The 111,836-nt window shown below is 40.9% G+C and overlaps 5 protein-coding genes across 8 annotated transcripts; 4 read left to right on the top strand and 1 right to left on the bottom strand.

The window, feature by feature from the left end:
* Nucleotides 1–1,097: 1,097 nt before the first annotated feature.
* LOC133124962 (trypsin inhibitor ClTI-1-like) lies at nucleotides 1,098–93,292 on the bottom strand. Of its 3 annotated transcripts, none has more exons than XM_061236575.1 (5): nucleotides 93,287–93,292; nucleotides 2,019–2,077; nucleotides 1,786–1,826; nucleotides 1,595–1,704; nucleotides 1,098–1,345 (listed from the first exon to the last, which is right to left on the bottom strand). In XM_061236575.1, the coding sequence occupies exons 2-5, from the start codon at nucleotides 2,059–2,061 to the stop codon at nucleotides 1,297–1,299; spliced, it is 243 nt and encodes an 80-aa protein (XP_061092559.1). In that variant the 5' UTR covers nucleotides 2,062–2,077; nucleotides 93,287–93,292; the 3' UTR covers nucleotides 1,098–1,296. The 3 variants fall into 3 exon arrangements, with proteins under 3 accessions (XP_061092559.1, XP_061092560.1, XP_061092558.1); XM_061236576.1 differs by lacking the exon at nucleotides 93,287–93,292 and adding an exon at nucleotides 16,753–16,756; XM_061236574.1 differs by lacking the exon at nucleotides 93,287–93,292 and having other exon boundaries at nucleotides 2,019–2,174.
* LOC133123512 (neuropeptide Y receptor type 6-like) lies at nucleotides 9,510–10,742 on the top strand. The gene has a single exon (XM_061233982.1). The coding sequence runs from the start codon at nucleotides 9,606–9,608 to the stop codon at nucleotides 10,740–10,742; it is 1,137 nt and encodes a 378-aa protein (XP_061089966.1). The 5' UTR covers nucleotides 9,510–9,605.
* LOC133124431 (non-POU domain-containing octamer-binding protein-like) lies at nucleotides 24,788–31,766 on the top strand. The gene is made up of 10 exons (XM_061235640.1): nucleotides 24,788–24,947; nucleotides 25,723–25,883; nucleotides 27,067–27,260; nucleotides 27,726–28,027; nucleotides 28,523–28,618; nucleotides 29,299–29,495; nucleotides 30,022–30,185; nucleotides 30,841–30,871; nucleotides 30,949–31,061; nucleotides 31,306–31,766. Exons 2-10 carry the CDS (start codon nucleotides 25,745–25,747, stop codon nucleotides 31,429–31,431), a joined length of 1,362 nt encoding a protein of 453 aa, XP_061091624.1. The 5' UTR covers nucleotides 24,788–24,947; nucleotides 25,723–25,744; the 3' UTR covers nucleotides 31,432–31,766.
* Nucleotides 35,959–62,497, top strand: LOC133124256 (melatonin receptor type 1C-like). Its single transcript, XM_061235284.1, has 2 exons — nucleotides 35,959–36,157; nucleotides 61,632–62,497. The coding sequence occupies exons 1-2, from the start codon at nucleotides 35,959–35,961 to the stop codon at nucleotides 62,495–62,497; spliced, it is 1,065 nt and encodes a 354-aa protein (XP_061091268.1).
* Nucleotides 93,293–105,376: 12,084 nt separating the features above from the next.
* vma21 (vacuolar ATPase assembly factor VMA21) lies at nucleotides 105,377–108,274 on the top strand. 2 transcript variants are annotated; one of them, XM_061235497.1, is made up of 4 exons: nucleotides 105,377–105,564; nucleotides 106,150–106,259; nucleotides 107,108–107,286; nucleotides 107,926–108,274. In XM_061235497.1, exons 1-3 carry the CDS (start codon nucleotides 105,515–105,517, stop codon nucleotides 107,248–107,250), a joined length of 303 nt encoding a protein of 100 aa, XP_061091481.1. In that variant the 5' UTR covers nucleotides 105,377–105,514; the 3' UTR covers nucleotides 107,251–107,286; nucleotides 107,926–108,274. The 2 variants fall into 2 exon arrangements, with proteins under 2 accessions (XP_061091481.1, XP_061091480.1); XM_061235496.1 differs by having other exon boundaries at nucleotides 105,378–105,564; nucleotides 107,108–108,274.
* Nucleotides 108,275–111,836: the final 3,562 nt, after the last annotated feature.

Here is a 111,836-nt window from a genome sequence, read left to right as displayed (position 1 = left end):
GTCACAGACAAGTCCACAGCTGCCTCCTGAGGAGTGATTTTGATCTATGGGACAGGTGTCTCCAGCTGCTTTTTCTTATTTCTCAGATAATGGCTTCCTTGACTGCCATTTGCACAACTCTGGTCCAATAACTAACTTAAAAAGGCAATAAAAAGCCTAAAAATCAAGACTAGATACTGAAAGCTTTCTTATACCTGCAATAAGGAGACGCTTGAATACATCTGACTAATCAGAAGCAGTGGAGAAGCCAGCTGTCCAATTGGTTTTGGTCCCCTAAATTCAGTGTGTAGTCAGCCTCCAGAGTAACTTATTAATTAATCCTGCTGCTACCATCATAAGTGTACAAAAACATTCTGCCAGCCAACACAGAGAAATGAGTCCAAACTAATTGGGAGGAACTTCATTCAGCAAGACGATGACCAAAAACACATAAAGGACTTCATTAGGGAGGAAAAAGTGGAAGGTTTTAGACCAAATCAATCACCAGACCTTACCCCCATGGTTCCAATACTTTTTGAAGGAACTGTATGATTTAACAAAGTCCCAGCCTCCCCCCCTCATGGGTTCCTTCCTTTAGTCATACAGTTTTGTAATGTGAGAATTAGATGTTGAGACTTATTTTGTTAAAAATATAGCTGGCATGGAGATTTGGCTGCCCAGAACACAGCATCTTGGTTCTCTGTGTGGCTTCCTAGAGATTGGTCAACTATTTGGCAAGCAATAACAAAAGCCTCTTCCCTTAAAATAACTTGAAATACAAGTTCATTATACTTTTGAAACTAGTTTGAACAGTGTCACGGTCTTGTTCCTGCTGTTTTTTTAACCATATCCTGGTGCGATAAGCCTGCCATGATGAAAGCTGCTTTACAGAAGGTGATTTCAGATTCACACAGCAGCAGAACAGAAGACGAGATCATCCAGTGACTTCTGTTGAGTGGTTTACTTGGAAGCAAATGAGTTGCAATAACAGATTTTACCCAGTCCAGGGGCCGTATTACAGAAACGTCCTACCTGAAAAGCCATCTTGTACTTGTAATACAGCCCCTGGTGTATATTTACTGTACACACCCTTTACAATTATATAAAACGGCTCTCAATTAAATTCATGCATAGTAATTTATTCAAAGAACAGTGACTATGAACGTGCCATGGTTTTTACACAAATGCTGAATTCGCTCACATTAAAATCCAGTTCAAAATTAAAGCTGAGAAAATAAAATCTGAAAATAAAATATTCAAAATAAAAACATGCGCAGGAGCGCTCACACAGACGTGTCGTTGTCTTCGTCATACATGCTATTCGCACTCTCCTTTCCAGGCGATAGCAATATTGGCCTGGTTTTCCCTGGTGAAATAAAATCCATAAATAAAAATAAACATTCGTTTGCACGGCAGATTTTTGTTCAAAGTGACTGGAGTGTTATGGAAATATAACAGAGAACTTTTAAAACGGAGAGCGTAACACAACCCTCGCGTTTCGTAACACAAATAGGCATCAGTGTTTGTTTCAGGTTTCGTATTGCCACAAGAACGTTAACAGAAGAGATCAAGTCAACATTAAACGGTCAGTCATGTACGCAACACGCCTACTCACTTATTCCAAAGGCAGAGCATGCAGTCGTTGCTGTAGGTGACGCCGTCATTTCCACAGACCGGTGAAAAATCTCGAGTGCACATCGGGAGGAAGTACGCAGAGCAGTTCGGCTGTGGAACAGTGGAAGTAAATGTTGATATCCGAGAATAAAGCTTTCCAAATATAACTAATCATCATAAGTGTCCCCTTACCGCTATTGGTGTGCTGGGAGCAGCGGACACTGTCACCAATGCTATGAAAACACAAAAATGTATACATAAAATCATAAACCGGGATCAAACAGGTTACACGAATCACAGTCCGTTACGATTCCAAGTTCACAAGAAAAGTTATTATTAACTCATATTTTTGTAGCGCGGGCATTCTTGCGAATTTCATGTCTTCATTCATGAGCCCATCACTGGAATCTGCTTCAAAAACTCACCGGTAAAACAGAACAGAACCACCAGCCGCGTTCCTATTCGCATCTTCGACACTTTGACAGGCTACTGTTTCAAATGACTGTTAGAATAAATCCTGTATGCAGCGCATTTTATAGGCTTGGCGAAGTTTCTCCACCTATGTCCACCTCTGCAGGCTACCACAAGTGCGTCATCGTCACACCTTCTTTGTAGGAGGTCCAAGCCTGTGTTCTGAGACCTCGTTGATTACCAATTCGTTGAATCAGGTGTACCAAATCACTGCTGAAATGAAAACATACAGGACTGTAGATCTCAAAGAACACGTTTGGGCGGACCTAATTTAGAATATATTCTGCGTATGAAAGCCTGCCGACCCTAGTGGAATTATGTCAGTAGTGGAGTTCCTCCCTATGTGAAGACTGAGTTTGTTTTGAAGGTGGAGGGAGTTTCTGAGGTGAGGTGGATGAAAAGTTATTAGGAAGGAAAGGAATAGGAAAGTCAGTCAGTGTTGCAAGAATTTGGTAGCTATAGTGTGACGGCATTCAAAAGGGTTGCACTGAGGTGTTGTTGGTGCCAAGATCATGGTCTTGTGGCAGCAGCTCTATGTTGGAGAGCAGTGCACAGGTGTAGAAGGTTTAAAGATGGGTGCACAGTGGAAGAATGTACTTTGTTTGTATGCACCGTTGGGGAAATCATGAAGTAGGTGCAAAGTGAAAGAAGGAAAATGGAAAGTGATGTGTAACGGACAAGAGTACAGAACAAAATGTCATATGCAGAAGCGACAAAGAGAGTAGGAGCAGGAAAGGCAATTGGGAGGAAAGAACAGGATAGAATTGGGACAGTGGAAAAATGGGAAAAGGATATGGCCGAGAAAGCTTAAGGATGGACTGAAGAAGGTTTTTTAACATTTGTGGCAGTGGTGATAAATTGAGACCGAGAGGATCAGGATGGTGGTGGATGTGGCAAATGCCTGGAAAAACGTGTTGGTGTAAAGATTGTGGATTTAGGAGTGGGAGGTTTTTTAATAATTATTATTATAAAATAAAAAATAAAATATTTGGCGGTTATAAACTGGAAGGTATTCAGTCCGCCGACTTAATTGAAAAGAAGAAGATTAATGTAGACAAAAAGTGTCTTGTGATTAGCATCTCTTAGATTTGTCATTTGTGGAAAACATGTGCATGTATTTAGCTGATATATAGCTCAGGGGTTAGATAAAGACCTTATCACAGGTTAGCATGCACTTATAATTGCTGTATACATTTTACTGGAGTGAGGGGGCGTGAAAAACATTACTTTGCACACCTGCCACATATGTAGTTTCCCATTATGCTAAGCTAAGATTGTTGTGATTTGTTTTCATTGAACACACAAAGTAGCTTTTATTAGTGTGGAGGGTTCAGCAGGATCAGCAAGATTGTGAATTAGGGGACTATAGGACACCAAAAGAAAGTCAAATTATTATTTTTGTTTCAGCTGGATTATTTTACAAATTTTCGCGATTCACTCTGTAGTACTGGGGTAATTGGCTTTGTAAATAAGGGAGCCTCTCCCAGTCATTCAGGCTATAGATAGCAAAACTACTTAACAATGAGAAAAACAGGCCACTCTAGTTTTGTCATTTTGTGAAGCTAAAAACTAGAGACAATCTAGCACTGCTTTAAAACTACACCCCCTTTACCTGCCGTTTTTACATGACCTGGCAAGCTGTTCCACACATTGACATTTCTGTGTATAAAGACATGCTTCCCCATATTTGTGCAAAATTTTACCTTTGGTTACTGTTCACCAATGCAGCCTTGTTTACTGTTATTTGCTCAGATAAGATTGCTTTTACTGTCACTATTTCCGTTCTGTGCCAGTCCCAAATTCACTCCTGAAATAACTCCTGCAATTCTTCTTTCTGATAATGAGTCTCTGATGGGGTACCTTCTCACATTTTGAGTGAGAGGAGAATGTCAGTGTGATCTGACATGGAATGGACAAAGGCACCAGCCACCCCATCACAGAGAGATGGGAGAAACACCTACAGATGAAAAAGTTGTGTAATTGTGTGCAGCAGAAAAAAAGAAAACTGGTCAAACCAGGTTTTAGGTTATAATGCATACTCCTATAATGTAACAGTGTGACTCATTGAAACATGAACATGAATTTTAGTTTTTGTCATACAGAGTGGAGGGTGACCAGAAGTGAACAGATCCTAGGCTGACATCTCAATTACATCACTTCAAATCTGTTGTGTAAGTTGTATCAGAAGAATATACTGTGATGGTCTTATTTACTGATGTCTGTACAATTACTATTCAAATGTAGTGCACAACTAAACTGCACTCTGTAGAACACTGTGTCAATGATGTTTTCAGTTTCTTTGAAAGCCTTTGAATCATGATGAAGTTCTCTGTGAAATCTAAAAAGCTTCACAGAAGTACGGTTATCTGTACGCCTGACTGACTACAGTCAAATCAGTCGGTTTTGCTGCATTTCCTCATGGTCACTGTGGTGTTTGTGGGACCAGTGACTTCTTGTGCAATGTCATGTGAGTTATCGGGGTCAGGGACTGCTCTTACACAGCTATGTAAACTTACTGCATTTATTTCATAACCCCGAGTGTCACGTTTCATGCTTGAAAACGCGATTGAAAAGTAGTGCAGACGGACGGTAGGCAGGCCCCGCTGACAGCTTTCCAGGTTCCTTGACTTTTTGCATGGTGTACTGATTACGAGACTGCCTTCTCGCATGTATGAACTTTCACGTGTATGAACTTTGCTTGTTTTTTGACTATGCTCACTGGACATTGAGTCGTGCATTTTGGGTCCAACCTCCCACGCACTGAGAGGGGGAACACACAAAATAACAAAGCTTTTCAGCAAGGATAGCCATTAATTTCTGCTACTGTATGACTCTGCACATGTGCTAGGACATTCTAGTGGTTTTGGAATATAGGGAAGATAAAGAAAATATATCAGAGCATAGCAGTCATTCTTTTTTTCCCTTTTTTAACATATAAAAGTAGTAGTATAAATTAAAAGCCGTGTAATATTATTCTATGCAATCTAAGAGGAGAATTTAATAAATTGCAACAATGCAGGTGGTTTGTCTTGGACTTTAAATGACAAAAGGAAAGCAGTAATTAAGTGGTTATATCATAGATATCATTGAATCATAATCATCGAAATGGCAGCTTCCTTTGTTTATGAATGAAGAATCTGAAGACTGCAAAAAGTATGTGTAAAGTGTGCATAGAAATCTCCCTCTCTAACTCCGCTGATATGTGCTAAATGTCCTGGCACAAAATCATGGCCATGTATCACCCCAATTGGTGCTACAATTGGTGGTTGAGGTGAGAGCCCTGCTTTAATGTGAAACATGAGATGAAAGGTCCATAATAATAATAAACCTACTATATTTGGTTTTGGTGCCACTGATACATAGGAGGGGGAAATTTAGTTTGCAGTTCTGTTAATTCAGAATAGATTACCGGTTGTCTAGTTGTACGCTCTGTTGCCCCTGGAAAGCTACACAAAGATAGAAGACAAACAATAGCTTCATTTTAGCATATAGCCTCCTCTTCACTAGGGGGCAATGCTCACTAGTATAAATGAACATGCTTCAGGTTCTGTTCTTGCTGAATGCGCAATGAAGAAAGCCTTAGTATGGATTTCATTCTAGAAATGATTCTCCATATTTTAAATAAACATCTTGCAGCCTACGGTAAACTGAGCCATTTCTTGGTAGAGATACTGGCCGTTTGTGAGTGTGTTAACATGATTGCAGGAGACCTTAATGGTTTAAATACTGTAAAGTTCTGTTTCACAAAGCATTGCATCCAGATTGCATCCCACTTCATTGTGATCGGGTATACTGTATCTACATTATTTAGTCATGAATTACACCTTATGGCTGCATACCTTTTTATTTCTAATACCTAATTGATACCTAATCTATACCATAGATCTATAACTTAGATATTACGTTTAAAATCCTGTGACACACATTCAGTGGAACACATTACTGATGCAAACACAAGTATTGGGGTTTAGATATTTAATCAATTATTTTTACTAACCTGGTACAGAATTTATATTTTTGTCCAACTGCAAGGTCTCTCATGGAATTTGAATATCAATTAATGTTTGAAAGCAATGATCTGAGAACTATCTGGAAATCATAATTCATATTGAATACAGGCAATTATTTTTCCATTAATATTGTCAAACAAGCTTAACTCCAATTACAAATTCAGATGTTTTTTCCTTTGCTGCAATAAACATGTGAAATGAATAACTACACATTATGGTTTGAATTAGTATATAATCGGAAACCTGGATTGTAGAATTTTTACACTGATTTATTTTTTATTGTTGTTCTTATTCCTTTACTTTTTGATCAAAGGCATTACCCCTATATAATTAAACACTCTTTGTAATATTATACCAAAACCCAAAACATGGTATTTAAAATGTAGATTTAAAGTGCTGAAATAAGGCAGCATTAAATCTGTCCAATACAAGGAGCGAGTCTGTGACTGAAATACTGAGTACAAACAAGACATGCTTTGAGTGGCTGTCTCTTACAGGAAAAGGACAGAACACTCCCAAGAGAGAGTGATTTTTTTAACACTGTGTTCACAGTTCAGAGAGATGAGTACAGGGTGAGCATCTCACACTGAACTGCCATTTCAACATTTCTTTTTGTTTTCTGATATGGAAACATGTTGCGCATATCGACAATAATGTCTGGCAGAACAATATTACTGCCTATGCTATATGGTCACAAAGTAAGAGTAGATTGTCAGAAAAGCTGCTAACAGCTTCCATTTTGAGCGATTCTACTTTGAAAAGAGTACTTCTGCAATCGTAACATACTGGGCAGCATGCCAATTCCCATCTTGTTTCACCAGTAGGTGGCGCTATGAGAGGAATATAAATTAAATACCTCTCTACACTCTTCAATTCCTTTACAAATTCAATTGAAGCTTTGCATGCTATGTCTTTCTATTAGCTCTCAATTGAATGTGAAATGATAAGTATCTGAAAAAATCAGGCCACCATCAGCCAATCAAAATTCAGCAGTCATTAGATACACTTCCCATGGTCCAGTCATCTTGAAATTTGTACAAAACTTACAAAGTTGCGCTACAGCCATATATAAAACTTTGAATCCAGCCAGGACTCTTTCTGTGCAGAGTTTGTATGTTTTGCAGGTGCCCGTGTGGGTTCCTTTCATTGCATTAGACGGACTTATGAAGTTTCAATTCTCTTGAAATTTGGTCAGTGTGTACTTGCTTGCAAAACGTGAATTGGCCAATAGGGGCCAATCTATCGAACTTGCATTAAGTTTTGCATGCCTCCTTAGACCAAGCTTATTCAAACAATTATTTGAAATATGTTACAATATGGCTGAATAAACAGCCAATGAACATTGACATGGACGTGTCTTCTCACATAAATGCAAATAATGTGATAAGACAAGTTGGATTCTCACAAAACTGGATGCACGTCTTTGGCACAATAAACTAAGGTTGCCTATATAATCTGGTTCTACAGAGTCAATAGGTGGCGCTATTGGAGGAGAAAATGCAAAAATCAACTCGTGCTCTTAATTATTTAATTATTTAATGTCTAAATCTGATATGTGTATAAATGCCAGCTACATCACAGACTGCAGGTGTATCTTAAACATTTTACTGATTCAGTACAGGAGTGAACCTGTGTAGTTTATAGAGCAGTCAGAAAGCTGAAATGAACTGGGTAACTGGTTGGAAAAAAGCCTACATGTAGATTGGCCCTCCAGGACCTGAGTTGTGCACCCCTGTCTTTTAAGCAAATGAGCAACTAACTTTTTTATGCTGTGTCATAATCACAATAGTCCTTATATGAGCTTGCAAAAAACAGTTTAAAGAAATTGTCATCAAGAAAGCTGTTTCCGACACGGTCCTGGTCCCAATGGATCACCCAATTCATAAATCGGCTGCCATTTTGAATGGTTAATTTTTCACTTCTTTTGCCAGTGAGAAAAACTGCAGATTGTTTGCACGATGGTCCAGTGGATAGCACAGTTGCCTAAGTAAGAAGGTCCTAGGTTAAAATATGGCCCGGGCCCTTTCTGGGTAGTTTGCATGCTCTCCAAAGTCTCTGTGCTTGCCGATGCTGCTTGGACCCCTCAATTGCTGCTTGCAGCTATTTTTAATTATTATCGCATTCCAAGTATTTGTGGTCTTCGTTATTTGTGAATTTTGTGGTTTTATTTTGTATCGTTTAAAAAATATAGTGTTCCATGTTTTGAATATATAGAAATGAGGGTGACATTAAATATCTAATATTCAAATGTAAACTTTTTTAAACAGTGACAAAATGACAATTAGTTTAGCTATCACACATCTGTTTTCTTTAGGATTTTACAGCAAAGTGCCTGTGTTTTTTCCTCAATTGTGATTTCTTCAAAGGAAAGCCATGGCACTTTTGGTTCTTTGACTGAACATTCTGCTTGCAATGAATATGTCCCTCAGACTCCTTCTCCCTCTCCACCTGATTTGTCAAAGATCTCAGTAGCTCCACCTCCCACCCTCTCTTTCCAGCTTCTAGCTGCCCTCTCTTTGTGTGGATGTAGAGCTGCTAGTGGATCACACTCAGACACCTGCTGGATTTTGTACTCAGGGCCGGTTTCCACAGCATCCCACCGTAACCTCGCTGTTGGGAATCCGCTTCAGAAACTAATTTGCCAGCTCGTTAATAAATGAATGATTCATCTGATGGTTCATGATTTGTCACTATTTCTCTCTCTTTTTTAAATGTTGCATTTACCCAGTCCTTGTAAGGACCTGTGAGATTCATATTAATGGTGAGTACTTGAGTTTTTTAAGTTCCTGTTCTTCATATTGGAGATTTTGGAGATATGACAAATAGCCTGAGCCAAGCCTGAATCTGGAAGACATTTTCTGCATTTTCCATATTTGCGTTGTAATTATTTGCATGCAATTGCAACATTTAATTTTTGCATGTGTCATTATCTACTTATGTTGTGCCTGCTGACTCAATAATTACAGCTCAAGGATCTTTAACGGAAATCTGTTCATTATTTACAGTTAATTACCCTTTCTTGTGATTCTAATCATTAATCAAGGTAGATTTTAAGTGAATTATGCCCTCTTTTGAAAACTCATATCTAACACGTGACTTTGTAATGTAAATTAATCATGTAATCCAGATGAAAGCAGTAGAATTATGTGCTTCAATTTAAACTTAGAAATCTGCAGAAATATTATTCTACTGTCATGTGGGAAACTATCGTATTCATAATAACTGTGATATGCAATTAAAGTTAAGTGTGGTTTTATTGCTTCAAATTAGAATTTTATCACATCTCCCTGCCATCTCTGCGCAAATCTGTCTGCTGTTCCCAGTAGCCCCCTGGTCGTGGATAATGATTGTGTTGAATTTTTTTGTTCCCTGTGGTTTCCACACTGTTGCCTTGTCCTTGTCAGTGAATGTAGCGGATGGGCAGAATGCAGAGGAGATCACACAATGAAGAGTGACTGGTAACCAATTGTATATCGTCCCCTAAATGCCAGCATTGGCTCTCCTGCTCAGAGGAAGTATCTGGGCGGGGGTATGACTAACTCCACCTCTCACCCTGGAGGGGGTACCCCCAACATGACCTTGGTTGGGCCCACAACCCTCAGCAATGGCAGCACGTCCAGGCCGGACTTTGGTGATTATGACTGCCAGTCTTCAGCCCCCATCCTGTTGGCATTGGTGGGCGGCTACAGTGCGGTTGGCCTGGTGGGGTTGCTTGGCAACCTATGCCTGATCGGTGTGATTCGGCGGCAGAAGGAGACACAGAACGTTACCAACCTGCTGATCGGTAACCTGGCGGCGTCGGACATGCTGGTGTGCGTGATTTGCATCCCGTTCACCATGGTCTACACGCTCATGGACCACTGGCTGTTTGGGGAGGCCATGTGCAAGGTGACCAGCTTTGTGCAATGCCTGTCCGTCTCCGTCTCCAGCTTCTCGCTGGTGCTCATCGCCGTGGAGCGCTACCAGCTTATTGTCAACCCCCGAGGCTGGAAGCCCAACGTGACGCACGCGCACTGGAGCATCGTGGGCATCTGGCTGGGCTCAGCCGTGCTGTCCCTGCCCTACCTGGTGTTCTACCACCTCAGCGACGAGCCCTTCCGCAACATCTCCCAAGGCTTCTACCGCGACAAGTACGCCTGCATGGACGGCTGGCCATCGGAGCGGGGCAGGCTGGGCTTCAACACCTGCCTGCTGCTGGTGCAGTATGTGGCTCCCCTGTGCTTCATCCTGGTGTGCTACGGGCGGGTGCTGGCCTGCCTGCGGAGACGCGGGGGGCGCGGGGAACGACAGCGCGAAAACGAGGCGCGGGCCAGCGAGACCAAACGCATCAACACCCTGCTGGTCTCCATCGTGGCTGCCTTCGCCGCGTGCTGGCTTCCGCTCAACGTCTTCAACCTGCTGTTCGACTGGCACCACGAGACGCTGCTCAGCTGCCACCACAACCTGCTGTTCACCCTCTGCCACATGGTGGCCATGGTCTCCACCTGCGTCAACCCCGTCTTCTACGGCTTCCTCAACAGGAACTTCCAGAAGGATCTGCAGGGTGTGATGCGCCTCTGCGGCTTCTGCTCCAGCCAGGAGGTGTACAACAACGTAGGCATGTCTGCCATGCAGACTGACATCTCAAAGGGCTCGTTCAGGCTGAACAACTCTGCTAGTGCCTGCTAGAAGGGCGGAGGGGGCATGCATTAAAGGGCAGGGGTAGGTGGCAGGGGGGCTGGGAAGTGAGGAGGCCAGGAACCTTCTGTGGCTTATCACCCCTTTAAGGGGACAAGTGATGTCATAAAGGTGGTCTGTCCCAGCCTGAATCTGACCAAGCTGCAGCTGACAGTACTAGCCTAGCCATTCTGAACATACAGTGCTAGCCTTTTGTATCCTAGCCATTCTGAACATACAGTGCTAGCCTTTTGTATCCTAGTGCAGTCATGCAGTACTACTGTCACATTTTGATCCCTTTCAGTCAGGAGCAAGACCTCAACACAAGTTAAATCACATGAAGGGGATATTTTTTACAATATTGCATGAGTGTCTCTTATGTAGCAAACAGCTACTTTTCAACAGTGTGGGCATGATTAAATAAAAATGTTTGCTTTTATACAGTATATGTGTACTGTGATTTTAATTGCTTGACAACATGGCAGAACTAAAAATTACAGACTTACTGAAATGTGTAAAGTTCATTTTATAGATACTTTATAGGCACCTTTATGTACAATGTGTAGGACAAAGTGTATTGTGAAAAAATATTATCTAAACATTTTCTATTGCTCTGTGCCAAATATTTCTTACAAAAGTGTCCTGTTCCTGATCTGTTAAAGTAACTATACAGCCTTGGATTCAATCTTAATATCAATCCTGACTTAACCAGGTGGTATACAGTGAGACTATATGAATAGGAAACATAAAAATGTGTAAAAATGTGTTAAATCTTCACTCCTTTATTGGTGTAGTGTATATGTGTAAATGTGTATTAAATGATTGTGATGGGCAGAACTTTCAGTACATCTCCTAAATAGTGTGGAAATAATTTAGGAATCACTTGGATAAGTTTCCATCTCCTAACTAAAACAATATGACAATGTGACAGTATTGTTTTTAACTTGTATTTATTACATTACATTACATTACATTATTGGCATTTGGCAGACGCTCTTATCCAGAGCGACGTACAGTTGATTAGACTAAGCAGGAGACAATCCTCCCCTATTGTAAGTTCGTCTTTGTATTGTAAGTTATTCATAAATTCATAAATTTGATATTTCAATAAATGTAAGCATACACACAGGTTCAAATTTGATAACTTTATAATATGGTGTTTTGTTGTAAGCAGAGATTGACATGATTTAATGTATATCATATTCCTATTATCTGCAATGTGAATTTTGTCCCTGGTTTACCACGCCTTGTTGGATGTTATATGTGTATTATTGGTCATTGTATTGTCTTCTTGAACAGTTGAATTTTTTGGGGGGGAAGGAAACCAGTCATATTACGTTGTGCTTGTGTTGTAGCAGGTGTGGCAATGCTTTTCTTCTTCTTGTGCTTAACCCTTATGTGGGTCAAAAATGACCCAGATGTGTGATTATTTCAAAGTATCTCTCAAACTAAGTCATGTCAACAACTGTTACCCCATGAATTCTCATACAATCTTGTCTTTAATTGATAGAAAGAGTTGCGTTTGTTGAAACTTTATTACAATTTTAGTAAAGGCATTAACAGAGGTTTTCATTACTAAATTTACATAGGCCGGGTCATTTTTGGCCCGTATTGGATTCCAATGGAATTTTATGCACTATATTGAAAGTGTTGTGTCTTATTGTCTTTCTCGAGAAATTAGCCTGCTGTATATTTTGTTCAAATACGCTGTGTATCATGTCTAGACATTATTATTATCACATTGTACCTACGTTTTGTAATTATTTTATCTTATTTTGAATGACTTACGCATTGCAATAAAGTATCAAAAAGATGCCACTTGCATAAGAAACTGTATTTTCGGTGGGGGTGGGTTATTATTTAGGATCAGGAATATAATTATTATTAATTTCCTTTCTATTGTATTAGTTTATACATGTGTTTCAGCAATGTATATACTCATCTGCCTCTTTATGCACACCAGCTTGTTAATGCTGAAAGCCCGCTCCGCTAAACAGGCTCATGTGGCTGCAACTCAATATACAAATCCTGCCGAAATGGAGGAGTAGAGTTTTTTGTTTACCAAACATTAAAATGGGCAAGATGAGGGATAAGCAACTGTGACAGTGGTATGATGGATGCTGCCATGCATGGCGGTTCTAGCATTTCAGAAACAACTGCCCTCCTGGGAGTTTTACGCTCTACACTCTAGAGTTTACAGAGAATGGTGCAAAAAACAAAAAAACATCCATTGAGCAGAAGTTCTGTGGCTGAAAACATGGAGGAGATCAGACGAGAATGGGCACACTTGTTCAAACCAACAGAAAGGTAGGCTGGTGATGGTAGTACTGTACAATGGTGTGGGGAATGCTTTCTTGGCACACGTTTGGACCCTTAATACCAATTGAGCATTTGAATGCCAAATCATTCCTCAGCATTGTTGGTGATCATGTGCATCCTTTTATGGCCACAGTCTATCTTTTTTAAACTGGATTTCCAGCAGGGTATTGTTCCATGTCACAAAGCAGACGTCATCTCAAGCTGTTACAAGCACGAAAATGACATGCATTTTAAACATTAATGTTGATTAATGTGATATTATTTCATATTAATGAAAAGTAAAAAAATAAAATGTAACTCTTTCATTTAAGGCTCAAACTCAGGCTTGAAATGTGAAAATGTGTTTAAAGTTTTGATTGAATTCGTAATAAAAATGACTAAATAAGTAATGGAAGCCTAAAGGGATTTGGGTTGTACATTGTAGTCCTTAACTGATGCCAAATTATTCATAATAGTAAAAAATATATACTGTATATTATATTAATATATCCATATCCAATCAGGAAATGCAATTGTATTATTACTGGTGAGGACCCTAAACATCTAAGGGTTCATTCTGATACACTGAAGCTGGATTTATGCTCTAAAACATTGAAAATTTGATTCAGTTGCAGACTACTCAAGTGGCTTAAATTGGCCACTCAAGGTTAAGGACACTACGCACTGCAGTTAGACTGAATCTTCCTGTCAGCATGCTGAAACCTTGCCTCAGTGTTTTGTGCCTCTGTCCGTCTGGGCCAGTAGTTCGAATGTATTTTCTAATTCATGTCTTGTGCTCAAAGCCTGGTCGTAAATCATACACAACGCTGTCGCCGAGAAGCTAACACCCACGCCGAGTAATTTGGTTTGTGTTTTAAGAAAGCCTCTGCTCATTTGTTGCTACTGTGCCTATCTGAAATGCAGAAAACAAATGCATGGCCCAGGTCCAGCTCTGAGGTAACTAGCTGTCTCTTCATAGTTCATAATGTGACACAATTCACAGCCAACACAGTGGAAATAATGCATTGTTCCTGGTCTTTCACCACTGAGGTAATTAGGAGATTGCAGTGTGCTGAAGGTTGGTCCTGCCCTGGCTCAATGGCCTTCTTATCACACAGCATTGCTCTCAATAGCCCAGCAATGCAAGAGTCTCTGAAATTCAGTTAGTGATTTATTTTATTTGTATGTATATTAGGATTGAGCATTAGCCCCAAAGCAAAGCATATTATTATAAATACACACATGCATGCACGCACACACACACACACACACACACACACACACACACACTCCTCTGCCTAGCACAATTCCTGTCACAGTATCCTACAGCAGAACACGGAGGTAGTGACAATGATGCTTCAGTAACATAATTATCCTCCTAACGACATACATAGCTCCTTGAAGTATTCGTCTGTGAGAATGGTGATCGACTGCGTGTGCAGGATAGAACTGCCTCTATGGAAAAATGCAAGGTACATTTGGTACATAGTAAATAGTGATGTTAAATAATACTGCCAATGGCATATTGGAGGAAAGTGGCTTAACACTGGGATGATGTAAATACAGAAGAAAGTACGGAAATTGTGGTGAATCACAAAAGATGAAGCTTCCCTGTGCTAATGTCACAGATTTGATTGTTTTTATTATTGCATTACATATGAATCTCTGGAGCTGTGAGGAGTCTACAAACTGTGATCTAAGTTTTTGCTATTACAGCAAAATGGGCTGAATCTTTACTGTTGCTCTTGTGGGATTGAAATGGTTAAGGTGTGAAAGACACTTGACACATTGCAGGTGTCTTTATTCTCTTTGGATATATTGAAGATCCTCTAAGGGAAGTTTGGGTAAAATCACAAGATTAGGACCAAGTAGATTCTGTGACACTGGACAAGGTGTGAGCTACTGAACGAGTGAGCGTAGGTAACAACCAGCAGTAAAATCGTAGCAACCAAATCTATTAATTTCCCACTCTCATTGTTACACTACCATGATTTTAATCTTTGAGGCCATTTAACTGGCTATAGGTTCTTATTATTATTGTAAATATTTAACAAGCCTGGATAAATAGAATATGTGGGTTAAAGAGAAACACTGCTGTTTTTTTGAAGAACAAATGAGAACAAGGGTCTTTTTCATGATTTTGACTGGCATAGTCCATAATATTTCCATTTATTCATTAATTTCATAATTAGTTTCCATTGTTTGCTAAATGCCGTGTAATTCTGAGTTTGTCCTTTTTTCACCATCTTTCTTTTGTAATCAGGCAGCCTCAAATTTTTAGCAATTATACAGGATATGTATTTTATTTTCCAATACTATTTTGTGATTGTTCCACACACAATCTGACCGCTAAATGGTACAAGCTTAAACATGACACATTTCTTCACATTTTAAAGCAAGATCACTTTTTATTTAAATTTCTGACAGTTTAAAAAAAAAAAAAAAATTTAAAGGAAAAAGGCCCTGTACAAAAGATTGGGAATCCTGTCAGTTAGTACTTTCTGGAATACCCAACGTCTCTTCAACTTCAATGTCTGGACTGACCTTTGAACATTAGCCTCTAGAATTTGTTGATATTTGGTGGAATCCATTCTTCCTTCCACTCGCACAAAATGTCCTGTACCCCCAGCTGCCACACAACCCCAAAGAATAATGGATCTACCTCTATGCTTTAGTTTTTAATGTAAATGTTCTATGGGGATGGATAGATAGTACTCTGGAAGTAGAAACATTCTTTATTTTAATATTTGAGTGAACTGCCCTTTTTAGGAGTAAATTATGTTTGGCTGCAAAGAACTTTGAGGGGAAAAAGCTAAATAAAAGTGTTATTATGACCCTTTCACGTCTATTATATTAATCTTCCAGGATTGAAGGTTGATTGCACATGCTGCACAAGTAATAACAAGTAAATTGTCCTAGTGCACCAGGAAATACAGTTAATTTGATAATAAGACTCTATTCCACAGAAAGAAATGGTTATATTTCTGAAAATATGTGAAATATAACCAAACCATTAGTATCGTTCAGGCTTAATAAGGCCACAGACCAAAGGCATCAGTGAGTACAGGTAAAGCCTTGTCACAATGGCTATTTTCAGAATAATTTTTTTCTGAGAATAATTCACTTGCTCATCTCCACACAGCAGCTATTCTGCTTCTGCATCAAGCAGGAAGAAAAGGCTGAATTGTAAGGAGACAAAAAAGCATGCATGGCCTCTTAGATCAGCATCCTCTCTCATTCTTTCATGAGAGTAGATGGACATTGTTGCATTTTATTTATAAAGCACTTGTCCCATGCTCAAAGCATTGTAGAGGAGCACTGTAATAAGCCATGGAGTAGAGCTCAAAGCTGAAATAACTAACCACGAAGCTCAAAACTGTACTACGGAAGGAAAAGAAGAAACTAAATGGGGCTGAAAGCTCTGTCGCCCCAGGTCTCTACTTCTGTAGGCGTATGTTTGCACCTTCCTGACATTGTCAACAGGTCGGAGGACACAGCTCTAATGCAACACCTTTAGATATGCACAACAGTCACCGTGCCATTCTATACAGGTACAGTCATTATTTCATCTTTGACGAGAAAGGCCGGCAAGAACACAATCTCCCTCCTTCCCCCACCACTTCTAACACCCGACCTGATCACAGTCTTTTTCTCCCGTTCCTCATTTTTCTAAAAAGCCTGGCTGCGGGTCCCTGAATAAGAAGTAGCTGAAGACCTAGTACAGCTTTGACAGGAGGCTTGAGGTGCTTTTCCTTGCATTCCTCCTTTGCCTCCAAACATGTTGATGGTATGTATGGCGAAAACGTTCAATTTTGGTTTTATCTGACCATATCACCCTCTTCTAATCATAATTCCAATGAAGAGTGGCGAACTCCAGATGCTTGGTTTTGTTTATTATGCTCTATAAGGGCTATCTTCATGTCCTTCAGTGTTGGTGACCCCAAGATGTAACCAATCTCTGCAATTTTTAAACTGTGATGCTTGCGTTTTTCATGGCCTCCCTCACCATCTTCCTCACCTGTGGTGACAGCATGCACTTGCATCCTCTTCCGGCAGGTTTGCAACCATTCCATGTTTTACATATTTTATTATTGACCTTACCGTGCTATGTGGTTTCTTTAGCCGGTTATGTATTTAGTTGCACCATTACCAGACTTGCAATGGCTAATTACAGCCTGTCTCTTTTCAGTTGACAGTTTTTGGCTTTTCCCATGGTGATGTATGACGAAGGGATTTTGCATGCTTGTTACCTCATTTTAAGTGATTTAGGAAGTGATGAAATGACACAATATAGTTTCTTTAGACTGAGATTAACTAAATTAAGTAAAATATTATTTCCTATTTAGCTTTGTTTAATTTTATTCACAATAATTGTTAGGGGTATCAATAAATTGGCGCCTATGTTTTTCAGTAATAATGAGATAACTGAAACATGAAAGAAAGAAAATGTATTTAAATAAAAGTACTGTATATAGTTTTTCTACATGTTTGAACAACAGAGAACATCTCACATTTAATGACTGTCTCATAAAAGTATCTGGCATTTCCATCCTAGAAACACTCACACTGTCACAATCAGACTACACAAGCCATGGCAAAAAAACCTGAGACAAAATCAATTCAGTCAGATATTCTCGCAAGGTTATATTATAAAACTGGATCAGGATTCCATCTCATATTAAACAACTCAGGATTCTCTTAGAATTTCCTTAATATCTTGAAAACTGCAACAAATTTACAAAAAAACATGTACACAAGACACAAGTCATATCTCCAAGTCACATCTGATTCTGAAGTTCAAGTAAAACAATACCTTTGTTATTATCTTCAGTTGTGTGTTGATAAATTGTTTACCAGTAAACATTCCCAATTGCTTACAGCACTAGTTTTTACTGTTCATTTTTCTCCAGTGTATTAAACTAATTAGCTGAGCCAGCAGGATTCTGGTAATAGCAGAGACTGTGGGGGTAATGAAAGTGCTCAATCACAAACACTATGTGAGACAATCTCCCTGTTCCTGCCCCCGATCCTCCCCCCGATTCCAGCAGCAGCGGCACCATTGTAAATAACATTTTCCATTAGTATATCACTCCTTTTAATGCATCCCCCCACCATCATGTGAGCACTCCCAAAAAACTCACTTTTTTCAGTTTTTCCTTAGTGAGATGAGAGCATGCTTTTCTGCTATGACCATGGCAATCTCACAGCCTCACAATTTCTTTAATCCAGCCATTTCATTTTTCTCCTTTTCTCTTCCTTTTTCTATGAGAGAAAAATAAAATAACGCTATCTTTCATTCTATTCTTTCGGGGAATTATTTCCCCTCCATCTTGGCCATTTTTAGCTTTGTCAGAGCTCCCCGATAGGCGTGCTGATGGTGATGGCTTCCTCAATCCCAGCAGGGAGGGGAGCAGCGCTAACGCTAACACAAGGACCCAAATCCCATTACAGCCATTATCCAGGACCGGCTCCTTCTGTGGTGGAAAACCACCAATTTTTCTGCTCTGAAACACCAACCTATTCCAGTACACTGGTCATTCACTATGTGCTCCATTACAAAAGCCACATGCAACCTAGACTTTCTGTCTGTTACTATTTTTTACAATAGATATATGACCCGATTAGAGATCAGAAGAAGCCTTGGGGGAAAAATGTAATTGTAAAAGCTTCCCAGATTAGTCAGTGAAAGTCATTACCTCGTGTGTATTTCATCATAATAAATTTCACCTAAGCTGGAAGACGATGTTCATCTTGTGAATGTAAATAAATGTACCTGCACCATGAAGACAACTCCATTGAGCAACTGATCCTTTGGTACACCCACAGAATCAGGCAGCAGACAGAGAATTTGGCTAGGAGGAGATACAAATATTTGTATTGTTTAATTAAATAAAAACAATATTAAACTAAATTGAAATCTTCATCATGCCATTGGCGATTGGCTCTGTTGCAATTGTCTACGAATGATTTGCATTCATGTCTAAGACTCTCCTCATTACACATCATAATAAACACAGCGGTGAGCATCAGCATTATCTCTCCTAGCTTAATAGGTCCCATTATTTAATTAGGTGAATACATATCTGCGTTTTAGTTACTGCTGAGAGTTATTTACGGCAAAGTGTGATCGGAAGCTGAAGAAAATAATTTCCACACATGCATTCCTGACACCCCTGAGAAACCTCCTGTCAGGACAAGTTGGAAGGAGGTGGCAGATTTTGTTGCCGCCTCCTTGTCTGGTTCTCTGAGAACTGCACTCCAAAGCTATTTCAATGATGTGAGGCAAGCTAAAACTTGTTTTTTCACTGTAATACCATTGGAGTTTGCCAGGCTATGTTCGCAACAGTAGTTCACTTCAAAGACATGTCAGACATGTGGTGGAAAAGTACATAATCATGAGGGAAACAGTTCTGCAACCAACAGCTTAATTTTTTCCTGTGGGCTCCTGTGTAGTATTCACAACAATCATCACATCCTGCTCTGTCTCTTTCACATCACATCCAGTTCTGCTTCTCACATCACATCCAGCTCTGTCTCTCATCACATGAAATGTTACATTCACACTGTAGCATTACACTCTGTGAACACACAACATGCCACAGAGAAGGCAATGTCTCTAGGGGCTGCATTATCAATTACCAGCTGACTAGTTCAAACATCGAGGATGCATTTTTTGACACTGCTGGAAAAAAATAGGATTTGAAAGCATGGCCTGTTTATTGTGGGCTCAAGGTGTGGTGTAATCACCACCATTTTTTTAGCATTAGCCAGCAGTAATGCTAAAACCCAGCCAGTGCTGTTAGAAGAGCTGCATTTAATCAGTTACTAACAGCAGAGGCATACAGAGAGAAGCACTGTATTTAATCTGCTTTAACAGTGTGAGAAGAGAGAGGAATCGCTTCAACTTCCTTATCCTGCAGTGCTCCACGTTCCCATGGCTTCCAAATCGCTATGGGAACAAGCTGTGGGGTATTGAGTAAATGACTCTCCTGATTGGAAATTAGATTGTGCACACCTCTGCACCCGTCACATGCAGCCATCTACACAATGAAAAAAGCACTGCACGAGATACTAAAAAGCCCAATGAAGCTGTGATATAAGATTCTGCACTGGCTACCTTTTTGGAATTGGCTAAATCTAAAATCAGTAGCTCAATCTCAAATCTTTAACGTTGAACTGAAAGTAATATGGTAACTTTTTATCATTTTTAAAATGTTTGATTATGTTTGGTGTCAGTCCTGTTGATACGAGTCCCTTGTTTCTTTGTGTCAGTAACAGTGAATGAATAATGTGTGACCCTCCAGGACTGATGTTTGACCCCTGTGGTTTAGAGGGACGCAGAGTGTCCCCAATGTTCCCCAATATGGCTCCGGGGCTGTGGGCAGAGTTTTCGCACTTGCAAACAGAACAGGGTCTATTTTCTATGGTAAACTCACAAAAAAATCCTCAAGGAGAGAACCTGCATCTGTCCTGGTAATCCTTTCCTCTTATTGTAATGACTGAAAAGGATGGAACAGTAAGGCAATTTCTAAGAAAATTAGCTGTAAGGGCGAGCTGCACTTTGGGTGGGTCCCTTTCCGTTCTGGAGAAGAGGAGCTAAAGAGATTTTAAAAAAGACAGTCCAAAGCTGGGATCTCTAATGAGGTGTTTATATCTGTGGCTGAACCCACAGAGGGAGGAGGAGATCCAATTAAACCGGAAATGAGACTCAGAGAACAATTGTTTTTGTTTTTGTTTTTTTTAATACACTCAGTGACCACTTCATTAGGTAGACCTGTACACCAACCATCTGTATCTAATCAGCCAATCATTATATATTGTGGGCCCCATAATGTCTGGGACAGTGACATATTCTATTTGTCTTGATTTTGCTCTGTACTCCACAAATGTAGATTTGTGGATGCTTCATGCTGCAGCAGGGCAGTAAAAATGAATACCCATAAATGAAAGCTGAGAATATATACAGTATTACTTATTTGATTACAAATTGAAAACTGTGGAGTACAGAGCCAAATCAAGAAAAATTACTTTGTTCCAAACTCACAATGTACTGTATACACAACGATCAGTGGCACCAGTGAATATGGTTGCCATGAAGGGGTGTACTTCGTCTGAGACAATGCTTAGGTAGGTGGTACGTGTCAAAGTAAAAATCACATTCCAGGACCCAAGGTTCCCCAGCAGAACATTCATTACACCTGTCAGTAGTTTTAATTTGAGATGATCGGTGTATATCATCGTTCCAAGAAGACAGAAAGTACCAATTACTTTCTGATTAGCATCAGAGTGCTTCCCTCCAGACAGGAAACATCATGCCTTTTCTTTCATTATGAAAAATGGAGTAACCATGGAGATCAGTTTACCTTTTCCTTGAGGCTTTGCATCTTTTACATGGGACTTTTTATGAGCTCAATTACACTGCATATCTAATTTAATCATCAATTTGGACTAACCTACTAATTGTGTGAAAACAAATTATTTTAGCAGACATTACATCAATAGATGAATAAAGATGACTATTAATAGGAACTGGAATATTTTACTGAAGTGCTCTACTCCAGGACATAACAACAAGGCCTTGTGCATGACTCAACCCTGTTGCTGCAGTCCCACTGCCTCTAGGCTGCCTGTGTTGTCAGTAGCTACTCTTTAGCTCACTTACAAAGGACTGCAGGCTGGGCCTACAGGGTGGTTTATCACTAAAAGCTCTTACCAGGACTACAGGTAGAGCCCTGCAAGGTGGTTCTAACAGTAAAGACTTTTACTCGGTGTGCATTGATGAGTGACATGCCCCTCCTCTGTCAGTGTTATTTCTTTATTTTACTTCTGTGTCACCTGTAATGTGTAAAATGTTAATGGGATCTCATGTTGTATTGTTTGGTCTGTTTGGGTTGAAAACATCGTTTGGCCATAAAATACCCAAGATACAAGGATAGTGCACTGGAGGATAATGGGGTAACTCAGGAGGGATGATTGGGCATTTGAGGGAGAAGGACCAGTTAGAATTGCCTGCCAATATTTCATATCAATATATGTTACATATATTTTATATTGTTTCAACCAAATGGTCAAGCTGATGTGAGATAAAAAGGAAAGGATTATGAATTCCCAGGATTGTGGTTCCAATCAGCAGGAGGCTAATGTGGAGGTTGGTGCCAGACAGGCTGGTTTGAGTTTTTCTGAAACTTCAGATCTCCTGGGATTTTCATGCAAAACAGTCTCGACCAAGGCACGACCAAGTTTTCTGCAAAAAAACACCTAGAGGAATCTTAGTCTCTGCAAGGTACTGGTACCTGTTGGTAGACCTGGACCGGCAACTAATATTTTCTCAGCACATTGCGACCACCACCTGAAGACCAGACAATGTTCACTTGCCAGAAACAACAAAGCAATTTGTCCTGCTAGAGCTGACAGTCCCATTTCAATATTGCCTGGAGGAGGCGTTTGAGAAGAGACTCAAATCAAGTATGAAGGCTGCTGGTGAGCAAGGTGTTTGCCAATAGAGGTTGGAGGCTTCGCAGCCCAATCCCTGTCCAGAGCTATTTGCTTGTTGAGCATTGAGGAAGTGAGGAAGAGAAGAGCCATCAGCAGTACCACCAAAGTGTTGTAGAGAGCCTTGAGATGGATGTGGCTCAAAAGAAGAGAGCCATGGGAGACAAAGGCATTGCTGGTTTGCCTGGAGGAGTGTATGATGGTGAAAGACCTGAAACACCAGCTGATCCCAAATACATCACTGAAGATGGGTCCAGCAGCATCAGCAGATATATGTACACAGTAAGTGGGACCACTATATCTAAAGCAGGAGCTACCATTACTGCTGCCATTATATGAAACAATCATTTTCAAGGTTTTGTGGACAGCAATGTGTTTATTGGAGATGAACCGCAGATGCATGAATCCTCATTGTAGCATCACTGGTAAACAAGACTGGTCAGATTTGGAGAACTGATCAATGCAATTTCATTGCATCATTGAACATAGCCAGGTGCTCAGTGGGAAATTTATCATCAACCAATGTTCTGCAGATCCTGGAAAAATCTGTCTGAGTCTGAGTTTAAGCATTGAGTGTATACCGCCATCTGCTGTGAGATTGACAATGATTCTTTCAAACAGTTGGAATTAAATCACAGCTCACTAACTCAGCTCTTCTAATTGGATTTTAATGAGATGTGGAGCTTAAGAGTCAACCAAGTTATCTCAATGGAATATTTTATTCATACATTTTTGTCATAATTTAGAAATGATGCATTCGTTCCTAAATATAGACATCTTATTTCCGTTTCAGTGAACGTTTTTGATGGGCCCAGACAGTTTGTATATGCAAATATGGATACTTGCATTAGTTTAGACAAAATTGGCTTTACAAAAGCTGGTATGAAGGCATTTTGAGGTTTGTGGCGTAAAGCAAGAAAATTCACTTCAGGTAACTCAAAAAAATTTACATTACATTAGAATATACATATATTCTATAGCTACCTAAAATATCATCCATTGCATAAACATGTGACATACACCAAAACTGAAATAATAGCAAAAAAAGATAAAAGAAATAAAGAACATGATCTGTAGCATTCAAGCTCAAATAGTCGATAGTATTACATCTGCTCCATCTAGTGGTGAAGGACTATCCAAATCTGTTTTGTCTTAGTCAGGTTTTGAGAAGGGGGGCAGGGGTGTGTCTGTGATTAAAATAAGACATAATATCACGTTGCATTTTTACTGTTGTTAAATGTATTTTGGAAACAAGTGTATTACTACTTGTAATGCTGTGGAATAGGAGCTTTTGAATTACAGTGACAGCCCTGTCTGGCCAAATCTTTGGAAAAAGACTCTTAATTAGACTTAATCAGTCCAAGACAAGGCACTCAACCTGTGGGAGTCTATCCAGAAGACATCTAAGATGCACTGGGTCTTTCATTTCCTGTTTCTATCTCTTGGATAGCAAAATCATTATTGGCACAGATCAATGATTCTTTTGATGTAGACAGGCATAGATGTATACTTGAAATTCATCCTGGAATGTATTATTATCAGCATCTGGCAGTCTTTAAGGGTTGTTATGGGATGTTTTACTACGTCATAAGGATGTTATGACTACAATTTACTTACATGTTTTACACATTTGTTTGGAATAATTTAAATGTTTTTTGTATTATTAGTTGTATTATTTTCGTTTTTTTAGGTCTAGACTGGCATAAGTTACATTTAACACTTTGCATTAATAGTACTTTAATACATACATTAACTGACCTGTGAATTAAATGATGGATGTTCTCTTGAAGACTTTGTAAGACTTTGGATAAGAGAATCTGCACGTCAATTAATAAGGGAAGTACCACCATAAATTTATGAATTATCTAACTTAGCTTCTTAAAAAAAATAATCCATATAAAAACAAAACTGCCAGTAGTAACAAAACATTATTTTCTATTTAATGTTGATATTAAATAGCATAATAAAACTGATACTAAAATTAAGAAATAGTTATTGAAGTCAAGTGATGATGATGATCATATTCGAATAACAACTATTTTAATTTGCCAAAAACGTTTTGACCAATCGAATTAAAATGGTTAACATGTAATGGGTTTAAAAAACGAAGTAACCAATAAAAATCCTTGAATCCTCGCAGTCGTTCGACTGCGAATCTTCTTCCAATTAAAATGCAAGTTGCATTTGATTGATGTGTTTCTATGCACCGCTTCCCGGCTCTTACTGCACTACGTCTTCCAGCTACTAGCCACTCTGATTGGTGTAGCTCGTTTTCTATCAAGGTAGGTTGAGGTTAGAAATTTCAGCGAAGTCCTCTTTCTTTCGGTCAAAGCAGGCTAAGGCGTATTTTCCGAATAGCCCATTGATCGTTTCATTATTTTTTAAAGGAAGAATATCGCATTTTGTTACTTATTCTACCGCTTAAAGGTGAGTTTCTTAACGCTTTTATTTTGGCTGTCTTATCATCTGGCTAATGTTAGTTATGTTTTACACTTCAGGATGTCGCTACATTTGGCTAGCTAATTCTAGCTAACAGTTAACTAATAGAGGAGGGAAATCGTTGCTGGGCAGCCAGTGAATTTAGCTTACCGATTATGTTGATTAAATTGAATATGCATTTCTTAGCTAATATTATATTCCAGAAAATAGTAGTTGCTAATTAAACGTAGAAAACCAGCGATGTACCTACCCATCTAGCTAGCTAGCCTGCAAATGCAAGTGAGTAACGTTATACCAAATGTCTGTTTAGCCAGCTGCTTAACGTTAGCTTTGTAGACGCTTTTAAGTATGCAACACTGATTTGTTTTTGTGTGATTGTAACTTCGCTAGGTAATTAGCTACATGGTTGCCGTGTCAGTAGAACGTTCGGTGTTACCTTTTGCATAGCTAACTAGCCTATAGCTAAATAGAAAATCACGGACATTAGCCAAATCTGTGTGAGAAATCTGTGTGAGATAAGGCCGAAGTAAGATGGCTTGAGCTAACTACTGCAATAAGAATACAGCTAATCGCTAGCTGGCTAGCTACAGTGTTCGCTACCTTACCCGAACTCCTTTGTTTAAGAATAAGGAAAGCCCATCACGATGGCCCGATATGTTAGGATGTGCTTTAACATTACTATACGCCTAGCCGCATTGGAGATGATTATAGATAGCAGTGGCCCGACTTAGCTAACGTTACGGTTATGTTTCATTTGTTTCAGCGAGTTAAAAGCAACCCGCAGGATGCAAGGCAACAGAGGTCCCCGTCCTGAACAACACAATCATGGCCCCCCGAGGTACCAGGGCCCACCACCCCATCATAGACGAGGCCCCGACAGCAACGGGCAACACGCAGAAAGGAGCAAACCGCCACCAGATGCAAGTAAGGCACTGAACTGCGATGCTCTAATGTTGAAAATGTTAGCGACATAACTTATTGTGCACGCACATTAGTTAACATGCATTATATATAGCTACGCCGATATTGATATTGGTTAAAATACCTACTATCCGTCTTGCACTTTAAAATACGAAATCATAACCGGCTTATATATTATAAACGCATGCGTTTAAATGTACAACATATTCTTCACGTAGGCCCGAGATGGAAGGATGCTCTTGCCAGGCCAGAGTTCAACGTTAATGAGTCGTGGTTTTTGTGTTAAAAACACTAAAAGGGCTCGAATGCAAAGGGAAAGTGACGTTTATTCGTATCAGCAGCGCTAGTATTCCAGAGACCCTCACCGTACTGGGTGCCATTCATTTTCACTGAGATGTAAAATTATTTCCGCACCTGGATAATTTGCAAACCCTTTAAGCAATCTGTCGATCTGAATAAATTACTACATTTAACTGGAACTAAGTACAAGAGATGGCTTTGGTTTTCTCAATTTTCCATTTTGTTACAGAGCACATGTGGGTGCTCCTTTTCCAATAATATGTATTCTGTTCAATCTGAATGCCCAACAAGCTTTGAATATTTTTGTATTGTAGTGTTTTGGTGACAGCTTGAAATTGAAGCAGTGTGTTTTTCCTAGGCTGCCTTTGCATTGTGAAAATACGACACGTCTTTCATTTTCGAAGAACGAAAATGTTAGTGCCAAGTCAGAGAAATGTGGTCTACTTGTGTCCATTTCAGAGAATCAAAGCTTTTGACCAAGATGGCGGTTCGGTAGAAGGCTGTGAGTGTAAATTGAGTGAGGGGCGGATGTTGCTGACGGTGTCATGTCACCAGTAGGGGAACCTAAAAGGGAGCAGCATTGATTTATCATTCATATTACTTTTCAATTTATTATCTGACCCTTTTTCTTAAAGCGATGCACACACAATAGTGATATCTGCCTGTACTTTGGCAATAAAGAATTTTCTAAATGTTAGAGGATGTCTGTAAACCTCACCTTGCCTCAGAATGACACCATGAGTCAAAATTTTCAATAATTTATTTAATTTAACAGGACATCCCTTTTTTATGCCTAAATAATGTTGTATCAGAGTTTTTTTAGGACATCTGTAGTCTGGTGTAGTGCATTTCACTGTCCCCTAATGGTGCCTCCTCATCCCCACAGACACTGGCATCACGATAGATCTCCAGGCCTTCAGGAAACCGGGCGAGAAGACTTACACGCAACGCAGCCGATTGTTCGTGGGAAACCTACCGTCCGGTACGACAGAGGAGGAGGTGGAAAAGCTCTTCTCCAAGTACAGCAAACCATCTGAGATTTTCATCAATAAGGACAGAGGTTTTGGATTTGTGAGACTGGTGAGTTTTACCAAGTGAGCAATGCCTCATTTCCCCCCAAAACCCACCTATGTGCAGGGGCACTTCCTTTGTTTGTAAACTTGATGCTTAGCTTAGACATTTGTGGCGAGAAGCGGTTTGTCAATGAGAGGGGGAGAGACTGTTTTTCGAAGAATTGACTCAATTCTGAAGGATTTCAACAATTCAGAGACAGTCATAACAGGGTATAGGGTATCTCTCTAACAAACATTTCTTTACAGACTAATCTACATTGTGTGTAAGTGAATGAAACACAATTGTATATTTCCCAAACTTGATATAAAATATCTGATGCCATGCCAGGTGTAATTCCGTAAAGCTTCCAAGCCTATTCACTAGAGTTTATTGCCGAAATGGTAGCGGTGGATGCAGGTCTCCGTGTGTGAGAACGATGCCGTGCGTGTTTCTAGGGCGAGAGTCCTGACGGTGTTTTCTCCCGGTCCTCAGGAGACGCGGACCCTGGCGGAGATAGCCCGGGTGGAGCTCGACGACGCGCCCTTTAACGGGCGCCAGCTGCGCGTGCGCTTCGCCACCCAGGGCTCGGCCCTGTCCGTGCGCAACCTGCCGCAGAACATCTCCAACGAGCTGCTGGAGGAGGCCTTCTCCATGTTCGGCCAGGTGGAGCGTGCCATCGTCATTGTGGACGACCGCGGCCGCCCCACGGGCAAGGGCATCGTGGAGTTCACCGCCAAGCCGCCTGCCAGGAAGGCGCTGGACCGCTGCGCTGATGGAGCCTTCCTGCTCACCGTGTGAGTGCTCAGCTTTTACACCCTGACTGTGTGACTGGTCAGGTCTTTACACCTGACTGTAACTAGTTAGGTTTTTACACCCTGACTGTGTGACTGGTCAGGCTTTTACACACTGACTGTGTGACTGGTCATGCTTTTACACAGTGACTGGTCAGGCTTTTACGCCCTGAAATTTAGCTGAAATGTGACATTTTCTAGATTTTTCTTTCTAGATGCTTATTTTGACACAGCATGGCAAAATGCATCTAAGAAAGTCACCAAATCTAGTAAATGTATGTTTCAGTAAAACTACCTGAATAGGTAGTACTCTGGGTAAGTATAAACTTAATTTAATTTACATTTTTTGGTGAACTGCCACATTTATATTGGGTTGTGTATTTGCAAGACAACAATGCTAAGTCATTTGTTCATATTTATTTATTTTATTAAGCGCTTCCCTTTGTTTTTGTTCTGGTCTGAGTGTTTAATCCCTGTCCTATGTTTAATCCCTCTCAGTTTTCCACGTCCTGTGACCGTGGAGCCTCTGGAGCAGTACGATGAGGACGAGGGTCTGCCGGAGAGGCTCATCAGTAAGAACCAGCAGTATCACAAGTGAGTGCAGCCCTGCAGACACCGACAGGACCTGGCTGTGGGAGGACATTTTATGTCATGTCATGTGGGAGTGGCCCTTGGAGAAAAGTGGCTGTTGACATTTGTGGGAGTGGCTATTGGGCAGTGTGGGGGTGGCTATTGAAAGGCTATTGACCCTTTCAGTTCCAAGAGTGCCATATGGCACTCAAGCATATAGGTACCATAGAATCTCAAGTGCCATATGGCGCACTCAAGCATATGCCTTTTTGAGTCCCCTTTCTCACTTTTCTCAGCCAGAGCCATTTTGGAGGAGCCACGTCATACTGGGCTTGGGACTGAAAGGGTTAACGCACTTTGTGCTCTATGCTGAAAGACCTATACAAATAAAGTTGTTATTATTAAGCAGTGTGGTGGTGGCTATTGGGCAGAGTGGTTGTGGCTGTTTTGAATGTTGGGAGTATCTCTGGGCAATGTGGCATTGGCTTTTAGGACATGAGTGGCTGAGTGTTAACGGCCGTTGGGGTGCAGTGAGGGTGGCTAGTGGGGACTGCAGAAATGTCTGTTAGCTTGGTGACTTGTTTAAACGGCACTGTGGTTGACGGAGCGGGAGTGTTAGCTTGCTGACTTGTTTAAACGGCACTGTGGTTGACGGAGCGGGAGTGTTAGCTTGGTGACGTGTTTATACGGCGCGTGGTTGACAGGGAGCGGGAGCAGCCTCCTCGTTTCGCCCAGCCCGGGTCCTTTGAGTACGAGTACGCCATGCGCTGGAAGGCCCTGATGGACATGGAGAAGCAGCAGTACGAGCAGGTGGACCGTAACATCAAAGAGGCCCGCGAGAAGCTGGAGCAGGAGCTGGAGGCTGCCCAGCATGAGCACCAGGTCATGCTCATGAGACAAGGTGAGGCCTAAAACACTCCCCTAAACTCACCTGCCCCTCTCATTACTCTCCACTCCCCTCAGCTCACCTGCCCCTCTCATTACTCTCCACTCCCCTCAGCTCACCTGCCCCTCTCATTACTCTCCACTCCCCTCAACTCACCTGCCCACGTCATTGCTCCCAACTGGCCTGTCCCTGCCGCCTTCGTTGTATTTGGGCCATGGCTGGATTTGAGTATTTTCTAAAAGAAATGGCGCGGGTATTGCATTTGGATTAAATATTTTCGTAACTGTTGGATGAAACTGATTATTCTTCAAAGAAACACACTGAATGGGCTTGGTGTGAGGTTTCTGTGTGTCTCTCTGTCTGTATGTATGTCTGTGTCTGTGTCTGTGAGAGATATGCAGTCACTCAGAGCTAAGGACTGGAAGAGGAGCTGTGTGTTTGTGTGTGTTGCGGTCTGAGACCCGGGGACAGTGTGTTCTATACGGATGTGTGTAATGTGTCTGTGCACTGACGTATGAGCCCGTCTCTCCCTCGCTCTCAGACCTGCTGAGGCGGCAGGAGGAGCTCCGCAGGATGGAGGAGATGCACAGCCAGGAGGTGCAGAAGAGGAAGCAGATCGAGCTGCGGCAGGAGGAGGAGCGCAGGAGGCGCGAGGAGGAGATGGCCCGTCGGCAGGAGGGCTTCAAAGCCGGCTTCCCCGAGAACGTGAGTCTCCCTTAAAGCTCCCCTCCCCTGCTTCAAAACCCGCTCTACAGTTTGAGATCCGTAATGAAAGAAAATCATTAGCGGTTAAAGTGCACATGAGCCTCATCATCAAATGAGCCTCATGCAGTAGATGTGGAAAATTTTTTCTCCTGACAAATTTTCCGTTTGAACTCAATGGGGAAAACATATTTAGGAGAAGCAATTATTTTCGCATATGCTGCATATCTGGCAGCAGCACAGTGGTTTGAGGCTCATTTCATACCTTGGACCCTTACTGACTTAAAATCATTCTGCCAACAAATGTGTTCCATACTGTATCGGCATAATTTACAGCTGAATTTAGTCCCACCCCCAAATTTCCATCTAAAGCCATTCAAATGCAAAAGAGTTTTAGTATTGCTCGTAAAACAATCTGAAAATAAGATATCCAGACTCTGATGTTGAAGTTATTGTGGAGTGCAGAGGAAAATAAATAAATGTTGGGTCTTTGTCCCAAACATCATGCAGGGCACTGTATTTAGCCATTCGATTAAAATCTGTTCAAGTGAAGAGCATGTAGCTCATACAGCATATGAATGCTGCAGAGGGTTTTTTTGTGCTGGATATTCAGAATTTATACTGATACTAAAATGGTTTCTAATTGTGTCCTTCGCAGAGAGACCAAGATGCGAGAATGCACATGGCAGGTAAGTGTGTGGTAGTTTGTCAGTGTCAGGTGTGTGTAGTGTGTAGTGTGTGTAAACTCACTGTCTGTGCGTTCCAGGGCAGGGCATGGGAATGAACAGAGCCCAAATGGGTGGAGGAGCCCAGATGGGTGGCGGACCATCTCTGCCCAGTGGAGCGAGCGCCATGCCAACTGAAGCCAACCCTTTAATGGTGAGGCTAGTGCAATGAGCACTGCAAAGGGATCGGCCTCCTTGTCCTTGCTGGCTTCTCAAATGGTTCTAATTTGCTTCAGAGACTGGCCTTTACAATGTCATCTGCATATTGTATGATGAAATGCATTAGCATGATGGGCATCTCTCTCTCTCTCTCTCTCTCTCTCTCTCTCTCTCTCTCTCTCTCTCTCTCTCCCTCTCTCCCTCTCTCCCTCTCTCCCTCTCCTTCCCCCCCCCCCCAGGCACAGCAGGAACGCTTCCCTTTGGAAGGCATGGGCAACAACGTCATGCCCGGAGCCCAGCCGGGGTTCCCCAGGGGCCCCCCAGGGCCCGCTGACTTTGGCCCCAACAAACGCCGTCGATACTGAGGAAGAGGAGGGTCGGAGCTGCCCGACATTCACCTTATTCACATAGTGTTTCTTTGTTTCTTTTTTTTAACGAACTCTTGCCTGTACGATTTTTAAATTTGGTGTCCTGGAAGATGCCTTCACTGCAGCCATTTTGTATGGGCTGCATTGTAAGTCGGGCCCCGTGTAAGCTACGTTCCACAGCGGCCTGCCCTCTGTAGTGACCTGTCCCTCGCCGCCCACATTGTACAGTGATAGTTTGATACTTTTGTGCATTTTTAAAGAAAACGTCAAATGTTCATGTAAGCCTCTTTCTTTGTGATTGTGTCCTCCTCTAATAAATTAGCAAAATGCCAGCTCCAGTGTATTCATTTGTTTTTGGCTTTGGAGTGTCTGGAAGTTAAAATGATGGTACATTTTTGTTGCAGCCAAGTCTTTTGAATTGGAATGTGTCGTTATTGCGAAAACGACAGAGAGACTACGATTTACGGATGCAGGATGTGTGTCCGGGAATGCGTGATTCTGTTCTTAAACACTAGTTATCGGCAGAGACTAAGTAAGTGGCGAAGCTTTGTTTTTGTTTTTTTGACAAGAAAATGTCTGTTAGCACATGGAGCAAACAATATAATTCTATCTGTGATTATAAATTCCAGTGTTTAGTACCAAGATCGTATGTTTTCCAGCAGCAGTTAAAACGGGCAGAAGTGCTAATTTTCAACGCCCTGGGCAGTGACATATTTAGATACCATAAGGTTGCAGGGGGTGTATTTCTAAATGAAAAAGTTAATTACAATGCCATTTATTGGACTAATATACTGTGGCTAAATTCAACTCTATACTATGCCCTGTGGCTACCTCATGAATCCTGGGCACAGGAACCGTCTGAACAGGAAGCTGATGGGAACGGCTCCTATTTATGTTTTACAGGTCTCCTGATGTCTAACGCTATGCTATTCTTTGCCCTTAGACATGCTTCTTATAAGTATGGTTGTTCTTCACTTCCAGTTCTCAGCGGAAGTAATGTTTTTTTTTTTTTGTCTTAAAGAGCAACATAGTCCTAGGTCATGGTCTGGCAGATACCACACATAAATATTTTTGGGGACTTTGGTGGACCATGGGGGCAAAATGGTAAAGACATGAGATGGGGTATATTAGCTGCTAAAACCTCTGTATAATGTTTTGTATTTAAAGCTATTTGAATAATTAACATTTCTGAAAATGAACTGCTCTTGCATGAAACTGCAGCTTATGAGTCCTGGTTTCTTCACAATGCTGTGTTAAAACTGAGTCACTGATAAAAGCCCATGATTTGTGCTGTATTGGAAGTATTCTTAGGCTGGAGTTCAGACAGGTCGGTTCTGACGAGCTAATGAGAGGTTATAGTTCTGCCTGTGACTCAGACTAGTAAGGGTCAAGCACTAAAACTGAATGATTCAACATTGGATTTGAATGAATATGGCATGCGTTTCAGCATTTATCAGTTCTTGGAGACTAGCGATTTAATACGTGAAATTTTTTTACACAATCCATTCATACAGTTGGATATTTAGTAATGCAACTTGATTTAAATGGATCTCGGCCTGACAGCAGGAGTAGATTGCTTAAACAAACTGGCACAATATGGGCATCCTTCAGCTAATCAATGTGCACTGGCTATATGGTGCTGTAGGCTATGGCAAGTTTTCTACCTCGTTTAGTTAAAGCGATTAACTAAAGAGACCTAACTACTAAAATGCTCTAAAAAAAACTTGCATATAAAATTGTTACCAGACAACCACATTTAAGGTAAAAGTGGTACCATAAACAGTACGCTACTTTGTCCGACAAAAGTGAAAATGGGGAACATGCAATAGTGTAACTCGGCAATCTGGCAGTGTGGCACCCGTGTGTTAAATAGATATCTACCACTATTACCCTGGTGTAAACATAGGTGCCAGGCAATGCAAGCCAGATAGCAGATGATAGGCAAATATGCTGAGTCAGTTATGGCACTGGCAAATGGGTGGCCCAAATGCAACCAATCATTTAAATGTTGTGCCCTAAGTAGCCCAACTGTAAACAGTCTCATTATGTAAAAGGTATTTAATTCTCATAAAAAACAAAAGTATATATCGATATTATTTAAATTACAGCCATTTAGTAATCATTAATGTCACCCATATTGGCTTTATATCGGGTAATAGTAAGCCATAACATGTGTAACCCGTGTGAGGTCAATATATAATGTTATTGAGATAGCATTGTGATAAATTGTATATATCCTTGTTTTGAATGTGATATAGCACATTCAGTTTTCTGATATTTGTGAACTCCATCAGGAGAGTCAGTGAGACTATTCAAGTTCTTGCTGCTGCTAAACTGTTCTACAGCCACTGAGCCACAGAAATCCCTGACTTCATGCTACAGCCCAGAATTGTACAATTGAAACTTTTTCTCTATTCTGCCATGTGCTGTAATACCAAGTATCTACCTTTACAGTTTAGAAATTAAACATTTAAAATATACCCTCTGACGTAATAATTCACATGTTTATAATAATTTTAATTTGGGACATAATTTTACCTGCCAACGAAATATGTGGATATGTATCACTTGATATCTTGTCCCCACAAAAATCTGGATTCTTATAAAGATAATTTTATCATTGCTGGAATGTGTTTCTTTTGAATGGGGTCATGTATGACCCCAAAGGATATGTCATCACCTAATCGTCACATCACTGTAAATTAATGCAGAAACTATCCATCCATCCATCCATTATCTTAACCCGCTTATCCTGAACAGGGTCGCAGGGGGGCTGGAGCCTATCCCAGCATACATTGGGCGAAAGGCAGGAATACACCCTGGACAGGTCGCCAGTCCATCGCAGGGCACACACACCATTCACTCACACACTCATACCTATGGGCAATTTAGACTCTCCAATCAGCCTGACCTGCATGTCTTTGGACTGTGGGAGGAAACCAGAGTACCCAGAGGAAACCCACGCAGAGAGCTCCCGGCCGACGGGGATTCGTACCCAGGACCTCCTTGCTGTGAGTGCTACCCACTGCACCATCCGTGCCGCCCATGCAGAAACCAGAAAAATGTTATATGTATTTATTTAGGACATGTGGCTTCACAAAGTCAAGGAATAGCATATGTCAATACAAGCATATGTCTGGGGTCAGATATGACCCTAGTTAAAGTTGTATGTACCTTCCCACAAACAACCGCCTGGGGCACCAGCAGTTCTCCTTCTTCCCAGTGGAAGGCTCGAACTTGCCACAAGGGGGGGCCATTTGGAAGGCAAAGAGATTTCAGACACCGGAACATTGGCACAAATTGGAGAGCGGGTTTAATTGAGACGGAGCTCAGAGCTGAACCTTCTAGCACTCGACACATTTTCAGGGTGACTGATCTGACATTTTAACTACATAACTTTTATTATGGTATGGTGATATTTTACGACCTTATTCACACACAGGAAAGTAGTTCTAATCGTTGTTAATCAGGTCTAGGCAACGCCATGTATTCAGGGAACATTCCAAGGCTGTGATATAGCCTATTGATTAATTTCAACCTTCATACGCATACATATGTCTGTGTTACAATTGCAATCAATTGTATGACAATATTCCCCGTTGTTTTAAAAGTGTTAGATGGCATCACAAATGTGCTTTCTCCTGTTTGAGTTTGTTCAAAATGTATACGATAATTAATAGCACCGAAAATGGAAAGTGCTGAATTTTCCCAGTTCAAGTGACAGCAGCGATTGGCTGAGTGGCGCGATATTTCCCCTTTCCAATGAAAGCGTGAACTGCACAGGTCTCTGTCTGCGCGGAGCAGGGGAGGGGGTTGTGGATAGCCTACTGTGATTAGTTTCACAAAACAACGACCCGAAAAAGCAGTCTGGAAGCCTTTATGGCAGGTGTCTTAAACAGTGACAATAACAGGCGGTTCGAATTACCAGAGCACCACAAAACACCCATGTGGCTCATATATCGCCGCTTTTAAGCCGGTCATAGGTGGGCGTGATAGGCTACTCACCGTCTTGGGACCTCCGGTTTGCGTTCCCGGCGGTTGGACTCTGCCTTTCGTCAGTTTATCGATCAACTTATCAAGACAGAAAACCCGCACATTTTCACGATAGAGGAGACGATACTGTTCAAATACATTAATTATACAAGACAAACAATTACAACCACATCATCGGCTAATGGTTTTAATTCTGCGGGATTTCCTTTCAGTGACGGACATCGTTCCTATCATATTGTCTAATTCTCTGTGACAGCGGGCAGTGGGCAGCGTTCAAGAAAAACGGACGAAGAAGACCCAGCCGTTGGAGGTGCACCCGGACTTAAATAAAATCAGTAGGATATAATGATTTACCTCTGCTATTAACCATACGCTAGCCTACTGTCTGGTATCCTACACAGTAGTAGACTGTTTCCACTCGCAGAGTCTTCATGGCAAAAGTTTTCGGTTCTCGGACTAATTCTGACAGCTCAATGAATATATTTAGCTTATCTAAAAAGTTGCTTTTCGCGGGGCTTCACATTTGTGAATATGGAGTTTGAGGATAACGTGAGCTGCACTGATTGCCTGCCATACGGTCCGAATGAGAGCAGCTTCACCACACATACCTCGTCGGCTGGTGTGACGACAGCGCTGGCCAGCGTGCTGATATTTACCATCATCGTTGACATCTTGGGGAATCTGCTGGTTATTTTGTCAGTGTTCAGAAACAAGAAGCTCAGAAATGCAGGTAATCAAGACACTTTTATTATATATCTCATATTATAGACATTCTGTCTAAAATTTTACATAATTGCGCAAGATATAGTTAGGGTAATGTAGGACTTTAAAGACGCAAGAGGTAAATTCATCTTAACTCTCCGCCAATAACTGTCCGACATGTGAGAAAATGTATGGCCCTACATTGTTGGCTAACACATATTTGAAGTAGGCTAATCCTACTCAGTATTAATAAATTATTAATATTAATTATTAAATTATTAAACTAAATATATTCCCTGAAAAAGCCCACCTATATTTATGTAGCCCATGGTAAATTAAAACGTTGAAGCTTAACTTAAAGCTTAACTTAGCGTTTGCTAAGTATATTTCTCATGGCTATGTCGAACAGAAAGAATGAAATTAAATTATGTTCAAATACAAGTTGACTTGGGCTACTCAGCTCTTCGCGTGAGCATAGGGTCTATTATTTGACAATGCCATTCAGATGATGTTGAAAGCGATAACTCTGAAGTGGTGCGTAACAACTCATGTAGGCTACCTTATGACTACAGTCTGGAGTATGATTAAAGATACACAGTGACTGCACATAGCTGGCATTAACAATCACATGATCTGTGGTAATAGATCAGAGTATTGTCATATGAAATGAGAGTTCTCATGTCATAGTTAGAGGAACTGGGGGGGGTTCATATATATGAATGAGAACACTCATAGGGCCTTCGTAAATAATGTATTCCATTTACCTGCTGACTTTGTAATCACATGCTGAGTGGAGGCAGGAAGCCTGCCGATTCTAGAGATGTCATCCTAGGGGAATTTTTGTCTCCTTAACAATTCCTTCACAACCACAACCAAGTGTGCCTATTGCATGATCCGTCCTGCTTTAATTTGCATGAATGTTATCTGACAACCCAAAATGTCTTGAGCCTTCCTGACAAATCGAGCAGTTTCGCTCATGCAGGCAACCACACAACATTTGTGTGTGCAGGGACATCGTAATGATCACATGTGGTAGGGACTTACTTTTATGCTCATACCTACCTACGTATGTGCAGAACTAACATAGATTGGCATGTCAAGAGATTGCCTGGTGATTGAAATCTACTTTTATACATGACTTAACTGCAGTGACCCACATTGGCAGCACACAATTTGCACAAAAGTCGGTAAAATCATGTGCTTGGTCAGCCAAAAGTCAAATGTGTTATTTGGTCCCACCCCATTTGAAAGGTAAACAATTTGTGGTCTGTGAGAATGGTGGCTTACTCCAGTGATCTTCAGAAATTTCAAGGCTCTGTATGCAAATGCATTCAGACTGCTGGCCTTGGTAGGGGTGGGGGTGATTGTCAGTGATGCTCTTTCCTAAGTACCCCCATGACTATTAAACCATACAGACCATAGAGCACTACAAGAGAACTAGCGACCATTTTTCACTAAACCACTCACACAGTACTACAGGAGAGCTGGCATTGATTGGAGAATAGACAGACTGAACACTTTTAGTCAAGATCAGCTAATGGCATACAGACTACAGACTGCAGACTCCTTGTCACAGTCAGCTGAGACACACAGTAGTATTTTTCTTTTTCACATATTTGCAATTCGTGAGAAAGTTTAGGGTGATAAATACCCATTGATGGTTCAGCAAATACCTAAATATGGGTTACCATCCTATGAATCTGTCGGTGGGCCAGTTAGTCAAGCCAATTCTCCTGCTACCTGCTGCCTGTCAGGTCACTGAGAGACATCAGTGCATTCTTTGCAACTGTCCTAGAATTTTGTCACCCAAAGAGACAGTAGTTGGAGAAAATGAGAACAAGATAATTTTTCAGCTGAACACATTCTATTTGCAAATGGGAGAGGTTAACACACATCGACTCAGATGTGCTATAAGTCTCAAAATCATATTTCATATAAAGTGCTATCTTATAGCTCAATATGCCCTTCTGGAAAATTCCTCATTCTTGAGCCAAACAGGAGTGAGGGAAGTTTTTTGCTAAGTGAAGATGCACAAGGTGCTCTCTTATCAATTGGAATACTAGACAGCCTTGGGACTGATAAGTTCAATTCTTTGGTGTTATATTTAACTTTGGCGTTCTAATGAGTCAGCCTGCAGGTGTTTGGACATGTACACACACACACAGCTAAAATTGTTTTTAATCAGGAGCAGCCTTGACCACTTGACACTGGCAGTACTCTCCCTTGGGTATCAGGGACCCAGTGAAAAATTCCATGGGACTTCCGGACCTTTCGGCAGAGGTGGGATGCGTGAATTTCCAATCCTGCTCCTATACTTAAAACATTTGCATCTGGTCTGGGTCAGCCTATTGATCGTTGAGAGGGTGGGGCTAACTGTGCAGCCTGTGACTGACAGCTTTGTGGGGGTGTGGTCAGCTTTGTGAGCTGATATAAGCATCCCAGTTTCGCATTGTTACGCTGTGGTGTAACCATTGCAATTATTTTAGTCTGAAAAGGCTGTATGTGGACACTGATTCTGCAACTCGGTGACATCTGGGAGCTTTCTGCTAAAGGGGTTAGGACTTTGGAGAATATCACGTTGGAAGAGTGCAGTCAGTGTATTCTTGTGGCTGAGAAATGTTGGTAGCCATCTTATTAAAAAGTATCTTGAGGGTTGTGGTTTTAAATCGCAAATTGACCACTGCTTCTGTATGCTTGAGTAGGTTCAGGTAACGTAAATGGATGGTGGTACTTTAAACAATGTAAATTGCCCTCAATAAAGGCTAGATGAACAGATAACTTAATAGAATATGCCTGGTACCCAAAGCTACGGTGTTGCCAATGGCAACGGCCATGGCTCAAGATCCAAGCAACAGTATTCTGTCATTACTTTGATTGCACAGTCACAGGCCCATTAGCTGATCTTAGCTAAATGGTTCTCTATGTCCTGAATGGAGTTTGTTTTTAAAGGGTTCTACTATGTGCTGAACAGAGCTTGTTGTCTCAGGGAAATATTACATCACTGGTACAAACATCTGTTTGATGACCGGTTGAAAGTTGTCCTGATTTTATTCATGCAATAATATCTTGGACAAAATGTACTGGGGAGGGAGGAAGTCAACCGTGAAGTTCCAGAAGAGTTTATTCAATGTCATGGACACAGCTTGTTTATATGTTCATAACAAGCTTTTCCATGTTTCAGTTGGTGAAATGCATATGGTCCACTCAGCATATTTATTTTGAAGGTAAACTAATATAAATCATAATTATTTCTGAAGTAAACTAATGTAAATCAGAATTAATGTCACTTGTATTAACAATCTGTTTGTGGCCACTGGCAGTCTGCACATCATTAATTCAATGGTGGTGTGGATCAATCGTACACTTAGATGGTACTCAAACAATCTCCTGTAGGTGGACTCCATACCACATTAAAGTAGCATCAGCCTAGATCACATAATGAAATGTGATGGTCTGACAGAAATGATTAAACAATTATCTGGTATTTTGGAACTTTGGAAGTCACCATTTTCATTCTTGTGCAATTGGCCGATATAATGACCACATGAGTACACTGAAACTATGGAATAATTGATCGCCAAGGGCTGAGGACCTAATTTGCTATTACATCAGGCATTTGATTAGTTATCATCCTGTGCTGTCCATGTACTCACAAAAATAATAGCCCTCAAGCAATTAATTAGCTGCCTTAGCTGCATCAGTCCACAGTAATTATCATTCTCCTACCTTTACATTTCAGCTTTCTTTTTCTTTATGTAGCATACTGAATGGCATGCCTGTCTGTCTATAGCTACTGATTGTGTGTATATAGTTGTTCCTCATGCTGTGTGTTCATATAATAATAATAATAATAATAATAATAATAATAATAGTCAAGGTATCATTTCTTAATAGTAATAGGTAATATTTTGTCTTAAAACAATTGTTACAAGACCATTGTAAATGCCTTCCTATCATTGAAAAAGGCTCACTGACATGTTGACTCACCCTCTGCTTGTGTTTATAGTCGTTAAATTTCAAAATATACAGTTTACGGACTGACACTCTGTACCAAAACTTTGTACAGCTCTACAATAATTCAAACTCATTGGTTGAAAATTAGTTCAAATTGCCACAGCCAATGGCGTGGGGGGAGCTTTGAACGTCAGCGCGTTCACAGAGAAGGGGGCTGGATAAACATTGTTGTGATTTGAGGGTGTTTGTTGCTGCAATTCCTCTCGTGACTGTCCAAAATGACCTATTGTACCTTTAAGTACGATTAAAATCATTGCATATTAAAACAGTAAGGAAATGTACAAAAATGAAAACAGGTGTGATAGCAGTGGCAAGTCATCGCCATAGAAATCAACAGGATACTTAAGTCTAAATGTAAGTTAAAGTCACCCACAGCAATACTCCTGCTGTAATCTGAATAATTATCAGTGACTCAGAAAATTCATCAAAAAATATAGCAAAACATCATAGAGTGATCAAATGATGAAAATGTATCCGGGTAACTGTTTATGGCCAAAAGTGGAAGAGAGGATGATGGCTGTGCATCCCTTTCTCATGCCATTTTCTAATTGAAAAGGAGGAGCTGGTGTGGCCTCATTAAGCACATCCTGCACCTCCAGTCCTAATGACGTTTCTGTTAAAAACATACAATCCAACTCTCTATCACAATTAAGGCCATCTATTATCATTCCACAATGTCATATTGAGCTTAGTTTGTGAGTTTGGTTGTCTGTGGAGCAAAACTACTTGCAGGGGCACAGTTAAGATTATTTAACTGCATCCTATTAATTGGTCTCTGCTTTAAATGTCCATTGATAATTAAAACAGAGACACTCAACTGCTCCTTTTCATACTGAGAAAGGGGACATTGTAGTGCACAGTTTTCTTAAGGGTTAACAAGAATTGATTGATTGACAGCATAGATCAAATATTTCCAGTGTTAATTCAACTCTTACAGAGTATATATGGTCTCTATTGGACTCATATGGCGTTGAATTAACACTGGACATTTTACTGTGTAACGTTAACTAAAATACTAGAAATTACTTCCAGATCAGCTTAGGTTTTTTTTTGTGCATGAAGTATAAATGTTTCCATTTTCATAAAAACACATACGCAATCTATTTCAGCATACAGCTCCACTGTGACATTGTGGTGGGGAAGCTGTCGCTAACGAGAGACTATGGACCGGACAGGCTTATATGGCGGTGTTCCGAATACAGGGACATTGTGCAGTTATTTGTTACTTTCTCAATAAGTATTGATCCAATTCACACCGGTCAAAGTGTTTTAGCGTCTGAGATAGTCAATAAGCAACCATAATCATAAACAACATCAAGAGAAAAACTACCATTGAATGGATGTTAACTTATAGTGAAAATGCGTGATCTGTTCGGTCGAGTTACGTTACTCGCACCTGCCCTACTTTATCCAAAGAGCTAATATGTAATCACGGGGAGTCCCACCCAAAGTCTCTGTAATTAACAAACTCAATCTCAGTTTGATTTCAAAATCAGCACTTTATTTGGTATTTATTAGACTTATTTTTTTGACTTATTAATTTCTTCTGCTGTAGCCTACTCACTTAGAGGATTTGACGCCTTGTGTGTTCAGAGATGCTCATCTGTATACCACTGTTGTAATGCGTGGTTATTTGCATTACTGTCAGCTTCGACCAGTCTGGCCCTTCTCCTCTGACCTCTCTCATTAACAACGCGTTTCTGCCTGCAGAACTGCTGCTCACTGAATTTCTTTCACTGAATAAATTCTCTGCAAACTCTAGCGACTGTTATGCATGAAAATCCCAGGAAATCAGGAGTTTCTGAGATACTCAAACCACCCTGTCTGGCACCAACAATTATTCCACAGTCAAAGTCACTTAAATCACATTTCTTCCCCATTCTGATATTTGCTCTGAAAAACAGCTGAAGCGTCTTGACCATATCTTCATGCTTTTATGCATTTAGTTGCTGCTACATTATTGGCTAATTAAATATTTGCATTAACAAGCTGGTGTACAGGTCTACCGCATAAAGTGCTCAGTGAGTGTATATTGCATGAGGAGAAGAACAAATGGAACTACATTAGATGTTTTTTTATGAGAATGATGGTTACCTGCCAATGTAAAGTGCTGTTAATTGAGCAAAGTAAATAAAATCAGTCTGAGATAAATGACGGCTTTAAAAGGCACTGACTCTACCACCTCACAAGTTAAACTCTCAGGCTGCCACTGATTGGAATGGTGGAGCAGACAGATATTTATAATAGATGGATAAATAAATGGACACTTTATTGTCCTCTTGCCAGGATATTCCTGGTACAGCAGGTAGAGATTACCTGGCTGACCTAGATTCATGTGACTCCAGTCAACAAACATGAACTACAATGTGATCTGCACTAATTCTTTGAACAAATGGCCAGGTGTGCTTTAACTTATAAGTAAGGATTATTATAGAGCGGGTTTATTATATAAAATATATTCATTTTTTTACAAATTGCAGACACTATTGTACATAAGCGTCAGAATGCTATCGAGAGCTCACAGTATATTGTCTGGGTTCCTATGGCCAGTGTAGTTGGATGGAGTTCCAGAAAGTTCCATACATTTTTGTCTCCACTGTGCTGATGTGCTATAGCATTCCTATCTCATGATGCAGAGGAAGATTGAGAGCTCAGAGAGAGGAGCAACAACATGCATATGTCTCTTCAGCCATCTGTATGCTGTCTTTAGCTCCTTGGATGTCCAACAGGAGTTGATGTGATCCCATTAATAAATATGCAAAATTGAGAACTTGGAATACTTTCTAAGAGTAGGCTAGCCAGTGCTGCATGTTATGTAATACCAATTGCTCTGTTCTGAAAAGCTGTGACTATTGCTAACAATCGGATAGTTGAAAAGTTGGGTCACCTTTTCCTCAGGAGCTCAGGGTGTGGAGGGAGTGGTTAAAGAGTGACGGATTTGTGGCCTCCTTCCAGTTTTGCTTCCTCACAAAGAGGCATTTTCACAACCTGGCTCTTTCTTGTTATGAATACTTTTCTCTTGTTGTTGGTTTTGGCAGAGTAAAGTCACAGCTTGCCCTTATGGAATCAGACATTTTGAAGGTGCTGACAGCACAATTCTAGGCTTGGGTGAAAAAGGGAGTCTGGCTGGTGAAGCTGGCTCAGAGTTTATGGGCGATGGGCTTTGCGGTTCAGCTAATCCCTCATCCCAGCACATGTCTTCACTCCTTCACCCTTGTTCAGCCCAATTTCTGTCTGAAAGAAAGTCTTCCACCAAATATGGAAATGTAATTCATGTAAAAGGATGGCAGACAGGACTTGGCAGGTAGACGCTGATGATGTGGAATGTGTTTGCTTCAGAAGCTGATAACGTTTTCAGTGAGTCCTCAAGCTATTTCCTGATGGACAGCAGCCTGTTTGCTTTCTGCAATCTACAGCATACGCAACGTACACACATCAGCACGGTTCCCTGGTTAAACACACCCACCCACATATACACACAGGTTCCTGTCTCATACCTTCATATATTATAAATAAATACAATTCCAATGATGAAATGTCAATTTTGACCAGAGGCCTGGGAACATGAATTTCAACTCTATTTGTTTGGGTGATGGGCAGATGTGATATTGCTGCCAATTTTGTGCCTCCACCAAATTGGGTGTACTAACAAGTGGTCATACTGTGATGAAGAGAGCAGCACCTTCCTTCTAAAGGCCTTGGTGGCTGGCTACATTAGGTAATGCCACATCAACCATGTGGCCTGCATTCTCTCCACAGTCATTTCACTGTACATTTCTCATGATCAGAAACACAGGCAGATTCTCATGAATTCATTTAGCTGCATGATACATAGGCTAATTAGCACATCTAGACAGACAGCTAATCAAGTTCTTTATTTGGATTGTACTGTATGTTCTGTATTGTTCTGTGGACTGTAAGGTGTTCTTGTACATACCCGTGCCATCAGGCAAAATCCGCATATTTCAATTTCTGTCATTTTATTGTCATTTTCACAATAACTAATACACTTGGGTCAAAACTTCAAGTGATAAAACCATAATAGTTATTGACCTGACATTCACAGTTGCAGAGGGCTGTAGGTGGTAGTTGCAACGTAGCATGGAGGTACGTTGATTTAGCTGCCATGTTGCTTACCACAGAATCAATCCATTATATTTTGATAAAAATGTGTGTAAAAATGAGCAAGCAAATCAATTTTTGATTGAGAGCAAATAAATTAAAGTTGGAAAGAAAAAGATTTCAGAAAGATCTTTCAGTTTGAAAAATCAAAAAATCTTTTTGTTTGATACTTGATACAATGTATTGTATGATACTTTTGACACATCTGATTCTATAGCTGAGCAGCAGTAAGCAATGCTGTCACTAAATCTTAGTAATAGGCAAACTGCCACCAAGCTACGCTATCTTGCAACTACCGCCCACAGCCGGAAAGCAACAGAGCGAATGTATGATGCTTTTCTCAGCATGCTGTCTGGGTGGTATGTGAAAAGCTGTTTTTGGCTGTTCCTGTGAATTCTATATTTTGCAGATATGAGTTTTTAGGCACAACACAGATGATATTTATATATGAATTCATTTAATTCTGAAATTTTAACTGAATGCTGGGCTTGCAACTCTAACAGTGCTGTGGATCTAATGATTTAAGCACTTTAGGCTGCATTGTGTTTATGTATGCAAGGTGCTATACAAATGAAGCTATCATTGTTATTATTATTATTATGATTGGCATTTATATGGCACCTTTATCCAAAGCGCTGTAAATTGATGCTTCTCATTCACCCATTTACACACACTTTCACCAATGGCCATGCAAGGCACTAACCAGCTCATCAGGAGCAATTGGGTGTTAGTTGTCTTGCTCAGTAACACTTCAACACACCGAGGGCGGGATCAAACCTGCAACCCTCTGACTGCCAGACGACTGCTCTTACCACCTGAGCCAATGTCGCCAGTAGTAGTAGTAGTAGTAGTAGTAGTAGTAGTAGTAGTAGTAGTAGTAGTAGTAGTAGTAGTAGTAGTAGTAGTAGTAGTAGTCCTTTCCACTCCAACTTAAATTATGACACCCGCCCCCCCTTGGGGATTGTTCTCTCATGGATATGCCCATTTCCTTTCACTTAGCAATGAGCCATGAGAAAGGAGGTAAATCCAGGATCTCAGTTCTCAGAGAGACAGAACTGAGTCTAAATGCTGTGCAGTGCTTTATGTCAGCACACTCCATGGGTGTGCCAGGGTTTTGAGCATATTTACCAGTGCTTTTACAATGAAATGCTTAATTCTGGACCAAATAAAGAGAAGTATGTTTCTTTTGTCGGCAGCCATTGTGGAAAAGTAAATATTTAACCGTGTTTTAATGACCTCGTCTCATGGAGAGGACGTTGTTTGGGGATCGGGGACAGGAGTTTGCTTCAGTGGACCCATTAAACTTGCATGTCTTGCGTAACTGTAGAATGCACTGCCTCTGCTGTTCCATGGGTGAATGCTTAAAGAAAATAAATGTCCACTTTGAAAAAAAATGAAAGATGGAAAGTTTTGCATGCAGTCAACTCTAATATATAATAATAATCCTTACAATTACAATAGGGTCCTTTGCAACCTATGGCGCTTGGGCCATAATACGCAGTGCCAGGTAGGTTTTGGGGATCTTCCCTCTTCAACAACATGTTCTCCTTTTAGAGAGCGTGACATAAGAAGTGAAGAAAAGCTTTGTCTGCATATGTAAAGGGTGCCCTCAGAAACAGATACATGTTACATGTATTTAAATATATTACTATATGTCATGGAAAATCATCATGAAGTCAGTCTTCATACCAAATACAATGATATTGTATTCTGAACTAGATTAGGTCCTACAATAACTAAAATGGCTATCAAAGAGTTTAGTTCATCAGGTCTGTTTAAAATCTTTGATGACGTTTGTCAGATGCTACTCCAGTCATTTGATTGTCTTGAACTCCAAAGCATATGAGCCAATGATGCAGATTCCAACTTGTAACACCACATGAAATGGAAAGCTCTTGCAGAGCTTTTGTTTAGGTCAGTATGAATGTAAAATCTTGAATTGTACGGCCCTGTATCTAGCAAACACTGACAAATGAACCTGTTCTAGTGATTCCTCCCACTGTTCCTCCATCATCTCTTCTCCCAAATCCTCCTGCCAAGTGGATTATAAATGTTTCATAATGGCAGTGAAAATGTCTAATCTATACCAGATATACCCCCATTAATGAGATGATTATATAACAAATTTGATCCCGTTGATCATTGATTGGAGTGTTAGGGTACAATGGATTATTTTGTTTCCAAAGCTCCACACTTGCAGTTCTATTTCTTTATTAGCTTCACTTTAAGCTCTATGGGAATTGGATTTTATCCAATCTCGAGACTGAAAAACGATCTACGCAACGCCATCTTGATGGCCAATCAGGGCAAGATGCGCTTTAGCGACCACATTTACATACGGTGGCTATATAAGCGACATCGCAGGCCGTCATTCTTTCTTCTCAAATTTTCAGCGCAAGGTTAGCAACCTAGCAGGAGACTTGCGTTTCTACCACGCCAAAGTTCTTCGTCTGCGAGCAGGAACGCGCCGCTGTGAGGAAGGAGCTTTTTTTCACGACTCAAAGGCCCTCGCTAGACGACGTCGAGCTCGAAGATTCGCCATGAAGCAGTGCCAAGGGTGCGACGCAGCTGTGGAGGGTACGGACCCTCACACTTGTTGCGTTATGTGTCTCGGCGAGACCCATGCTCTCGCAGCCTTAACTAAGGTGACCTGCACCGCCTGCGCTGCACTCGGGGCGCAAGAGTTACTGCGCTGGGCAAGCATGCACCACGAAGACGCCAGTTGGGCTGACTTCCCGGAGCCTTTTGCCATGCTCAGGAGGACAGACCGAACCTGCGCGATGGCAGGGTTCCGTCTGACACGGCCCATCTAAAAGAGGCGCTCCTAACCCTCGCTAACAGCTCTGGGAACGAGGACAACGACCTCCTTCTCCACTCTAGCGATCAGGAGATGCTTCCAGACGACAATTTGGAGCCTTCCGGCTCTGTCGCTATCCCAACGGCGACGGGTGAGTTAGAGCACCACCCCTCCCTGTTGAAAGACTTTCCGGTGAAAGCGGCGGCGACCAGAGCGGAGCTCCCCTGGCTCCCCCCTCCTGCAGCGCCTGTAAACCAGCTGGTGGCTCCAGTGTACAGGCGTGACACATCGAGGCACTGTGTGCACCGACCCCCGTCTGCCCGTCTGTACAGCACTACGTGCAGCTTACCTGGGACAAGCCTTTCTCTACGAAAGCCCCGGTAGTGTCTTTTTCGCCTTTCACGGTGGTGTCGGGCCGACAAAAGCTTCAGACGGAAGGGGTTCCGCGACTCGAAGATTCCACAGCAAGGTGGGGGCGATATCAGCTGCCTTGTCTGAACGTTCATTTATCTGCAGTTCCCAAGGCGCCGATGCAACAAACAATCTTGCTATCCTAGCGATAGCACAGACGAACTTGATCGAGTCCCTTACTTCCTCCCTCGCAGATGATGTTTCTGCCGAGCTGAGGAAGAACGCGGGCGCAATCCTGCACCTCACCCAGGTGTTGGCACAGGATTTTGGACGGATTATGGGCTGGAGTGTAGCCTCTCTCCGGCACTTATGGCTAGCGAACTCGGCACTCCCCGAAGCGGACAAGGTCCCCCTCCTTGATGCCCCAGTCTCTCTCGATGGTCTCGATAGCGAGGTTTAAACGACTGGATGAGGAGAGACCCACTCTGCAGAAGCACCTGCCTCTTGCTTCAGATGCAAGACGCCAGGATCGCCGTTCATGGTCTAAGACTCGCCGCACTCCTGTGTCATCATCCCGGCGCTCAACTGAGGAGCCGTAGAGACGCTATTGCTAGCGGCAAGGCTTGGACGAAGCCGTTCAACCCTGCTGCACCCAGGGCTCACCCGCCTCAATCGAAAGCCCAGAAGCGTTCCTGAATCTCCGCGGGAGAGTGTCATAGAGGCGATCCGGTCAATGGACTGGACACCCCTCCTGTATCACAGACTTTACTAGCGCCTACTCGGGAGCGAGTTTCGCCCTTACAGTCACAAAGCACACTCCCCCTATTGTTACACAAACATTTCCCTTGCCCTCTGCCTCAAAGCTGGCATCAGCGCTTGGTGATTACTGTAATCAGAGCGGGCTACGCGTTACAGTTCGCTGTCCCCCCTCCTCCTTTTGTAGGAGTAAGGGAAACAAATATGCCCCTGCATCTAAACAGCGCACTTTCCCAAGAGATAGAGACTCTCTTGGCAAAAAGCGTGATCCGCCTAGTCCCCAAACACGACGAAATGCGAGGGTTTTATTCCCTTTATTTCCTCGTTCCAAAGAAAGATGGCGGTGTGAGAACAATATTGGACCTGCGAGCACTGAACCGTCATTTGGTGAAACAACGTTTTCAGATGCTAACGCACAAGCGCGTAATGAGCTCAATCACCCAAGGGGACTGGTTCACGCTCGTAGATTTAAAAGATGCTTACTTTCATGTGAATATTGTACAGCGCCATTGGCAGTACCTTCGTTTCGCTTTTCTGGGAAGAGCGTACGAATTTACCAAACTCCCATTCGGTCTGTCCCTGGCACCCCGCACCTTTGAAATGGTGGCGCGGGCTGCTATCGCCCCGTTGCGACAACAGGGCATACGTGTTTTAACGTATCTGGACGACTGGCTTGTGTTAGCCCCTTCCAGGGAGTTGGGTACGAAACACACACAGATGCTGATAACCCACATCGAAGGATTGGGTTTCACCATCAATCGCGGCAAGAGTGTTTTCACCCCGAGCCAGTGTGTTCAGTACCTAGGGCTCCGGCTGGACTCATTGTCAATGACGGCGCGTCTCTCTCAGGAGAGAATTGCTTCCCTGAGAGACCACGCTTGCCGATTTCTCCCAGGTCACTGCATCAGTGGAATCACGATTATGCGCCTGTTGGGTTCCGTTGGGATTGCTACGCATGAGACCGGTACAATTCTGGCTCAAGCGAATGCATTTAGATCCAATGAGAAAGCTGTTTCGCATTCCGCAGTCGGTTGTGAGAGCACTCTCGCACTGGCGAAATGGGCGAATGCTGAGTGTCGGTGTGCCAATGGGCGCTATCTCCACTCAAGGGGTGGGGGGCGGTCTGCAATGGAATGATGGCGAGCGGGTTGTGGAACCCTCCTCTGCCTCATATCAATGTGCTGGAGATCACAGCAGTATGGCTTGCATTACAACGTTTCGAACCCCTTCTTCGGGGCAGACACGTTCTAATCAGAAGCGACAATAGAGCGACAGTCGCTTACCTAAACCGACAGGGCGGCACCAAATGTCCACATCTACACCGGCTGGCGGTGAGGATCTGGACTTGGGCATACCCGCGAGTTCGCTCCTTACGGGCGTTCTACGTCCCGGGGCAGCTGAACTGCGGCGCAGACCTCTTGTCTCAGGGCGGTCCCTCCCCCTAGAGTGGTGTCTTCACCCACTCGTGGTAGCGTGTGGTCACGCTTTGGGAAAGCGAGAGTGGATTTATTCGCCTCCCGACAGAATGTGCATTGCCCATTATGGTTTGCGATGACAGCAACCGGCTCGCCCCCACTGGGAGTGGACGCGCTATCCCATTGTTGGCCCAAGGGCCTCCTTTATGCCTTCCCTACCTTTGGTCTGGTACCGCAGGTACTAGCCAAAGTGAGAGAGGAGAAGAAACCCCTGATTTTGATCGCGCCAGATTGACCGCACAAACAGTGGATGGCCGATGTAGCCCTGCTGCTGACCGGCGTCCCGTGGCGACTTCCCCAGCGCCGGGACCTCCTGTCACAGGGGGCGGGGACCATTTTTTATTCCCACCCAAGCAGGCTGCGCCTCACGGCTTGGCCCCTGTTAGGAGCAGGCTCGTGAACATGGGATTGAGCGAGGCAGCTGTAAATACTATACAGCATGCTCGCGCTATCTCAACTACAATGGCTTATAAAGGCAGATGGGAGGCCTTCGAGACTTGGTGTCTCGAACGCTCTCAGGACCCCCTGGTGTGCCCTGTATCCGTAGTGCTCAACTTTGTGCAGAGCCTACTTGATAAGGGGTTATCTTTGTCCACGTTAAGGGGGTATGTCTTCGCAATTTCTGCGTGCCATACTGGCTATGGTGGCTCTACGGTGGCTGCCCACCCCCTGGTAAAGCGTTTTATCCAGGGCGTCCGGCGTCTGAAACCCGTGGCCCCACCCCGTGTTCCGCAGTGGGACTTAACGGTGGTACTAAAAGCCTTGTGTAGCCCTCCTTTCGAACCACTGGAGAGCGTTGAGTGGAGAGCTTTGTCCCTTAAGGTGGCGCTGCTTTCTGCGCTAGTTTCTGCTAAGCGAGTAAGCGATTTATGCGCCTTGTCTGTGCACCCGGACTGTCTCTCCTTTTCAGGATCTGACAGCGTTGTGCTGAGACCGAACCCTGCGTTTACCCCGAAGGTTATCACCACGTCCTTCCGCTCACGGGTATTGGACCTGGTGGCTTTCAAGCCCCCTCCTCATGATGATGAGGAGGATGCTATGCTGCATAAACTTTGCCCAGTGTGTGCTCTGTCGATATACGTACGACGTTCGCAGCCTATTCGACAAGCAGATCAGCTGTTTGTCTGTTATGGTGCTGCTGCTAAGGGAAAACCTGTTACGGCACAGAGATTTTCCCATTGGCTTACTGACGCAATCAACTGGGCGTATGAGTGTATGGGCTTGCCCCCTCTGTTGGAGGTTCGCGCCCACTCTACTCGAGGCATGGCAGCTTCTCGAGCACTTTTTAAAGGGGTCAGTGTGCAGGACATTTGTACAGCGGCGTCATGGAGTTTGCCATGCGCCTTTGTACGTTTCTATCTGCTGGATGCATCGACACCGTCGGTTGCGCATGCAGTCCTGAGCTCAGCGTCCAATCGGACGTAGCTGCTGCTCAAACACATTATGTGCTACGCCTCTATGCGGTGGCTAGAAGCGTGCATGTTTATATTGACCATCTCCCGGCTTGGGTATTCGGTAGCTGGTTTACATGAACCGAGCGCTGGGGATGGTTGTGGCTCCTCGGTTTATGCAGTCCCCCTTTTTTTTCATGCATGAAAAAGGGCATGAAGTGAAGCTAATAAAGAAATAGAACTTCCGGGTACAGCGGTACCCATTGTTCTATGAGTTATTAGCGAGCTTTAAGCTTCACAGGCCGTGTCTCTTTCCTTCGCTGAAAATTTGTCTCGAAGAAAGAATGACGGCCTGCGATGTCGCTTATATAGCCACCGTATGTAAATTCGGTCGCTAAAGCACATCTTGCCCTGATTGGCCATCAAGATGGCGTTGCGAAGATCGTTTCGAGATAAAATCCAATTCCCATAGAGCTTAAAGCTTGCTAATAACTCATAGAACAATGGGTACCGCTGTACCCGGAAGATATTTATACATAAATGAGATCAATTATACTGTATATAAAGCTACAACTATGTTCCATTTGCCTTGCCTATGCCCTATTGGGGAGTTGGGTAGGATTTCAGTTATTATTAGGTTACACACATGAAGTCTGTATCTTTGGGCTACATCTGTACTCTTTTAATAGACAATTTAAGTGTAGCAGGCAGAAGGAAGAGACGTTAAGTTATTCCTGTCAGTTACAATGCCTTTTCATCTAAATTTAGCAGCCATCTAAACACATACTGTTCTGTGCTTTCACATTGTGACAGTTTTTTTGTGTAATGCTGGATATGGGTGAAAAGAAAACCTTTTATCAAGCCTGAAGACTCTTTCATCACTAACATTTTTATTGGTGAACTATATGCTGTATGATTTACCTTAATGACTCAAGTCATTCACTTGTTGCCATTAAAGATCATTGATCAAAGGAATTATTAAAAATGTGCCTCCCTAAATGGAATACATTGAAATGGGAATAACATTTCTTGGAGGATGTTCAATATGAACACATTAATTCTGCCAGTTCATGATATAGGAGGATTGGACCACCTCTGCAGATCATGTTCTGTTCACTCAGACAATCTTAAGAAGTATATATTAAATTCCCCAAATCTTTTAATATACACTCACTACACACTTTATTAGAAACACCTGCACACCAATTTATTAATGCAATTATCAGATCTGCCAATCTTGTCGCAGCAGTGCAATCCATTAAATCACGCAGATATGGGTCAGGAGCTTCAGTTGATGTCTGAATTTTATAGTGTCACAAAAAAACTATGCAGTAACGTTTCCTGTGTTAATTTAACTCTTTTTACTCAACATTTTACTGTGTACCTGTACTATGACCCAACTACTACTTCCACACTACTCTTACTAAGACACAATTACACATTCCAACACTACTATGCTACTTAGTGTTTTCAGCTTCAGTTACATGGACCTAGTGTACATGTGTATATCAGACAGTATAGCTTTCAGTCATGTATGACAGTTGACAGTTTTAAACAATAAAGGATACACTGTATGAGTTAAGATTACATGATCCATGAGATGGGAGATTAAAGATGATATTTTAAAATACAAAAAGTGAACATGGTCAAATTAAAAATTCCATAGTGCCCTTCTCTGTGATAACCTCTTGTTTGGAGTGGTTCCATTGCTAAATCCAATGAAATTTTTTGAATAACAAAAAGACACACACATTATTAATAGGGCTTTCCACATTGGAGTGTTTACTTTGCTTTGTTTGCTTTCTGTGGTTATATAATGGCTTTTAATGCAAACACCTTACATTAGACTCTGGTGGAAAATGAGAGAGCATGGATTGTCTTCTCTTCTGTATTGCTCTCTGCTTGAGCTCCTTGTGAATGTAATACTTTGATTAGGCTTTTAAGATGGGTGTCCAGATTACTTACTTTTCTAGATTTTGGGGGGATTAAGGGGATTAAGGTGACATTAGCTCAGTCTGACTGCCAGACAACGGTCCCCTGCCCTGTCCTGGGTGTGTCAAAGTGTCTCTGAGCAACCCCTAATTGCTCCCGACAAGCTGATTTTTACCTTGCATGGCAGCCTTTTGCCATTTGTGTGTGAGTGTGTGTGTGTGTGTGTGTGTGTGTGTGTGTGTGAATGGGTAGACGAGAGGCATCAATTGTGAAGCACTTTGGATGAAAGCAACCATTTACCAAGGCAGTTGTTTAGCAGTGAATATTCCAACGCTACCAATGGCTGCAAATATTTTAAATATTATGTATTATGTATGTAAATATTATGATCCATAAACAACACAAATGTCATACACTGGAAGACATTTGGCTGAAATAAATAGGTGTAATTGTTCTGTTGTGGTTCATGTCTGGGTCATTGCCCGTTTCAGAACTTTTTACGGAAATATAAGAAAATATAGAACTTCATTCATAATTAGGTGAGTTGTTCTTTTTTAACATCTACTGTATAAGGAATGAGAGTGTACTTCTTTATGTGGTGTGAGATGCTGGAGCTGGCATTGTTTATGTAAATAGATGAGGTGTAGGTGAAAGTCTTTGATGTTACACTTTGGTTGGTTTAAATCAGTCTAGCAGCAGAAGTTTTGTTTTCATCTATTTCATCTCTTTTCTGAATCTAAAGCTTACTAATAAAGTTTTTCTTGCTTTTGTTAAAGCTACAAACTAAGTATGGTTTCTGCATTTGTAACATATATGGGGTTATTCTAGGACAGACCTGGTTCAAATAGATAATTGTTTTGGATCTTACCTGGTGTTATTGAGCCAGCAAAGAGCATCAGAAGGGGGCGGGGGTTGCACATTTTCAGAGTATGTCATAGGTTCCCATACACCAGACAAGCTCAGTGAAGCGTAGAAAAATTATTTGCATCCAAACAATTTTGTATTTGGTCCATGTCTATTCTAGGATATGATAAAGTTGTACAATAAATAGTGTACAATAAGTTAAACCCTATAAAATACACCAAATTGCTGCTTGAAATGTACTCTTTGCACGTCTTTGCCAGACGGTAGTAGTTCTTGCAATTAAAAGAAAGTGATATTCATGTTCTTCATTTAGTCAAACTCATATGCTTATCTTTGTTGTAGCCACAGTCTAACAAAACCTTTTAATTTTCATAAATTATCAAATGTACTTACTTTATTTTCTTTATCCTTAATTAACATTTCCCATCATGTATTTCACCCACATCTCATAGACATTGTAGACAGAACATCAACATTATCATCAGCTAAGGGAGTAATTGGAAACTGTCACATGGACCAGGATTCTCCAGGGAGTGGTGAAATTCCTCCCAAATGACTCGTGACTTTCCAGGGAGTGCGGAAACTCCAGGCCCCCCTCACTTGGTTAGGCTGTGCTCTGCTGGGGGACTCTGCTTACCCCTCCCATGGGTCAGGCCCATCAGCTGACAGCACATGTGTGACAGAGCTTTGATAGGCCACTTACGTAAGACCGTGTGAAGAAGAAACATCATGCTGGTAAATACAAGAGAAATTCATATAAATATTACATTATTACATTATTACATTATTACATAAATAAAACCTTCATAATTCACAGCACTCATGGGTCCCAGCAGACCCCTACTTTCACACTGTCCTGTTAGTCTGCCTATCTCACAGACTCATCCTCTGCAGTGAATTCCTACTGTACTCAAAATTAAAAGATAAAATTATAAAAATTGAGACATTTTCATGAGTCTGTAAATGAAGTATAGGCGCATATATGTTTAACCCCATCGACTCTGCCCCCTTGTGGTTGAGACATCAACATCTGAAATTATTCCATCCATCCATCCATTATCTTAACCCGCTTATCCTGAACAGGGTCGCAGGGGGGCTGGAGCCTATCCCAGCATACATTGGGCGAAAGGCAGGAATACACCCTGGACAGGTCGCCAGTCCATCGCAGTCTGAAATTATTATTGCATTCAAATTACCACATTCAAAAAAGCATTAAAATCTCTCCGCTTCAAACTCACTATTAATGTATGACCTCTCTTTGTTTGATTTGTTTTGTTTTGTTTTAAAACCTTGCTTTTTATCTTTTGTTTAATTAACTATGTAAAGTGGCTCTGCGTTACAGGGCAGGCAATTGGAACCAAGCACAGACTCGGAGATGGCAGAACAAGTCAGTTTATTCACATCCAAGTTATAAAGTCCAAGTTCAAGAATGATACAGGTAAGGCAGTTTGTGGTGGCAGGGCAGATGAAGGTCAAAAACCGGGCAGACAGAGCAATGCAGAGCAGGCAGAACAAGGTCCAGGGTGAGCGAGGGTTGAAACCCCAGAAGTAAGTCCAATGGGGTAGAAACAGGGAAAGAGCTGGGTGCTGGAGAGAAAACGGAGGGCTGGAGACTGGAACACAGGACAGGTAAACCAGGCACAGGAAACAGGTAAACAGGAATTGGGAGCAGGTAACAGGAGAACCCACTGGAGAGTATGGCAAGCACAAAGGAGGGCACATAACAATCTGGCAAACAGATGTAAACAGACAGACTATATATACAGATAACGAGACACAATGGGATTCAGGTGAGTGTAAATTACACATTAGGAAACACGTGACAGGTGTGGGTGACTGGGAAACGGGAAAGTGCACATGTTAAAACACGGTGTGGAACAATGATGTAAGAAAAACACAGAAACAGAGAAAACAAGGAAACAAACTAAGAAACGGGCACAGGACATGACTCTTTGTGTACCCTGAAAAGCGGTATATAAAATATATGTATTATTATGATTATTATTAAGTGTTTGACACCATAGCTGTGGCTGATAGGAGCTGATATCATGGCAAAGCTAATTTGTCAATCAATATTTTAGAATGGTTTACAGTACCAACATTTGTCCAAGTCGTAAAGTCACATAGAGAAGACTCGGGCCTGGAGCCATGGTAGTAAACTCCAAGAGCTGTAAACCAATTATTCAACCCACTATTGCTTGCTTGGTGCTAATTTACCATTTTATATTGTTGGAAAACATTTTATTGTGAATAATGGTGTAATGCATTGAGTTGTGTGTGTGTGCGTGTGTGTGTGTAGGGGGGTAGTGCCTGAAAGAAATCCCAGAGCCGTGGCCTCAAACTTGTTGCCACAAAGGCTGTGTGTATGCAGGCTTTCATTCCACCCAATTAATGCTGCCTACATTGATTCCAATTACTCATTCAGCCATATGCATTTAAATGCATTGAATTACAGAATATAACCTACAGTTTTTATTTCAGCAAATATTTGAACTCATTTTATAATCAAGATCTGAGGCCAGAATAAAAACCTGCATATACATGGCCCTCCATTGCAATGAGTATGAGATCACTACTCTACAGGCTGGACGAGTCTCAAAGCCTTGCCTCCATGCTGTGTCTGCAGTAACTATGACAAAGGAACTCTGATTGTTAAGATTGGAGAGTACAGTATGACCAGAGCCATTTATTTTCATTATTTGTAGACCTTGCAGAGAAAGACTCACATTTGTGATCCCTTAAACCACTACTTCCCCAGAGTACTTACTAGTAGCCTACTAGCACTGCTAAAGAAAAAGGTGGTCATATTACTCATGCTTGGCCTGATTTGACTTGTTGAAGGCCATGTTTCAATGAGGCCAAACATCCAGTTGTTTTTCCAGCTGTCCTTAGGCTGTGGTCACATATGCGTGAGGAACTGATGAGAAGAATGAATGATTCTGTGGAGAGCATTCTCAGAATTGGAGCTGGAGCCACATTCTGAAGATGTAACCGCCCTGAGAGATCCACATTTGCGTCAGTGTCCTGCAAAACACTGGGGGTGTGCGCACTGGCCGCCTTTGGTTGCATGAGATGAAAGGCTCAGTCACCTTGTGAAAATCAACTGCCCTGCCTGAAGGAACATCTTTCATGTGTCTATGTACATAAAGAAAAAGCCAAACTACCCAACAGAAGAATGCACTGCCTTACAAAGAAGCAGGTTGAACTAGAGCGAGGCAATTCATCGAAAATGAATTGTCATCAACAATAAGTGTCCCAACCGACCTTACCGCTCATGTCGGTATGTTTAATAAAAGCATTTTAAAGTTATTTTTTATTAAGCTGTTGTGCAACTTGCACCATTGTGAACTATCAATTTAAACTACAACACCCAGGAGGCTACTTCGTAATGCCCAGTCACATGTTTCCATCTCATCCAGCCACAACTGAAATTGTGAGCTTGTGTACCTATGACCTTAACTTAAATATACCCCAACAAACTACTTAGAATGGAATAACATAAAATTTGTTCATTTGAGATGCACTTATATTATAACACATCCTGCTAGCAGCAGCAAGTGACAGTCAGCTAGTTAGCGATATAGCAGGAAAACGTCTTTGTTATACGAAGTTATGAACTGAACATATGTTGGTATAGTTTTATTTATGAAGTAAAAAGGGAAAGCTGCTTAGCAGTATGTATATTAAAGTTAAGATGGGTGAAAACGTGATAATCACGGCTAACGTTAGTCATATTCAGTTACTGATGTTTGCAAGCATAAGTTTTATCCACTCATTAACTGCTGCATTGTATTTTAGCTAGATAGCTTACATTCTGCTTATTTGATTTAATAATTATGTTTATGTACTGTATAAAAATGTCTCACATCTTATAAAGTACATAAACATAAATATAAAATCAAATAAACCAAATGTAAATTATAATCAAAGGATCAAATTTCCCAAATATACCCTGGAAGTACAGTAATGTTCACTTTCGTTTCAAATTAGTACATTTTCCAAGCAAAAAAGGTACAAATGAATTACATATTGCTGGCTAGGGATACAGTTTCGTTTTAGGTGCCACAGTCTGACGTTAACATGTGAACATAAGCTAATAGATAAAGAAACACACAATGTCATTGATGTGAAGCACCATGAGCTCTCCTTGTGGAAAATCTTCAGTCTGCTGAACACGTGTGAGTGAGTGAATATGTGAGTGAGTGAGAGAGTTACAAGCCAGGTCCTTCAGGTGAGGAAGAATGCATTTTTATTTGTAACATTGAGTGGAGAATATTAATTAAAATCAGAGAAAACAAAATTAATTTTGTGTGCATGCCAGCATATGGAGATTATGGAGTCCACGCTTCGGCTGAGGAAAAGGAAAGGTTTTTAAGACGAGGAAAGGAAGGGATGATATGTGGGACATGGTCATGGGGTGGTGTGTTTCAGCCCAACCAATCAGGAGGAATTATTGATCCAGAGTGGAAGCACTATATGAGGATGTGCAGTGTGAGATCTGTAACTCACTTACGTATACTGACTACAGGGGTATGTGCGGTGGGGGGAGCATGAAGCTCGAACACAGACCTGCACAAATCATTTTAAAACCGGACATTCCGGTCAAACCCAACCACTGGCCATCTTGTCCACGGTATGCAAACCTCACTCTGTGTTTGCTTCGCAGCTACTGTAAATGCTTTCTGCTCTCAGCCATTAAAAACCAGAGTGATAAATTATTGCCATAAAAATTATGGAAGGCATCCAAGAGCACAAACCAGCTTCTCAGTTACCTACGTACTTCTGTTGTGCGGTTTGTGGCGTAGGACTTCTCTTGCGCAGAGGGGATTTTCCTCATGTGGTATTGAGTAGCGTTGGGAGCCCAAGTGGAGTTTCCCAGGGGTGCTGGTTTTTGGTCAGCAGGTTGTTCATCTCACTGTGGCAGGATCTTTGTCCTGGTCTGTGGGGTAACTGCTGTTTGTCTGTTATCCGATTGCTTAAGCAGTAAAGTTTTGTGCAGGGCAGTGAGAGGCGCTTTCCAGTCTGGGGTCTCTTTAATGCGTCAACTCCATGTCTTGCGGGCCGTAGCGTCTGCAGGAATTTACTTCAACTGTGTGCTACACCACCCGATTTGACTAATTAGCTTTTTATCAGAACCAAGCAGGTAAAATAATTAGTGAAATCAGGTGGTGTAGCACATAGTAGGAGCAAATACCTCCAGACACTGCGTGGAGTTGAGTAGCACTGCACTGGAGGAACAGGCCGAACATGAACGTTTGGGCTGGCTGACAATTTGGAAATGTAGATCAGAACCACACTGATGCTTTTGTGACCTCAGCAGGTGATGCTAATAATAAACCGGAGAAGGATTCATGTTGACTGTGTAGTTGTTAATACTATATGTACAGTATGTACCATTTAGTTTTCCATTAAGCAAAGAGACTCATAGAGCCATTGAAGTATGATGCAGACAGAACACTTCATAAGAGCACTTTACACTCAGTGACCACTTAATTAGATATTTATTAGACTTGTTTCTTAGACTTTTTGGTCTTCTGCTGCTGTAGCCTATCCACTTTCAGGTTTGACGTGTTGCATGTTCAGAGATGCTCTTCGGCATACCGCTGTTGTAATGTGTGGTTATTTGGGTTACTGTCACCTTCCTGCCAGCTTCAACCAGTCTGGCCCTTCTCCTCTGACCTCTCTCATTAACAACGCGTTTTTACATTTTTCGCGCCATTCTCTGCAAATTCTAGAGACTGTTGTGCTTAAAAATCGAGAGAGAGTTTCTCAGATACTCAAACCACCCTGTCTGGCACCAACAACCAATCCACAGTCAAAGTCACTTAGATCACATTTCTTTTTGGTCTGAAAAACAGCTGAACCTCTTTATCTCTTGATGTCTGCATGCTTTTATATTTTTAGTTGCTGCCACATGATTGGCTGATTAGATGCATTAACAAGCTGGCGTACAGGTCTACCTAATAAAGTGCTCACAGAGTGTACAAAATCTTTGCCTCTCCATCATATCCCGGTGACCCCAGTCCTTTGAATCCTAATGAACCTGCCGATGTGTGTGAGAACTGATGAAAAATAGAACGGGAACATGAGGTTTTCCAAACTAAAATAAATAACACCATTAATGAATTTCGTCTCAGACATGGTTGTTCTTTGATTTACATGCTATATTTAGAGTGTTGGTCAGTTTGAACTGAAATACCCCACCTACACCCCAAGCTTGCAGCACTCGAATTACAAGACTGCATTCTGCACGATCGCAAAACCTCACCGTAACGGTTCAGAACATCTGGCCGAGGAAATTTGTTTTTGCTTTCTAAATACAAAGCATGCATTCAACGTCCAATGTGTATGACAAGCCTTGAGGGTCTGAATGACCTGATCTCTTCATCTTATGCTGGTATGTATGTGCTGTTAGAGGCATTTTAGAATGGGTTCTGACAAGAATGACTCTTTGCAGTGATGTTACCACAGGGGGTGTTCCTCCACATGCTAGCGTGAGCGGTCACAAGTTTTCTCTGTTTGATGACGTCCTGTTTCCTAAATCCCCACCATGACTCCACAACATGTTTACAGGCTTGGTGTTGACTCTGAGTCGAACCGCCGTTTCAAAAGGAGAATACAACAATTATTTTCCCTCCTGTTAATATATTGCGTTCCAGGGATGGAGGGAAGGCTTTTGTTGGCAAGATGTCCGTGTCTGATCATGCTATTATGACCCCTTTCTAGTATATTGAACATTCGCAGCCAGTGAGCCCCCATTGTTAAAACAAAAATGAACTCAAACTAAATTCAAAATCCAGTATATAGATCACTCCTAACCATGACTGCCAGATTAGATCTGTTTTGGCTCTGAAATGAAAATATATTTTTTAATACAAGGCATCCTCTCCATCAGTCATTAGGCTGCAGTACTGGGGCCAAAGTAATACAATTCATTAAAATCTGTTAGTTTCTTAGAGCAGCTTTGGTGTGATCTTAGTAGATGTTCTCCTATGATTGGCCTTTCAATTGTAGGAGGAAGTCTTGCTAAAAAAAAAGAAAAGAAGAAGAACATTTCCACAACAATAAGTTTTATACTACATTCCTACCAGATAAAAATATATATATTATTGTAAGAAACATAAATTCCACAGTGCTTTCTTTTAAAGATACAGCCCAGTGGCCTAGATACAGTATATGAAGGATAACTGTGTTAGTCTAAGACTAATTATCCCTGCCTTCAATATCTTTGCAAATGAAACTGAACTCATTGACAGGTTGAACTGTACTGATAAATGGATTCAATCATTCATATCAAAATGTATTACAGAATCACATTCAACCTTTTACAGACTGCAAATCAAATCTATTTTGACATGCATAATCTCTGAGTACAGTATATTGAGAGCTTTATAGCTCCCAGTCCTGCTGGCAAGAAAGCTCAGTCCTGTATTATTTCATGCTTTAGACACCAACACCCCTGGCAGGACATCACAATATCCCCCTAAAATCTAGCAATTCATTTTTGTCGCCTTTAGAAGATATGAGTCACTGGTCTTGATCTTAAGAACCATATGTACTACAACATCCTGGGGATAGTACAAGGGGCGTTCAATAAAAATGAAACAAATACTATTTTTGAAAATATTTTCTCTGCATCATATACAAGTTTAGGATAGAACCTTGAGATGAGTCATCTCAGTTTCTAGGGGCTCTAAAAATAATTATGTTTTTATTATCATTGCTTTAGAAATTGAATCTTCAGTTGGGTATACATGGGTTGCTTTTTAAAAAGAGATATGTCCTTTCCCCTCTCCACAGGGAACATCTTCGTGATCAGCCTGTCGGTGGCGGATCTGGTGGTGGCAGTCTACCCCTATCCCCTGGTGCTCACCGCCATCTTCCACAACGACTGGACCATGGGCGACACTCACTGCCAGATCAGTGGCTTCATCATGGGCCTGAGCGTCATAGGCTCCATCTTCAACATCACCGCCATCGCCATCAACCGCTACTGCTACATCTGCCACAGCCTACAGTACGACCGGCTCTACAGCGTCCGCAACACCTGCCTCTACCTGTGCCTCACCTGGGCGCTCACTGCCGTTGCCACGGTGCCCAACTTCTTCGTGGGCTCCCTGCAGTACGACCCGCGGGTGTTCTCCTGCACCTTCGCACAGGAGGTCAGCTCGTACTATACCATCGCTGTGGTGCTGGTCCACTTCCTGGTCCCGCTGCTGATCGTGTCCTTCTGCTACCTCCGCATCTGGGTGCTGGTGATCCAGGTAAAGCACCGGGTCAAACCGGACAGCAAGCAGAAGGTGAAGGCCGGCGACCTGCGCAACTTCCTGACCATGTTTGTGGTGTTTGTCTTGTTCGCAGTTTGCTGGGCGCCGCTCAACTTTATCGGGCTGGCGGTGGCTATCGACCCACTGCGGGTGGCTCCTCTAATCCCCGAGTGGCTCTTCATCAGCAGCTACTTCATGGCCTATTTCAATAGCTGCCTCAATGCGGTTGTCTATGGGCTGCTCAACCAAAACTTTCGCAAGGAGTACAAGCGGATCCTCCTGGGCCTGTGCGCTCCTCGCCAGCTCTTCCTGGACACGTCCAAGTGCGGTACAGACGGGGTGAAGAGCAAACCGTCGCCCGCAGTGACCAATAACAACCTCGCGGAAATAAATTTGTGAATACGATGAAAACTCATTCAAAGGAGGATATTTCCTTTCCCAGTTTTCTTTCTCCAGTCGCATTATATCTAATGACTACATTTTTAACAGAAAACAGACATTTGCTGATGGTGACAGATGGTGCAGAGCCTTCTCAACATCTGATTATCTGTTACTGTGTGCCTTTATTTACAGTTAGAAGAAGGAGGCAATTTTGAATTGCTGTTTTTTGGTGTTTCTTTTTTAAACCTCTTAAGGGTATTTTTTCATCAATGTTACTGGTTCTTCAAATGTAATATATTTAAATGTATTTTTGCGATATGATGATGCAAAGAAGTGTTGATCCTTTTGCATTATTTTACTGCCAGAAATAAATATTTTATATTGAGTTTTCTGTATTTACTATTCTATGCCAGAGTGGCTGCTTGGTTGTGTCACATCAGCATTTATTATTATGCCATTTGGTTTCATGCCAGAAAAGAAGACAATAAAAGTTCACTTGGAAGCACGTACTTATAAGTACACAGCATGCAAGTGTGCAATCTGAGACACAGCCACTGACTTTTCTGCTGTATGTTTCAACTGAATTTTAAAAAATTAAGCTAACTAATTTATATACCCACTCTTTATTTTTTCTTTGTATTTATATCCCCACATACTACATTTGAGTTTTTTACATGTGCTTTCATTTCCTTTCTCAACATTATGTAAGGCTTCAGAATAGCAAGATAATACTACAAGTTAATGCCATGTAGACAATGCTATTAGCTTCATTTAAGACAGACCAACTTATCAACAAAGGGCAAAACTGCCAAAAACTGCCAAGCATTTGTTGCAACCACGCCCCTTGCAGATAACACAGCTTGGTTGCCTTTACCTATGATTCCCATCAGTGCATTTTGGCTCAAATAATTCTTAAAAAGAATATCTGATAAAGGTCTGAACATCTGAGGACATTGTGAGCTTGGCATTGTAATAGATGCTGTCTTGATAAAGGTTTGTTTGTGCTGCAGGGTAGAGAAGATTATTGGCTCCTGGAGGGATATTGTCACTCTATCCACATAATCTATGTGCTTATCAATAGGGCCAGAGCCCGACTTGTTAATTTGTTTCGCATGACCTGTATTCAGACTGTCGTTAATTTTATCTCGACAGCCTGTCCCAGGGGAGTCCACCACAATTTTATAATGGTGGCAATGTTGATCTCATGGCCTATTAGGCCCTCATGCCTCACACCACACTGACATTTTCAATGATTTCTATATAAACATGAGAATTCCATTACTGTGACTGACAAGCTGCTCTTTCTTCCGTCTCCTTCTTGTCAGGTTGATTATATTTTGCATTGTATATTCCTGAAGGTATATCATAAGTTTTCTGTTATTGGCAACCAGGTTGAAAATTCTCGGATGGTTGTCATCTTCTCAGATGATACCTGGAAGCAAGATTCAATGAGTCAGATGATAATATGATCCAGCATGAACTCTCTTTTAAGATAGATAGATCATTGCATTTATATAGCGCTTTTCTCACACTCAAAGTAATTTACAGTGATGAGGGAGAAACCTGCCTCAGCCTGCCTGTAGCACCCACCTGGGTGATGCAGAGCAACCAATTTTGAACCTGAACACTCACTACACACCAGCCAACGTGGACCCAACAATGTTTTAGCCAGTTAAATCAGGGGATGATTTAGTGGCAGGTTGAAAGTCCCAGGTTTAAATTTAGCCAGGACACCAGGGAACCCCACCCTACTCTTTGTGATGAGTGTCACAGGATCTTTAATGGCCACAGTGAGTCAGGACCTTGGCTTAGCGCCTGAAATTTGGGGTAGTAATCAGTTTTTCTTTCTAGAGAACTGTGATGACCTTGTAAACTGCCTTGTAAACTGCCTTGAAAAGACTGAAACAAACTACACTCAGTAGCCCAGTTAAGCTTAAATATCTGCTTGTTCATGAGCAGCAAAAAAGCACTGATGCATGACTCATTCTGTGGTGCATGGCTGAGTCACACAGTCTCAGATTGAATCCGGACTGTGGTGGTGCCGACTCACCAGGAGGAAGGGTTCATTTGGTGCCTGTAGACTGCACGTTAAAGCTACATGCGAAAGGTCTTCCTCTGACTGTGCTCTGTGCCAGCTTGGCTGTTGTCTGTGTCATGAAAACAAGAAGCTGCTGGTGATGTTTTTGAGGAGAACCGCAGTTATCTACAATCTCCTGATTCAACAGTGGGGTTACTTCGGGAATACTACTGCATTCCAGATTAGGGTGCGAATTGGATATGCTCAGCCTGCAGATAGGCACCAATAAAAAAATAAAAAAATAAAAAACAAAATGTTTAAAAATAACTCAACAGGAAAGGTACAAGGTGGCTAAACAGGGAGTATTTAACATGGCACGTGTGATGGTAAGATGCTACATGGCATGATGCTATGGAGGTCACATTTTTCATATAGTCTGTTTGATTGGTGGACAGCTCTGTCTGCATAGGTCACATTCTGCATCAGGCCTTACGATTGGAGGGCGGCTTCATCTGGCACATTCCCAGTACATCATTTATCTGTCCTCCTCTCGAGCTACATATAATCCATTGGCAAAGTCTGTATAAATGTACATACTGAAAAATGCAGGTAAGGTAGGTTACAGGCAGGGACGGTGGAAGGAATGGGATGAATGAGGGTCAGCTCCTCAGCTGGCTGTTCTCTTCACTTCCCGTACGCCAACTGACGGACTTGTGAGAGAATAATGACCGATCTGTCTGTGAGCCGCCGTCTCGTAAAATCCCCTCCGCCGCGTCTCGCTGGGTTAACTCTCCGCAAATCCCCACTCCTGTCCCGGAGGGATAACACAGCTCTAGCTGTAAAGCTGCTGTCTGCCTCCAGCCACCAGTACCTCAGGCTCCCCGGAGCCTCTCACTGTACATGCATCACACAGGCCATCTGTCACCACCAGGGTACTCTTGTGTCTTTTTTTATTTCTTATAAATGCGTTGGCTTTGGTTTTTTTCAAATGATTCCATAGATTCTCCTGGATTAAAGGTGGATGAAACTGGTGAAAGAGAGCTTTTATTTCAACATTGAAGAGTGTAACCCTTCTGCAGCAAATGACAACTTTAAACTTGGAATTTGTGGTGGTGAGATTACTGTATCAAGCAAGCAGAAGCATTGGATGATAATCAATTTCACACAAAAAAACATGTCTGGAAAATGGTTAATGGACTGTATGTATATAGCTCAGCAACTAGAGCAACACAAAGTGCTTTGTAATCAATGCCTCTCATACGCCCACACTCACACACACCAACGGCAAAAGACTGGCACCTTCACCAGGTGCATTACAGCAGTGCCACATTCTCCAATGCACCCAGCCATTATCCAGTGACCATTTTATGCTCTATAGGCGGAATTTCAAACTGGAATCCAAGACAGCTGCAGTGTCAGCTGATTTTTGGTGCATTTCAGTCATTAAGTGCTTAATTGAAGTCTTTGTTCAGCTAAAGAGATAAATTGAAAGGAAACTGCACAAAAAGTAGACAGATTGGGTCCTCTATCCAGTCAGCAACACGCCATAGGCATGTAGGCAGAGCCTTCTGAGGGGGAAAACAAACCTGCATCTACCATTGTTCTACCGTTGAGTGGGGAGCCATCGTAGATCATTGCTATTTTAATATTTTAAAGACTATATTGAAAGACCAGCAGAGATGTTTTGGCGGAAATAAACTGAACAGGTCTCGAGTGCTCCCCTTATGCAGTTATAGATTGGCAAATGATCCAACTCAATCGCATCAGGGAATCATTCCCTGATGTCTTTTCTGTGTTATTAAATCCCATGTCAACTACATTTATGATCCATAACCATGAACAATAGAGTAACTAGCTACAGTAACTAACCAGACATTCTAGTTGATTATAATCATTGTTTCAAGTTTAACATCATATTGTAGAAGCATTAATAAGGATTTAATTTTGTAGGCTAATGGCTTTAGCAGTTTGTTAGCCATGGGCTTCTTGGCAAATGTGTTGAAGTATCTATAACACTTGAAAGTTTTGAGGACCTAGTCTAGCTAAACTAGCAACTGATATGTTCAATTATTAGATTAGATTGGCACAGTCAGCTCTGACATAATACAGAGATAATAAAAATCTAATTTCTCTGCCTAATGATAAATATATTCCTCTATTTAATGCATCATTTTTTGCTATTATTATTCAAAAACCAAACAAAGGAATAAATATATTCCTCATTTGAGATTTATTGGCATCAGGGTCAGCGAAAGACAGCAAATTAAAATATCTGATGACAAGATTCTCGGACATGGGACATGATGGATGGAATATTTATTCAGAAACAATCTTCATAAAATGCAGACAACAGAGTGATTTAAAGTGGAGGATGAAAAATTGCTTTCCTTTTCCGAGAATGAGCGAACTTCTTCAATGTGTCTGGTAGAACGTCAGAGTCCAGCGTCAAAGCTCCAATTTCACCCTTTTCAATTCTTTGTGCTGTCTGCTACTTCATTGTGAAAGAGGAAGAATGAGGGCAAGCTAAAGAAAACTGGTTGGTGCTGTGTTCAGATTCAATGTTCATTTTGTTCATGCTTTTATTTTATTTTATTTTATTTATTTATTTTCATCAGAGGGAAGTGGGGATAGGTGCTGCCCTGGATGGTGACTATCAGACGTCAAGGTGAGGGACACTTATTTAGATGCAGAGAATCTTTTGTGTTTCTTGTTCCATGCAACAGAGGGGATTATTGATCTTTTCCTGTTTATGTTTCTTCTCTGTTTCAACCAGAGCCCATTTCCCAAGTCAGACTCTGCTCACTTCCTGTATGGTGCTGGCTGCTTTCAGAAACACAGGAGGACCAACCTCATTCAAATTCCCTCCGCAAGGGCCGAGTAACTGGCTTAACTGAACTCCTCGATTGGATAACGATTTGCTTCCAAGACCTAAATTGGTGCTAATTGACAAGAAAAACACAGACCACACTAAAACAGCGATCCCATTGAGATCAGGAAATGTAAAGCAGAAAGAAGAGAAGGCTAACTTCATCTCGACGCAGGGTGGTCTGTCAGAACATCTTTCATGAGTGTTTGACATGAGATGTGCTGCATTTGGAACCTGATTATGGAAAAATGCACATTGCCCATGGGCCCAGATGCACATCGCCATGATTTCATTTTTAGAAAATTAATTATTTTATTTTATTAAATACATTGATTATCTTTGCAGATTTGCCTGCAGTGGTTTTAGAAAGAATGGAGATACTGTAGAACAAGCAAGTCTCTGTGGAGCTTGCGTGTGCTGTGATCACCAGGGCAATTTCCATAAATATGTCCCACGCTGAAAATACACTTCTGGTATTGATTCCACCCTTTGAAACATCCCAGCTAAAGGCTCATTTATGCTCAGCCTTATGTCCGTACTGTGTTCATTTCCTCCGTATTTTTGCACGTTTTCTAAAAGCTTACGATAGGGATGAAATGAAACACTACCTCCGGAAATCTTGGGGGCAGTGTAGCTCAAGCGAGACACGACCATAGGAATGGCGAATGGCAGAACTTCGTAATTCCCTAATATTAGTCAAAATAATTATACGTACAGGTCGTGATGTATTGAATGGCCTCACAGACCACCGCCGCCTCCAACGCTGCTTCTGCTTTTGCGTCTTTCTTAAGAGGTTCATTATTACGACCTCCTCCACCGTCGACATGTTTGTTGTTGTCAGTTAGACATTTTTGACGATGCACTAGTGGATATATTGCTTAAAATCCATGCCAACGTAAAGGACGCATGGAAGTATGTAGCCAGTGACGGTTACAACATTTGAAATGCACTTATCTGAGATGGAGTATAAATGAGAATTAATAGGGTTTCAAGTGATCCACAGATTGAAAGTTGGCAGACTGTGAAATGATTAACAAAGTGTGTGGCTGATGGAACTATAAGACCCACATTCAACTCAAGCTGAGACCATTTACTAACTGAGCACTCTAGAGGACCCAGACTGCACTTGTGGTGAGAGCCTGTACTAAGCTGCTCTATAGGAGCCAGCCTGCACACTGTAAAATGTTTTAGCAAGTGTTTTGGCCTTGTAATTAAGCATTTTGTCTCAATTAGAGAACATTAGCGTCCATTGACAAATCTTGAAAAATTTGTAAAACTGTCTCACCTCACTGTCAAGTTTTTGCCAGCTTATTTAGCAAAAAAGTGTTGCACAAAAGGTCCAGACAGTTTTCCTGGTGACTGAGGCAGTTACTGACAGAGACACACATTGTGAAATGGCAACAGGTTTGCAGCTCAATCATCCTCCCAGCAAGCAAGACTGACTTTTCTAGCTCTCCTGCCACAGCTGAATAACTGCCTCACACTGCAGCTGCAGCCCAATGTAATGTATCCCTACTCCTCAATGAATCTGAATGAATATAATGAGAGCATAGTCTCCAGGTGAAATTTCAATAATGATTAATGTATGACCTTACCTTACCCCACATTTTAATGTGCCAAAGAATCTCTCTCCTGACAGAGAACATTAACACGTTAACATACATATTAACATGATGCTAATATCACATTCTAAGAATCCCTTTACCCCCCCCCCCCACAAACACACACACACAGGTAAAGGGATTGTTAGAATGTGATAAATGTCTTACAACCGCACATGTTATGAACATTTAATGGCGCTATTCACTCAGATATCTGTATTACCAACAAAAAAATAAAATAGAAATGGCATTAGCACTGCCACTTGGTTCTTTTCCCCCTGAATTATTATGTGCCTAGAAACCACTGCTGTCAGCGAAGGCACTGTCTTGGCATTTGCCTTTTTTCATTTCTGCACAATGAACCATTCTTTATACTGGCAGTAGTTCCTATTGACAGCTGCGTATCTAGTGCAAAATGTATAAAGATGCAAACAGCAAACTGGAATTCATAGGGATGTGTAATATAAGTGGATAAAGATAATTTTCCTTCATCTTTATCCAGTGTCTCTTCAGGGAAGAAATTAAGAAGTTGGGGAAATCCCTTTAATTCTCTTTTTTTCACAACCATTAGACCCATGAAAGCATTTTCAATAAGCCCATGCTTTTTGTCTGCTAACACCACTGCTTTGCAGATTAAAATAAACTGTAATGCTTCTCCAATCTCTCATGTTATTCCAGCAATATTTTTTTATTATGGAAATAGGTGTGAAAATAGTCGCTGCTTTTATTTTTCAGTTCATGGGAGGTGATGTCACCAGTGTGTTTTGGATACAAGTGATCTGTGATGTGATGTTTGTTTTTCTCTTATAAGAGTCTGTGTGATGCCTAATTAGGCGATTAAATGGACCTGTTTGTTTCATTACATATATACTGTAGTAATCTCTCATTAAAACACATTTGACAGCAACAGGTATCTGACATTAGATTCTGTGGTCTGTAACCATTTTTTGTGGATTTGGAGGGATGATTTGAATAATTGCTATCCTGGAAGATGCAACCACAACTGGCATTCGTTTTTATTATTTTGCCTATCGTCATGGGAACAGAGTGAAATTATAATTCAGCCGACAAGCAGGGTTAATATAAGTTCACCCCCCACCCCCCACCCTCAATAAAAACACACAAAAAACAAACAACACTCACACACAAACACACACACATGCATTGGTTCAAAAGTATGAGGAAGGACATTTCCAAAGAAAGGATAACCCACCTATACTATACATTACCTTTACATCTGTCTGGTAGGTGAAGGTGAAGACTATCATTTTCCTCAAGCCTCCTATATTTCCCTCTGAACATAGAGATTGACGGCACGGATGATGCAGTGGGTATCACTGCCGCCTCACAGCAAGGAGGTCCTGGGTTCGAATCCCCGTCGGCCGGGGCCACTCTGTGCGGAGTTTGCATGTTCTCCCCGTGTCTGCGTGGGTTTCCTCCGGGTACTCCGGTTTCCTCCCACAGTCCAAAGACATGCAGGTTAGGCTGATTGGAGAGTCTAAATTGCCCATAGGTATGAGTGTGTGAGCCCTGTGATGGACAGGCGACCTGTCTAGGGTGTATTCCTGCCTTTCGCCCAATGTATGCTGGGATAGGCCCCAGCCCCCCTGCGACCCTGTTCAGGATAAGTGGGTTACGATAATGAATGAATGAATGATTGAATGAATTAATTAATTAATTAATGAACATAGAGATTGACATTTTCAGGAAAGCTTTCCCAATCTAGAGCTAAACCTGGGATAGAATGGAACACACACACCAACTTGCTTAATACATAGACATTACCACATCACCTATTCAACTCATCCTTAAGTTCCTCTTCAGAGGCAACAAAATCAGGTCATGCACAAGGATACATTGTTTATCAAAATCCATCTGGACAGATAGTATGCATGTTTAGTAATTAATCTCTTATAATGGGAGAACAGTCCATTCCCTCAGGCATAAAATCAAATTAAAATCTTCCAGTTGTTCCTCCTGTTTAAGGTAACAAAAATCCTGTAAAAATACTGGGACAGATGGTAGGGAATTAGCCGGTAGCCACCCCCCAATCGCGGAATTGCAGAAATACGCAAGCATAGTGATGAATTCATTACTGTGTGCTCTATTGACCAGCACTAATAAATATCTCTGGTCAGATTGGAAACGGCGTTTATGCTTTGGTCATGCACAGCTGCTCATAAAAGAAAGCTCAGAATTTCATCCAGTCACGTTGCTTTGAGAACAGGAAACAGCTGCAACAGGTTTAATGGTGCCTGGTCAATTCAGTCAAGACCATTCATCATGTTTCACTGTGCTTTTTTATTCATGATGCCAACAGACTGCCCTGCTGATGAAAGATAACCACACGCTTGTCATTGTATTCACAAGTCTTTGGCTTCACCCAGACCCATCCCATATGGAAAATTATTCTCTTTTTGCATCGCTGCTTCAGTTTCACATGTGAAATATTGCTCATATTTATACTGGTTCATTGCCATGGGTTACTGGCCATGCTCATTAAAGGATATTATAACTCTTGTTAGTTGGTCTGAATGTGGACTGACTTGCAACCACTGCAGAATGTGTATGGCAAACATAACTGTCTTCTGCAAATAGAGTATGCACATTCTACTCATCTAAGCAAAATATTTTCGAATTAAATTTTCATTTAGCATTTCCAATCTTTTTCTATCATTTTTATCTGCCTGTCAAATAATCTTTTTGACAAGCTAATTGAATGCATACGTGTCCACACAGCTACAGCATCATTTCATTCTCCTCAATCTTCATCATTACTGTGACCCGCTTTCCCCCCTCCGTGGGTGATATCATCCTTTCTGGCTTCACATGTAAATGGCAATTACGGTTCACTACAGGCCTGAACCTGGTTGTTTACTGATTATATCCATGCTATATGAATGGAGATGTATGGTACTATATCAGCTTTGCAGGCCTCCACTGAACAAACATGTCTGCTAAGGGCATACATAATCTTCTGTATGCCAGCATATTTTATTGTTCACAAATAGAGGCTTGTTGTCACGTTTCAGGTCTGTCTTGCCATGTATTATGTTTATTCATTTTGTCTTAGTCTCGTATTGTCTTATCATGTATTATGTTAGTCTAGGTTCGTCATGTTGTTTAGTTTGTTTCTTGTTACGATTTATTTTCTTGTCATGTCTAGTTATGTTTCGTTACGATTATTTTTACCTTGTTATGTTGAGTGGTTATCGTCTTAGTTCGTTTAGTGTTATGTTTTGATTTATGTTTATTGTTACGTAGACTGGTCATTGGTTAAACGTACACTTTTACATGTCTTTCCGCAAACCTTGCGTTCCGCCTTTCTCTCTCTCTCTTTCTGTCATTCACACCCTAATTGTTTCTATTTTGTCTATTTACTAAAACTACTAACGCTAGATCAGGATTGGGTAGAACTAACAAACTAATCATGTGTTCATGTTACCTTACGTTTCTCGTGCATGTCATTTACTAATTTACTAATGCTAGGGCAGGATAGGTTTATTACTAACGATTACTAATTACCTTTTTAAACTTGCCATCCATCGCACCTGCTTTCCATTTCTTTGCTAACTAATTGTCTACACCTGTCTACACCTGCATTTATAGCCCAGTCGCGCTACTGTTCGTTGCGAAATTGTCTGCCTCTTGTACGTCAAAGCAACGCTTGAGCGTTACACGTTACGAGCCAAGCCTGTTTACCGACCACTGATTATTGATTTCTGTTTCGTTGACCATCGTTTGTTTTTGACCACCTCCTCGCCTACCGTCTTTGTACCTTTGCCTTGCTGATTATTTTATGGTTTCGACTTCCGCATCGCCCTTGACTGCGACCCTGCCTGCCGTCCGCCTGTACTTCTGCCCCGCTGACAGCTCTCCTGCTACCGGACCTCCCTGCACGTCTACCGAATACGAGTTTGCCTCTTCCCTCGGCACCGTGCTTTTTGTTTGTTTATTGTTTGTTTGGCTGGATCTACGTGTATGGACTTTGCTTGTTTTGACTACGCTCCTGGGATTCGTCCCGAATAAAGCCCTGACAGGACTTTATCTAACTATTGTTTCTGAGTCGTGCATTTTGGGTCCAACCCCCACGCACCCGTCTCACTTGTGGTTTAATGAATGAATGAATCAACAGCTATTGCAAGCAGTTTCTAAGACTAGTCAGTCGTTTTCACTCATAGATAATGCAGTATACTGTGAATGTTTTTTGTGCGTGTGAGTATAAAAGAACACATTTGAGATTTCCAAATATTCATTTTCCAAAAGATGTAATTTTACAGAGACATTCTTGTATTTAATTTTAAAAAATGTAATATTACTGTAAGCAATTGACTACTTTTTACATAACTTGATCAAGGCTGTCTGAGATCAGAAGCAAGGAGCCAACCAAAGTCTGCAGAAGAACTGTAGCAAGTTCTCCAACATGCTTGGAACAACCTCCCTGCTGATTTTTATAGAACTGCAGGACAGCGATGGCTGTCAAAGAGAAGTGATGCAGTTTTAACACCAAAGGGTGGTCACAAAAAATATTGATTTGATTCCGTTTTTAACTATTCTGTCAAATTACTAAAATGTAATGTAAAATGTATAGTATGTTTATTTAGGACCTTTCATTGAATTTTTTGAAAGAATCTTATCTGTACAGAGTGTTATACAGGTGCCTAAGACTTTTGTACAGTACTGTGCATTGAATGTTCTCAGAAATGAAATGCGTTTGCTTTGAAAAAATACATAGTTGTTGATCAGTTCAAACAAGACCAAAGTACAGGAAGATTTACATACAAGTCACATCAAAAATGTGGCTAAATTTGCTTGAATGAACAGGTATATTTTACATTGTAATTATGCATTGAATTGTGAGAATAACTAAGATAATATTTATAGTATGCAGACAGAGAAGAATCTGCAAATAAACATGGCTTTTTTCTGCCTGCTCTGGCAGTTGGATCAAAAGCACAATAGGTATTTCTCATAAATAATTAGTTATCCATAATGATTAATTTAGATATTATTTATATTGACATGCACATTTATATTTTTTCGTTGACGGTGGCTTTGCTTGAAATGTACAGGGCTATTAGGTAACATTGATAACAGACCTGCATCAAACACTTCAGGGTACAAATATTTATAAACATTGAGAACATTCCAACATTTCCCCCTGTGTTTCACTTCCTCAGGTCAGGATTAATTCAATATGGACGTGTTTTATGGATTTGTTACATGTTTATATACTGTATAAGCCTATACCTGCTTAGCTTCAGCATTTAGCAATTCAGCAGGAGTCTGGTGCATGGTGGTTCACATGTAAGTTCATGTACTGTATGTCTACAGAGAAGACATTAAGACCAGGATCTATCCTCCCACAACAATGTTTATACATTCAGTAACTTTGACTTACATTCTCTCTCTCTCGTTATAAACCCCACAAAACTGCCTTCACATGGAAAAGAAAACCCTGTAGTGTTTTCCTGCTCTTTGATTTAAGCTTGAAATTCTCCTATGTGTCATAAAAACTACATTTTCTTTCATCACCGCTCCCTTGAGTAAGCAATGAAAAAAGAAAGAAAGATTTCCTTAAATGGAATCAATAGAAAATGTGCAGATTCATTCCTGGCACATACCACAGGGAGTCTAGGTATCTCTGACAGATGTGAATGCGAGGGCAGGGGGAGCGCATTACCAACAGCTGTGACATCCTCTAGCATTCATCTGCTCCAGAAACTAGCCATACTTTACTGAATTAAACAATTCTCTATATTGTAGTACCATGTTCTAAAATAGTTTTGGAATTGTTTACAGTATTGAACACTGGCATGGAAAAACAGACATGGATGCGTGGAACCAAGTGTTTTGAGGGCTCATGGGTTGTGTATGAAGCTGAAGTGCTATCCTACTGCAAAATCCAGCAATGCCAGCTTGACCAGCTTGAAAATGAAGCTGGTTATGAACTGGTCTAGTTGGGTATGAGCCAGCTGCTGTAAACCAGCTCATAATGCTGGAAGCTTGTCTTAACTGGTAGATGGTCAAACCATGTTGAGCTGGGAGCTGGTCTGAACTGATCAACCAACTACCTGTTTCAAAACCTAGCTTGAGCTGTCATTTTCAGCAGGGAAACGCACTGAGGATCTGCACAGTCCAAAAAGTAGTCCTGACCATACAGGTGCTCATTATGGCTGTGCATTCTGACAGCAACACCCAGGGAGGAAGGGAGTATTCTCTGTAATAATGATAAACAGCGCAGCTGGAGAACAGCAGGTTGAAAAGAAGCAGCGGCTGACTGTGAACGTGAATGCTAGTATAAGCTACTGAACATACTCCCAAACTGCCAAACTGATGCGAAGAAAAAGTCAGAAATAGAATTTAAAATAGCAACAAAGAATCAAGAGGATAAAAGTAGTTGGGGGAGTGTGTTGCTCATTTAGAGTCACTCTATGCTGTTCAACTAAACTTTAAAAATGTCTGTTTTCATGATTTTCAATGGCATTTTCTCTTCTTCAGACAAAATATATCTGTGAGATTTATTTCTGAAAACATTCTCCCAGAACATGTTAGCTGAATGCTAGGTGAGGAGTGGATATGAATAAAGAACAGAACCAAACAGCTGAGGCCTGGGGCAGGCTAGCCCTTATGCTAAATTAATAGCTGACATCAGCAGCCTGCCATTCACTGTCATCCTTTCAGAGCACTAGCAGCCATTTTGGCATAAGTACGTTGGGGTTTGGCAGTTTTTGACATATGGAAACATCTAATTCAGCATGGATTCTGATGTTCATTAAAATACATTTCACATCTGTCACCTGTCACCTGCAGGTAAGTTAGAACGGGAAATCTTATAGACAGTAGGCGTACATATACAGTATGACAGATTTATCATGAAAGTATTTTCAAATCAATCTTCTCAATAGAAGGGAGGTAGCACTGTACCAAGGAACGGGCGGCTCTTGTTAGTTTATTGCTCTCTGGGGTAGATGTTTCCAAGACTAAGCCTGAAATAAATCACACAAAATCACACTTCCTCTTAAATCCGCCATAAATCTATTATTTTATTCATTTGTTTTTGCTGAGGGTAATGTTTGATTGAGATCTTTGAGACCACTTAAAAATGACTATCATAGGAAAATACAAATGCAGCTAAAAAGAACAAAACAAGAAAGAGCAATTACAAATCATCATAACAGACAGCCAGGCCAAAGCTCCAGAGAGCTCCTTCACTGTCACGGCTGCACAGTAAGGGAGAGTAGGTAGTCATATTGTAGCACTGCAAGATTTGTACAATACGGTTAGACAGAATAACCTAATTGATGGCTCTGATGTTCTCCTTTTCTGCAGCCTTAATTCCGCAGAAATGACCAAGACCGACAGTTCATCTGAAAGCTAGGCCTGATATGGACATGTTCAACCTAAAATGAAAGAGCACATACTCAAAAATGTTACAATTTGAATTAAGCATACAAACGAATATTTAATTTACAGCCATATGCAATTATTTCCTCTAACTACTGTTCTGTTTTGAGAAATAATGTGTACATTAACTAACCTACAAAATAACCACTTGCATTGGTGACATGCTATTTGGAAACGATTAGTATAACTATACCATATCCCTGAAAAGATAAATAACAAACAAAAGAAAGTCATGATGATAAACTATTCTGAGAAATTACCACAACCTCGCTCCAAGCCGAAATTACATAGATTTGACTAGAGTGGTGCTATGAATGGATTAAATCTGATCTGAGTTCAATTTGAAAGGGCCCTGAAGCCCTGGCATAGATTTAAATGATAGCTTTGAGAGGCCAGGGAATTAGTTTCACAGACTGGACCACTCACTATGGCTTCAATTGGCTCCATTCATGTCCTCTCTGCTGCAGGTCCTGAGTTAAAGGCATGCTTTTATAGATAAATCGTAAAAATTGTCAGCGCTAGCAGCCAATTACGGGCATGATGAGAAATAAGTAGTCTCCCATGCCAGTAACCTTCATCCGAGTGTGCATCATTGATCAAGGGACTACTGAGCTTTCCTTATTGAAATGCCCTCTGCAGGACCCCAGTCCCCTATAAAAAATCCCTGCTGAGATACACGATACACCTTTATTATATTTCACCTCCCGAGGTTCCATTTGAAGTGCTATATCTAGACTAGATTGGTGTCACACATTCTCCAGCTGGGCAAATAAATATGACTCCATAAGAGTTTCTCTCACTGAACCTTACCATGTTATATTTTACGTGTGTGCATCACATTTCTCATTACATCTCTGGACTTTTTCTTCCATTGATTTAAAATCTGTGAGTCTCCCCTGGCTAGAGGGGGTTATGCTGTACGTCGATCGGAATGAAATCTACAGCTCATCCGTAGTGTTCCTCGTTTCGTCAAATAGTTTTTCTTCCTATACACAATAAGAAGACGCACAGCAGTGGAGCCTGCATACATTTCACTGTGGATATTTTTAACAATGAATATTATGACTATGCATTACGCATTGCTATGCTAGTAGCACTGTGTATGCTACAATGACAAACTTTCAGTGTTGAGAGTTTTAAGCTGGCCACGATGCAGTTTCCAACAATAAAGCAAGCTGATCACGCTGTGAAGAGGACCAATGAACAAAAACCGATTGAGAACCCTTTGAGTAGCAGCCAATCACAGTCACTCATTCCAGGGTTTTCACTTTTGGTGCCCGCAACAATGCTTCAGTGGTTTTCTCTTAAAGGGAGAACTTGGGTGTATATGTGTATGCTTTCTTGAACAGTGAGTATTGATTGCATTCTGTATTATTTATTGCCATAGAAATATTTTACAAACTTACATCCATAAGGATCCAAATTCTGTCAGCGTTGCGATAATCTATTTATGACCAGCTATGGTAGAGAAAAACCTGACATCCCCAACTAATTTCTGATAATAAGCATTTTGTTATGCTCTCTAGCATGATCCAGGTTTCAATATTTTTTTGAAGCCTCTAATTACAAAAAATGAATCACCAACATGTAAAATTTGACATGCATCCATTTTCAATATTCTAAACACTCCAACTGTGCTCATGTTATAATTTAGCAAATTGTGTTCTGGGTATGTGCATCATGTGTTTAGCTTTCCAGCTTCCCAAAAGCATCTTTTACAATTACACACTGTCCATTATGAAAACACAGGTGAAAGCTGTTAACTAAGCCGGTAGCTAAGGCGGCTACCTGAGGCATATCTAGCGGGGTTCCTGGTTCTAGGTTGAGTATTGGAAATGTGTCACTCAGGAAGGGAGGTTTTGGGCTGACCGGGTGACTCTTCGCCTGGTTCATTGTGTGGATGGGTCACATAAATAACTACAATTTGGCCCAAAAGGAGAAAGAAGATGTGAACTAGAAGATTCTTCCCTTCCCAATCAGAGCTGTTCTTAGTACACACGTGCATGCATGCATGTGTCCAAAATGCCTCTGGAAAGCTTCTTGTGTCTGTTGAGACTTAATAAGAGCTTCTACTGTCCTGATAATTGAAGTCCTGATCCAAACTTAGGAAAGTTTTCATTTAAAATGGCACAAAATAAATAAACGGCAGTGTGATTAACTTACAGATACTCTCACGGATTATGTGACATACTTTGTGACATGTATTCATCCAATCAGTTTGCAGATAAACTCAGAGGCCGCTGTCTGTGCGTTTGTTTGTGAAAGACTAATAAATCTAATATTGAGGAAGGAAGTCTTAGTACTTAATATCAGGACATACGTAATAAGCCTAGTAAATATTAGCATTATCTTTGAAATAACATTGCTTTATTTTAAAGTTTTTCAAAGTGATACAAACAGATGTGGGAGGTCTGCAATTCAGGAAGTAATCTTTTAATATGTGAGAAATTGTAAATGTCAAGGATGTCGACAATAAATTTACCAATAATTAGAATGAGCAGCATCATTTACAGTAAATCCAGATAAATGAGGCTGGGGTTAGAAAGCCAATCCACATGGGAATAGCTCCAAATAGTTTCATTTCTCTCTAACAAAACAGAGTACAGAGCCCTGTGGTACTATAGCACCTTTGCTGTAAGCATATTTATTAAATTTCTTAATTCAATCACTGGATATTTGACCAGAATTATTAATAATTCAGCTCCAAAAAGTTGTGTTTCTTTCTAAGAAAACTGAGTGCAGAGCCTTGTGGTACTATAGCACCTTTGTTGCATATTTATTAATTTAATTCAATCACTGGACATTTATTTTTATAATTATTCAAATTTCAGGTTAAGAGTCTTGTTTCAGTCTGCAATGGTATTACCTGCAACCTCTAGTTAACATTCAATCTCCGTGACCACACCCCACAGCACACTGCCCATACAACCAAATTTCTCACTGATTTACATAATGATTTGTTAGTTTGTTGGAATCATGGTCTGAATAGCAATTTGGCGTTGGTCTCTTAATTGCTCATCTTGTGTTTGTGTGTGTGTGTGTGTGTGTGTGTGTGTGCGCGCGCATGTGTGTACGTGTGTGTGAACTTATGTACCACCTGCCATATATGCAGTGTACCAGAACAGTACTGAAAGGTCTGTTAAATTTGATGCCATCCTTTCAAATTCTCGGTGTCAAGGGCACTTTCCCAAGTCATAGGTCCATTGACAGCATCATCAATATTGTGTTTATAGAGTGATCCCAGCTGCTTTGAAAGAGTCACCCAAGCACAAGGATTGTGGGGCAGAAACGATTATATCACGCTTTAGAACCCCTGCAGAACAGGATCAATGGTCGCTGTATCACTGTAAAACAACGTATTGTTTCAACTTCAGAAAAGTTAGTGCTTGGGTTACCTTGACATTTTAAGTTGAGTGAACATGAGAAGACAAGTAGTTTGCATTAATTTGCATAAGGGCTTATCTCCTCAAGTTCATTTAACTTAAAATCTAACTAACTTTTTTTTTGAAACAAGAAGTTTTTCTTTCAGTGTCCAGTAACCACTGGTACTGTTCTCCAGAGGTTCTGAAGTGTGATAGAATCGTTTCTGCCCCACAGCTTGGGTGACTATATCAAAGCAGCTGGAAGCACTCTATAAACTCAACATTGATGCTGCTGTCAATGGACTCATGACTTTTGATGGGAAAGTGCCCTTGTGTCCAAGCAGAGCATGGTGGCAACTATAGTAGAGCACAAGGCTAGGTGTGCATTATATGAGATCAGTGTTGTGACCTAATGGCTTTCACACTACCCAGAGAGTGCTCATTTTCTGATAACATACTGTACACATCCACAGCACACCATGCTGTGCTGGCCTCCTTCCAGAGCATGCCCTCCTGGGCGTATTTGTCATTGTATTTATATACAGGAAAAAAACAGATTGGAACTGGTTACAGCACCTAATGGTGATATATTACCTGTAACAAAAGGCAGCAATGCGCATAAAGCAATTTCACAGTGATCTACATTTACACCGTTCTACACACACAAGTCCTACACACAACATGCAGCACGCAATTCACTAGTCACACTTGACACGGAAGTGTTATTTCATCAGATTAATATGGATTTGTACTTGAACTGAACATATCCCTGGGGGTATTTTCTCAAGCTGAACGGCAAAAAATATACTGTAGGTCTCAATAAATGGAATTAAATAGAGTTTATGGATGCTGCACTGATAATTATGCATAAAGAACCTAGTCCTATGGCAGACTTTAGGCTCACTTCTGCAGTTTTACAGGAGAAAGGAAGTGTCCATAATAAAGTCTGTTACTCGAATCAGAGACCAGAGTAGGGTTGCATCAGCTATTCAAAAGGCCTCCCTTAAGTTGGATTGTAAAGGTCATGCTACATGCTTCCAACCAGTGAGCAATTCAGTTTGCTTCCACCATGCGTCCTTAACACAAAACATAGTAAATAAGCTCTTTGCAAAGTCTTTCACAAATATGGATTTTTCTTTCCAAGGCAACCAATTTCATTTCTGAGTTATCTAGAAAATACAGACCTGTTTTTCCTTTGAGGAAAAATCTGCATCTGGCTGGAGGTATCTGAGGAGAGGTTTGGGAACCACTGTGCTACATGTGTGAATTTAAACTGGCGGAGATACAATTTAGAGGCCTTGGGCTTCTACTGTATAAGAGCAGTTCTGGGCTTTTGGGATTCTAGATGAGTGGTTCTGGGCTTTTGGAGTTCTGTAAGAGCTGTTCTGTGCTTTGGTAGTTCTGTAAAAGAATGGTTCTGTGCTTTTGGGGCTCCCAGACTCACAGCACAAGATCTGTGGGAGAATCTCACAGAGGAAATGAGAGGCCAAGGGTCAACCTGCTTTCTGGGAATGAGGTTAAGGGAGCAATTGCTGGAACACTATTTTTATAGGATTACTTGCGTAGCAGATCATTTACATAACTACCTGGGCACAACAATGGTACCCCACCAGGGATCTGCACCTCTGAATTATTAGCATAGCGCTTAAACCACTGCACTGGACGACCTGCACTCATTCAGTGTGACTACTGCAACAGAAGACAGGAGTGCTCATTAGACCCCCACTGGCTTTTACAGCACGTGCATACCATTCATGCTGGACTGAAGCGCATACTGAAAGCTCTCCCCACCCCATGAAGTCCATTTTGTTCTCGTTCAAGATTCCTGCTGTTGGTGTTTCAGGCCACACCAGTTTGATGCTAATCCGTGTGGAGGCAGAGCTCCTGCTGAGAGCAGTTTGCTTTCAGCATCAATTTAGCCCAGTGGGGAGGGACAAGGTGCCTTCGTGACACAAGTTGTTTGCCGACAGTGTCTCCATCTTTACATTCGTGCTTATACATCATACCCCTTATCTAGACATAGTCACTGTACACTGATTAACCTTCCAGAATATAGACATTAGAGGCAGCACAACCAGCAGTTTTTGTTGAGTTTAATTTTTGTTAGGGTAATTAGCACAGTGCAATTGGCAGGTATGGCATCAACACAACAGTAAATGAAGCACTGCAAATTCTGTGGTCTATTGTAGAAATAAATTAAATGGCTTTATGCTGAAAACCCATTTTACATTTTCCTGGATATTTTGTATTACTATGCTCTATCAGGTAGATTGTTTTCATATGTGAATGTACCACAAAATTATGTATTATTCTGAAACAAAATATATATACAAATGAAATTAATTTGGAGCCATTGGTCCTCTACCCTTAATGAAGGAAAGATAGCAAATAATTGCATATTGGTGAGTCCGAAATACTTTTTAATGTGTGTTTCATTCAAGGTGTATTTAAGGTGTATAGGTATGAGCAATGCATGTGAAAAAAGCTGTTTGTGTATGTTTTGTGTGCCTCTGTCCCTGTAATGAAAGGCTGGTAAGAGCTAGGTCCTCTTTACTTGGCCCAAAGCACCTTATTAAGGCTATACAATTATGCTTGAACGCACATGTTTCTAGGGCTTGGTTTTCCTTTAACTTACGCAGCAATATAGTTTTGATTCTGAGTATCACCGATACTCCAGACTTTGAAACTGATGAATAAAAACTGCAGGAATTGGCAAATACTATCGAGAAGATGCATAAAAACTGGCTCAAACAGTAGGCAGGAATTAAATGTGTATTTTAGTCTTGGTGGGGAAAAAACATCCAGTTTAAGTGATTATATAACCTTTATCAGTGGCCCACGGGGCTTCAAAATAGACATTTTACGGCGCTGTCTGTCAGACCCACATAATAAATGTGAAATTAATCTACAGGCATCCATAGCATGACAGCAAGAAAAATGTAAGTACATTGTTTTTCTTTACAATTACAACTTACAATTACAATTTACAACAATAATAACACATTCACACAATATTAAAATTGAATGATGATTATGTTACAAGCTTTGGAAGGAATGGAATGTTGTACTTGTATGTTTTTACTGATTGACAGAAATCTTTAGTGACAGGTGACATATAGCTATGTAATTATCACAAATTATGTTTCAATGCCTTTGTGTTTGCAGCTGTCATTTCTGATTTCATGTTGGTCTCAGGTTGAAGTTCAGATGAAAGTAGGTTCCCAAATGAATCCCTAGTTTCAGCTGAGTGCACTCTCTTGAAGATAAATGGTAATTCATTGAAGACTATGTAGATGTTGTGTTCATTATTGATCATTGATTGTTGATCATTATTATATAGTAGAACCCCAGAAATATGACACTCCCTGTTAAGTATTGACTGGCTTGAGCTTACCCAATTACATGTCCAGTATCAACTGACAGCAAAAGCTAGAGAAATTAGTAAAAGAAAATTAGCTAAAGAAAACAAGGTTGGAAAACTGTATTGGAGATAAGCTACAGTAGTTGATTGTTGTTGACTGTTCCCTGAATGTAGCCACTCTTGGCTGTCTCTTCCACTTCTGTTAGAGATAAATAAACAACCTGCAGAGTGAGGTGCTAACATCAGAGATCACAGTGCTTTAAAAGAGCTCATTTGCATAAGCAGCACCCTGAGACCCAGTGAAACAGTACGCTATTTCATAACCCTGCACACAAACTGCCTGGGAGCAGTCTTCCCTTAGCGCAGTCCTATTACCACCAGAAATAAAAAACATTAAGCTGGATTACACCTTTAGAGCATTGCAGCCATGCTACATTTCCCATCCACCGATCATGTTTTATGGATGACACACAGGAAGCTTTGCCGTTGTGTAATGGCTTCTCGTGCGAGGCAATCTCGCATGCAATTACTGAGCCTCGGAGATGGAGGCCGTATACATGTGTTTAATGGGCTCTGGGTAAGAGATGTCCTGCCGTGTGATTTAAAAGTGGGGCCCTTTCTACACCCTCTTCAGCTTAGTCCTGCCCCCTTGCTCTGGCTCTCCATGGTGCCATGACAGGAATCAGATCTCCCATAATTCTCTCACTGTGTCTTCTTTAAACAAGTTCTATCACTATTGATTGGTCCCGATTTGCCTCCTAAGTAATCCACCTGGGCACTCATTTTGTGAGGGGTAGTAGCTCTTTTGCCCTCTGACTCTCCCTCAGTAAATAACAAATTCAAGTCCTGGCAAACTGTAAAAGTGAATGCTGACCCAGCAAGCATTGCGATACTTAATGCCGTTTCCTGAGTCGTTAAAGCATGGCAGAGCTAGCCACATTCAAATGTAATTTGACTGCAGTGTCATACCTTTTCAAAGGATAATTCTCAGTGTCATTGTAGTGTTGTCTTGTTTGCAAACAAGTGTTGTTCCAGATGATTCCAAATTCTATAGATGAAAGTGGACTGATAATATTTAAATTGTATTATTTGTAATGCAAATGTTGCAGTTCAAAGCCAGTTAGTGGAAGACACATTGAATTTGAAAGATGTATGAACAAGTGTGACCAATGGGCATTGTAGGAATGTCTTGTTGACCAAGACCCAGAACTGTCAATTTTCTAATATTATTGTATTAACATATTATACACATCAAGCTGTTTGACTAAATTGGAACCATAAAATTTTGTGACATTTTCTTTAACAAATGGTGCTTATCTGTTGCCAATGGTACAATAACATATTCTCCATTTTCCATAGCCAATGATAATACACAATCACACTCTGCCTCCGGAGAGGCACAAACCCAGCTTGGGCTTTTGATAAAAATTTGATTTTAATTTATTTGCACTGATGAGCAGTTTAATTAATTTCTGCTAAGGATTTGTCAGAAAATAATTTCTAAAAAAACTATGCTTTCCAACAATATGTCTCAGTATATGTTTCAGGCTCCCAGGATACAGTTCCAGGCTTTGTGGAATCTTGGCTTTGGTGTCATCATCCCTTTGTTATTCTACCCATGATGCAATTTTCTAAAAGGGTCAAGGGGATTCAGCTCAGGGGACCCCATTCTAGACACACTAATTTATAGCGACAGATCTGTTACAATCTGCGACCTGTAGGCTTCTGCCCTCTGACACCCCCACCCCCAACATGCCAATCACACCCCACAACCCTGTGGCTGGTACAGATCACATACTCCACACACTGCCCATTCCTGATGCCTGTTTGTACATGAATGCCGAATGGTTGTGGGCGGCATTGGCTCATATGGTAGGAGCGGTTGTCTGGCAGTTGGAGGGTTGCCGGTTCGATCCCCCCCTTGGTGAAATGAAATAGACACCTACGCCCCTAATGCTCCTGACGAGCTGGTTGGTGCTTTGCATGGCAGCCAATCGCTGTTGGTCTGTGTGTATGAATGGGTGAATGAGAAGTATCAATTGTTCAGCACTTTGGATAAAAGCGCTATATAAATGTTAACCATTTACCATTACCAAGTCGGTTTTTGAAAGGTAGATAAAATACATAGATAAGTTATAAATAAATGTAGTACATTCATCCATTTACCAACTCATATCAAATTTGTGGATATGTGGACATATAATTGAGTGCACTGAATTGACTCTTCTTCTGCCCCTCTGTGATTTCATAGAAGAGCACTATCTAAGTGCAGGGCTCTTTATTAGGCAAATTGGTTCTTACCCTGGGAGCTTTCAAACTGCAGACCTATGATAGAGGGCTCCATAAAGAACTAAAAAGGCTTTAGACAATCCACAGAACCCTTTTTTCTGAGTGTGTGATGACAATAAAGAAAATTTAGCTGCTAGAGTATGTAATATAAGCCCACACTAGCAGAGTGTTATTTTTTCTTCCATCTATCCATCAACCATCCTTTAGAGCTCAACGGTGTTCACTCAATTTAAGGCTGTATTGAGGAGGGACCTCATTCCACCTGTGGGGAGACTTCAAATGCCCTGTTTCAGTTAAGCAGCTAACGGCAATGTTTCAGTCATTAAATGGCGGCTGATTTTAAGGCGAAAATAAAAAGCAGTAGACTGCAGCTCTCCTGGGTAACAGACCCCTACTCCATGGTGAGGGTGTTGGCACCGGGGGGGTTGTTCCCCACTGGCCCCACTCCCATTCGTCTCTGACAGGTGATTCAACCCAAATGATTCATTCCTTTGCTCTAACTCACCCCCAGCCATGCAGCAGACAAATTAAAGCGATCTTTGGTTCCCTTTTCTCATTTGCTCCTCCGTTCTAGCCGTACATCCCTATTGGCAGGCTATCAGTTATTCCAGTCTCAGAGCATTGCGAAAGCCAGCATTTAATTATCGCACCGAAATAAGCTTTTCATTAAGACAAAGTGCTGTTCTTTAAAAAACTAGCAAACATCTCCCATCTCCTGTGGGCATACCCGCATCTCGGAAAACACCTACAACATATTAAAAATAGCATTTAAAAAATAATTAAGGCAGAGGAGCAAAGTAATGTATATTCACTTTTGCTTCTTACACTCACAGTCAAGGAGCTAGGGAATCCAGAGTTATAGTGGATTCTACTTTTTCAACATGATTTCCTAAAATAGCTAGAGGATTTGATGCATTCAGAATTCTGCTGTTTGTTTTTTGTTTGTTTGTACTCTTTTAAAGTGTGGCATGTAACACTTCCTATTGTAGTGTCAAGATTACAATTGGTTTAGATAACAAATGACCTCTCACATTGCAGTACTGTAAGTACATTGCACAGTGTGAATTTTGAATCAAAGAAGGGCCTTCAGGTGAGCAGTGCTGCAGAGTATGACGGGAAAACTTCTTAAATATTGTATGTAGGCATCCTTGAAAGATTGTCAGCTGAAAGGTTCTAACTGACAATTTTGACAAAAATTTGTGTCATAAATATGTTGTTTATCGGGCCCTGAATACATATTCAAAAATACTGTTTAAAAATAGGGCGGCACGGATGGTGCAGTGGGTAGCACTGCCGTCTCACAGCAAGGAGGTCCTGGGTTCGAATCCCTGTCGTCCGGGGCCTCTCTGTGTGGAGTTTGCATGTTCTCCCCGTGTCTGCGTGGGTTTCCTCCGGGTACTCCGGTTTCCTCCCACAGTCCAAAGACATGCAGGTTAGGCTGATTGGAGAGTCTAAATTGCCCGTAGGTATGAGTGTGTGAGTGAATGGTGTGTGTGCCCTGTGATGGACTGGCGACCCGTCCAGGGTGTATTCCTGCCTTTCGCCCAATGTATGCTGGGATAGGCTCCAGCCCCCCTGCAACCCTGTTCAGGATAAGCGGGTTCAGATAATGGATGGATGGATGGATGTTTAAAAATATGAACAAAATGTTCCATTTAAAAGTCATATCTGCAAAGTCGAGCCCATTGTCTTAGGAATTTTTGAAGCTCAATATCTCAAAACTTCTCAGAACGCAGATATAACCTTCTAATTCTCAGCTCATGAAATGTGAATGATAATAAGGAAAATAAAATAGACGTAGCTGAGAGAAGCAGTGTTATGAAACACAATGCAAAATGAAAGGTACTCAAACAGAACCAAATATTACAAATCAGATTTGCGAAAATTCTGGGTACGAATAATAAACAGTAATGAAAGGCTAACCTTGTATTTGTTTAGGAAATCAGTACCCTCTTGTTGATTCTGTCCTTCTTCCACAATCAAAAGAATAAATTGGAATTGCATAGACAGATATAATATGTCTGTCCTCAATTGTACTAAAATGCTTTATTTTCCTTGAACAGGCATTTCTCAGTAGTCTGTAGTTTGCCAGCAGCAAAACCATCCTATAACCTTTTGATACTGAACTGCTGAAGCTGAAAAATTAAGTGAATGTAATTATTGATATTTATCTAAACACAAAATGTACCATATTACAGCCACAATATCCAATAAGGGAGGGAGGGATTATACATACACTCAGCACCACTTTATTAGGCATTTATTAGACTCATCATTTTGGACTTATTACTCTTCTGCTGCTGTAGCCCATGCACTTCAAGGTTTGACATGTTGTGTGTTGCCCTTCATACCACTGTTGTAATGCATGGTTATTTGAATTACTCACCTTCCTGTCAGCTTGTACCAGTTGGTGAAGACCTTGATTTACCCCTAAGAGAAGGTTGGATATTATTGGCTGTGATTGCGGAACAAATTGGATACATCAGCTATATTTTACTCTGGAATACTGGGTGGCAGTTGGAAGCAACAAGAGAAGGGGTGTACTTGGTTGGCATTTATATAGCGCCTTTATCCAAAGCGCTGTACAATTGATGCTTCTCATTCACACACTCACACACTCACACACTCACACACTCACACACCGACGGCGATTGGCTGCCATGCAGCAAGGCGCCGACCAGCTCATCAGGAGCATTTGGGGGTAAGGCGTCTTGCTCAGGGACACTTCGACACAGCCCGGGCGGGGGATCGAACCGGCAACCCTCCGACTGCCAGACAACCGCTCTTACTGCCTGAGCCATGTCGCCCCATGATGTTAGCACACATGCAAAAAATGTAATGACCACTGAAACACCATTCCAATTATGGCTTTCTGCCAAGACAAAGAGGCTGAAAGGATGATTATGTTCTGTTGAACATGGAACATGTGGCAACCCTATGTGTCGCCAATGTGGAAGCTACAGTAAGTCTCTGCAGAGCCACTATCATAGAGTACACCAGACAGAGAATGTGTTTGACACTGAAAATCTGACAGCCCTCCCAGCAGTCTTCACCTCTGCCACTGGGATGCGGTGTGGCAGGGATCCAGCCTGCGCCTGGTCAGGGTTAACAGAGGTCCCTCCTTCACCACCTCCGAGAGAGGAAGGGTGCAGGCTGGCTTCAGAGGTGTGGGAACTGCAGGGTGCTTTCAAAGGAGAGGTCAAACAATTGGGCCAACGGGGAGCCAATCAAACTCAGCGCGAGCGGGAGAAAAGTCAATGCAGTCGAACCCAGTTGGCTTTGCTTGATCGATAAAATTGAGTCGATACAGAAGATTGGCCGTATGTAACTGGGAGCACTGAAAAATACACCATGGCTGCAGGGGGATGGGGGTGCGCGAAGGGGTGAATGCGGCAAAAAAGTTTCAAAGGTTCAAAGACTGTGCTGGTTCATTAAAATTAGATTGCATAACCTACACATACGCAGCTCAATGTTTAGCTTTATTATTCAACAGTACAACAACAGAACCCCATCTCAGATAAGAAGGCTTCCCTGTGGGAAAAAACTGCTCAAGCTGGTAGCTGCTTGACCAGTCAGACCAGCTCCATACTCAACATTGTTTCACCAGCTCAAGCTACGTTTTGAAACAGCTGGTAGCTGGTATTTCAAGCTGGACATAGCTGGATTTAACACCAGGGTTCTACTCACCGGCTTGTGAGTCCATTTGTTTTTTCTTACACTGCGAGGCTGTGGACAATGAGGAAAAGGTACTGTGTGTATGTGAATGTGCCATTTGCCACCGGTGTCATTTCTTTATTCTTATGAATCATTCAAATGCAAATGCAATGCTTTATGAAGAATGACTTAACACATTATGTAAAATGCTATTCTCAAGCGTGACATAACACAAGAAGTCACTTAACTTTTGGCCAACCCTAAAATACCTGCACACTGTAAATACACAAACAGAGGAGACACTGAGGGTTGAAATCTGGTTGTTTCTTTCAAATTACTTTTCAGGCTCAGGATTAGGCACACGGACATATCTTCCTGAGTGGTGCATGCACCTGTCTTGTTTAGACCCCAGAATTTTCAGAGGTAAGAAAAATATGAACTTAACTTCCAGCTATTTCTCCACCTTCTTGGGCTGGTTTGGCCTCTCATTTGGAGTTAGAGCTCTGAGTCATGAGTCATTTCATACTCACGTCACGTCTTAATTCATCCTGAGAGCAGGGACACAAAAATACATTCCACAAACTAAAACTTAATTAATCTCAAACATTGGCAGAAGTGTTTCTCTTCATTTATTTGAATACATTAAATTACCTTTTTGTCTTTGCCACAATCAACACTGCTTGTATTTAATCTCTTTGTGACTTGAAAGCACAACTGGTCCTAGAGCTATACTTTTCAAACTGGGGGATGGGGTTGTTTTTACAACTTTACAGTTCAGTGCCTGAACAACAGTTAAAACACCTCATCAGCGATGTCCACCTCATTTTAACTTTTATCTCCGTTTTGGATGCAGTTCCAAAAGAATGACTCCATTACCATGGCAGTCTAACAGCATGAGTGAGGCTAACAGTGTGTGTAGAGCACAGCACACTCATTTGCACGTACCATCATTCCTGCAGCATTTTCCTTCATGCTGGGGAGTGTAAGGCATCTATGACTGCAAAACTGCTTGTACAGCACCCCATCCATACCTCAGGCAGAGAAATCATTGCCCGCAACCCTGTGCATAAGTTTCCCAATGTATGCAAGGTGGTGGATTTACTTAAGGACACTCTGAAGACCTCTGTATGGTAGTGCAGCTCTTACTGGATGTGAAGATTGCAAATTGGCTTTTTCCCATCTTGCAACAATTTCTGTTCTCCACATGAAGTGTGGAGTCAAAATTGGCAGTACAACGTTTATTTTTAGAGCTTGTTTCTTTGAAAGGTGCAGGACACCTTGTATGGTGCAGTATGTTGTGTGGTATGTTTGATAATGGTAAGGGGCTTTGGCGCACCCCGTTAGCATCTTTAGCATGCGCCAGCCACATAGCCACATAGTTATGGTGTCCCAGTGTTTTAAACACAGGTCTAGTTCCAACCTTCCTGCTTTCCCCAAACTGAAAAAAAGATCTCAATGACAGATTTGCATCAGCAGGGAGGAGGAGAGACACAAATGTATACGCCCACAAATGCGTAGCCTTTGTCTAGTTCCAAAGGGGATTATCCCTGAAAGTGATTTTTCCACAGCATGGAAAATTGCATTCCCTCCGGCTTCAGAGAAGAGGATTCCATGAACTAAGATCAAACGCACTACTGTAGCGCATGGGCCCTGTCTCTCTGCATGATCCAATTTCTCTGTAGCCTGACTCTCCAGTGCATTGCTTTCACTTTGCTAATGAGTAAAAATACAATTTCTTTATGTATATTTATTTTTAAACATCAAAGTCATACATACACGCACCGACAGACATACTCCATATATACATTCCATCGTGGAGAAGATCGAGTGTCCACTTCTTCCCTGGCATATATACAGTGGATACATATGCAGTAGAGAACACATGGCATTAACCCCATCTTTTGGCAGCTGTTTCCCTGGCTTTGCGCACTCCCTAGAAATACGAGCTAAACAGTTGACTCACGCCGGATCCGTTCCACTGTGCTGAAAGATGGAGCTTCTGCTTAACTCCCGTCCTCAAATAGAATAGGGTGCAATACAGATGGCCAAAAAAGGCTTTCATAGGATCAAAAGGAAATGGAACATATTGCAGAATTACATAATTGTATTCATTTCAGATTCATTTAAGATCTGTAGTATTTATAGTCTAGTTCTATGGTCGTAATGCAACTGAAATGGGTATCACAGAAAAGTGTAATAAATGGGAGAATGAGCCTTCAGGATATCTGGGTCCATTTCAGAAGTAATATGCAGTCCATAAATAGCCTGCCTATCCAACAAAAAGCGTTTAAATCACATGCGTTCCCGTGAAGCAGAGCAAATGATATTGATACATTGTAGTATTCATAAGTATACTGCCATATACCGTACACAGACTTATCTTGATATTCACATTATGGTCAGGATAATGACTGTGAAAACTTGATTGTATATTTATGGTACTGATCATATTCAGGCACTATATACCATCCCGCCCAGTGCCAGGACATTAAAACCAGTGTTCTGCTTCAGAAATCTCTTTAGATGGGTAATAACTTTGCATCCATATGCAGTTGCAAAATATGAATTCAGAACATTTAGTCAGTGTTAGTAAAGAGACCCTTTCTGTTTTGATTGATTGATCAATACCTCCAAATCTGTTGCATTGGATATTCAATTAAAATATTTTAGCATTAGTGTAATTGCCCATAGGAACAAATTTATGACAGCATGCATCATGTCATGCAAGATACATTGGGTTGTTAAATTCAGGTAGATATTCAAAAAAGAAGAAAAAAAGAGGTCTGTGGAACATTTTCAGTTAGACTTTCTTTGCACGCATCAAATCAATACTTACAAGGATAGTTCATAATCTCTGAATAAATCTACATACCAAACATCACGCACACGGTTAGCTTCTCGCTTAAGACCACATTAGGCACCATTTATTAATTAACAAAGACAAATCTTCTTTGATGCCTTGTGTACAGATTATACTTTTAATAAATAACTGTCTATGTTTGTCTGCCCAGGAGCCATGGTAAATGGTTCTTGTTTTTGGTTTTAGTAGTATATACGTAATCTGTGTGTGTGTGTGTGTGTGTGTGTGTGTGTGTGTGTGTGTTTCTCATCCAGGCCATCACATGGCACGGTGGCTGTACCGTTACCCTCTATCATTGGACTATGCCCTCCCGATAAACAATAATATTAATAATATTAACATCCAAATTTTAGAAGACTTGTGTCCTTATGAATTATGAATACTGAATTCTACTTTTCCATAATTGTTGAAACAATTATCTTAAACCAACAGGCAGACATCCATGTTCTACTGCACTTTTTAAGCTCTGCTGCAGCTCAAAGAATTGCTTCTCAGATAATCACCGTTCTGTGCAAAGAATTTCAGCTCACCATCCCAGCTATCACCTGTTGTTGGGCCTGCTCTGTGTTGTGGGACGAATCTGGCATTTCTCCTGTTAGCAGGGCAGACGTATCGCGCTCCCTATTCGATAGGTTAGTGCATGCTTCCACTTAAAGCACATCCATTCAGGGGCAAACCAAAACAACTGTATTTCACATCATAAATATTTCATATAAATATGTGAGTTTCCAGACTGAAATTTGACTTTCAATTCTATTTTATTTGTATAGTGCTTTGTACATTTATGGAAATGTATTATTCTCCTGTTTCCCACTGACCCGTCTGCTGTATTTTCTTGAAGAAAGAGGTTGTCCTTAAAAATACATTTAAATTCTCCTTAATGTGATTGCGGGCAGCTGACCAAAGTCGATGGAATGCAAACGAGGGCAGGTGATTCATTAGCGCACCCCAGTCACATACACTGTCTGCCCGTCACCCTCCATGAAACCGCTGATAGACTTCCCCTCCACAATGCTGACAAGAGGAGGGAGAGAGATATCACTGCAGGAGTCAGTTAGAGGGAACGACATAGCAGGCGCGGGACTCGCTAAGTAACTACCCCAAAATCTTTATCTAGGACAAATGAGCCCCTCATTTCAACATGGAGCCCTCTGTTATCTCAAAAGGACACATTGATTTTCAATTTCCTTGCTTGCATTCCAAAGTGTTTATGCGTAAAATAAACTCAGTGAGCACTATATTAGGTCTTTATTAGATTTATTTTTTAGACGTATTGAGTCTTCTGCTGCTGTAGCCTATCCACTTAGAGGTTTCTTGCGTTGTGTGTTCAGAGATGCTCTTCTGCATACCACTGTTGTAATGCGTGGTTATTTGCATTACTTCCTGTCATCTTTGACAGGCTGGCCCTTCTCCTCTGACCTCAATGTGTTTCTGTCTGCAGAACTGCTGCTCGCTGGATGATTGTTTTTCGCACCATTCTCTGCAAACTCTAGTGTTCCTAATAAAGTGCTCAGTGAGTGTATTTCAGTTCTGTTATTTGCAGATGTGAATGTCTTGCAGGCAGCACTTTCAGATCAAAGACACTCTGGGGTTTTTTTCCACCTGATTCCTATTGAGATGAACTCTTAAATAGGTTATTAAAGCTGCCCTGTATGTGATCTTTATTTTTCCTTTTTATTTTTTAACCCCAATAAATATACCTTCGTTTGTTTGCTTTCCTGTCTAACACAGCTTCTGCAAAGACCTGTGAACCTTCTAATACGTTCCAGAAGCTTTTCATCTTTTCAAGTGCTTTATCACAAATCTCTAGAAAAGCGCTCCCACCACGAGCAAGACTATTGGTTTTAAGTCCGATGTGGACTCAGGGAATGTGGGCAAGAGGATTAGATCTCAGACAGGTACAGTACATTGAGAACTGTTATCTATATGCACCAAGTTAAACTCACTCAGTTTATACTGCCACTTATATGGTGCTTTATGGAACCTTTTGTATCGATCTGTGACTCTATGACTTTATGACTTAATATTACCCCCCCCCCCCATCATCTCCACCCCCCAAACACCAAGGGGGCCGTATTGGGGAAGGGTAGAAGATAAAGTGAGTGTTCACACTTTAAGCTGCGCGATAAAGAACTCTGACATGTCTGGAATTGTATTCCAAAGGGCATTCTTCCTTTCAGATGTAATTTCATCATTTGGGTTGCCTGAATTTTTGTTAATTCTTTAATCTTTCTAAAAAAACATAATATAAATACATTTTAATTTTTTTAAATTCATTCATTATGTTTCGGAGGGAGTGCAGCGATTGTAGAAGTCAGTCTATTTTATTCCTCCTAGACTAAATTGGTCATGCATGTATAAACACAAGTTTCAATTATAAAAGCCTGTCATTCTGAATGTTTCTATGATAGTGCACAGAGCACCTGTATCTGGGCACCATCTGCACCTATAACTTGTCTATGCTGTATTGTGTAGTAATTGTAAAATAATGGCTGTGTCATAGTCTATTGTTAGCTCATATAAATTAGTATCTGCTCAGATCAGTTCTTTAGGTGTTGATTTATATCTACAGGCAGGGAGTGCACTCCAACATTTTCCCACCATGGAAACTCCAGATTCCGCCAGTCATATAATGCCAATACCACATGTCTTGCGATGAGCTAGAATGAGAAAGAGGTGACAATGAGCTTGTGACCAGAATGTGGGATATCCTTTGGCACTCACCTCAGTACATCTACAACTCTTGATAACGATAAAAATGAAGGGTGACCATGAGTTAGCGTTCATATGGCGATATAGCACTAATGTAGCATGCACAGTTTATGGGAAGGGAAAATGTTCAGGGCACATTGGATGAGTACATTGTGAATGAGTTCTGCATCCTCTGCAACTTTCTTCTGCACCTAAAAAGGGTTATAGCGCATTACTTAAGGCTGTCCATCTCCCGTATGACCACAAGGGAGTAATACACCTTCCATCGCATTCTGTATGTCCTGGAAGAGTCTTGTTAAAAGCGCTGCTCAGAACATCAACATAGACCAAAATATAACAAAGAAGAATTGCTTCCCCTTCCTATATTGACATGGGACTGAATCATTTATAAGACCCGAAGAGGTTTGACTGAATATTGATCTTACGGGTGTGATATGCTTTCTTAATCTCATCAGTACTTTGTGTTGTAGATACTCTAGACTCAATTACAACTCACTTCCAAGAGAGATTTTATACCTCAGTGTGATATATCAAGAAAGACAAGAGCTGGTTAAATGCTCAAGTACAAATATCTTGTTTGAATTCTTCAACTCTGTAGATTGCAGTCAAATCTGAAAACACCCCTTCAGATCCATAAAATCTGTACAAGAAGACTAATTTTGTTCTGAATCTTGGTGAAAATGGTTGGTTGGTTATTTTAAAAATTGCAAGCAATTTCCATATATTTTGTTTATTACCTAAACAGTTGAAGTAATTCAAATAATAATTTGAGCCAGGCTTGGTGGAGACCCTGCTGCCTTACCCTGAGAATGGAACCAAAAGACAATTGCTTCAGTAAATTTCCGTAAATTGAGAACTGCTTCAGTAAACTTCAATCAATTCCCAGACAATATAAACGTCTGGAGTGTGAGAAGTGAGTGCAGCTCAGAATCAGCTCAGATAAGGGAATCTGCGCTAAGGAAACTAAACGACCGCACAGAATTATCTGTTCAGTAGCAGCAGATTTTGGGTCGCTGCCACATTAATCTAGCACATTTTCTTACTCTTTGTTTTTATAATTTATCTGTTGGCAAGACAACATAGAGTCACACCATATTTGAGGATCCATTTATTTGCCATATTTATTCCATCCATACATTCATCCATTTTCTGAAGCGGTTATTCTTGGGGAAGGGAGGTACGGAGGAAGGGTTTTGATGGAAATCCTGGAACCCATCCCAGCATGCAATGGGCAGGAATACACCCAAGTCATCCATGGCTGGTCCCAAACACCATCTAGCCATACAGTCATGCCAACAGTCCAGGTGATTTTGTGCCCACTGTATGTTTTCAGACTGTGAAGGAGAACTGGAGTTCCTGGTGAATACCCAAACGGACAAGGGGAGCACAAGCAAACTCAACACAGAAAGGGCCTTGGTCGGGATTCAAAGTTGGGACCTCCTTACTGTGAGACCTGTGAGTTGTGCTGTTCACTTCACTACTATGCCACCTGCTCCATCGCTACCACTTTGTCATTAGTTCAGTTCCTTGACAATAAAACTTTCTTGCCATGGATTTGACATAGATTTATTTCCTCAAATTTCATGGTAAATTATTTTTCTGTTTTAAAAATAATGAATATGCTGATACATGTTACTTACTGGCTGTGTGCCTGCATGTGTGTTTATATGACTTTGTGTTTGTGTGTGTGTGGTAGATTTATACACTCACTGTGCACTTTAAGTGAGTCACATCTAAGTGACTTTGACTATGGAATGATTGTTGATGCCAGAGAAGGTGCTTTGAATATCTCAGAAACTGCTAATCTCCTGGGATTTTGTTGCACAACGGTCTCTAGAGTTTGCATAGAATGGTGCGAAAAACAATAAACATCCAGTGCGAAGCAGTTCTGCGGGCAGAAATGTGTTGTTAATGAGAGAAGTCAGAGGAGAAGGGCCAGATTGGTCGAAGCTGACAGGAAGGTGACAATAAACCAGACATTACAACAGTGGTATGCAGAAGTGTGGTATACGCACAACGCGTCAAACCTCTTAAGTGGATAGGCTACAGCAGCAGAAGACTAATAAGTCTAAAAAATAAGTCTAATAAATACCTAATAAAGTGCTCGCTGAGTGTATAACCAGTATAGTATGAATATTCTGTGTAGGGGCTCATATAAGGATGTATGTTTTTGATATAACTTAAAATATTTACTTACTTTTTCCTTTATTTCTGAGAGTATAGGTGTACCTAATCAAGTGGCCATTGAGCGTATATATACAGTATGGTGTGTAATGTATGCTTTATACACAGTAGGCATTGGGAACTCATAAAATCATGTGTATCTTCTTCAACATCAAACCATTTTCAATTTTTTGTCTTTTTTGATGGAGGTCCCTTAATTTGCAAAGCTAGATACTGCCCAGATATATTTGTGAGACTGAGATTGCATTTCTCCATTTCTAATTGGTTTCTGCAACCCTTCTTGCTATTTTCAGGCTCATCTGTAAGATGTATGAACATTGTGTAGCTTACTGAGAAGTACGGGTGTATTGTTGGTCTGTTCTATTTAGAGATGGTAAATTGGCAGTGATTAGTTGTGAGGAGGAGTAGATGCTTGACAGTAATGTTTCTCAAAGAGAATGGATCTAAATCCATCACTATGCAATCCACCATGTCTTCCAGAAGAGGCCATCATGTTCCAACTTCCAACTAGGGATAATGTACGCAGCAGTGTTAAATAAACTGGCATGGAGTACATTTCAGTGCAGTATGTTAGAGCAGCAGGGTTTCTGTTTACTATTTTTATTAAGTTCTGAAAATCAGAGCAGTTTGTTGGTGCATCAACACAATCTTGTTTGTGGAGTTTTCTCCAGAAATGGGTTTGTTGTCTTGTGTAATTATAGATTCCTGCTGTGTGCCTGCATTGGATTTTAGCTCCCCCCATATAAAACACATTCCCCTGGGTTGGTAACAGTACAGTGTGGAAAAAAACATTAGTGTATTAATATACACTAATTGAGCACTTTATTAGGTAGACCTGTACAACTTGTTCATGCAAATATCTTACCAACTAAACTAAATGCATAAAAGCATGCAGAGGTTTGGTTGTTTTCAGACCAAATGTCAGAATGGAGAAGAAATGTGATCTATGTGACTTTTACTGGGGAATGTGGGTGCCAGACAAGGTGGGTTGAGTATCTCAGTATCTACTGGTCTCCTGGGATTTTCATGCACAACAGTCTCTATAGTATAGCAGAGAATGGTGTAAAAAAAAACATCCAGTGAGCAGCAGTTCTGTGGGAAGAAATGCCTTGTTAATGAGCGACGTCAGAGGAGAATGGCCAGACTGGTCGAAGTTAACAGGAAGGTGACAGTATTCTCATTTTATGTTAAATCCGATGTTTGCTTAAAGTTTTAAACATAGCTCTACACTTTTTAAACTTAAAATTCCAAATTTCTTGCATGATAGATTTGATATTGCCTGAAGAAAAATATTTATTGCCTGAAGATTTATTGCATTACAATGTCATCACTGTCTTTTATATTTCACCTTATGTCCAGAGCAATATGCTAGTGAAACAAAGCAATTTACAATTCATCCTTTGACAGAGGCTCATAGCCAAAGAGGGCTATTAAAATGCATATGACATCTGGCAAACACCACTAGAGCAAGGTAAAGGCAAAGTTACAATAAAATAAGTGGCATTGTCAAGCTGCATGCCTCAAAATAAAGGGAGAAAAGTATTCATAAAAACGTTTTTCTTTTTTTTAAAGAGAAGCTTGAGTGGGTTTTCAGATGTTGGCTCTTCTATTTACTAGAAGAGATAGACAGGAATTCTTGTCTCAAAGCAGGAGAATGCGAGTCATTCCATTTGAATTATGCTTATGGCTCATAGTGTGAGCAATTACATCACAGATGTCCGCTCCACTAACACGGAAATACTTTTTTTTTACATTACTGTCTGATGCCGATAAGCGCCAACCAGCCAATTGAATCACAGCAACAATTACTCCAAACACATGGAAGTAGAGTTAATTCATTTCCCTAGTTCATCCTGTTCTTTTACACAGCTTGTGCACAAGTCTGAACTGTCATGCTTTTGTAAAATTCTATCAAAATAAATACTTTTTTTTAAAATCACAAGTCAAGTTTGTCTGTTGCAACAGCGCGCTCAAACATCCCTTACAACGATCGAGTATTTCCCTGCCTGTCCATGATCTCCTTCACTTCTCAGAGGGTATTTTTATATTGTTTTGGTTTTTATATTGTTTGAGATTGTCATCCTACTGAAGGTCTGCGAGCATTTCCCCCTGATGTGCGGGCCGCGGACAGTTTAATTTATTTATGTACGACTCTGAATGAATCGGCTGACAGCAGCTGAGAGAAGTGGCGTTCAGCACGACGGCGACGCATGCAGGGTCGTGGTTAAGAAAAACATTGCTGTGAGGTGCTTGCAGTGCGTCGTCACCTTTTCAATCTTTTCATATTTCTATTCTGACATTCCATTTTTGCAGGAACGGCATACAAACAGCCGCACTTAGCGACAGTCACAGAGACTGGTTTTCACGAATTGCTGAACAATAGTGGCTTTATTATTATTGTTACTATTTTATACAAAGTTTGGGTTTCACTCTGTAATCCTCCTTGTCCTGGTTTTGACATATTGCCATTTTGGCTGACAAGATGTTATATTAGCTATGACAAAAAAATAAAAAGGCTAGTTCCCATCCATGTCACAGATCACACTATGGCATCAGGGTGAGGAACTAGGACTGTAATGTGTCAGAAAATGGCCCAACCCTATTACTGGGGATCTACTGTACTGTCCAACAGGCTTTCACTTAATAACCCAAGTAAAGCACACCTCATTCGACAGCTAGAGATATTGTTGAGCTGCTAATTCATAGAATCAGGTGTGCCAAATTGGGTTGGAGTGAAAACCTACAGGCGGTACAGTAGATCTCCAGGAACACCGCTGGCCAGCCCTGCTCTAATATCTCATTTGAACAAAACATCAGCTGTGTTTTGAACACAGCGAGGATTGACACCTTTGCGTTAGTTTCAAAAATAAATCTGTGGCATATCTTTTTCTCCTGGAGCCATGAACAAACTACGAAAGCCTTTCAACAGCAGTACCACACCTGAGATTCAAACGCACCTCAGTTGTTACACCGTGCAGCAAGCGGATATTTCAAAAGGATGTGCAGGTGTTCAGGAAAATATTTATTTCTCATCAGAAAATGATTTGGGAGCACCTGCCGTAATGTGTATTTTGTGCACAAATAACAATGTTTGGTTTCCGTTATCCAAGGTGGATAGGGAAGTGGTTAGACATTTCTGGGCCAGCTGCTGCGGTGCTCTGTGTGGTTGCATAGGTTACGTAGGCGATTCATCTATGTAATGTATCTATATGTGGCTATGCTCTTTAAAAAATAACATTCATATCAGAAGGTTTAGAGGTTTTATGAATCACCATGACAACACAGAATTATAACTACCATTGCTGTGGAAGGTTTGGACAGACAAAGTCAATCATGGCTGACTGTACCCATTTTTAATGAGGTGAAGGTAAAACACAGGGATCATTCAGCATATTCTGTCAGCTCTTGTACATGGTGATGGCTTCCCTGTCAGAATACGCATATCTTTGGGTATGTCATTAATCCGACTATGACTGCAGTGACCGTACTCTGGACTAAATCAACCAGGGTTCCTTGTATTTCGGCTGCATGAGTTCTTAATGACATGGGCGAGGCCCAGAGACAGATGAAATATGCACAGCTTTTCAGCTTTAATCAATTAATGATTTAATGATGACTGATTGGCAGTCAATCAGCATCAATGATGCCAGCGTGGGTACGGTGTGGGCGGTTTGGTGCAATTCAAAACTGACGAGAGAAAAAATGCGCTTCACATGTAAGTTTCTACGTTTGAAATGGTATATTTCCACTCTGCTGAAAATGTGTCATTTACAATGACGAGGTTTCTCGGTTGTGATCTACAGATGACTTCATTCCCGCTCTGCCTTTCCAGTACCTGGAAATAGAAAGGGGCTTTTTATCAAGATGTGACAATTCTGTCAGAAATCTGATGAGTTTTCCTCTGGTTTACGATTTTTCTTCTGCTGTGACAAGAGCAGAAGCTCATTCGTGTGTGGGATCTGATAAAACACAAACATGCATTTCTTCATGTTTCAGAGGGGTATGCTCCTAATGATTTATAAATTAATCCACCTCATTGTAGTTGAGGTTTATGGACTGAAATAAAAGAGGAACCTATCCTGTCCTGCCATTATGTACAGGTTAGTGTGTTAGTTAAAAAGGGATCAGAAATTTAATAATATTGAGTTTGTGCCATATTTCAGCTGTTTCTGTCTTGCTTCTTCCTTTGGTTTGGTGATATTAAAGGGCCAATCGACGTGTCCTATACAGTTAGTTACATAATTCACACTGGAAACGCTTTGTCTCAACAACTAGCATCTTGCCTGTTTCTATGTAATTCCCAATATTCTGTGTTTTGTTTTGTGGTCTTCATGCTTCTGATGAGGAATTCAGGGCACACAATTGCCTTTTCCTGGGTTGTGTTCTAAAATGTAATAAATCAACCTTTAGGTTCTTCTATTTGATTTACATTTTCATCTCAATTTTTGCTCATATTCATTTGATTTATACGATGGTGATAGTGAGTTAGTGAACGTTTCTTTGACGATGGTGCAGTTGGTTTTTAGTAGGCAATTTTAGGCTGCGTGAAGATTTTTTTTCTCAGCAACAGGGACAGTCTCCCGTTTCCATTGCGTTTCAATTAATACTTTTGCAACTACAAATAAATTGTCCATAACTACATTCCTTTGGCAAGTTAGCCATGGTCTAAGCGGGATAATACCTTATGAACGAGTCAGTTATGAGGAAATAATTGCCGTTCAGGGTGATATACGTCAACGGGCCGTAGCACCATCCTGTTGGGCAATTATTTCCTAATAACTGACTTGGTCATAGGGTATTACCCCTTACATAATTATATCTAGGCAATGGCTTGAAAATAATCTTATTCTTTTTTATGACCATTGCATGCAATTTTATTTGTCCATTTGGACAGTGAAATTAATGCAGTGCCTGATGAGATTATTTGCTCCATTGTCCCTTTTGACTCCAACCAGGGAGCAAGTATGAATATATAGATATGGGAACATTAACTTACCAGGAAGTAAAATGAATTAAACTGTAAGTAACATGGGGGAGAAACTGAGGGAAGATTTAAAGGTACAATAGGTCATTTCAGACTTCTAACGGCCAAAAGAGGAATAGCAGCAACAAACTCCTTCAAGCCACAACACTGTTTATCCCTCCGCCTTCTCTGTAAACGCGTTTACGTTGAAACGCCATTGGCTGTGGCAATTAAAACCAATTTTAAACCAATGTGCTTGAATTATTTTTCAGCGATAGAATGTTTTGGTACAGAGTGTCGGGTCGTCGACTGTATATTTTGAAACCCGAATTTAAGGACAATAAACACGGGCAGAGGGTGGGTCTGCATGTCTGTGAGCCTTTTTTCAATGATAGGAAGGGATTTACAATGGTTTTGTAACAATGTTTTAACACGGAAATCTTACCTATTGTACCTTTAAAATCTGATTATCAGGGATTTGAAATACAAGCGAGACGACACTCCATCCTTACACACAGAATTCAGTCTGTCTGCATATCTGCTGGATGCAGTCTCGCCAGTTTTTAAGGGTCATCTTTCTCCGTATTGATCAAAAATTGTTTGTGTAATTTTCCTGGGCTGGTCATTGCATGGAGTAGATGGAAGGTGGACTCAGAGAGGGATTGGAACCCCATGTGGATGGTCCAGTGTGTGACTGCAGGGCCCACTGCATTAACCTGCTACGCACACAGTAGCATAACCTGTGACGCTCATTAAATCTGTGAATCATTCATAAACATTTGTGAAGCAATTTTCGTCAAGAGGTCAATCACAAGTTGGGTGTAATTATGAGTGATGTCGCATTTGAGAATTCAATAAAGTTTGTGTCTTTCATGAAGTATTTAATTTTATTCTTAAATGATTCATAAAATGTGCTGCCATTTGCATAAAGGATATATTCAAAACAATTTTGAGGTACACACAATAAATGAGTCAAGAGCTTTGGGTATAAATTGCATGTTTCTTGATGAATTCGACCAAATACAGCTGCTCTGCAGTGATTGTTGGTTCGTTGAGACTCAAGGGAAGAATTTCACAACAACACCTCACAATCCCCAACAATAAATCAAAAATGCATTTTTGTCTGTTGTTGAGTGGCAGCTTCTTTTCCAGTGCTCATTTTTAATGGATGAATCATGCATCATTTTAGATGTTGTGTTTGAACTGTGGGTTTTCTTTAATTAACTGGAGGCAGAGTAAATAAACGCGATAGTATGAGCTGGAGCGGGATGAGCCCCCTCCACCCCCAGTCGATTATGATTGTGTGCTCACCATCTTTTATTTTCAATCAGTTTCTTTGTGTAACAACAGCTTGGATACAAGCTAATAACAGCCGTGCACCAATGTAGTCATTTTCAGCAAATCAAAGAGAAAACTTATTTTTAACACGGTAGTGTTATCGGCCAGTTGGAGATAAATACGTTTCACAGAAACACAGAAATGCTAATACAACAACATATACCATGTTACAATAATTTTGTTCTGCTTTTGAGGGGCATTTAAATTTTTGCTATTTTTTTTCCTAGGTTTGATATAATGGATGCTGAAATGGATGCATTGTAATACTCTTACTGCATATAACCTGCCTGTCTGGGTGGTTGTTTGATGTCAATGCATTGTTCATGTGAGGTCAGGCCAGATGAAAATCAGCTCTTGGTTTCATTTCAATGACACATTTGTGTGTATCCCAAAGCATTCTGTGACAGAGCACTTGATTCATTGTAGTATTTTGATTGCAAATCAGGTAAGACTGAAAGAAAGCCAGTGCCAACACGTCACTAGCTTTGCAAAAGTACCAAAGCACAGCATGTGTTGGGCGGACATTGGAGCAGGTTAGTCACTTGTCTCGTAATATGGGATTTTGTTTATCATTTTGCTTGACTGTAAATTTCTTGTTATTCATCACTTTTAACTTCACAAATGAAATGGGAAAACAATTTCAGTCCTGACATTGCCAAGGGGTCATATAGCATATCCTAGTGAAGGTAATATAATATCTGGTGTGCATTAATGGAAATGCCATATTGCAATCATTTCCAGTATTATAATGACAAATAGCTTCCCATTAGTTACCCATTTTAGCAAGATGAATACATGTATTTATACGTATTCACGCTGCATGGTGTACTGGCTACAGTAAATGATTGTAATTGATTTTTTTATATAATCCAGAAATATACAGTGGCTTCGGTTCCATATCTATGCTCCCAGAACCTGGGACTCGCTTGTTTATTTTTCTCCATCCCAGAAGAGGAGACTGGCACTGGGGTCAAAAGGGAAAGGGTTTGGGTCTGCAACTACGGTGCCTATTTTCACATTTCTGTTGTTTCTGTCTCTCTCAGTATAATACCACAGCGCATCTTCAGACGTTTAAGAGGTGAGGGCTATCAGAAACATCCTGCAGATTTAGATTCTTGTGTGATCCTGGCTGCCTGTATTCCGTTCAGGTTGTTTATTGTAGTAAAGTGGTTCAAAGCAATTAGGGGGCCTTTATTAAAGGTGGCTTTGTTCTTTATGTGAAATCACTGTAAACCCACAGGGTTAATATAGGATAGACGCCATTTCGTCTGAGATTTTACCAAGATTTCCATAAAGATCCTTTCCTCTGTGACAGATATCCTGGGAAAAGATCAGCCGCATGAGAGATGTGAGCCAAGATCTTCGCTCCATGACAGCACATGGCAGATTTATTAACTGACTCAGCATTAGGCTCAGGTCAAAAGGTTCTGCAGTTTTAGTATGATTCATGCTCTGTAAATGTATGATTCATTTTTCACGTCCTCTACAGAACTGATATTACATTATCATAGGCTTTGAATATGTAAAATACCACAGTGTACTTGTGGCTCAGTGCATTCATAACTGCACAGGGACTCTTGTGTGTGTATGTGTCTATGCGAGTTGGTGCTTGTGATTGTGCTTGTGTGCATAATGTTAATGTTCTTGTTTCTTCATTTTATGAGTTCATATCTATAGACAGTTGGATATCATAAGGTAACCCAAAAAAGAGTGAGTGTCTTCATACACACTCATTCTCAGAGTGAAAAGTGAACAGGTAGCAGAGAACCTATGCAATATCTAGAAACATTCTGCTGACGGACATTTCCATCTAGTGGTTATTATAGGTAATGCACTCATTTACCTTCAGTCTATATGTTTTTGTTTGTATTGTTTTCCCCACTTCACCTGAATGATTAAATCTGACTTTAATCATACCTGGACAACACTTATTAAGTTGACATTCGGTGAAAACAGCCTTCATTAAATCAAGCAAACATACAGCACTGACTGAAGAGATTATATAGAGCACCACCTGTGCTACTGTATCCGTGTAGTCACCCGGGCTAGGAACCCTGCTGTTTAAGCGCGTGTACATGGCCGTGATCTAGTAACGTTAGACTGACTGTGAGACCTTTGATATCAATGCTTCCTGTTAGCAGTTTTTATTCTCGTTTTTGGGAGTGCTTAATTCAAGTTTTGGCTTTGAGACCAAAATCCCAATCTTAAGAAAACGGAGCTGAGCATCTGGTGAATTTAAACAATCTGTGCGGGTCGTTCCATCAGCGTGGTCATGTGATTTTAGCCGGAAGTATCGCTCATCTTCCCTGGCGCTCGCTCGTTCTATTCCGTGTTGTGCAAAGGGCTGGTCGTCATCTGTAATACTGCATGATTGTGGAATGACATGCACATTGTGAATTTTGATTATTATTTGTAAGCAAAATGGAGAAATATTCGAACGAATTTCCTGGACCGGCAGCGGATTTCAGAGGGTAAGATATGTATGGCTCGTACTGAACGGATGGCTAATTCAGCTAACTTAACGTAGCTGTACTATGACAACATGCGAAATTTTGCCTGGGCCTGGTCCTGGTCTTGACTGTAATTTACCCAACGTCTGCCAATACATACCTTATATGTATGAAATGGCTAAAAAGAAATGAGCTAAAATACAAGTAGCTAGCTAGTTAGCCGCAGTCATATTAACTAGTTATCTAGTTAATATGATATAGGTCATATATTTAGCTAGCTAACGCCAACTAGCTTCAGAATGTCGTTAGTTAACGGTAACTACTTAGCTAGCTAACTTATGCGTAATTTATGCATTATTGTATGGCTAGCTAGTATGGCAACAGCTTACGGGCTTTATCAGCATATCGCCCCCTAGCTAAGTAGCTAGTTAATAGAGGCAGTGTATGTTAAATCAGCTATTTCTAGGCTACGGCACTAGGCATTATCTTCACTCATAGGCATGTAGCTTAATTGCTGACAAAAAAAGTAAACATTTTCTTCTTCTTCTTTTTTACTTGCAGTCTTAATAGCTGCAATAATGTCTACATGTTTCTTTTGTTTCAAAGGAACGATGGGTCACTGGTATCAGCACTGAAGACTTTGCTGTTTTTCACAATCATGATGGTCACTCTGCCTATTGGGTTGTACTTCGCGTCAAAAGCATATGTATTTGAAGGTAAAACATCTGAGTTTAAGCACAGCAACGACACAACGTACTCCTTGTATTTATTATACTCTGTGCTAGCCTAAGCTGTATTTATGAATGGTCGTAAAAATGAATACGTTGAATGAAATTCAGGCTTCTGAATATTTTGTTAAAAGTGGCATTTTGCCGTCTGTTTATATATTTTTCATTATTTTACAGACAGGATTACATTTTTATACATGTTGAAATTATTATTAATGTTAATAGTGCATACAGCATTAGAGATTCGTTGAAGGTTTAACCTCCCTAATAAGAAACTTGTCTGGTAGTCTGCATGTGTGATTAGGGTTTGAACTCAGTTTGACCCAAGATACCGAGTTAGAGAAATTGTGCGATTGGTTCCGTGAAATTTGATATAAAGCAGTAGTTGACCATTCATGCAAATACACGTAGCACTTGCCTTGGAATTAGGTTTAGATTTACTTCAGATAATGCATGTTAACCTAGTTAGAGTATACTTGGTACCATAATGTTATGAACAACCTGGTCAGTCGCATCGTACTGTAATGTTATGATTAGGCTAGTAATATCCTAAGGCTATGAGTCTAATTAGTGAGCCTAGGTTACAACTAGCTTTTGCAAGTGTAGGAAGTGTAAGATTCAACACCATCCTGATGCTTTCACATATCTTGACCCTGACCTCACACTCATTCTTGGGTCTGCATTGGTTGAATTGGAGTTGAAACCTATCATGAGACTCTCCGGGACCACGGTTGGCCACTTCAGGTTCTAGTGTTTGAACTGAAAGGTTCTGAAGTTGTGTAATGAAACTGGTTGCGTTTCTCTAATTCCCTAACCACTTCCTCTTCCTGTTCTAGCGTCCATGGGCATGTCCAACAACGACAGCTACTTCTATGCCGCCATTGTGGCGGTGGTTGCAGTGCATGTGGTGCTGGCGCTGTTCGTGTATGTGGCCTGGAATGAAGGATCACGGCAGTCTCATGAAGGAAAGCAAGACTGAGCACGTGTGGGAGAAAGAGAGGGAATGAGGGAGAGAGTAAGTAAGAGAGAGGCATTGTCTATCTATGGAAGCGGGGTTGGCTGTAGTGTGTTTCTAGGTCAGTGTTATGCTTGCCTGAAACTACAGTTCACATCAATAGTGGTACACCTAATGTGACACACAAGTCGCTTCCTCAAGTCACAGCCTCCTGTGTGAGTGTACGTCTGTCTGAATTGAATGCCTGTGTGTGTGTGTGTGTGTGTGTGTGTGTGTGTGTGTGTGTGTGTGTGTGTGTGTGTGTGTGTGTGTGTGTGTGTGTGAGAGAGAGAGAGAGAGAGCATGTGAACTGTGTGCGTGTGCGTGTCTGAATAACTGTGTGTGGGGTGTAGAATACAGACCGCAGCAGTGCTTGCTGGGTAGTTTGCCACAATTGCATACTACAGCAGGGACCCTGCCCAATGCATAAAGGACGCTAAGGCTGGGGACTCACTGATTCGTTTTTAAATGAAATGGAACAAGTTTGTGTGCTGTAACGGACCTTAGGTACCGCAGGGGTGAATGATGAAATGGTGGAAAATGGGGAAAGCTGTCAATAACTAGTTTACTTGGCATCACAGAACTAAAACAGCAGTTCCCATTTAATTAACCGATTCCTGTTTGTTTACCATGTATTTCATTTGTTTGGCTGGAAAAAAGCTCTGTCATGTTTTGATGAAGAATACCTCATGCTGTCCATCACGCATACTTCCCCTGTGAATCCACCACCCCAAACCAGCGACACTGAAAAATAAGGCAAGAGTCCTGCCAGTTCATCTCAACTCTTTAGAGAGTGCAACTTAATCATCTGTGTTCCTGTCTATTCTCAATTTTTTGTTTTGTTTTGTGCAAATGTGTTGTCTGCGCTGCAAAGTAATTTTTTTCATGTTGATTGTAATCAGAAAAACAGTCAGGTTTGCTGGAAAATGTAACAAGGAAATTGTGACTCTCAAGGTTGTATTTAATTTCTTTTGATGTGATGAATAAATGAGGTCGACCTGCAAGAAAACATTGTGTTTCATGTGATAATGTTTTGAATTGAAAAAGGTTTTTCGTTGGCTCTGGGTGTACAGGATGATGAGTTCTGAAGAGGTAATACTTGAATGCTTAGTTGTTCCACAGCTGGCGATATAATGTTTTCTTTGAGTATACGATTCACAGTTCTCCTTAGCATATCATTTTTTTTTACCATGGCATTTTATGAAAAGTTATATAATTGGGGTATATATGAGTAAAATGACTATAGGCTCTGGTGTACAGTAAATGACTGTGATTATAAATGTTAGATCATTATTTAGGCATGCATTGCATTTTTGAAAAAATATTATGTTTTTGTTGATTCCAGTTACGGCACCACTCGACATATGCATTAAAGCTTATCTCTGTTACCTTAGAGCTTATCTCTCTTGTATTACAGTTGAGTTACACTTGACATCACTTATGCAATTGCAGTACCAGATGACTTGTCCAGAATTGTATCCAGTGATTCTGTGGACCATCATATTTTCACTGTCATGAATCGAAACTCGTGGTGGTTACTATTAACGCAACATTGAAAATGGTATGTTCTCCAATATTATGGGTAATAATGCTTATAATGGAGTATAAAACATATTTTATACAATGTCATTTCAACACCAAAACCAAGTAACCAACTAAGATGAACACTAGAGGGCAGTACAGGTTCATTACTGTACAATCACCCAGAGTTTGAAATTATAAGGAATAATTATTTTCCTTCATGTCCTACTATTTATGTTATGAAGCGGATGCTGGAACAAAGTTTATATTTGGTATACCATAACATTTAGGCCATATGTATAAGAAAAATACAGCATATTGTCTTTACTGTAAAGCATATATTGCGTTTGCATCGTCTTAACATATGATTCTCAATATCGCCATGAAACTAAGCCAGGCAAATGGAGCACAGAATGTCCACTGCACCAGGCAGGTAGCTGCCAGGAGACCTTTCATCTTGAGCTACATCCTGCACTACAGTATGCTCAATTAAAAGAGTCTTATACAGTAAATTGTATCTGGATATTAAAATATAAATATATCCATCTACATTACATTACATTACATTAATGGCATTTGGCAGACGCTTTATCCAGAGTGACGTACAGTTGATTAGGCTATGCAGGAGACAATCCTGGAGCAATGCAGGGTTAAGGGCCTTGCTCAAGGGCCCAATGGCTGTGCGGATCTTATTGTGGCTACACCAGGGATCAAACCACCAACCTTGTGGGTCCCAATCATGTACCTTAACCACTATACTACATTTCAGTTTATTATTGGCCTCCATATTTTTAGATTGATGATTGCAGTATATTGGTTGTATACCCATGGACTCAATTGATCAGACACAGGCATAAATTAATTTAATTTACTTTTTCTCTGTTTTATTGGAGTATCGTTTACTTGACTGAACAGTTTTTGCCTATTATCATGCTTCCATCTACAGTCTTACGTAGCCAGTTGCCCTTGTTATTCGTGCTTGGTGTTATTTTCCATAATGGCCTCTGGACAAAAGCATCTGGCAAGCGAATGTGTCAGGCACTCACAGAGAGAATACTGTAACTCCCCACTTCAACCTGAACGAGGGGGAGAGAAGAAGCTTTAGCCTGTGAGCTGTGTCCATGCACAGCCATTACAGCAGAGATGATGAGTTTCTAGGAAGATTTCATAACTGTGCTGGTGGCTTGAGAACGTACCGGACCACTCGCAGCAAAAAAAATGTATTGGTAGAAAAATATTTTTTTGTGTGTTTTCCGGCAGCTGTGTCCCTGATACTGTATGTTTTGTGTTTTCACTTTCGTAGTATTTTTGTAAGTAGTGTACCATCTGCACCACGCACAGCCGCCTCCATCTCTCTCTAACTCTCTCTTACTCATGCTCTTCTATAACTGAACTTGCACCACTTCTGCTGCTCAGTGAGGCTGAAATGTACAGATTAGCCCAGATTTCGCTGGGAGAGCGGCTTGGTAGATCCCTGTGTCTCAGGACCCTTCTATAAGGCAAGGCAATTTTATTTGTATAGCACATTTCATATACAAAGATAATTTCATACATTACACAGACATACATAGACAAAAGGACAAAGACATTTTTAAAAAAGATTTAATATATTACAGTACAAGGAAATATATATTTCAAATATTTATTTTAAAAAGTGACTGGACAGACAGACAAAGACACTGATTTGCCAGCAGCTGGAATGGACTTTGTTGAATACGAAATAACTTTTCAGCCCACCAATGAATCAATTTAGTTTAACTCAATTTAACTGTGCTTGTTTAAATATAAAAACACGCACAGTACATTATTTCTCTGCCTGGCCCAATGAACTTTAAAATATGTGTATTTCAGAACAGAGCATATGTATGCTTTTCTAACATAGTGTGATTTTAATGTGATTTAACAGGGTTTGTCTGGTACAGTGCTGGGAATGTAACCAGAATATTGCAGGTTAGATTCTCTGGGGGCAGCGGCATCCTATCCTGGACCAGTAATACGCAGTCCTGTCTTTTTCTGCTTTCTCCTGAGCGAAGATAGGTTAACATTGAGCATAACTTGAAAGCCAGTCCGTTTATATTTAGCCGTTACTCTGGAACCAAATTCCAAATAGTGAATGTTGTAATCAGCAGAATTCAGGACCATTGCACTCTACTCCCCTAGAAAACATGTCGCAATGTGACCTGTATAGTCCTGGAGAATGTGGGGGTGGACAGCTGGAATATTTTTGATTCTGTTCATAATAAAAACATCTAATGCTTCTTGTTTAGGCTACACTTGAGGCTGGAAACCATCACCTTGGCATTGAGCCGTTTTAAGAAGCCGGCTCATGTACCCCATTTGCAGATATGTCTTGTTTAATCCAACGCCTGATTAACTTCAGTAATAACATTTTGGGAAACCATGTAGCATGGTGACTGAATGCAAGTGTTTTAATAACACATCCATAGTATTTCATAACTGATCATAACTGATCAGAATAAAAGCAAACATGATTATTTTAGGTGGATAAAGAAACAAAATATTTTTATTGCATTTAAGAGTGCAGTGAATTGGCAGCTCTCTCCCTCCAGTCTGATTATAGCGATCATAATTAAAGAGAGTCAGTCGCAGACATCCATGTAATGCTTGTCCTGGCTTTGCTATCTATGCAGCCAGAATGTTGGCACAGAAAGCCGATCTCTGTTCAGTCGGGTGGATGTGGGGTCATCGAACGGTCTGTGATTACATAAACTACTGGGGCAAACTACTGACACTGTGGCTGTGTTCGAAACCGCATAGCATAATACTCATCCTAAATTTCAGGCTGATTTTTATTGAAATGTAGCATGAGTAGTATGCTAAGTATGCGGCTTTCGAACACGGTCGTGTGCCTCAGTGAGCTCCTTCAAACTCCAGTTCTTGAGGGCTGCAGTGTCTGCTGGTTTTTGATGCATTTTACCGTTAAGTCGTTGATTGGCTAAAGAGTCTGCACACTGACCTGAACTGGCTGCAGATTGAAGGGAAGCTACAAATGCCTGCAGGCCATGCAGCCCTCAGGTCTGGAGTTTGAT

Source organism: Conger conger, chromosome 3, assembly GCF_963514075.1.
Source record: "Conger conger chromosome 3, fConCon1.1, whole genome shotgun sequence".
In the NCBI taxonomy this organism is placed as follows: domain Eukaryota; kingdom Metazoa; phylum Chordata; class Actinopteri; order Anguilliformes; family Congridae; genus Conger; species Conger conger.
The sequence above is the reverse complement of the archived record's forward strand: the minus strand, read 5'-3'. Positions and strand labels throughout refer to the sequence as shown.

Excerpts from the sequence above, each read along its gene's own strand:
- LOC133124962 (XM_061236575.1), bottom strand. The coding sequence starts at position 2,061 with ATGCGAATAGGAACGCGGCTGGTGGTTCTGTTCTGTTTTACCG. Across the intron at positions 1,827-2,018 it reads GGTTCTGTTCTGTTTTACCG|CATTGGTGACAGTGTCCGCT; the intron begins GTGAGTTTTTGA and ends GTGTTTTCATAG. Across the intron at positions 1,346-1,594 it reads ATGCTCTGCCTTTGGAATAA|GGAAAACCAGGCCAATATTG; the intron begins GTGAGTAGGCGT and ends TTATTTCACCAG.
- LOC133123512 (XM_061233982.1), top strand. The coding sequence starts at position 9,606 with ATGACTAACTCCACCTCTCACCCTGGAGGGGGTACCCCCAACATGACC.
- LOC133124431 (XM_061235640.1), top strand. The coding sequence starts at position 25,745 with ATGCAAGGCAACAGAGGTCCCCGTCCTGAACAACACAATCATGGCCCC. Across the intron at positions 27,261-27,725 it reads GTTTTGGATTTGTGAGACTG|GAGACGCGGACCCTGGCGGA; the intron begins GTGAGTTTTACC and ends CCCGGTCCTCAG. Across the intron at positions 29,496-30,021 it reads GGTCATGCTCATGAGACAAG|ACCTGCTGAGGCGGCAGGAG; the intron begins GTGAGGCCTAAA and ends CCTCGCTCTCAG.
- LOC133124256 (XM_061235284.1), top strand. The coding sequence starts at position 35,959 with ATGGAGTTTGAGGATAACGTGAGCTGCACTGATTGCCTGCCATACGGT. Across the intron at positions 36,158-61,631 it reads CAAGAAGCTCAGAAATGCAG|GGAACATCTTCGTGATCAGC; the intron begins GTAATCAAGACA and ends CCCTCTCCACAG.
- vma21 (XM_061235497.1), top strand. The coding sequence starts at position 105,515 with ATGGAGAAATATTCGAACGAATTTCCTGGACCGGCAGCGGATTTCAGA. Across the intron at positions 105,565-106,149 it reads CCGGCAGCGGATTTCAGAGG|GAACGATGGGTCACTGGTAT; the intron begins GTAAGATATGTA and ends TTTGTTTCAAAG. Across the intron at positions 106,260-107,107 it reads AAAAGCATATGTATTTGAAG|CGTCCATGGGCATGTCCAAC; the intron begins GTAAAACATCTG and ends TTCCTGTTCTAG.